Source organism: Anopheles maculipalpis, chromosome 3RL, assembly GCF_943734695.1.
Source record: "Anopheles maculipalpis chromosome 3RL, idAnoMacuDA_375_x, whole genome shotgun sequence".
Lineage (NCBI taxonomy): Eukaryota > Metazoa > Arthropoda > Insecta > Diptera > Culicidae > Anopheles > Anopheles maculipalpis.
This window is the reverse complement of record NC_064872.1, coordinates 58,753,231-58,897,409: the sequence shown is the minus strand read 5'-3', so window position 1 is coordinate 58,897,409 and position 144,179 is coordinate 58,753,231. Positions and strand designations below refer to the sequence as shown.

Here is a 144,179-nt window from a genome sequence, read left to right as displayed (position 1 = left end):
ATTTGGGTAGGTTTCTAAAAATATTCTTTTTTTAAACGGATGTATTCTAACCGCTGACCATGAACTCATCATTCATCATCATCAAACCCTTCAATCATTTTTGTCACAATCAACACACTCCCGGCTGATTGTCGTGAGGGTTCCCACGCTCCTAATGTTCCTATGGTGGAATGAGCTCTATCGACATATTTCCAATGTCATACAAACACACACAAACACACACACACACACACATATATATATATATATATATATATATATATATATATATATATATATATATATATAAACACAAAACAACTCCACGTTCAGCATCATCTGCGAAACAACCTGCAAAACATATCTTCATAAAACAAGCCAAATCATCTGGTCGGAAAGATCACGAACGAACGATTCCCTTCGAGTGGATGGAGAGAAACAAGGCAAACGGTGGCAACGAGCAGGACGGGAAACATCAAGAGATTCTTTAACTTGTAAACAATCCCCAGTACGTGCCGTGGATGCTAATGCGAAAAACTGTTTGGTGCCAGCATGTACCGTCGGTTGATTTGGGGAGATAATTTTTCATCGGCTTCCTCGGTCTTCTATCGGATACAAGCAGCAACATTACCATTGACTCCGGCTCAACCACTTGAGGAACGCATTCTACAAATGCCGTGAATGGTTTTGGTTTGGCGTCTTGAACTCCCAGCAGAAGTCGAGTAAGGAAAATTACGTTGGCGACAGGAAAACGGCAGCGTTTCTCCTCGTCACGTAAGATAATTCGGCACCATTTTAATGTAATGAAGGGAAAGTGTCTAATGGGCAGGAAGCTTTCTCTAAAAGGCATAAATGGGTGGAGTTGTTAAAAAAAGTCAAATAATGAAATGCGTGTAAATTGCTTTTTGTAAGCGTAATTATTTATTTTCATGGATGTACTTCAAAAACGTAGAAACCGATGTAAGGATGTTAAAAATGTATTTATTTCTATACAATATAGTATTATAAACTAGAAAGAATCAATAAGATACAAGTAGACACCGTTGTTAAAACAAATAAAGCAACCATGACACGAGAACAACATAAACTGCTAGAAAGGAGAGTTAAAAAAATTTAATAAATAATTATATGGAAAATTATATGAGCTAAATAAATACTAGTACTGGACCGTCATATTCAATTGTAAATAAGTAAATAAATAAATACTAGCTCAAGAGAAACAAAAAATAATGCACAAAATAAAAAAACATGAAAAATGTTAAATTAAATCATGGTAAAATCTGAAAAACTCCTAGGATTTTGAACAAAGCCCAAAAGTGATTTGAAAACAAATTTTCTAAATTAAATTAAAAATAATATAAACACAAAACAAACTAAAAATGCAACGATACCGCCGAACAGAAATTAAATACCTGCAAATAGTAACAACACAAAAATACATTATATTAAAGAGAGAAACAAAAACTAACAGCATCAGAGAGAAGAAGAAAAAAATGTAAGATTCAGGAATCTTTCCTGAATCTTACTTATAGTAAAATAAATAAAAACCAGCAAAGGAACCAGAACCAGACAATTAAGATAAAACAAAATGTTAAGAAAACTGACATTGAAACCATCACTTCCAATCAGAAATAACTGCATATAATATAAAACTCTAGAAAATTTAAGTTCAACTTTATGTTTAAGTGAGGCAATTTCAATTTTAAGATTCAGAGACAACAATGTTGAACCGTGAGCGTTATTGATAATTTCTTCAGCAAAACAAGCACTATGAGGTTGTAGTGCCTGAGAAGAAAATAATTGAATAAGCAAGTGAACAGTAGAAATATTTGTATTCTTCCATTCATTAAGATAATACGAAGAAATGCAAGCAATGAAATATAAATTATAAAATTGTAAAATCCGCATCAACTCCCAAGCGAAGACCATGTCGATTAAAAACCATTTCCTAGTAAATAATTGATACAACACACAAGAAAGGCTTATGATCAAATATCGCTTACCTGCTGCTTTCACCCTCATGCTCACTGTCAGCAAAACAATTCAATTCCCATTGAAGCAGGACTATAAATTTTAAATCAAAGTCCTCCCACTTTTTCCCGGCTGCCCTGTGGTTTTGCCATGGATTGTTGCATAACTTCAGATTAATCGTAAATCAATCAAACAAATCCGGATTGCGGTGGCGAAAGCACGGCAATCCTTTCGCTAACTGTATTTGTTGGGCTGGTTTGGGGGGAGTTTTTTTTACCGAATCCTTTCACGTTACACTCGATTCCCCAAAAGGTTTGGTTTGGACCTTTCGTGGTGGTTTTAATCACTCTCGTTCCAGTGAACGGTACGCTTTTGAAGGGAAACGCTGGAGCCACACCGGACATTCTCGAACATTGTCTACGATGCTTTTCTCTTTTTTCCACTTCCATGTACTAGTATAGAGTAGGAACAATGTCATGCTATCCGGTAAGCCTGGCCGGTGTATTTTTTTAAGTTATGCCAGTGCTTTGAACAAAGCGTGACAGGTACAAGTAAAGCTTCGATAAATCTTTGTAGATAAAGGATGTTAGAAACGTGAACGGTACTCTAGGTTTGTTTGTTTGTAGAATAGTATGATGTGTTGAATAGAAGCAACGTACTAAAGCAACTGAGAAATTTTGGGGCTGAAAGAAAACTTTATTAAACTTTATATTAAATCAGACCAAAATGTTATGTCTATTTTTAAGTTTAATGACGATTTTCCTAAGTTATATGAGCGATTTCATTTGTCTATTTCATCATTTGAAAGAAATTTTTAAATTTAAATTGTCAACTAAATATTTGCCGATAATCCGTAATTGCTGTTTAAACGATTTCTGCCTAAAGTGGTCTGAAATTGGTGATCAATGCGACGAAGACGAAACAACTGCTTGCCGGAGGATCAGCCCGTGATAGAGCCCGGTTGGAATTATCGTAACTTCGGATAACGACGTCAGCTAGATTCGGACACGCATTGCCCCCTGCATAAAACCTACCTACTACGGCCTTCACTGTCTGTTAAAGCCGCACGAAATGTGAGATAAATCGCACACTTATTCGTCTGTTGGTCTTTTATGGTCACGAGTCTTGGAACATCCGAGCAGAGGATGCAAACGCTCTTGGTGTGTTTGAGCGACGCATCCTTCGGACCATTTTCGGCACTGTGTTCGAGCATGGCGTGTGAAGAAGAAGAATGAACCACGAGTTGGTCGGCGAACCGGACATCCTGACGGGCCAGTTCAGCACAAGGTGTCAGGGAGTACAGCGAGTTCTTTGCCTGGAGAAAATGAAGCGGAATCTGTCGAAGACTTGGACACATGGATGGGAAGCTGGAGCAAGGGATTGAGATTTCTGGAGCATTTTTGTGAACGATGACGTGCTCTTTAGTGAGCAGGGTAACTAAAGAAAGTGAAAGAGATGTTTGTGGACTATTTAAACTCCATATTGATTGAGTCTTTTAATCATTATTCGTACCCTAAGGAGTGTACTTTTAACTTTAATGTATCTTCTAAAATATTTCTGATCTAAAATATTTTTGACTAAATCATTTATGTTTTCTATGTACGCTTCCTTGTTATCGATTCATTGATTAAAAATTGTTCAATATTATTTGAAACTATACAGTAAACAACATATTTCTGCTCAAGAAACTGTTTCACTCCATTCCTCAAATTTTCATCCAATTCAGATTACTCAAATCACAACTGATTTTGGATTTGCTCTCCTTTATAGCTCTGACCCCTTTTTGATTGAACCGCTTATCATCAAGTACCTGCCCTGCCACCTCATAATACCATAAACTAGGCAAAACTAATTAAACTCTGCCTCGAATCGTGGACCCACTATTAATCCCCAGTCGATCACTGCAAGGAAAACCGGAGAACACCGAAGTCAAGTACCGCGCCGAATACCATTAAGAACGCACGGCTGCGACCGACACTACAGCAAACGGGTGTCCTGTGCATAGGGTGTACAATTACACATCACCGCATATAATCTCTTTTCCAATCATGTTCACCGTACACAGGGGGGATCCACACACTCGCTTTTGGCCCTTTGAATACGTCTGCATTCTCCCAACGCCACCATTCCCATTTAACGTTTGATTATCATATCTGTCCACGGCCGGGTCTTCCATTGCCCGACTTATCATTTCTGCGCTGTACGATGATGTTGTGCTACTGCTCCTACACCTTCCTGCCACCTACCACATCGAAGCTCCCAAACCCAACACACACCCGGACCACGGCCAATGTGCATGCAAAAGCTATACCGGTATCCAGTATCGCGCGTGTCTGGGAAGAAAAGTGAGATTTAATAATAAATTGATTAGTTCTTCAGTTCATCTCGACCGAATGATCCTTTCAAATGGCCAATGGATGATGATTCCCGTGGCACCTGAGAAAAGCCGGTGCCGCCCGTACCGTACGGTCCAGCTCGCGTCATCAGAGCGTGGCCCTGGGAAAATCGAATCGGCAATAGACTGTCTGCACCAACTCCACCGGAAGATCGTTACGATATTCTTAGCCCCGAGGCACGTCCCTAGCATCACGCGCACTGAGACGAAAGCAAAATAAAGTCTTCAAGATTTTCCCATCCTTGGCTTCCGCCTCCTCCGTTTCGAGGGAAAATCAAGTACGACAACACGTAAGAAGATTATCGCTTCGCTGGTACCGTGCAGCAGCTGTGGACCAGCCTGGGTCGGCACTGTATCGGTTCGACGCTAGCATCACTGACCAAGATGCTTCAGTGATTCACTACCGACTTCCTCCCGGAGAACATCCGACCGGGGAAAAGTTGCAAGAATATAAACTCTGCACATGGTTGGCTAACGATGCCGGTTGCAGGACATGCCTTTCGATGCACGAGAAGTGTAGTTGAAATAATATGCAACTACGGGCAGCGTTCGGGTAAGGTTTCATCCGGCCAGCAAAGCGGTGGTATAAACGTCGTATCGATATCCTGAGCCCTCTCTAGATCTTCGATGACAGATTGATCACCTTATTCCATGGATAAGCAGATTTGTACTTAGTTGTAGAGAGGTTTTTCTCATTTCAGCACCAGTCAAACATCTTGGAAAAGTACACAAGCAGCGGCTAATAGTGGCATGCAAATCACTTGACATGTAGTTGGTTGTTTAGCTTTTCTTTTTCTTGTATTTAGAAGTAATGGTCAATTGAGTCATATTTTACATCATATCAACAGAGTCAGAACAGAGAACAGAGTTATAAGTTTACTGAAGAATAATAAATTATTTTGATTTAAGGAGACGCTTTTGTGTTCAATAATTCCAATATTTCATACGATTTTAGTACATATATTCAGGGTTAAAAAATCAAACAACGTGTAAAAAAGATAAATTATTTGCAATTCTTTGCTAATAATAACCATGCGAAAATCTCACAAGTGCATCTGTGTATCGTTTATTTCATCTGTATCTCAAAGAAATAGAATTTTATTTGGTTTTTTATCCTATTTCTAGTACCTGACGCATTCATTTGTTCTAATTTAGCTTAGCTCAATTGATCTGTTTAAAATATATTTTAAATAAGATAATAAGTTTTGTATTCGGATAGAAGTCGTTGCTGAAATTGATAAAACACTTGACCACATATAACTTAATCTGTATTTTAAAATTATAACACACGACGCTTGAACGACCTAACCGCTCAACTGCACCTTTGAGATAGAAAGATCAATCGTCCCTTGACGGTTCATCTGTCGCCTCGATATCGACGGCTATCACCAGCTGTGAGCTAGGGACAGGCAACTGCACAACGGTCCCTACACTAACCCCTATGATGGACAGGTCTTCTTATGACACGATCAGGGTTCAAATCCCATTCAGTCCCCCCCATTGTGAGGACTGACTGTCCTCACTACGTGGTGTTAATAAGTCAAGCAATACGACCAGACATTCCTCAAAGAAGAGAAGAATTCGATTTAAAATTGAAACAAGTTTTTACAGTGAAATTATTTAATAATGTATGGATATTCCAAAGTAAATAAAAGGGAATAAATGATCAAAGCCCGTGTGGGGTTGGAACCCGTCGGTTCCCATCAGGGTCAAGGTCTAAAGGTCTAAAGGTCCGTCAAGACCATTTTCCCGTAATGAGGACTGATTATCTAATTACTTGGTATCAATCAAGTCTAGTAAGCCAACATGTGACCGACGTGAGTAGCAGATCCAACGGTGGGCGGAGTAGGCGGCCGCCTAGACAGCTGCCTCATGTAAGCATCTCAAAACAGGTGGCCCGTGTTGTGAACCTTGCAGTAGTAGCTCTTTGTAGGGAATCTTACTCGGGACCCCTAATGTTCGTGTTGAGGATTTTCCCCAACAAAGCGCCCTCCGATTTTACTGCTTACGTTTTTGTCCAAAATTACGATCGTACCATGGTATCAGAACTCCTCTACATCCTTGAGATCGTCGCCGTCAACTGATTTTCAGCATCCAAGTATAATACCCGACGGCCAAAGCCTCTAAAACGCAGTCAATGTCAATAACTTCCGCAAAGTCAACAAATAGGAGCGATCAGGTGGTGTTATTGATTCATTTTCATTATGTATAACTTAAGGCTATCTCTCGCGAAATAAAAAAAAAAAATAAATAAAAGCAGAAAATCTTCAAAATTGCTGAACGCTAGGAAATCCTATATTTCAGAGTAGCAACTCTGATCTGTTTGCTAAAGAAAGAACGCTAAGGATGTTTAGATTTGGAGCTATGTAGAACTATGTAGAGGAAAAATGTTATGAGAGCAAAATGGGCCAAGTTTTAAACAAATCAAATACAATTTATTAGTTTGAAAATGTAGTTTGATCACAGCAGTTCAACAAGATACAAAAAAATACGATTTCTGATTCCTTCTAACCATTAGTGTCTTTCACAAAATCAAACAGATATCACTTATTACATAGCACCAAACAGTGATGAAGAAACAAATCGGTACCAGTATTTACCGAAAGCATCAATTTAATTTATCTCTCGGCTGTACCGCTTCATAGGTCTGGTTATGTGCTCACAAAGATCCAGTGCGCAGACAAACTTCAAGTAGGGAAAATTCTTCGTAAAACCACCAAACTATAATACCAAAAAGGAAACGAGCCTATCGAGGAAAACAATGCAAAACAACAACTTTTACCATCAGATCAGCTAGGGGCGTCCTAGGCTTACGCGAATTACCATTCTCCCCAACAAACGGCACATGTGTTGCCAAATTTTTTGGAGAAGCAAAATGTGACTTTTTTCCTTTCATCCGGTTTCCGATGAAACCCAAAAATTCAACCCGTTTTTCGTGCCGTGCTGCATAAACTGAAGGTACACATCGTTAAGTGTATCGAGACGGTGGAACGGCGCTTATTTCGGGAAGTTTGTGCAACAAAATAATGAAGTTTTATCGCAACAGATTGTTTCAATCACTTTCCGGGATGGGTTTTGAAATTCAGAATAGATTTGCACCGTATCGATGGGATTGTGCAAAGAAGTGATAACAAAATTTGTCAAAAAATCGGTTTTGAAGCTCGTTGGATAAGGAAAGGATTTAGTCACATGGAGATTTACTTCACTAAAAAAAAACTTTTTAAGAAATATTTGCAAGCTTCTTGAAAGTCCCGAATTAATCGCTAAAAAGTTATTATATTCTAAAGTATTAAAAACATGAGCTAAACTTTTTAAATACATGAAACTCGTACATTCGCACATAAAGTACTTCAATAATTCGCAATTTCAAAAACCTTCCCCCGATGCAAAGTATTTAAACATCAGTCAAAAACCCGTCCGTCGGTGTTGTGTTGCCATACACACGCAAAGACACCGTCTGATACAAAAGTTTTTCCTACCACACCTAGGACCTACCCGTTACAGTCTCCTACCAGTTCTGGTTCCTCTAAGGTACGTTAGCACCTTCACCTTTCATTTAGCATAAATCCCAAAGCTTGCTTGCTTTTAAATGTCACGAACCGTAAAATTAATTGCTATGGCGCACTGGTTTCTTTCATGGTCGGCTTTCAGTACCGTATAAAATCCTTTTTCCCGTTCCGTTGCCCGACCCTTCATTTTCCTTTCCCGCCCACATTCACCACCTCATTTGCCACTTTCTTATCGCCTTCTTTTGTCGCTCTTTTCATCACCAACCGGTGTCTACAGTTCGGTTGCATCCGTTCGGTCTTTTGCAGCTTTTAAGCGTGTTTCTTTTTTCTTGCTCTGTGTCCTTCTGCTACACACTAGCACTTTTGTTGCACGAGTTTGGATTTTTGTTGCCAATATATTGGCTTACCGAAAGAAAAGAACGGAAACAAACTTCTTGGACAGGACCCGGGATGTTGGAAGGTGGACAAAAACCCAAGCCTCGGGACAAATAAAAACGATTGCACTGCGAAGGGTAGATTCAAGATAAATACACACACACACACACGCAGAGAAGGTTGCTGTAGATACGGAATGAATTTAATATCCATCCTGTCACATACATGCTACTGAACTTCCGGTGTACGAGTTTAAGACAAATCTTCATCCACCACCAGCTGAGATGCCGATGAGTCCAGCGATACACCTTTCGTCCACCACCATTGGTTGGCTTTTGCTGCTGAACGACGTTACAAAACTTTCCTTGTCCTCTTGACCATCCCCACCCACTGGGTTCGATACAGGAAAATAAATTACTCATGTGTTATCGCACTCACTTCCTGTGCACTGTCCGAGCAGTATTCCGTTCGATTGAATGTTTGTTTTTCCGCTCAGTAACCGTGGTTCGGTTTTTCCTGCGCCCTTGCCGGCCGGCAAGTGTTGGCTAGCTGTGTGGAGCGATGGAGCAATTTGTTTCGTTGCAAAAGCCGAAACCCCACTCCTATCGAGATGCAATAATCTCTGCCAAGTGGTGTGATCTAAATGCAGGATAGTGATTACACTTCCCTTAGGACGGAACGGAATAAATTGTCCGTTGTGACAAAATGCGGAGGGAATGAAAACTAATGTTTCCTTGCAAGTGTGTTTGCATTTTGATTAAGCTAGCCGCAAATATCGAAACGAAGTGGACACGGTTGACATTTGAGGAAATGGAAAACTTAATAGAAATTGTTTATCTGTTGTACATTTCGTTGTAAAGATATTTCTTTATTGTAAATATTGTTTAATGTACAGGATTTAAATTGTTACTAGAAGCAGCTTGAAAGTCTTATTGCAACAGCAACAGCCACAACATGTTCAAAAGCTATCGAAGCTCTGGTAAAACAGCTCTAGTAAACCAAAAATTCGAATCGATACATTGTTGTTCAAGAAGCTTGAAGCATAAACTGCCATTCCATACAATCACAGCCTTACGTACAACCTTTAATTTGACCGCATTTATTCTTTCGGAACATCTTTCTTATGCCGTGATTTTTCATCTGAGTCACTTTATAATAATATATATTTTTTTGAATCTTTACTTATTATTGGGAAGCTTCTGTAATATACTATCAAAATTTTGAATCCCGCAATATCGACTAAAACGGGACGGATATCTGAACAATATACAAATGCGTGAATTTCTTAAAGTTAAATTTATTTTACTCGTCAACAGATGTCGCCAATAACATAACAAATTTCCTAGCTCGGAGAGTTCTCCTCTAAACGTAAAGGTTGATCGCAGAGATCGGAGCCGGCGAGTCGATCCGGTTATCCAAACAATCCGCTACAAAGGATCTCTGCATGGTATAGACACGCTGCCTCAGCGTATCTAGATCGAGGAGCGCACAGCAACCACTTTAAGCTACGAAGTCCACCAGCAACTCCAGGCACGTCAGAGATCACTATACTACGGATGCGTATTTATTGCCGAAGTTGGATCACCTTCATCTTGCGCCACACGGTCAACAACAGGTCAACAAATCGATTGCGCCTGGTGATAATTATTATTTATTCGTTTATTTATGGAGGCTATGAGTCTTAGAGACTACATTCGCCTCTCTACTGTACAAAAAAATGGTTTATTCTAATACAAAACTATCGTATATGTGGCTTAAATATTATGGAAAACTGTTGCGATTATGGCATATGGTATCGGATAAGTTTAAACTTTTGCTTAAATCTCTTTGTATAAATGACTGATGCGTAAAAATCTAATGAGGCGGTTCTGCTGGAGTTTGTCGTTTGATAGGATTGTCGTTAGATCAGTGTCTAGTTGGCAGGTGGTTCCATGTGTCGTGTATCCATGGTAATCGCTGAGGATGTGGCGGACGGTGATGTCAATACCACAGAAACTGCAGAGTGGAGGACTGGATTTTTCTAGGAAGTAGGAGTGTGTAAGGTGGGTTTGACCTAGACGAAGGCGGGAAAGGACTCGTTGGATGTGGCTGGATTCGACATCTTCTCATGAAGAGGTGTTGTGCTTGATAGGACGGAGTTTGTTGTGCCATGTTTGTTGTGTCTACATTGTGCCATGTGGAGTTCCAGTGTTGGGAGATGATGGTGTTGGTGAAGCGGATGGCATCACGGCGTGAAAGGGTGTTGTATGGTTCGTCAGGACGGAGCCGACCATTGTTGGCAAGTTGGTCCGCTTTCTCGTTTCCGTTGATTCCGGAATGACCCGGAATCCAACAGAAAACGATTGTCGGGGATGCAGGTATGGAGTCTAGGAGCTGGATGTGGGGGTCTTTGGAGGTGCCGTGTTCCAAGGCAGCCAGAACACTGGCACTGTTGCTGAAGACGACGTTCGGTCGGTCAGTCTGTACTCAGTCAGTCTGTTTGATAGCGCAGTTGTCCGTGGTAGATTGGATCCCACAGCCGGCTGAGTCGGCCGTCTGTAAAGATATGATGGAAATGTTTGTATTTAGTCTGAATTAAGTGAGTACTATTGGCCATGTGGCTGCTTTTTCCGGTTCCCCGGAGAGAGCGTTTTAGTTCCCAGTTTATGGCAGGTGTACCAGGTGGTAGCAGGAACGAATTCCCCGACGAGTGGATTGGATGATCGGTGGTAGTTGCTGGTTGGCGAGTGTTTGTAGTTCTGTGTTTGCTCTGGTGATGAGTGCAGTTACGTCGAGTCCTTTCTCAAGGATCCGAGCTGCAGCTTTCACTAGTCGGTTGGTGATGATATGTTCCATAGGAAGGAGGCCGCTTTCGCCGAGGAGGGAGTGGATCGGACTGGTGACAAATGCACCAGTGGCATAGCGGATGGCTGTATGGTAAATAGGTGCTACTCTCTTCTCGATGGTTGTTCGTTCGTGTGAATTAATCGAAATAAGCCGGTTCCGAGCATCCGGAACAGGTTCAGCTGGTTGTTTGCTTCCTTCTTAACCCTGTTAGAGTGAGGAATAAAGGAAAGGCAAGTGTCGAAAGTTACACCGAGTATGTCGGAAGTCCGTGCGTTGGGTATTTTTGCTTGCCCCTGGTGATGATCTGTTGCAGCTGGTCATAAAAGCTCACCTTTTCGTCAAGGAGCACTCCAAGGTCTCCGTGACAACGCTTGAGCAGTGCATCGGTCAGATTGTAGGCAGGATGTCATTCTTTCTGCCAAAAGTCAGCACGCAATATCACTTTTAGACGTATAATTAATTCTTAATTCGGTTAATCCACTAATGTCACGCAACGGATATCTGGCTTACCGGATATCAATTTCAAAGCATTTTCATGTGATATATTCTTGTTCTTTCGTTCTACTCCCTCTTGAGGCCCTCGCCCGCGAATTCCTGGCTTACTCGATTACAACCCATGCACTCAGAGAGTGCATATCAAATTCGTTCCTTATATGTGTAAGCTCATTTGTATTGCAGAGTAGCAACGTTGAGCCATTTCTGGTTATAGTCTAAAGAATGAAGCTTGTTGAAAACGCTGCACCCCGTGTCTGTTTGTTATTACACTCTGAGGATAATTCGTCTTGAGTACTTGAACAAGTGTTTCCTATTTAAGATGACAATAACAGTGTGTAGAAAATACGGTTGGAATTCTTTTGATCAGACGTAAGACGTTCGATTTTCTTGAGTTGTCAACTGCGTCATGGTTGTAAGAAGTAGAAGAAGGAACAGAATCGTGAAGCACGTGGAATCTGTTAGACGGCAAGACACAACGTAGGAGAGAGAACAATAAATAAAATATTTAGAACACGAAACTGAACAATGTTGATGATCTGCTGGAATTGGTTAAACTGCGAACGTATTTAGACTTTTCTAAACCAGAAGCAAATGGAGAGAAACCATGAGGAAGATTTGCTTATTGCCTAGTGGATTTACCCAAGGGCTGTTGGCCACTCCCGGGGGGGGGGGGGGGGGGGGGGGTTGGGTCCCTTGTACGACATCCTTGAAAGTCGTCAACTGTCTGGCATTGTGTTTGCGATTCCTGTCCATTTTTTGTACCTTCAACATCGTCAGTAATTGATTCTAGGTCAGCATCTCTACAGTTGATATCATAAAAAATTAAATTTCCTTCCAAGTAGTAGAATTTTCAATCATTTAAAATGCTTAATCAAGATCAATTTAGAGACTTTCTTGAATAACAAGTACTTTATCGTTTCATAAAATATGCATAACGAAATCTTCTCCGCAACCTTAGCACCAGAGTTAACAATAATAAATCAATCGATCAATCAATCAATAAAATTCATTATAATCAAACTCTACACACGATCGGAAAGCAATAAACAATCTTTTTTATGAAATTTACAAAAAAAGAACAGCTTTCTGCAGAAAAAAAACCATTCGAAAGCTTTAACAACTTGCAAGACCCATACTCGCAACCTTAATTGTTTCCGCATCAATTATTATGTACTCTATCATAAATTATGATCTCTTGTACGTTACAGCTTGTAAAAAGTGGAGACACTTGCCAGACACTTTACACCACCAACGACAAGCAACGGCGAAAAAGACACGAGCAGCGGAAAACCAAACAAACCGGATCAATTAGTTTCTGCAAATCGTAAACTGCTGGTCTCCACCGAGCGGCATCGATGTCGGAGGAAACACTTAAAATTTTATTACTTCACCATCGAAAATGGCTTTATGAAACGGGTCATTAATTTAATGAGGGTGTACTGCTCTGTACGGTGGCCAACCAAACTCACCGTAAGTTCATCCGGGTCGGCAACCACCGAGAACAAGTGTGTGTGTGTGTGTGTTTTTGTGTTGGTTGTATGGTCGGTCGTGGCAGGGTCAGGCTGACGAAGAGGACGAAGATCAAACTGTGGGGTTTCTTGGTTGGTGAGGGCCAAGAAATGAAACGCTTTTTCCCTCGACAAAACGATGAAAAGTGAAAAGTTTGCCGAAGATAGCAAGTCATAAAGTGTTCGCGTACATTATTGATGACTACCACTTTGTGGTGGCGATGGTGTTTCTACTGCTGCTGTTGATGTTGCACGGAAAGGAATTGATTTTTTTATGATAAAATCAATAAAAAATATTTCCCTACAATCGCGTACCCTGTCGCACAGGGAAACTAACGGTTCAAGGAAAACAGAAGACGCTTGTCGTACATATCCCACTGCGATAACGTCACACAATTATTAAACTCATTGTGAGCAAGAATATGCTTTCACATCAATCATTTGCATTTCACGTTCCGTGTTGATGGTGGTTACCGTGGAAAAACTCATACGAAGCAAAGAATGTGTCCCACTGGCTTGGTAATGAATGCGAAGAATGTGCAAATCTCCTTGTACAAACGCAGTACCAAGCAACTAACATCGTCGCTGGGACTACCAGCATACCTCAGCCGAACACTGAAAAGGCTAACGAAACTCAGCTGGGAGTTTAGACATGGTACGTAATGAAATACCTCGAATCTGAATCTGACAAAGGCATTTACCGGCCCAACGGAAAAAAAGGATGGCTTCGTGAAGTTTGGTTTTTGGAAGAAGTTGGTGTTCCAACCCATATCAAACATGAGAGTTTTAGGAACCATACCACACACTAAAACGTTTCGAATGTTCGACACAATGTTCATGTTGTTAACTTTTAATTAGTTACACAAGAAGTAACTAATGCACAACTTCTAATGGTGTACCGAAAACAGTCACAATAATGCTGAAAATCTGTTCGAATTATGATACGAGTTAGAGGTATACCACCAGAAACGATCATTAGTTTGCTGTGTTTATTGGGGCTTTAAATAATAAATGACTAATTTAATATTTGCATTTTACTGTAAGACAAAATTGATTTACATATTCATCTACACTCCCCACAACAAGCTCATTTGTATTGTTTCACTTCTAAAACAATCATTGTTAATGCTTTGCGATTTCGCCAACGGGATACCTATTCATCCGATAATAATTTCATGCATTATTTATGGCGCCCGTTTTGTTGGCGGATTGGTTAACGAGCTGATTTTATGGTCGACTTGAGCGATGATATTTGATATGATACGAAATCGCTGGCTGACAGGCGTGAAGGAGCAGGAATATGAACAGTAGAAAGAAAAAAAATACACACCCAATACAGCTCATTTATCATTTCCAACACTGTACAGTGATTGGAATTTAATTGACAAACTAATTGCATTGACAGACGTTTATTTGCACGTTAGCTCGGTGCAGCTGGTTGTTCAGACTTTGGATAATTATTTTTACGATTGCCTGTTTAATCTATGCATTTGTAAATTCAAACTTTAGCACTGTAACGAAGTTTTGTTAATATTAATTCTGCCCATGATTAGACAAAAGTTATTTCAGAATTATCAGGTGCTCCTCCAAGATGAAAATAATTTAAATAAACCGTATGAACGGACTGCCATTTCAAGCAAAATAATGTCACTTTAATAGGATGGCTCAAAGAACAACACGGCACTGTACCGTCATAAATAAAAAATAAATAAATAAATAAATAAGATGCCAAATTCAAACCGTCCTCAGTTGAAAATTTTTATCTAGATTTTATGATGAATAACCATAGAACATAGAACTATAGCAAATAAATATAATTTTTTTTCGGGAATTCGAGATAATTTTGACAGTCACCTACGGAGAAAGAAAAAAAATGTATGGCAAAATTAATCATTGGAGAATTGTTTTGTTTTGTTTTAGAAATAGTAGCTTACCATGTATTTTATTCATTTTATTCAAAATATCCGCCCTCTGCTTCTATTACGACCTCCACCCGTCTCCGAAACCGGGAACAAGTCTTGGCGACAGTTTCGCGGGGTAGGGCCGCGAAAACGGACCTCAGCTCCGCCATCAGCTCCGTCTTGGTGTTGCTGGAGGTTCTTTTGGTGTCCCGTTCCACCGCGCCCCACACGAAATAATCGATTGGATTAAGATCCGGGGAGCTGGGAGGCCACACATTCGGCGCGGTGAAGTCTTTGAAATTGGCCGCCAACCATTTTATCGTTTTGGAAGCTGTATGGCACGGAGCGGAATCCTGCTGGAACACGTACGGTCTGCCGTTGCCCACTCTCTTGATCTAAGGCTTTACGACGGTGTCCAGCATGGAAATGTACCCGTCCGCGTTCAGCCTCAGCCCCTGCTCGTAAAAGTGGGGCGGCATCACGTCCCCTTCCGATGACACGCAGGAAAACACCATCACCGTCTGGGGGAACTTGGTTTGCGGTACCCGTGGCATGTCCACCGGGCAGTAAGCCAGCCGTCGGTTGTTCTGAGTGTTAACCGTGTCGGCGGTTGTCGCGTCCGGCGCGGATCATCATGATGCATGTGATCCGCTTCCACAATTTACTCTTTTTTGCCATTTTTTATCACGGGATGCTTTCGCTGCTTGTTCCGTACACTTTTTGCTGTCGAATGACGTATTGCTTGTTTTCCTATGCCAACTCCATCACGAGTTATAAACAAAAATGTAACTGTCAAAATTATCCCGAACGTAAATAGTTTTTTCAGCTATCCTTATGACTTACCTCAGTTCCTTTTTGGACCAAGAGATATCAGATTAATATAATGTAGTTAAATAGGTAGGCGCCGCTGTCGCTCTTACCGGTCTTCAATAATAATAACATTTTTTTTATATTTACATCAATCAAAGCATCGTTGCTTCCAGCGATGTGAATGATATAATTTGCAAAAATCTTTAAAACTTTTATTCTATGCGATGGTCATATTCCGTCTAGAATAGGAACATGCAAATCACTTAGCTTCAACGAATATCACATTGGGAATTATGGCTTTTATTTCTTGCTGCATCATCACCCATGCCGGAACGACCCTTGGACATGAGGCGAACTTATGCTCCAAAGTTTCATCCAAAGGACAGTACGCGCACTTCGGAGACGGTATTCTTTGCGTGTTGTATAAATGAACTTTAAATCTTTCATTGCCTCAGCTATCAGTGATTTGGATGATGTTGCTATTTGATATTTGGTTGGAAGAGTTGTCAGGTGTTGGACATAAATTTTTAAACATTGGGTAGTTTGATGGTGATGGAGATTGGCTTTGGGTCCGTGATGAATTTTGTTCCAAAACACACAAGCTTTCCCTATGTGTCACGTAGCAATGCATAGAAGGGCAGGTGCTTTAAGAGACGGAATTTGAAGATTCAACCAACCACGGTCTCGCGGAAGAGCCAGCTGTTGTAGGGGTGCTCTTATTCCTCCACTTCCATCCCAAAGGAAGCTGCCGATGAGTGATCGTGAGTGAGGTGATCGTAGCGACATCTATCGAGCAAACACCACAGATCGACACAATGTACCATACTTTGGGTAACAGGAATGTGTTTGGAAGGGTTATTTTTTGGCACAGGTTAAGGTTCCTAACCCTGTGGTAGCGTACCAGCTGCCGAACCATTTGGATAACTATATCCCAGTTGGTGTTCATAGCTTGGCTTATATCATTAGAAAACATAATTCCCAGCAGTCGAACACGTTCTTCGGTGCGAAGCCAAGGATTATGCATCTGGTTGGCTGGCGTTGTGTGTCCTACGTCCAGTACTATTGTTTTGTCGAGGTTGAGCAGAGCCCTCGAACAGATACCGATTGATTCGATCGCTTCTCTTACGACTTGCTTCTGGAGCATTCAAACAAAGTAAGGAGATCGATGAATACAACAATTGAAATAGTTAAGCACTATGCACTCTATGACTCTATGACTGATAATTGTCGAAATACTGTAAGCAATGATTGAAAAGAACACATTCAGAAGGGTTTTTGCTTATCCTTTTTGGGGCCCTAAGCGAAATGTTAATTGGGATCTTCCACCACATTAAAACTGTGATCGGTAAGTTTCCGATTTTTGTTACCCACGGAAAGCCATGTAATCGTATTTATAACTAACTTTCCCTACCCTTATGTTATGGACAGAACGTGTGTCGCGCGAAATTGCTACCTGGGTTGTCGTTACAGGTGACAACCATCAGACGTTAGGCTGTAATCAATCCACGTGCTGTAACAGGACGCACCCATCGCGCTCGTGTGCCGCAGGACGAGTGCCGAAAAGGGACTCAAACACCAACAAGCAACCGAACTGGATGAGTGTGCGATAGGCTAGGCAATACGATAGGTGTAAATCGTAACACATCATGCTTTATTTATGTGCTAGACTGGAAAGAACATAAAACCTAATGATTGTTAAAAATTGATCTAACGAAGACAAACGTTCTATTCCTTAGCCTACAAAGACGCATCCAACGGTGTGCTGCACGTCTTGATATGACCAAAAATGAGCGAGTTGTTGCCGATTTTCCGCAGAAAACTCCTTCTTTGTGGAATAACTGGGCGTTGAGTAGAGAAATCGGAGCCGGGTGTTCCACAAAAAGATGTGCGACTCATTCACGCATGCAACGATATGCGAAACGCTCCGACCCGATCAAAACTGAGCGATTTATCGCCGATTTTACACGGGATAATATGCTTCCCAGAAACTGTTGGAATATTCAGCCAGTAGCATTCCAACAGAAAAGCGGCGATAACTCGAACATTTTTCGTCCAATCAGGGCGTTCCGCATACCGTTGGATGCGTCCTTGGACCGCTACCACCCTGACCGGCGAGATCTCTGACGATGGCCACTTTGCTCATAGGTTAATACGCCACTGTCTTATATGTGTAGAAAGACGATTCTTTACGCAAAGCTCACCAGCCTTTAAGTTTGTATTCAGTCCACATACAAGGAAGAGGTTTGAATTGATGGAGCCCTAAAAACAAAATCGCCGGAACGTGGTATGGGTCCGAGGAAAGGCGACATTTTAATAGATTTCTGTTTATCGTGTCTTTGCCATACGAATAATTTAAATCGAATGAATTTAAGCCGGATTTGATACAAGATAAAGATTTAAAAACAGCATTATGTTCAACAAAATTTTAAGAAACACGTTCAGTACTGTATGCCGATCCCTGGAGTTTGGTAAGACCTACAAAATTTATTACCTTCGACCCGTTAAGATCATCCCATTAACATTATGACTAATCACGGCATAATCAACAGGTAAGATTAGCCTATAATTAGTAACCTCATCGTAACATAAAACAAACCCCGATAACAACCAACTAACCACATTAAAAACCAGTTGTCCCATATAAAACGCGAAAATTGCAACCTGCTACACTCGTAGCACATTGCGCCACTACACAACCGCACACAAAAACCCAAGATGTGTCGGGATGATTGAAATTTAGAACAACATTCCTGTGTGCAACCACACCCGTGAGACACGGGCGGAAGAACAGTGCAAACGATTTGCCCAAGCGCCATAGAGAACATTATCGTTCGTAGATGACACACCGGGCGCGGTGCAAAAGACTCGTCTGCATAACCTAATTGAATTTATGCACACTTCTTCTATGTTGCACCGCCGTTCAAAGCCAATGCACCTTACGCTTCTCTGCTGGCATGTGTGCTAGTGCAATTCGTTTTTACCACGCGGAAACGAAAAAAGAAGCATCGAACGCGATGCCCGAGCGAAACCTCCATAAATCTTGGCCACAGGCACATTACTCCCAGTGCTCCCATTCCGACCGACCCGTGCAGTCGTTAGGATGCAAAATATGCTTATCTTGGAGTCGTCGTTTTTTCCTAGTTTTTTTTTTTTTTTAGCCAGAGTCGGTTCTTTCGCCAACCCTCACACACACGGATAGTTTGATCCTGTGGCATTTTTGCCACACTCGATATGTGATGGGAATGGTATGAGGTTAGCCAGAGTACCGCGTGGCGTCTAGGTGGAAAACAAATCAACCTCTATATTGAGACAGCATGCTAGACATTTTTATAATATTATAACCCCAATTCTCGTGCCAATGCTTGGTTCGCGACATGTGATGTTATCGATAGGGGTGTAGGGCGTGGGTAAACATTAAAGCGATTGAAGTATGATGTGCATCTTCTGAAAATCAGAAACAAACCATAACAATCAAGTTTAGTTTTACAATTAATGAGTTTATAAGTTTCAGGCGTAGTTTGTGACCCTAAGTACGAGGTGACGGCGGTACTAGTTTTCATACGGCAGGACCAGATTTAGAATCCCGTCCAGATATTCTTTCTGTACCCAGGATTGACTATTGAACTAGGGATAAGTGAAGTCCAGAATAGCTATTAAAGGCAGACAAAGTCGCCATTATTCCATTGTGAAGCTGATGTTAGGGAGCAAACTGTGTAAGTTTGATTCAATTTCAAGATAACGCTATTCACTGCAAGTATGAGATGTTAATTCTAAATGTTGAAGAGGTGAAATTCCGAGTACAGAGTACATTGTGTTTAGGATCGATTGATTATCAAAATGATCGTTGTGTGCAAATTTTTACTCTTTTTATTTACTTTACTAACTTTACTAATGTTGTGGCAGGCGACCCTGACGCCAGCAAAACGCAAGGAGTCGACAGCCAAAATATCCTTGTGAGGTTACTACAGAATCGAACCCAGACATTCCGCCAACGACAAGGTCGCCAGCTACGACCTCAGATCTCCTAAACTAACTTTTATAGATTCTGGGGCCGAAATAGCGACCGGCGCATGTCGACGCCATCGCTGCGAACGTGTAACAAACAAAGAACAAAAAACAACAGCAAACAAACCAAAACAAAAAACATAACAAACTACAATCCACTGATAAGACGATAGTGCGTACAATCTATGGGAAGGGATAGGGGAAAGGATCAAAGGACGATTCCCATCTCTTTGACGAAGTCAAACAGAATTCGCGCCTATTCGTAGTCCTTCTGTCCCAGGATATCGCCCATCGGCACCGCCGGGGATCTTCCTGATGCTCGAACGGCTTCTAAGAATCCGGGTCTAGCCGCATCGAACTCCACACATGACCAGAGGATGTGGACAATGTAGTGGTATCCGTTGCTACAGCTGCAAACCTTGGAGCCGGCGCTACCTATACGTTGAAGATGTACATTCATCACATAATGGTTCCGGGAGTCCGTGAAACCAGGGACGCAGGGAAACCTGTGGTGAGATGGAGCGCACGAACCTCCCGAGTTCGTCCTCTGCCCACATGCTCTGCCAGCGGGCCATGCACAGCTGTTGTGGGGTGCGAAGAAACTCTTGAGGAGGAATCGACCTCTCGAAGAAGCTACCGTCGGAGGTACCTTTGTTCAAAAATTTTTTACTCTTACGAACAAATTAAAGGTCTCCGCTAGTTGTATTTTTATACACTCTGCTCTCCACTGTCCAAGCGTCCTGAAGGTTATAAGTGTACCGTGTTCCATGCCAAAGGAATTTAAAAAAAAAAACAATAAATGAATATTTTACTCATCTCAACAAAAGATTATGGGCACCTTCGAGAAGCACATGCATCAATAAACTAAATGCATCAAGTAGAATTGTAACCTCTATCAGGAGTGACCCGGTGAAAGGTCGACAACGACGCCGGTCTTTACACGATAGGGCTGGAATTCAAATCCCACCTGAACCGTTCCCCGTAGCGAAGACGGACTATCCAACTACTAGGTGTCGTTAGGTCTAGTAATTCGTTGAGCCAAGAAGCAAATCCTCATGAACAAGATAATTCATTTTAATAAAAAAATTGATGTTGTTTAATTTAAAAACACCTAACCTTAAAAACCACCTAAGTTAACGCCTAATCTTTCTTTAATTCCTAGGCTTTTCAGAACACATTGACATCTTCTAAAAGACATCAGGGGTGGTGTACGAAGCGGAAATAAGATTGAAACGCGAAGCCGATAGGACTGGGCACCTCCTCAACGACGACAAGGCACCTCCTGGACGGAGGCTCTGACCGTGATAGAGCCCGACTCGGAAGCAGAGTATCAGTTGACGGCGACGATCTCAAAGTGGTAGAGGAGTTCTGCTATCTTGGTACTATCGTAACTTCAGACAATGTAAGCAGCGAAATCCGATGGGGCATTTTTCAGGGGAATCGTGCCTACTACGGACTCCATAAACTCCTGCCATCCAGAGGACTCCAACAACACACGAAATACAAGGTTTTCTGCACCTTGATACGTCCGATAGTCCTCTACGGGAACGAGTCCTGGAATATACTGACGGAGGACGCTAATGCACTTACCATTTTTGTTTGATGGAAGTTCTGGACTATACTTGACGATTTGTGCTAGCAGGGCTTAGGAAGAAGGAAAATAAACCTCGAGCGTGCTGAGCTGTTTGACTATGCAGTGATCCTAAAGGTAGTCAAAGCTGGAAGGATACAATGACTGCGGAACGTGATAAGGATGCTGAACTCTAGCCCTCGCTGGAAAGGGCTTGTCAGCGGCTCGTATGGCACGAGGCTTAAAGGAGGACAGCGACTCGATCGGATGCAACCGTGGATGGAGGACTGCAGCTCTGAAACAAATTTCCTGTAAACGGATTGGCGGCTTCGATATCGAAAGTCATGACAGTTTTGAGTTAGCTGAATCAAGGCTTCTGTTTGTAGAGTATCATTTATCACTTCTCACACACGCTGCTTACAAAGCCCTTAAAAAACTATTTTGCAGAACTTTTTCTTTACTTCAACCTTTGATACAAACTCAATTTCTCAGTACATTGCAAAGAATCTTTCCAATCATCTCCTCGGCTTACCCCTTTTTCTTATCCTCACCCTGGTGCATGAGCAGCTAATCAATCGTGATTGAAGATGCAATCACACTCCTTATTCACGACGATTTATCTCCCCCCTAGAACCCACCATATCACACCGAATGTGTGTGTGTGTATGCATGTACATTCAAAGCCATGGGTAATTCAATAACGGATACAAATTGTGCATTATATTGAGGCGATTTATCTCGCTCCAGCAAGCGAACACTACCGTGTGATGGATATGCTATTTGATGGAGCTTTACTCGCTGCATGAATTGAATCATAAATATACGAGATTCAGATTTATTCTATTCGTTTATTAAGAGTAAAAAATGTTTATTTATTTTTAACACAGACATATTTAAAACCCTTTTTGTCAAAATGTTCTTATTGATTTTGTTATGTTATGTGCATTGTTGTGCTCAAGATACACTCCCCATCAGAACTGCAAATTGATTTCAATTCATGCATCGAAACTGGTAGATTCTTTTTTCGTTTCTGGCCGATAGTTTGTTTGCCAAAATTCAGTTATCTTCATCGGCACTACACACCGACCGACCGTCGAAGTGATTGACACGATGAAAACAATCTTCTCCTGTCTCTCACTTCACAGCAAACGCCTTTTTCAGAAAAGCGTTATCGAATTTCCGGGCCAGCACCCATAAACCCCGGACAAAGCCGATGCATGCGGTTGGATGGGATTCAATGCAGCTTGTGTCGTGCAGTGAAATTGAAATTTCCACATCACACCTTCCGGTTTGCTGAACCTGTGTTACCTGTGCACGCCACTACACTACCTTTGCCTGCTGCCCGATTCCCGATCGATACCGGGTAGGTGCCCAATCCTTTCACGTCTGGAGCTGCAGTTGCAGTGCACGGGACCGAATGCAAGCGAATCGTAGCGAAACACTTTCAAAGCAATTATACTGCTAATGGATCGATCATTCATTCTGGTGTTGGCATACGAGCTTGTAGTAGATCTGGTAGTGTATTCAGTTAGTATTTTTATTGAAATTGAATGAATCCATCGCGCAGCAGGAGGTGGATGAGAATTTTTTTTATAATTCCTAAATTTTTATTCTGTTTGGAGAGCGATGAGAGATACATTCACGTCGTGTGAATGTAGGACATCGCCATTCAATGGATTTCGACGTCCATTAGAGCTAAATTTTAAAGAGTTTTTATCCATCATCCATCGAGCCTTTTCATTTTAGAGACATTCTCTATATCCAGACGACATATCTAATAGTCAGAGAATCTTTATAGTCCAAGAGATTACGTCGTCCAAGAAGGTTATCCGTCTTAACCTCGTCGTCCAAGAAGCCTAACCGTGTATGTTGGCGACGCACCGATGTGCCGTATGTTACCGACGCGGCAGAAATGTTAATGGTAAACATGCGATTAATCAATAACGAAATAATAATCAGGCGAACGAATACAGTTAAACTAGGTCTGATATATCCGCTGACTGCGGATCTGTCAGCATTTTTATAGTATAAATTAGCGAGTAAGATTTTGAATAAAGCAGCATTCTAACCAACACCTTAGACTGTTCATTGAAGTTGGAGGCATCCTCCGGTCTTCAATTTAGCCGTAATTACTTCGTCAAGTCGGGGGCATCCTTCGGTCTCAATCCGTTGAACGGGACAAGGGCCCAGCTCAGCAACAGTCTAAGTCTCATCATCCTAGGCTCCTCACTGTTCCAAGCACTGAAGAATCGCAATAAATGTGTGTAAACAATGCTTAAGCTATCGGATTTTTAAATTTTGTTTTAATTACCATAAATTTTGATCTTGAAATCTTGATGAAAAATCAAAGTACTACTGCTATTATATTTATCTTTTTGAGCTAAAGGAGAACTCTGCTAACTGAATAGAACTTGCTAGACTTATTGATATCATCCGGATCGGATTCGTTCTCACGACAGGAGAACAAACCAGAAGGGAAATGATCACCGGTACTGCCGTGTGAAGACCAACGACTCTGTCGCCCTTACTACCAGACCGCTCTAAAGCTATTGAAAAGCTAAATATTCTAAGAACAATACCTTCATAAATAAAGTAAAGAAGAAGCAAAAAAACAACTGAAAATGTAAATTAGTTCCCGAAACAATGACTGTTACAAACCTGCCAAGTGCACTGTAGGCTCAACAGTTATACATTCTATCTGCACAACAAATATACCACAAGTACCTTCTCAACAAAGCGTAAGGCATTCGGAAAGATAATCGAAAAATGGTTGAATTATTGCTCCAACAACATCCGGCCCGGCTCCGGCTGAAAACTAAACGGCACAAACACGAACGATGAATGATCGGATCGGATGCAATGCGAACGGGAATCATGCAAATCAGTGCGCCCGTTGGCTCAGACTGTCCCACGATTTGTGTACCGTACAGCAGCAATTTGTTTGATCTAAACTGCCGCATGTGGTGGTTGAACCGCGTGTACCTTCACTCCCGGGGCTCTCACCCAGCCTGGCAATTTTGTTGTACACAAACATCGCCACGTCCCTCAACGCCATCGGGAACCGATTGTAGAAAGTCAACGGCTATGTGGCATCGTTGTTTAGGTTTCGGTGTATCGATCGATCCGAAGGAATGTTAGGGCAGCACCATTTGCCACCGAAACGGTGACATAATTCCGTACCCTTAGCCACCTGATGATGCTTGCCGGTTGAGGCCGACCGGACCGGGTGTTTGTCAAATACAAACGCAAAACACCCGGCCACCCGCCCGACGAACGATGGCAGGTCCGGACGTTCCGTTTCATATTCAAATTATGTGCAATGTTGCAAACCATTGAGCATGCATTCGGTGCGCTTTTGTACAGAGCTGGAATGGGGATGCGCCTCCATTCGGTTCACAAAACCGTTTGGACAAATCGGTCTAATATTTGAAGGGACAAACAAATGCATACAATTACTAGAGCGATGGTGCAGTTTGAAAAAGCTTCCAAGTGGGAAATCTGCAATGCAAAACGATAATTCTGGTGCGAATGGTTGGTTTATTTGTTAAACTGTTATTTGTGGAGTAAAACTCCATAGAAAAAGGACAACCTGGAGCAACTTTAATATAATTGGTGTATCACGCTTTAAAGTATGAAAAAAGACGAAATTTTTTCAACATCCTGCCTCGTTATCGTTGGAACAAACTGATCCAATAGGTCTTTAATAGAGAAATTTAAACATACGTCCATCTTTATATTTAAACATAAAAGACCGTCGTTATTAGCGCCTTCAATAAATTCATAAAAAAAGCCTGAAATTCATGACACAGAAGCTGCAGAAACATTAAACTAGTTCCCATAGAAAATACATGAATGTTTTAACATAATTCTGTGAAATTATTTCCTGTTTATTTTATTCCATCTCCATTCCAGTCGCATTAAGTGTGAAACATGAACTACAAGACGAATGCTGATAATTTTATAATCTCTCACCGTTTGAAGATGTTACGTACAGCTTCATTATTGAAGCGTTTTGAATTGCTTTGGAGAAGTTATGGCTACAATAGTCGAGTAACTATTGTGTAGTAACCTGCTATAGTAACCTGCCATACGTCTTATTTTATTAACATAAACATTTCTTAACCTCATTGAAACAAACAATTCTCCATACCATAATTTCAGGCAGACAATACATTAAACTTAGGTGACCTACATCTAGAATGCTAGTAATGCACATGTAGTGATTTTGCCCAAACTTCAACCAACATTATATAAACTTACTAGCGAACCCGGCTAGCGAGTGATCCAAGGTAATATGATATCAGTTCAAAACAACCAGAGCGATAAACATTGACCGGTGCGCGAGTGCAGACAGTGGTCAGCAATACAAACTTTATGCACATAGAACCATAGCAATTATACAGAACAAATGACGAATGATGTCTGGCACATTTTAGGCAGACTCAGCAATCAATCGCCCCGCGACACATTCTAGGCGCACGTAAAAATCTTTGAACCAAATGCAATGACAAAAAGGAATACCGCGAAGGATCATTTTTGTGTTACAAAAAGCGAGCAAAAACTATTTTAAGAATAAGGTATAAAGTTGTCTTCTCAGTCTCTGAAGAGCGGTCTAGTGTCCCCCTAGCAAAGGTAGGGCCTCGATTTCTTCAACGTTCCTGTAAGGAAGATTCTCATTTAGAATCCTTAGACTGCCTGGAGAGTCAAAGAAAAGAAATATATTGGTTCGCACAGCTGGCTATCACGTTGTTCCGTTCTCGTCGCGATTATAAGTCCGAGTTAACTCTTCCCTCCACCACACTATAATTGAAGATGTATTCATAATATTCGCTCTCTTTCGCAGAAAAGTTGTTGGGGCATCGATGATGAGGGCACTAATGTTACATGTAATGGACAGTGTTAAACAACTCTTATGATTCTTTATTATTATATCAAACCATCTGTCATAATGGGGAATAATATCTTACAGATCGCGTTTCCACGTGTCGAACTCCCTTAGTGGATGTCGAACTTGTCAGGAGTCGAACATGGTTTTTTCTCTTCTTTGGTTACGTTTTGAAATTTGCAAATTTCAAGTTCGATTATCCGAACGACCCTCCTCCCGTATCCTTGTAAATGGAAACCTTTCCCCGTCGTTTCCCATACGCTGCTCTCTCAGACAGGGCGATCCTTTATCCATGCACCTGTTTATCCTTTACCTTAATCCGCTCAGTTCCAGATTAGAAAGTATTTGTTGCGATCAGGATGACCTGATCAACGCATATGCTGACGACAACTCGGTGATGACAACCTCCCTTACCAAACTCGAGGAGGTGAAAACAACAATAGAAGCGTTTGGCAGAACCGCTGGTGCGAAGCTGAACGTGGAAAAAACAACGGCACTGAACAAAGGACATATCACACCAACAAACACCCCGATGCATGTTCCGTGGCAGTGGGAAGTAGAAAGATTGCGCCTTGGCATATTTTTCACTAACAATATACGGGAGGCCATGGGGCATAACTGGGAAAACTTAATCCAACAGTTCCGCCATTTGGTCAAATTGCACCGTGTTAGAGACCTCAATTTGGCGCAAAATGTGGTGCTATTGAACACTTTCCTTCTGCCCAAGCTTTGGTTTGTTGCATCGGTGTATGGCGCACCACCGATGGACATCGATTTGGCCTCCAAGACGTTACAGTCTTACTTACGGGACGGATCTTGGGATTTTCGAGTCCCATTAACCCAATTGGCCCTTCCACGCAATCGAGGTGGACGCAATCTTTCGCCATTACTACAGCAGCGTTGCTGGTGAATCGGTACGTTGCTAAGCAGGGATGCCTGAAAATCGGGACTGAGCACATTGATTGTGCTGGGAATCCTTCGATTCCATTGCCACAAAGTATCTGTGCCTTCGGACGGTAATCCAGCAACTTGCAGACCATCCGGTACCTACAGTCTCAACCAAAAGTTTGCGGCAAATGATGGTCGACAGACTTCCAGACTCCAAAGTGGCTATGGAGTCACCTTCCACGGATTGGCGATGGATTTGGAAAAACGTCACCAGCTACAGACGTATTTACGTATTACTTTCATCCGAGCTAATACGCTCAATACTGTATTTGCTGGTGCACAACAAGGTGCCACACGGACTGCTGCTTGACAGTATGAATCGGTCTCCTTCAGCTATGAGGCATCAACAATAATAACAAGCTATTAGATGGCCAACGTGATCTAGAAGTTCGTTTAGTCAATCTAAAGAATTAATGAGATTATCTTAAGCAGCTTGATTTATTCTCTTTTTTAACAGTTGCACTAACTGTCTCTACCATGCTTCCCTTTTTATCCTTTCGCCTGTACGACAATTAGGTCCTCTCCAAAATGTTGGAACATAAATATATCTTCGAACACCCCTACCCTGGTATCGCACCATAATTGTTCGCCCCAGTTTCAAGATGATCTCTCCTGCAAAGCATACCACACTCAACGCCCAACCATAGCACAGGAATAAAAACACCGGCACCAGATCAGGAAACATCAGAACGGACGATGAATTTGCCTTCAACGATCTGGTTGCGAATCTCCACGCTTCGTTGGTTAGCTTGAGAATGATGCCCGTTTCGTACAGTCGCTGAAGACATTCCTTATATTTTCCAGCAAACTTTGACCACATACTAAACGCATAGCACATTCTAAACTCATACACCGGTTCCTTCATGATGTAGAAAAAGGTCGAATTAAACATTGAATCGTAGGAAGCTGCATTTTGCATCATATCCGATGCGTAATCGGTAACGATATAAGCAAACCCAGGCTCGTAACCAGTCGTTTCGTTAAACGGAAAATCTTGTCGAAGCTTTTTCAACAATCTGCTCGACAAGCTCGTTGGTAGATGGCCTATAAATGTTTTCATTGTTTCCGGAGCGTTCAGCTGGATGGTGGAATCGAAGAACTCGTCCAACGTTTGAGGGTTCTCTTGAAATCGTAACCGGATCATAAACGATGTCACTTGTCCGAGGTACGTCTCGAGTAGAATGAACTTCAGAAACTGTATAACCACCACTAGCAACGCTGTCAAACTGTTCGTAGTTTGGAAGTACCCGAAAGCGATCACCATTATTACGTTCACCGGTATTCGTTGCCTGAAGATCCAATTTAATGTACAAGCTACTATAAGCAAAAACAATAGCAAATACCAAACCTCCCGTTTGTATGGTTTGAGAAATTGAAGATTAAAGTTGATTTTCGCTTCCGTCGGCATCATAAGTCTTACAGATAATCGCTCTTGAAGTTCTGCCTGTGGAAATGGAAATTTAGAGTTGCATCCTCGCCGTGTTAGGTACATGTCTGTTTTATGATAGTACAAAAGATCTTGCTTTTCCTGGACATTCAGTGCATCGACTAGCGTTAAAGATAATGGTATTCCCAGCATACCGACTACCACCTCGGCTATTTCAATATCTAATCCCTCTAGCTTCCAATCATTCGTGACATACGAGTAAGGTTTGCTTGCCGAAATGATCGCCCGTAACTTAAGTTCCTTCAGTCGATCGTTGTAAATAGATCCAAAGTCAACGGTGTCGTTGAGCTGTATAAATCTCTTTGTCTTGAAATATCCAACATCAAGTACTGTTCCATACTCTTCCGAATGAATCACCACAATATACTGCATTACACGTATATGATCAAAGTAATATTCAATATATTCCAGCGTGCGGTACATCTGACTGTCGGCATTCACAATTATCACATACTTTGACAAATGATGAGTGCTTGCCAAAATAAATACTTTGGCCAGACGGCTATGCATCTCCTACCAGAAGATATTAAAAAATATATTTTTGTTAACACCATACAAAAGTATAAGTAACTATCTTACATACTTCCTTAGTACCGTGTAATTGTATTATAACGAGACAATTCTCTTGCAGCAGATGTCCAAAGCCAGGGCCACCGTTGAACACTATTCTTGGATAAGAAATGGTGTCTATACTATGCGCTGCAGGTCCATCTAAATCCCAAAACAAGACAGTGTTTACGTGTCCTCCCATTTCAAATGCACGATCAGCAATATATTCAAGTAATTCCACTGTCGATTCTGAGGTTCTGAACGCGTGGGACAGGATCACTGTACACAGGATTATCACCCTAGGCCACATCATTTTGTCACCAACCAGCAAAATGGCTGCAAGTGAGCGACTTTTATAACCATTATGCTGAAGGTTTAAGAATTCCGATAAAATCACTCCGCAAACATCAAATTGGATTTGATCGTTGTTATTATAGGTTTGTCTCAGTGTAAAACTGTTATTAGGAGCTTTCTTAGTTTGCTGAACAATTTTCCTGGTGCGGCAACACTGTGCAGTTGGTTGTATTGGATGGGGGACTCTGCCAGGCGTATTCGGTTTGGCACATAGAGTCGCCTGACTTCGTCCTAGAAATACTATCCGTAAAACTCAACTCGCTGTCCTCATTGGAATCGAGACGTTCCCAGGCTCAAGCTATATTTATAGCCAGATTTATTCTTGTAGTTTCCGACGAGCTATCCATCCTTTCCGTTATTCCTTTCTATGTCCCATTACGATCTCTTCGTCTTCGTCCACCTTTAACGATTCCTGCGCTCCGCTCAGTGTTTACGTTCCAGTGCTAGTTAGTTTCCGTCATTTCAATGATTTTTCTGATTATTTTGACTTTGGCATCTCTCTGTTTCTTTCCGTTCTAGACTTTCTTCCTCTTTGACTTCTTAATATTCCTCTTTTTATAATTCTTTGCACTTTTCTTCGATTATGGCCCAGTTTTTACTCTGACTTTTTCAGTTTGCTATTGGTTTAAGGTTAAAAATTATACAAAGTTTGTGATTATATAGCCCGAGAGACAAATAGTTTTATTAGCAAACGACAACAATAACAATACTACGTTGCTATTACAAATTTTACTACATTATTCCAATAGCTGCTATAGTTTCACCTTTCAGAAAAGTTAAATCATTTAATTATCCGGTAGGTTTCCGATTTTTACTACTCATTTGAAGGTATGTACGTCGGTTGTTTAGTACACATTCTCTACACATTTTATTTTCGTTTTTGAACATTCTATGGGTGTCACATTTTCTTCTTGGCATACCGACCTGCCGGCCAAGTCCAATGACTTACTAGACATGCTGATACTAAGTAGTTGGATAGTGAGTTCTCACTACGAGGAAACGATCTGGATGAGCTTTAAGCCGCAGTCATGCCATGTAATAATAGTCTCGCCTTCGTCTCGTTGTCTCGTCCTTACAGAACGTCATAACCTGAACCGGAAACATTTCGTCGAAATGTGTCTCCACAATCGTTGAGAACAATGAACGCTGTAACACTGATGGTGGTGTGCTGATAATTTAATGAGCCTTTTTTCTTACAGGCAGAGCTTCGACTGTCGTTGATTTTAAAGACGCTCAAGACAAAGGATGTCATCAAAATGCTAAACATAGTATTAATTGATCAGCTCGAGTGTTACAAGGATTCATTTGATGTTTAGCAGCAAGAAAAGAAAAAGGGCTTCACGTCGTCCCCAGACTGCCGTAGATGCCCTGGGGTGGTGGATTCGGCGGAGCATGTTGTGTTTTGCTGCCCACGGTTTGCTGCGGTTCGGGAGGATCTGTTAGGCATCGGTGAACCGAACGAGGTCACCCCAGACAACATCATGAGCAGTCTGCTCGAGAGCCCCGAGCATTGGAGCCAGATCTGCGAGGCAGCAGCGCGCATCACTGACGAGCTGCAGGACGATTGGGACGCTGAGAGGCAGATGCTGACCTCGCAAGGCCATCTCTCGCTAGCTGCCAACCGGTCCGATCCAGTTACAACTCGGCGTACCCGGAATGATCGGCGAAACGCGGCCAGGTGTCTGCAGCGAGCAGAAACAAGGGAAGCGCGGCGTCGTGGACATTTGGTCAAATTGCACCGTGTTAGAGACCTCAATTTGGCGCAAAATGTGGTGCTATTGAACACTTTCCTTCTGCCCAAGCTTTGGTTTGTTGCATCGGTGTATGGCGCACCACCGATGGACATCGATTTGGCCTCCAAGACGTTACAGTCTTACTTACGGGACGGATCTTGGGATTTTCGAGTCCCATTAACCCAATTGGCCCTTCCACGCAATCGAGGTGGACGCAATCTTTCGCCATTACTACAGCAGCGTTGCTGGTGAATCGGTACGTTGCTAAGCAGGGATGCCTGAAAATCGGGACTGAGCACATTGATTGTGCTGGGAATCCTTCGATTCCATTGCCACAAAGTATCTGTGCCTTCGGACGGTAATCCAGCAACTTGCAGACCATCCGGTACCTACAGTCTCAACCAAAAGTTTGCGGCAAATGATGGTCGACAGACTTCCAGACTCCAAAGTGGCTATGGAGTCACCTTCCACGGATTGGCGATGGATTTGGAAAAACGTCACCAGCTACAGACGTATTTACGTATTACTTTCATCCGAGCTAATACGCTCAATACTGTATTTGCTGGTGCACAACAAGGTGCCACACGGACTGCTGCTTGACAGTATGAATCGGTCTCCTTCAGCTATGAGGCATCAACAATAATAACAAGCTATTAGATGGCCAACGTGATCTAGAAGTTCGTTTAGTCAATCTAAAGAATTAATGAGATTATCTTAAGCAGCTTGATTTATTCTCTTTTTTAACAGTTGCACTAACTGTCTCTACCATGCTTCCCTTTTTATCCTTTCGCCTGTACGACAATTAGGTCCTCTCCAAAATGTTGGAACATAAATATATCTTCGAACACCCCTACCCTGGTATCGCACCATAATTGTTCGCCCCAGTTTCAAGATGATCTCTCCTGCAAAGCATACCACACTCAACGCCCAACCATAGCACAGGAATAAAAACACCGGCACCAGATCAGGAAACATCAGAACGGACGATGAATTTGCCTTCAACGATCTGGTTGCGAATCTCCACGCTTCGTTGGTTAGCTTGAGAATGATGCCCGTTTCGTACAGTCGCTGAAGACATTCCTTATATTTTCCAGCAAACTTTGACCACATACTAAACGCATAGCACATTCTAAACTCATACACCGGTTCCTTCATGATGTAGAAAAAGGTCGAATTAAACATTGAATCGTAGGAAGCTGCATTTTGCATCATATCCGATGCGTAATCGGTAACGATATAAGCAAACCCAGGCTCGTAACCAGTCGTTTCGTTAAACGGAAAATCTTGTCGAAGCTTTTTCAACAATCTGCTCGACAAGCTCGTTGGTAGATGGCCTATAAATGTTTTCATTGTTTCCGGAGCGTTCAGCTGGATGGTGGAATCGAAGAACTCGTCCAACGTTTGAGGGTTCTCTTGAAATCGTAACCGGATCATAAACGATGTCACTTGTCCGAGGTACGTCTCGAGTAGAATGAACTTCAGAAACTGTATAACCACCACTAGCAACGCTGTCAAACTGTTCGTAGTTTGGAAGTACCCGAAAGCGATCACCATTATTACGTTCACCGGTATTCGTTGCCTGAAGATCCAATTTAATGTACAAGCTACTATAAGCAAAAACAATAGCAAATACCAAACCTCCCGTTTGTATGGTTTGAGAAATTGAAGATTAAAGTTGATTTTCGCTTCCGTCGGCATCATAAGTCTTACAGATAATCGCTCTTGAAGTTCTGCCTGTGGAAATGGAAATTTAGAGTTGCATCCTCGCCGTGTTAGGTACATGTCTGTTTTATGATAGTACAAAAGATCTTGCTTTTCCTGGACATTCAGTGCATCGACTAGCGTTAAAGATAATGGTATTCCCAGCATACCGACTACCACCTCGGCTATTTCAATATCTAATCCCTCTAGCTTCCAATCATTCGTGACATACGAGTAAGGTTTGCTTGCCGAAATGATCGCCCGTAACTTAAGTTCCTTCAGTCGATCGTTGTAAATAGATCCAAAGTCAACGGTGTCGTTGAGCTGTATAAATCTCTTTGTCTTGAAATATCCAACATCAAGTACTGTTCCATACTCTTCCGAATGAATCACCACAATATACTGCATTACACGTATATGATCAAAGTAATATTCAATATATTCCAGCGTGCGGTACATCTGACTGTCGGCATTCACAATTATCACATACTTTGACAAATGATGAGTGCTTGCCAAAATAAATACTTTGGCCAGACGGCTATGCATCTCCTACCAGAAGATATTAAAAAATATATTTTTGTTAACACCATACAAAAGTATAAGTAACTATCTTACATACTTCCTTAGTACCGTGTAATTGTATTATAACGAGACAATTCTCTTGCAGCAGATGTCCAAAGCCAGGGCCACCGTTGAACACTATTCTTGGATAAGAAATGGTGTCTATACTATGCGCTGCAGGTCCATCTAAATCCCAAAACAAGACAGTGTTTACGTGTCCTCCCATTTCAAATGCACGATCAGCAATATATTCAAGTAATTCCACTGTCGATTCTGAGGTTCTGAACGCGTGGGACAGGATCACTGTACACAGGATTATCACCCTAGGCCACATCATTTTGTCACCAACCAGCAAAATGGCTGCAAGTGAGCGACTTTTATAACCATTATGCTGAAGGTTTAAGAATTCCGATAAAATCACTCCGCAAACATCAAATTGGATTTGATCGTTGTTATTATAGGTTTGTCTCAGTGTAAAACTGTTATTAGGAGCTTTCTTAGTTTGCTGAACAATTTTCCTGGTGCGGCAACACTGTGCAGTTGGTTGTATTGGATGGGGGACTCTGCCAGGCGTATTCGGTTTGGCACATAGAGTCGCCTGACTTCGTCCTAGAAATACTATCCGTAAAACTCAACTCGCTGTCCTCATTGGAATCGAGACGTTCCCAGGCTCAAGCTATATTTATAGCCAGATTTATTCTTGTAGTTTCCGACGAGCTATCCATCCTTTCCGTTATTCCTTTCTATGTCCCATTACGATCTCTTCGTCTTCGTCCACCTTTAACGATTCCTGCGCTCCGCTCAGTGTTTACGTTCCAGTGCTAGTTAGTTTCCGTCATTTCAATGATTTTTCTGATTATTTTGACTTTGGCATCTCTCTGTTTCTTTCCGTTCTAGACTTTCTTCCTCTTTGACTTCTTAATATTCCTCTTTTTATAATTCTTTGCACTTTTCTTCGATTATGGCCCAGTTTTTACTCTGACTTTTTCAGTTTGCTATTGATTTAAGGTTAAAAATTATACAAAGTTTGTGATTATATAGCCCGAGAGACAAATAGTTTTATTAGCAAACGACAACAATAACAATACTACGTTGCTATTACAAATTTTACTACATTATTCCAATAGCTGCTATAGTTTCACCTTTCAGAAAAGTTAAATCATTTAATTATCCGGTAGGTTTCCGATTTTTACTACTCATTTGAAGGTATGTACGTCGGTTGTTTAGTACACATTCTCTACACATTTTATTTTCGTTTTTGAACATTCTATGGGTGTCACATTTTCTTCTTGGCATACCGACCTGCCGGCCAAGTCCAATGACTTACTAGACATGCTGATACTAAGTAGTTGGATAGTGAGTTCTCACTACGAGGAAACGATCTGGATGAGCTTTAAGCCGCAGTCATGCCATGTAATAATAGTCTCGCCTTCGTCTCGTTGTCTCGTCCTTACAGAACGTCATAACCTGAACCGGAAACATTTCGTCGAAATGTGTCTCCACAATCGTTGAGAACAATGAACGCTGTAACACTGATGGTGGTGTGCTGATAATTTAATGAGCCTTTTTTCTTACAGGCAGAGCTTCGACTGTCGTTGATTTTAAAGACGCTCAAGACAAAGGATGTCATCAAAATGCTAAACATAGTATTAATTGATCAGCTCGAGTGTTACAAGGATTCATTTGATGTTTAGCAGCAAGAAAAGAAAAAGGGCTTCACGTCGTCCCCAGACTGCCGTAGATGCCCTGGGGTGGTGGATTCGGCGGAGCATGTTGTGTTTTGCTGCCCACGGTTTGCTGCGGTTCGGGAGGATCTGTTAGGCATCGGTGAACCGAACGAGGTCACCCCAGACAACATCATGAGCAGTCTGCTCGAGAGCCCCGAGCATTGGAGCCAGATCTGCGAGGCAGCAGCGCGCATCACTGACGAGCTGCAGGACGATTGGGACGCTGAGAGGCAGATGCTGACCTCGCAAGGCCATCTCTCGCTAGCTGCCAACCGGTCCGATCCAGTTACAACTCGGCGTACCCGGAATGATCGGCGAAACGCGGCCAGGTGTCTGCAGCGAGCAGAAACAAGGGAAGCGCGGCGTCGTGGACGGCCACCATCTCCACCCCCGTCACCGACAACGGCTGCTCGAAGCAGCACGACTGCGGTTTGGTCGATGGATAGAAAGACAGAGGGCAGACATCAATGTCCGAAGTCTTTTCGAAAGGGAAGATGTCTCGTCGAGCGAAAAGGAGTCCAGCGACGGAGATGGTCTCTCCATACGGGCCTTATCTCCAGCCGAGATGGCAGTGGCCAGAGTGACAGAGCGCTCAGGACGCTAACGTAGTATTATATCATGCACTGGAAGGATCGATAAGGCCACGGCAGGAGGATAGCGAACAGATGGGCAACACTAAAAAAAAAAATTGTGAATTAGCTAAATATAATATAAGAAAACAATGGGCATTGCAACAAGCAATCGACAAACACCACCCTCAGAAAAAAAGCCCTCGCAGGCAAGCACTGAGGTTGGTTAAGATTAGGAATTGAAAAATCTATAGGATGAATAAATTCCGTTTTGAAAAGGCCAGCTGTAACATCGTATTCCTGAGAGCAGGGGTTTCATCGAGGTGTAAGTTCTGTAAAAAGATGGCGAAACTACGGCAAATCTTCTTCGTTTTTTCTTGGCTTAACGACCTCTAAGGACACACCGGCCATCGAATGGCTTGCTAGACTCTACGATACCATGTAGTTGGATAGTCAGTCCTCTAGGGGACGGGAGGACGGGATCCGGATGGAGTTTGAACCTCTTTCTTGCGGTATGAAGCAGCCGCTTACATACAATCCGCTGTCGCCAACACCTTCAGACCGCGCCATATTGATATATTCCAACAATTCGAATGAATACTACGTACACTCACTTAAAAATTGGTAAAAATCCTGCTTAAATTATTTTTTGATGTAATTTATACATCTGTTGATCCAAAGTCTTCAATCCAAATGGCTCAAAATGGATTGAACTAATATTCTAAACTTGAAAAATCGACATGAAATTCGGTACTTAATTTTCCAAGATACAGTCCTACAAAATGGTGGTGAATGAAGCAATGTATTTAAGCGTACTAATGGCCACTGACAAAGACACATCAATAAAATTTATTCGCATACTATCAAGCAGACCTATTTAATCGCTTTAATGTACGTCACAAGTTCTAGATAAAAGGAAGATAATTTGAATACAGCTCAAGCCAGGAAATTCTCTATTCAAAACTGTTTGCTACAAATTGACTGCAATTTATTTACTTTCAATTTAACTCTCGCCACCTTTCGATCCTCGCTTCAACAAAAAAAAACGTTATAACCTTCACCGTCACTGGCGTCTAACACTTTCAGCAATCGCTTTCTGCGATAGAACTTTTCTATAGAACGGAACCGGTTCATCGACATCCTGGCGCTGAAACAGTCCCTTCTCCTCTAAAAACCGTGGCCGCGGCAACGACGGTCGCTCGGCAAGATAGTCCACCAAATACTTGACCGAGCGCAGGTGCCAGATGTCACGGAACAACCGTTTCAAACTCATCAAATCGTCCGGAACGTCTGGCCGTTCCACCTCACCCCCAACATCACCGACATCCTGCGTCAACCAGCCGCTTCGCAACTCCTGTGGAAGGCTTCGCCCAAAAGCGATTCGCTTCGTACCACCGTCGGCCAGCATCCGGTCATGGTGCTGAAGCTGTGCGATACGATTTTCCAACGCCAGCTGTGGCACGTTCCATTCCGTCGCCACTTGCCCCGGCACGGCACGGATCTCTTTCGGCGCAATGCTAAGGGCTCGCGATGTTTCGTCAGCCGCTTCAATCGAGAACAGTCCCTTCACGACGTCCGTCGTTAGGCTGGAACGTTCCGCACCGAGTGTGTTGAGCCAGTCGACAAAGTCCTGCGCTCCGACGTCGATCAGCTGTTCGACCCGTTCCGATGGGGGACGGTCCGAGCAGCGTGGTTCCAGTTCGTACAGTTTCGAACGCCACCGGACGCGTTCACGGGTTGGCTTCCGGAGAAAGTTTTCCATCCAATTTTCCACCCTCGGTGGTTGAGCGCGTGGTTTGGTGCGGGCGTCTATCGTCACCTGAAGAGTGGTTGGATGGGTTGATGCTAATGGAGCGGCGTCTCCCGGTAAGCTGGTGGTTTCAGCCACGAGTTGGGTGGGAGGAAGTGAAGGAGGTTGAAACTCTGGAGAAACCGCACGCATGCAACGCTTTGTCCTTTTGTCTAGTTTTGGTGATAGAGTGCGGTCCATCGTTCGCTGGAGTGTGTCACGCTTTACCACAGTTTTCATTTTTCGCTCGAACTCCTTCAACAGTCGACATTTTTCCTCTCGTTCGGTTGCTGGATCGTTGAACTCGTATCTCGAAGGACAAATGCGTATTTTTGAGGCCGAACTGCTCCTCACTGAACTCATGTTTGTTAAGATTTTTTGTTGAGATGGTAATTAACAGGACTTTGTTTGGATGTTTGGGTTTTGAAATCCCATAGCCTGCTGCATTTGTAATTTATTCGTAGTCATTCAAGGCGTCAGTTTGATTTCGATTAAAATACCAAATAAAAAAAGAAGTTGAGTTTAGAAATCTCCCTTCTGCAGTCGCCTTGTCTTTTTGTTGTCTCCACTACAACAAAAAGCTGTATGGTTTTGAATACCATACAGCTCCACTAGGCCTCTGTATGGTATTCAAAAACTTGGCATCGAGAGGAAATTTCAACCCTCAACGCTTAAACTCTTGGGGTAGTAAAATCTCACAAATCTCAGTTCCTTCTGAGTAGTGGTCGGTTAATGTATGGGTGGAGTGGATAGCCGCAATGGACCGTGCAGACGAAGTTTCAATGAATAAATAATCCTTCTTGCACGGTTCTTGATCATGCTGCTGCTTTCCACTATTAATGACTTACTAGACTTGCCGATACTACGTAGTTGAATAGTCAGTCCCTACTACGGGGGAACGGTTCGGATGGGATTTGAATTCCGGTCCTGTCGTGTAAAGACCGGTGTCGTGTCGCCTATACAACCGGACCGCCTAATTAGACTTCTTCTTCTTTCGAAAATGGCGAGTGCATTGGCGTCCTCCGTCAGCATAGTCCAAGACTCGTACCCGTAGAGGACTACCGGACGTAAGGTGCGATAAATCGTACATTTCGAGTGTTGTTGGAGTTTTCTGGATCGCAGGAGTTTGTGGAGTCCGTAGTAGACACGATTCCCCTGAACAATGCGCCTTCAGATTTTGCTGCTTACGTTGTTGTCCGAAGTTACGATCGTACCAAGGTAGCAGAACTCCTCTACCACCTCGAGATCGTCGCCGTCAACTGATACTCTGCTTGCGAATCGGGCTCTATCACGGTCAGAGCATCCGGTAAGCAGGTTTTTCGTCTTCGTTGCATTGATGCTCATTCCAATTCTATTGGCCTCGCGTTTCAGTCGGTTGTACGCCGGTTGTACGCCGGTTGTACGCCTCGCACGCCGCCGCAGTTGTCCGTCCGATGATGTCGATGTCATCCGCGAAGCCAAGGAATCAAGGAGAGATTGGGTGAAAATCGTGCCCCGGATGTCGAAGCCCGCGCTTCGCATGACGCCCTCCAGAGCGATGCCTCAGACTGCGGTGAGATTCGAACGATTCCGACAGCATGCTTGGAACTCTCACCTTGCACGGTTGTCGATTTGCCTCCAACAATTCCAGCTTGGTAGCTTCCGACGCTATCTGTAGCAAGGGTCTCCAGTCTGCAGAAGAATATTCGGGACGGGATCTTCTAGGCAGCATTCAGGACTGTGATAGCCCGGAAGTTAGCACAGTCCATCCTGTCGCCCTTTTTGTTCACCGGGTGTATGACACCCAGTTTCCACTCGTCCGGTAGTTCTTCCTGATCCCAAATCTTAACAATCAGCCGATGCATGAGGGCGAAAAACATCTCCGGACCCATCTTGAACAGTTCGGCCACCAGCCCATCGCTGCCAGCTGATTTATTGCATTGCATTGCAGCACTTCCACCTGTTGATCACCTCTCGCTCGTCCAATAGGATATCTCCTTCCTCGCTGCGACACATAGCGATCATGGGAGTAAAACCGCCCCGTGCCCCATTCAACATCTTGTAGAACTTACGAGTTTCTCCCGACTGGAATAACTGCTGTATCAGTTGCTCGTCCGACTCTTCGAAGCTACGGTTCTTGTCCTGGTAGAGCAGGATCTGCTGCATCCTCGTCTTCAGTTAGACTTAAAAACTATTAATAAGTAATGTCCATATAATCTATGATACTTTAGATAGATATAGCACGGCGAGAATATCATTTTTTCTATTAAATAGAACGACCATACGCCCTGCCCTTCGTTTGACATTCTGATCTCTGAAAGAAAAGGAGGATACAAAAATGTTTTCTATACACCACTTTGTCAACAAAAATCACAAAAGTTTTTCAATATTTACATTTAACTATTTTGTGTAATTTAATAAAGTCTTTTTGAAGGTAATATAGAGCCTTGTAGCTCATTTTGAAATTAATATCTTTGAAGAAATAAGCAAAGAAACAATTTTTTATTGACAGTAAAACCAACATTTGATGGACGTGTTACTATACGAGCCGTTGTTCAAAAGTTAAATTTCAGTGACGGATCAACTTCGATCGTTACTGAGGCATTTTCACATAACTTTTATAAAAATAACATTTAAAAAAAGGACAAAGTGAAACCTTGTTGTATTCTATTTTTCTTAGTATTGTTTAATTTATGAAACATTCTTTTCTGAATAATGTTTTCATATGCTTGAAAAGTGTTGAAAAGTTGTACATAAATGTTGTTTGTTGAATTGAGTCATTCACAATATTTACATCAATTAAACAGCATCCGTGCATAGAACACTTCAATAATTTGTGAAAATAATAACTTAACCAACGCCTAGCACTCGATTCCAATGCATTAAATGGGGGAAAATATCAAATAAAAAAACTCTCCGTATGAATTTCTCGACTATCAGCTCAAACGAAGCGAATATAAAGCGAATAAAGCACGCCACGTGCAGATAAGGTTTCGGGGGTTTTTGGAGTGAATGTTTTGGCAAGCGTGTTCGTCGCTTCTGTTTTGCTGTTGTTTTGACGCCATGGCAGACAGGAAAAACAAGGAAAAAAATGATGTGTCCCACCGTACAAAAAAAGGATGATAAATATTTGCATAAAAAATGCCACCGGAAGCACTTTCCGAAGAATACTGACAACAAAACCCGAAAACAAAATGGACTCAGTTGTGAAACAAAAAACTCAAACGACAAGTTTTATTATGAGTTTTGGCGAGACACAGTTTCGACTGTCGAAAAATGCACCCTGCAATGAGCAGACACTCGGTGAAAAACGTCAATAGAGCCGGGTTTTTTGTTCAGATTTTTGGTACAAATATATTCCAGTGGTTTAAAGAGACTTAAGCATCGTGGTTAACTACTTAGCAATAGCTCAACCAAAATGAAATTTTCAAACTAGTTTCGGTACATCATTTCAATTGGAGTTTCTGATATCTTTTAAATATTTAACTTTAAAAAAACACACATCAATTTTAAGAATACACAACTCAACACCTTCTCTGTTAAATATTTGTTCACAGAAAAGGTTAAACACATAGTTTCAAAATGCAAACATACACCAGGTTGGAATTGTAAATAACTTTTGGCGATTTCTCACCTTTAAAAAAATCCAGGAAAAACAGCACTTGACAACTTTTTCGATCATTTTTCCCCCGAACCTGTCTCTGTCCATCAACATGTCACAACGGCCCGGGAGTGGTTCGCCTTCCCTCGAACAGGCGACGTGCACAAACACACTCAAGCGTCTGCACACGGGAGCATTTTGACAACTTCTCACCTTGCGCACACATCAATGATACCGACCGACGATGCTACGGGCAGACAAAGTTTTATCTATATGACCAAAGTTCGTGCCGAATTGGCCACTTACCACCATCGATTCCCATCGCATACCGGAGGCACTTTGACACCATTTTTACATTGGCGCACAATTTGTGGAGCGGGTGGCTTTTGAGCGTAGTTTCCACTTTTCCCCTCGATATTCGATGATTCCGACGTGAGAATGGTACTTGATTCCTTAGGAGAAGTGTCCTTCAGAAACCCCTTTATCATATCGCACCATCAGCTTTCAGCAAAACGAAACCGGTGGTACGATTACATTTCAGAACATTGTCAGATACGGTGAAAAAATAGGTTAAAAATAATCACATTAGTAATGAAAAACAAAAGCCGTTGGATTGATATGGATGAAATTTAATTGCTTTTGTGTACAATATGGTTTAGTTCTTTAGTAAATACTGTTATCATACCGTGGCGTGGCCATTAATTTCATTGGCTTGGTGCTTGATTGTTTTTCAGCACACTATAGGAAGAAGGTGGATAGAAAAACGGTCGCGACATTTAAATTTTTTATGATTTTAAAAATAATTAGTGAAATATAATAAATTTTTAAATTTATTCGCTAGTTTGGTTTGCAACTTACACGAGTTATTTGTTGCTATGTTAATTTGTTTCATTTAATTCAACGGACCAGGGAAGGCTCTCTTGTACGCCGCTGATCGCAAACACTGTTTCAAAACGCGACATGTTCGGTTGGAGACGATCACGAGACGACGTGAAATTCACGGCACATAAAAAATATACGGAGATCCTCTACGTTGAGCAACGATCTAGCTAGGAGTGATCTCGGCGGGACGTATACGTTAAGGCCAGCTAGTAGCCCCAGCGAACTGTTCCGGTTGTCCAGCAGTCCCGCGACAAACATCCTCGGGCCGTTGCGATTCGGCTTGTTCAACGATTTGAAGCCTATCGTAGCGCATAGTGTCCAACTTCCATTTTCTTAAATAAATGAATCTTCAACGATTTTTTAAAAAATAGAATACTTTGTTTTGTCCATCACTGTACAGATGGAGGCGCCCAGTACTTTATAAAATAGCTAACAGGAATAGCATCAAAACGAATTTAGCATTTTTAACGCCCGATAAAATTTGAAATTTAGAAAAAAGAGTAAATACCATGATATAAGAATAGTGAGAGAAGCAATTTTTCGTTTACTCTTGCCGCGCTGAGAGAGAGGCTGAGAAACCATCAATCGAATTCGATAGACAAGGCTGCACAAGTGTGAACGCCTAAATCTTTGAACAATAAGGTATAGAAATATGAAAAACTCTTCATTAAACTAACTAACAGTAACAAATATGATTAAAACTTCATGAAACTTTTTAAAAATCGGTATATTTTTAATATTCTGATTGCAATTCTAGTTACATAAACTTAACAATTTCAATAAATTTTTGTTTAAATCACACGTTTCGAGAAGCTTTTTGAATATTTAGCTCTTTGAATTCATGAAATCATTAAATCAAATCGAAACACCAAAATAATTTCCCCATAGTGCTGTCATCCGCAAAATTAGTGTGGATAAAAGTGATTAATATTAATCTGCATTTTAAACGTTTAAAACCAACATTCAACATTTGCTGTCACACTGCGACAGTTTTACATTAATCTACCTTGAGACAACCCATCATGAATATTACTATTCCGCTCCCATTTGTGCTTGCAGGAGTTTTAGAAAAACTTAGTGAAAGCGATTCTTTATTCAATATTGCAGAAAGACTTGCACAAGAAGCCTATAGCTCACAATACCATAGCATACACCAGGTTTGTACCATTGGCCTGCAAGATGAACAATTTAAAGAGCACAGTGAATATTTCCCAAGAGTTAGTTTGCATGATCGAAACGTAAAATGGACCATAGAAAATGCTTTTATTATCGTGAGGATTTCTAAGGTAATTTTCCTAACGAAACATTTTAGAAACTTCATCCTCCGTTGGAGTATCTTCTTCTTACAGCTTCTCACAATAAACGTTCTACAAAGGATTCTATCACGTGCTGTAAACACTGAGCAGATCCTTCTAATGATACTAGTGGATTTTAGTATCATTTCAAACGATCAACTCTTCGCACAGCTTGGTGCGATGCTTTCCCGTCGAGGAATCCTCAATTATTGTTTTTTATCTTTAAAAACGATAAACGACCAACCTAAACTATTTAAATACGATACCGTTTTAAACGTTTCTCACGATTACCCTTTGAATGCGTCAGTTGAAACCATTTTTCCACCCTTCATTCGATCGCTAGCAGGTCACAAATTGAACGCATTACTCTCGGACAACTATCCCTACGCATACATACTGTCGTCCGTCTGGGAAGGGATGGACGCCTACATCTTAACGCTCGCCAAATATCGCTTTCAGTTGGAGATAAACCTCATCAATCTGGCCATCAATCGAAAAAATGCCCTCCATCGTATGGAGCTGATCTGGGAGCAGCTAGAAAGTGGTGCGATCGATATACATATGCCTCGGGCACACATCAGCACCACCGGTACCTCCCTCGGGACTGTCCATGCATACGAATGGGAATCGCTAGTACTGGTAGTGCCCAAATCGGATCAACTCAATCTCACCAACATTATGCTGCAACCCTTCTCGATCGAAGTGTGGTCCATGGTGGTTGGCTATCTGCTAGTGAAACAGCTGTTTAAGCTACTCTCCCTCTTGAAACGTCACTGTCGACGATACAGACTGCGGCACGTAAAATGCAAATTGTTCAGTTCGCTCGGTAGCGTGTCCACTGTCGGTGTGGAGCTCGTTTCCTTTCTACTGATCGAGGCATATCTCGCGAAGATCACCGAGTTTCTCCTGTACTGTCGATTCCGGCCCGATCCTCGCACGCTGAAAGAGTTCTTCGACTCCGACATCTTGGTCCTCATACCAGAGTACATGGATGGATTGGTGGATACACTCGGCTCGACAGTAGCCACCCAACTCCATGCAAAGTGTGTTCGACCGGCTGAGTTTGCCAATATGCCCGCAAGCTGCTGCGCGCGTATTCACACACTGCCTCGAGCAGAGTATATCGTTCGAATGGAGAAATACTTTGACCCTCATCTTGGCCGCAAACAGATGTACATTCTGCCCGAGCATCTTAAGATCATACCGATGAGCTATCTGCTCGGTAGAAACTTTGCCTTGAAGAACTCATTTGCACTGTTCCTACTGCATGTACACGAGAGTGGATTGATGGGTCAGTACGTGAATTCGCACCGCAAAGATATGGCAATGATGGAACGAAACTTCTTCTCGAAAGGTTGGCTTACTTTGGGTGATCTGTTGCCACTTTTCACACTGATTATGAGTGGTTGGTGTTGCAGTTTTATTGCTTTCGTGTTTGAGGTTGCCGGGCTGCAATATAAGCATCACTTGGGTCGGAATCGTGTTCAAACATTTAACGGTTGATCTTTTCTCTTTAATACGCACTGGTTAATGAGTTTTTGTACGTTGTACGAGTTTTTCAGCACATTACTTTATGAATTATCTCAAAATAAAGCTTGAATAAATACTGTCTGCAATTTACGTTCAATGTTCACAATCAATATCGGACGATTCCGCATGATCAAGGGAAGTAGATTGTTATGCTTATTTTATTCTCGTGCCGACTAGGCAGGTACTTGGGCCCCAAGCATCTTTTACGGGTGCTCGAGCTTCCATAAGGCCCCGAAAGAGCGGAATCGCCTTAAAAGAAGTTAGTTAGCCACATTAATATTGGACATTTGGGGGAACCGGAATGTAGTACGGGGGCCTCCTGAAACGTGCAAAGGATCCGTGCTATCGATGGCAGAGACATCATGAACAACTCCCCTCACACCGCTTGCACTGATTTTTATTTCTTTTTCTTAACAATTTTGAATGGTTTTTAAAGAGGCTTCGCCTGAATCGGTTGTTTCGATAGGCCACAAATTTCATTTTGCTTGGGATCTCGCCACATGTCTTAAATCCGCCATTGCTTCGAGACTTACAGTACATTGTTATCCACTAATTACACTTATTGAGTTTTGGTCTCCACACGGCAGGACTGAGTATCAATTCCCACCCCAATCTCCAATTTAACAAAAATCTAGCACATTTCATAACAAAGGATGGTGGCTGTAGGAGAGAATTCGGGATGGGTTCATGATGATTAAGAACCTAGGACAATTAAAACTGGTGTAGATTTTTTTAAATATGATGATGACTCCGCCTCATTCCCCTGCATAAGTTCGAAAGGGTTAAAGTTATATTAACGATACTGTAAGTATTACAAAATTCAATGTCCAACAAAAAAGACTATGAATATTTTATCGAAGGATCGACCAATTAACCGTACCATTAAGTGTTATTTCTAACCAAAGGACTCCATTCAGTTCTGATTCTATTGCTGCCAAGAAGTGCTCTTCCTATTGTCGCTTAAATACTTAAATCCCACAATTCTCATTGCATTCTTTTGCAATGACGTTTTTTTTTTAATGCAAACGTTATTATGGCACAAAGTCCCTTATAACGAACACCAACAGTTTATGGAGCGTTCTTTACAGAACAGGAATTCAATCGTTTAAAGCAACAATCGAAATCAACATCGGTAAAGTGTGTATAAAATAATTTTACTTTATTGCTTACTCTTTTCTATTTTGATGTGAAGAAAATGTAACACCTTCCTAGAACTCACATCTATGAAAATATTATAAAAAAAAAAACAAACGTTTTATTCTAGTCACGAAACACGAGTCACCAAATTCAATTCAACTAGTCCCGTATTATGCATCTTTTGAACACACTGCATCCAATTATTTCTCATTCTTTATTACGCCCAATTTGAAAAGCTAATCGAAAGCGCTATAAAAAGAGTACAAATTAAAACGTTTTAATTTGTTTCGAAACATACGCGATGAAATACGCTTTAAAAAAAAAGTTCAAAGCGATTATTGTTCTTGCACACCCAGCGTTGCGTCCGGAATGGGTGGGTGGGGAAGGGGGGGTGGGAGTCTGTTGAGCATCTTAGCAGCACCCAAACGTTCTTTCACATGTGCAGTGATCGTATTGTTCTCAAGGTTTTTAATCGCTCCTTTGCCGGCTCGCTAAGCTTCGGGCAGTTTAGCACATTTAGCCACAACAAGCTTCGACAGTGCTGCACGATATGTTCCACCGACAGGTCAGTAATTGCTTTACAGCTCTCTAGATTCAGCAACCGTAGATTGCGCAAATCTCGACAAAGGTACAGCACGGCAGTATCACAGATACGCTTGCAGGCGTCCACCATCACATACTCAAGGTTTGGACAGTCGCGCACCAGTGTCGCAATGCCCGCCTCCGTTACATACAACCCGCGCAGATCGATCTTCTTCAGCAGCGGAAACTGTAGCGCCATCAGTGCCTGATCGGACAGATCCCGACAGTGGCTGAGATTAAGATAGCACAGCCGGTTCAGGTTCGCGATTGGGTAGAAGCGTATCCGCTCGAACGGCATCACGATCGTATCGAACACATCCCGGTTGAAGAAACTGTCGCCGAGCTCGATTGTGCGCTGTAGATTTAGATACTCCAACCCTTTCAGATGTGAAAAGGCGAGCTGCAGATCGTGAATGTTTTCGTACGTACACTGGTACAGCGTAAGACTGCGAATGTTTGGACAGCGCTCGAAGAACCGGGGCAGCGTGTTGCGCGAGAACATTGCCGCCGATACGAACAGCTTCTCGAGGGCAGGATTTTCGTACGCACTCAGATCAACGTTGCCCTTCATCTGTGTTGCGTCGGTAATTTTCAGATAGTTGAGCTGCGGCATTTTCACCAGAAACGATTGGTGCAGGTTGGTGATCCGTGCGACCCGCAGCTTGATGCGCTTCATTTGCGGCAGAGAGGCACTGAGAGCTTCCAGAAACTGTTCGCTGGCGGAAAACAGGTTGTCCAGATTAAGGTGCACTATCGTCGGTTGCAAGCGGGCCAGCAGCAGTATATCACTTTGCTTGATCGCAAAGCACGACTTGAGTGAAACCTTTCGCAGTCGCAGATTCTCGATCCGTCCGATTTGCTCCAGTAGCGCAGCGCTCGCTTTCGTGTAGCTTAGCGTAATTGCTTCGAGCGTGGCACTTAACGTCGCCACTAAGTTGACCAAATGTTCACCCCATCGTTCGTAGGAGGAAAAGGTTAGCTTGAGCGCTTTCAGGTTCGGACAGATGCGCTTCAACAGGTTCAAGAATCCATCGTACAGGAAGGAGTTCCGTATCGTGAGCGAGTGTAACCGCTCGAGACGAAAGTTGTTGGGTGCGGTGTAGATTTGGGGACCATCGAACTTGATCGATTTGATCGTCAACGTGCGTAAATTGTCCTGGGTGGCCTGCAACACACCTGTCAGCGCTTCGCAGCTAATTGTGCAGTCGCTTAGCGTCAGCTCAACCGTGTGACTGCCGATCAAGCGCCACAGTGTCGGTGCGGGCGTGATGTAGCAGGTTTTGAAGCACACTTTCTCGAACGAGCTGGGGGAACTTTCCAACACCACGCACGGTTCAAAGCCCTCCTCTATCCGGCAGTTGCTTAGGGTCAGTACGAACCGATTCATCAGCTTACGGTTGTTGATCACGATTTCATACCAGTGGCGGCAGGTTTGACGCACCGCGGCCAGATCCGAAAGGCGCAGGTTGCGGAAAATTGCGGTCAGCACCTCGGGCGGGAGTGATTGGATGGTGGTGGTGCCTGTGGTGAGACTCGTTTCGTCGGACGGCGACACATCCATCGCACCGAGACGACTGCGAAGTGTATAAAATACATTGGGTCGTTTCATTACCAAGACGAAAGCTGCACCACTTACCCCAAACGCGACCGTGAAAAGCAATGTTGTGACGGAAAATGTAATGCAAAACTGGTAACGGAAGCTGGCAACAGAAATCGCACGATTGGATAATATACTAAACAAAGAGACGCAAAAAGGAGAACAAAAGTTTTTGTTGTTTTCAATCGCAATTTTTTCCTTCGATCAACTCTGTTTACGTTTAAGTTTTTAGCGATTGATTGAAGAGTTTGGTTCTTTTCCGGCTGTTCTACAACCAATAAGAGGTACTAAAATTCCCTTAATTACCACTAATTAAGATTTTATTTTCCATTTAAATTAGCCTTCATAATAACTTAGTAGGCATTTTTTGTCAATAGACACAATTTTAATTATTTTTTTTTTAATTCGTGATGCTTTGCTTGCAAGTATGAATTTGAAAAGGTATACCATTTCGAACTCATATTCGTAAACCAGTGGCTATAAACCAACAGCGCCACTGCCAGCTGATTGTCAACAAACAAACGTCACGATAAATACCGGATTGGAAATCAAAACAAACGAAAAGTATCAAATATTTCATCACAGGCAAGTGCGTTTTAAAAACGTATCTTTTATCCAATTTTATCACATAATTTGTTCTTTTTTAAAGTAAAGCTTTCAATCGACCAATAAACTGGCTTTAGCGGTGCAAAATGTGGCCATTGATTATACAATTCCTGCGTTCGAATGCCGCGTACATCACGCTACCCGTGGCAACATTAGTTGGCGTGATAGGATATAACATCGAGAGCCTCCTATCGGACAAATACACCCCATACAGCCGTAAGCGGGATATCATCCAATAGGTTTTTTTCTTTTTTCTCGCCATATGTTAATTCTTTTCATTACTTTCTTCATCACTAATTTAGCATCCATTCAGGAGAAACGAGCAGAACGCATTACCGAAGATGAGAAACTAAAGGCGGCGACTGATGTAGAAAAACTAGTGTACAGAGAAAATGTGCTCGGGCGGAACCTTTCACCTTCCCTTGAAAATGGGAAATAGTTGTTGATATTGTATAGTTCGTAGCTTTCCCTGGACGGAGAGAGAGCAATAAACGCGACAGCGTAGTTTTATTTACCTCCATAGTCAGTTGGAATATGCGTGTGTGATATTGATCTTATGAATTTGATTAGAAAAAGGTAACTTACGTGTAGATCTGTTTCTAAATACAACTTAAAGTGAAGAATTTTTTTTGCAAAAACAAGATCAAATGAAGAAACTGTTATACTGTGGTAGTACAATGCTTTTTGATATGGTCGTTATTGACCGATGATACACTTTAGGCATGCAAAGGAGAAATTTAATTAAATAAGCGCATGCGCTTGTCGGCATGGTTTAGCAGAGAAATAAGAGATGAAAACAGGGGCCGTTATTTACCTTCTTCGTGGATTAATGATCTTTTAGGTCACGCCGGTCATCGAATGGCTTACTAGACTTGCTGATACGTAGGCGTAGGGCCGGAATGGTCCGGATAAGGGATTTGAACTCCGGTGCTGCCACGTGAAGACCTGCACTGTCGCCTCTACTACCGACCCGACCTCAATAATATCTCAATAATGCTAATCAACAATATCAAAATCAATCTTGTAACATCATACTTTTCAAATAAAAGCTATTCCATAACGCCAACTCGCGTAGGTCAAGTTCATGTTGCAGGATATTTGGTTTAGAAAATAAGCATCACACTTATTCATTATACGGATATTGGCGATCGCAGCAGCACACTTAATAAGTGACTCAAAAATAATCATTTTTTCCACTATGAATCATGCGCTATTATTAATGGTGAGTGAGTACTGAGAAACAGACGGCGGAAACTGTTTTCAATTTGTATATCACTGCATGTGAATAAAGGACAATACCTCGGTAAGCCAAAATACTGAACTATAAATAAATAAGTATCAAAAAGGTAAGGCTATCACGACAGGACCGAAATTCAAATCCCATTCTAACCGTTCTTCCGTAGCGAAGACTTGAATATCGAACTGGATGGTATAAGCAAATCTAGTAAGCCAATCGATGGCTGGTATGACCTAGTAGGTCATCAAGCCAAGAAGAAGACTAAAGAGTTTGATACTTTCCTGCCTGTTCCACAGTATTCAATCAATACTGTATCCTCACCAAAACATTTTTGCGGAATGTATTTCCCCTTTTTGTGTTTAGAAACCACCATACTGATCTTTAATTCGCAAAACGGATACACCCCAAATAGCTGCAAATGCTCACGCAGATGATCAAAATATTAAAACAAGTTTGTCAAGACAAGAACACCTCTGATTGGGTCGTAACCGTACTTTGATCTTACCAAACACTTTATCCCCTCTCATGAACTCAAAACCATAAAGAACACTCTAGAAATATAGAAAAAAAATGAATTCTTTAAGTAATAAAAATAAATAAATCGTCAAACCTATCCATCTGTCTCATGGAAGAATTCTTCCATTCATCAGAAATAGCTTTTCCAAGCACACAGCGTGAAAGATCAATTACCTGACTCAATTAAGCGACCGAACGTGACGTCAGTCGCTGGGCAAACGTAAAGAGATCAAAAAGGAATACACACTCTCTAGTACGGGTTATGAAGCGTACCAAAATCCAGAAAAATCATTCTGTTCAATATTTACGCATCTGCAGGCACTGACACTGAGTACCATTCCCTTCTCTACCTTGTCCCTCATCCCTTTCTTAATGGTCCCAAGATGTTATCTTTGATTGAACCAGTTTTTGCGTGTGCAAACGTCCATCCAATCCACTTCCTAAAACTTGCCCGTTCGACTAGTAACGCTGGTTCTAGAAAAAAAGGATTGTGCTGGTTCTGGTTGTGGAACAGCTCAACAAACTCCTTAGACTGTAGTGATGATTCCAAACCGCGGTTGAAGTAGGTTCTACGTCATTATCCTCACCGCAGGTTCGACCCGCTCGACGAAGCAAGTCACCGTAACGAACCGGCCCTTAAGAGTGTAAAGCGGCGAGCGTCTGCGGGCAGTGCGAGTCGATCTTTCGAGCGCGCAACATCTTGATCAGATCGATCAACAACTATCCGGCAACCGAAAGTTTGCCGCTACTCAAAAACTCGTTTAGTGAAAAAGTGTGCAAAAGAAGTGTGAACACAAAGCCAGAACATTTAGCATCTTCGCCCAGCATGAGGTCTACCATCGCGATCGGTTTGCTGATCCTAGTGATCGCACAGTGCACCCTGACAAGTCCAGTTCCGCAAGTAAGTTTTTGTGCTCAAGTTCTGGCCGGAATTGCGTGTATTATGTGTGTGTGAGAGAGTGATATGTTTGAAATTCTGTTGGACATTTATCAAAAGCCTGATGCTTGATCGGTACTTTTACGTGAGATGCATGCGAAAGCCATTTATTTGCAGACGAAAGCTACAACACGATCCCAAAGATCGGTCCATTTCATTACCATACAAAAGCGATAGAGAGGACAGTATTAGCAGTTTTTTTTTTCTTTCTCTCTATCGAAACGGGAATGTCCCATCAGTGTGGGATAGAATGGGAGACTTGTCCCATATCCCATGGCGATAGGCTGAATTAAAAGCATTGTTTGAAGTGATGAAATGCTTCGCAAAAGTTCCACCGTACTTCATTTGCATGCGTCAGGGTGGTAGAATTGAATGGTTTGTGTGTCTTACTAGAGTCGTGATTCATGAGGGTGTGATTCTTGACTTTTACGTTGGCCCAATAATTATACCGGTATATCCGGGAGATGTTCCTGAGCGATCGCAGTGATCGTTGTGCCCACAACTCACCGCCAATTAGAACGATAGTGATGAGTTGATGAGCTGTGACTGGTGCTAAATTAAAAGAAATTTTAATTTTGTAGCTAATGGAACTCTGATGACTTTGAAAATTTATTAATCGTTTCGTGGCGCGGATTAGATACTCAACATACTGACAGAAAATGCGTAGTCATCGTGTGCAAATCTCTTTACACTTAATTTATTATTTTCAATCTTCTACAATTTCAATTACGAGCTAAAGTTTCTAAACCGCATAAGAAACCATTTTTGCTGGAAGTATCGTCGGAAGCCAACGTCATGCCATTGAAATAAGTCGCTTATCCAATCAGCACAAAGGACGCGCATCAGATGTGTTGACTTCACAGTTCGCTACCCTTCAGCGATACAGAAGACGCTAAAAAACTAAGGCATAAAATAAACCAAAAAAAGCGAATTTAGGTGGAAGTGTCTGAATAATGAAGATTCTCATATCCGTTGCCATCGGCATCCGGAAGGTTAAATTGCTTACTGTAAAAAAGATTCGTTAATCGTCGTTTTCCTAAAAGGTGTGTCAATTTAGCGGTTCTTCACGATCGCAGGTGCTTCCCTCCCTGAATGCTCTTCGCTCCAGAATCCAGTTGCGAAACAGAGAGCGAAAAAAAACTGGATTAAAATCAATTCATGCGTGTTTCAGTCACAGCCAAACCCACAACCAGTTTACTAAAACGTTCTACGAAACCACTTCGCTGGACTGGGGAAAGTGTCTCCAGTGGCAGACAGCCACCTGGAGGGAGGAAGATATTTAAATTCGTGTGCTAAAACGCTCACACCGTTTCCGAGGTTCGTTTGCTGTGGGCCGGCTCATAGAGGATCACCCGCATAACTTTTTTGCTTAATTTATGCAATTTCATATCGAACGAAGGAGTCTCCGATGGTGTGAAAATGAAATGCAATCTACTTTGGTTTGCTTTCAAAAACCATCCGTACGAAAGACTTGCGCGCCGCATAAAGCGACAAACCCTCCCGCTTGTCTGTTACGGTAGATCGTACGATGTACGGGTGTACGCTATCATACGCACACACAAGGTCCAAAAATAAAAGTAAAAGTTGCTCGACAGGAAATAGATCACGGTGCAGTGGTGGTGCGCTTGACATTGACCATCGTTTACCGGTTGAATTTGTAGATCGATCGTTTTTTTCTCCAACGCGAGAGGAATGCAAGTGACGTAGTGCGGTGGATCATTACCGGATGAATCAACTCGTCGCAAATACCGTGTCTACTCGACACTGATCGGAGTAATTAAAACCATTCTGATCTTATGTATTAACCTTTGCTCCATGAGTTTAATGTGGAGTCCTAGATGAATCATTATTTTTGTTTGTTTTTGTGTTGTGATCTTTTATTTGCTTCTATTTTATAGCTTAGGGAACTGTTTGAAGAACTTTAACTAACTTCCAACCGATTCGAGAAGGTCATTAAAGGTTGGATCGTTTTTTTTTTTTTCACTGCCGCCCATTACAACTCACCTTATTGATTAGTTCCAGCAATGGGTCATGCAATTAACACTCGTTTTCCTGTCTTGTTTTTTCTTCTCCGCTACAAGTAAGGAATAAAAACATAACGACAGGTTGATTCGTGCTGTTGTGTTGTTTCCAAGTTACTCACAAGCTCCACTGGACAGTCGTAACGGTTGAGAGAATTCAGCAGAGAATGTTAAACAACGGATGGTTGCAGTAGTGCGTTTTGCGGTGAAGTTCTCTCAGCATAGAATGATCGAATCGGTACGAGTTTCTACATATTTATTAGCCATAGGGCATGTGTGACGTCTGTGGTATAGATAAGTTTCCGTCAGTTTGTCAGGAACAGGTTTACCCACCGATGTAGCCAAGGAAGGAAATAACGCGCTTCATGTCGTTAATCTGAGTATTCTCTCGTACAAGAATTCTTGCTGGTTCTAGAGCTAAAGGTACATATTAAGAAACGCTGACCATATTCTTGGTATCGAAACAAGGAAGCAGATGAAACAATGATCACTTTTGTGTTATGATTACTTTATTCAATGCAATTCATTTTTTTAATGTCATCCATTTTTTAATCTTATTTCAATAAGACATTGCTATCCGTCGTATTTGAATGGAATTTTTCTACGCCACAAAACAAGTTTATCGCACCCACAGTGGCGTCATTCACACACGAAGATTCACCTGAAAAACCGCAATACGATCGCTGCACCCTGATCACACGTCACCGCCATAAATTATCAGTATCGAGATCGGCATTCTAACGTCTGGCGATGAAAACTTGACGCTCGATCGAACCCACGGCACATGCACTACCGTGTGACGCGTGACAGAATGTCTCGAACGAAGGGAGATTAATTGTGAAACGCCGATAGTATCAGTCTCTGTCCCTGCGGTGCTTATTAATGATGATTGTGTAATATCTGCCTGCACTTGTTACACAAAGTTTGATCCACTCGAATGAGCTGGCTACTTCCTATCTGCTTGTTTTTGACCGTTAGTTCAAAATTTCCTCTAATTGCAGTTTCTCACCTTCCGTGATGGGAAGTTTGGCGTCAACTTTGGCGGCTACCACGCGGAGGCCGGTTTGGGTGGACTGCTAACGGGCAACAGTGCTCACGGTGGTCTGTCCGCTTCTGCCGGCACGCCCCACGGACAGCAGGCCGGGGCCGGTATTGGCGGTCTGCTCGGCGGCAACGGTAACGGAGTTTTGGGTGGTTTCTTGGGAGCTTTTGCACGGTCGCCAGGATATTATTAACCTCACCTGCACGCGGTGTTGATGCATGACGACACACGCACAAAGGAAAACAAAAAAAACTGGCTAACTGCTGTACATCCGAAAACTTTAATGTGTTCGTGTTGTTATTAATAAACGTAAATTTGTTGCTTTTGTAAATTATTTGACCACTAACTGCATGCTACAAAACTCTGTGTTTAACTCAAACTCTGCCCATGTAAAGTAAGCACTAATCTTCTTAGGTAATACTAGCTGGCCTTTGCCCTAATGGTTGGAACAGACTTAGATCAATGTAACAGCTAACAGCACAACAAACCACTTCACTGTACACTGCACCAAGTAACTTGCTGGACGGGGACTGCCCGCCGAAAACTAATCAAAACCCTTTCGAAGGTTAAGACTTACCGGAAGAAAAACATTCTCAGAACGCACGGCGGGAGGAGCGTATGCTGGAGCAACTGCTGGACATGGCGTCGGAGCTAGTGCTGCCATCGGTGGAGGACTTGACGATAGAGGTGCTGCTGGTGGTGCAGGAGCCGAATCACATGCCGGAGGGGTGAGCAAGAAGGTCGTCCGACTTGGCCAAACGAACCAAGGAGCACCACCATCGGAGGTAAGCCTCAACACGAGTGATAGAATTGAATGAAATTGGACACTGATCTGAACGCTTTACTTCCGTTCTTTTAAGGTCGTCATTACGAAGGAAACGGGTGTGCAGCATGGAGGAAACTTTGAACGTATCGATGATCACCACGTTAAGCAAGTACACACTGAGCTGAGAGCGCCAGAACCTCAAGCAGCCCCAGCCCATACCTACCACAAAACGGTCTACAAGAAGAAAGTAATTAGTCATCCTCACAAGGTAAGATCCTGCACTGACATGCCGTTAAATGGTCCGCGTAAGATGAGGCAGTCACAATTTTGCCACAACGCATTCAACGCACATACACACGTTCCCATGGGACAAAAAGAACTCATCAAAAACTCCTCTAGGTTGCCATTGTTGAAACGCAACACACCGGACCCGAGCCACAGATTGATCTAGAAAGATTCTTCGACTTCCAAAAATTCTCCAACTTTGGTGCGCATTATGCTCATCCGGCGCCACCACCACCACCGCCGCCACCACCACCACCAACGTTCCACAAGACGTTTGTGAAACAGGTGTCCTATCAACAGGCACCTTCCTACGAGAAAGAGGTACCCTCAAATTGGATTTTGGCCCATGATTTGTACTTCAGCTTGAGCAATGCTATCTTCATTTAGCTGTTTGTGTTTAAGTCATCCTAGCTTACGCTTACACAGTCACATCTACACATACACATACGCCAACATCTCATTGTGAATATGATCATCTTCTTCCGTTTTTCCTGTATCCAGTTTTAGAAAATCGAATCACTTATCGGTTATTTCTTCTGTGACAACACACAGGTACACACCCGCTTTGATTCGTCGAATGGACACAGCGGTTCAGGAGCGTCCTCGAGCACCCACGTAGTTAGCAGCTCGACGCATGCTCACAATACAAACTTCTGGAATGATATTTTCAACGTGAGTAGAAAATCCACTGCTAAGCTAGCTGAGCAAATTTGGGTCTGATAACCATGCTTGATTTCTTTACAGATTCCCATTTCCACCCTGACTGCCGTCAACCAGCTACTGAACAACAAGTCCGGAAGCGGCACTGTGCACGTTGAAAAGCGCGTGGAACATCATTAATTCTATATGCTCAGTGAATTCTGCAAACGTGGACAACTTGCGTCAAGTAAAACGTTTTGCATTAAATATATGTGGTGAAAATGTAACAACATTTCAATTTTTGTAGAGTCAAGAGTTTATGGGTAGCAAAGTTCTATAGGAAAGAAAGTTCATGTAAACACTAACAAGGCGTTAAAATTTGTATTATTTATGCCAAGATTATTTTTCCCAACAATATGACTTCGAAAACGAGAGCAATTAATAGGTCGACAACCACAGAGCAATGAAAATTATTATTTAAATTATAAAAGATGCAATTATCAGTGATATTATAGATGTTATAGAGCTGCATATTACGCTCCCTGTCTTGCTGTTATGCCGGCCAACGATTAGCTTACTAGACTTACTGATACCACTTCGTTGCATAGTCAGTCCTCACTCGCTGACATAGGAAGCGAAACTTTAATTATATATGAACTACGAGGACTGACAATAAAGTAAGGTCTTCAATTTTTTTTTTTTCATAGAAAATGACATTTATTTACAAAAAGTGATACACCGTTGGAAAGGCAGAGGTCTTGGCTACTTTTCTACATAATCGCCATTTTTTTCCAACACGATGAACTTGTCTATGCCGGCAGAATACCACTCTCCGTCCGCCTCGCGCAGCCAGGTGTTGACCTCTTTCTGAACCTCCGCGTCACTTTCAAACTTCTTCCCTCCGAGATGTTTTTTCAGGGCGGGGAACAAGGGGTAGTCACTTGGGGCCACATCGGGACTATAGGGAGGGTGATCGATGATGTCCCAGCCAAATTTCTTGAGCAGGTCAAGGGTAACGTTGGATGTGTGCGGGCGCTCGTTGTCGTGGTGAAATTTCATGCCGCTTCATGTGGTCTTCGGTCAGCTGTTTCGGCACCCATCGGGCAGAAACTTTGTGATACTGCAAGTTGTTCACAAGGATATGACGGATTGTTTCGCTGCTACACACTCCTCCAAGCTTCTCTTCCAAGTCCCTAATTGTCGCACGGCGGTTTTTGAGCATTTCTGCCTCCACTGCTTGAACAATCGCATCCGACACCGACGGTCGGCCACTTCTCTCCTCGTCGTGAACATTAGTGCGCCCGGAATTGAACTCGCGGCTCCACTTACGCACGTTTTTTATGTCCATACACTTTTCCCCGTAAACTTCAACTAGTTGACGATGGATTTCAATAGGTGTCACCTTTTTCGCACTCAAAAAACGTATTACAGAACGCAATTCGCACTTGGACGCTGACGCGAAGGGTACCTCCATCGTTGACGGCTGCTCAGCCAAGACTGAGCGGTCGGGGACGCCTCACCCAGCAGCAAAGTGGTAGTGGGGGAACCAAGGAACACGGCGGTGTTGCCAGATTTCGCCTAGCGCGTGATCCGGCGAAGTTGCAGCGTTGGAGACCTTACTTTATTGTCAGCCCTCGTATTCAAGCTGTTGCAAATCATACAGTAATACTAATTACTTACAAATTTAGTATGCCAGCGAATGATCTCGGCTTTCTTAGATGACACCAACATCAATGTATGATCCTCTGGAAACATACGGATCAATGACTAACTCAACCTTTCCCCCAATCAACAGATTCAATGTTATAGGAGCCCCTAACTTTTTATTATGCTTGGGGCCTCCGAAGGACTGGATCCGCCACTGGTCCAAGAAGAAGGATTTGTTTAACACCAGAAATATTTCTGTAGATATTTAGTAGAGCCTTGAAAACGAAAAATTTGGAATGAAAAATAAAAAAGATCAAATGGACTATTTTTTTAACAATAACCTCATCCTCCATGTATTACCGCGAGGTGTTATGGAGGTAGGGTCATGGCCCCTTTTTGTGACATTAATGGTAACTGTGGTCTGCAGTGGCAATCTTTGCCTTATTTTGAAACGAAAGCTAAGACCAGCTTGAGCTGTACTGGTGCAATGCAAGTACTCCTCGTTGAGACGAAAAAAACAGGAACTAGAGATCTATGGTAGTCGCCGTGACAGCCGTGACCGCCGCCTCCTCATCCGACGATAGAGAACGGCGTAGTAAACGGTCCTGCTACTATTGCTTTATCTCGACGATTTTTAGAATAGGCGCTATTGTTAGGTTTGAATCCTTCTTCTAATCGCTGCTGGAGTTGTTTTGGACGAGCTCGTAAACGACGGATACGTTCACCAGTGACAACGCATCTGGTGAGGATAGTCAAAGTCGATGGTGTAGCAAAAGGAACCTGAAGATGTTGCTCATCTCGCGATGCTACATCACGTTCTTGCCTTACCGCGGTTTGTCGGTTATTTATCGCAGTTATTCCAGTTGAGATAGCGTCCTGAGTCGCCAGGTGGACTCATTTATTCACTCATTCATGAAATCTCTAAAAGTGGCCTGATCCCGAAGGAGGAACGACGCAAGGTTATCCGAGTAACGACAACAGGCCCACCGAGCAGTTGCTATCGAATACGTGGAAAACAGGGATATACAAACATTGTATGTTATACCATCTCGACAATGTTGGGGCAGCTGTTCCAATCCGGGGACTTGTGAAACCCAGGGTAAATAGGTGTCTCATGCTACAAGCTGTGCTGTACGGCGCACTAGTCCTACCGACTTTATTTAAAAGTAAAGCAAATACTACTCTAAAGCTTTTTTTAACCTAATTCTCGAAGCCAACGCGTCTTTCGTAATAAAATAGTGGTAGTTCTGCCATTTTAAGATCAGAAGCACACAAAGGTTAACCGAACCGGTAGTTTAACGGTCTGCTTCGGATAATTGAACTCTATTTATCTAGCTGAAGCCGATTTCAACTCGATCGGTTAACCGCACCCCATAAACTCAACGGGCCAGCTGTCACATCGACCGATATTTGCAGACTGGCTCAGTGTTTACCATTGTTTTCGCGTTTGTGGGGTGCTCTTTTATCGTTTTTATCCCGTGTTGCGAACGTGTTGTCGTAGCCGTTGTCGCGTGAAACAGGAAACAAGCGCAAATTGTCCGGAACCGTACCGTCCGTGCGTGCGGGATAACATTCCAACCGTGCATCACCGTAAACCGTGCAAGGTGCGCGCAACCAGCAAAATTGCGACGAAAGAGAAACCTTTCCACGAATATGCACACACACACAATCATCGGCACGCACAGACACAGGCATATACGCATGCACAACGTATAGTGTGGGTTTTTCGTGAAGGGTTGATGTGTGAGAGGGTGGGCAGTGGGTGCAAGCCGAAAGAAGTGCGTTCGGATAAGGAATTTTTACGATAAGAGGGTCTGGTGAGAAGAATTCGGCGGCGATAGAACTGTTTGTACGTGCGTATCTGTTTATGTGGGCACCGATGTATGTGTGTGTGCGGAGGGCTTCATCACTTCCTGTGTAGCAGGGTGGGTGCCTCCCCCCGTGGGCTCCATCCGTACGCGATAAAAAGGAAAAAAAACAACCTGTGCAAGAAACCGTCAAGAGCAAGAAGAAACCAATTGCTGGTGTAGGCTCTTTGGAGCTCCTTTACGTGTGTGTGTGTATGTGTGTGTATGTGTTTGTGGGTGTGTGCGTACGTATGTGTGGTGCTCCACTGTGTGGCCCAAGTGTGTGTGTGTGTGTGTGTGTGTGTGTGTGGTTGTGCGTGTATGTTTCTTTTCTATTTGTTCGCCCGTTTTCTCACCCCTTTGCAACCACTTGTGCCCCTTCCCCCCCCCCCCCAATAAACCCCCACCCACCTGCATCTGTTCGCCCCATCGTCGCACATTGTGAATGAAGTGGTTTGACAGCAGAGAAACGACGCATCGATTGCTGCGTATACGCGACGGAAAGATGCTGCCCCTGCCTGGCTGTTTGTTGGGGGTTTGGGAGTGGTGGGTGGGAATGGAGCAAATGTCACCTCAGTGTTGTTGTTTGTTAGGAAGTGTGTGTGTGTGTGTCGTGTCCTATCTACACCAGGTCGCAAAAGGGCTGCCCATTTTGTAAAAGGGCCCCATTTGAGAGAGTTTTATTGGGTCATTTTCCTCATCCTGCAGGAAAAGCCTTCCCAGGAGAAAAACGGAATGTTCTCGCAGCACTAGCGACGTATTGCTGACGCCGTCCAGGCTCCGCTGTGCTGCGGACATCGATTGGTGGATGGGTTTTGATTTGATTAAAATGCGAATTCATTTGCCTGCCACTCTGTCCCCGAGGCTAATGTGTGTGGCCGCGTGAGGAGAAGGGAACACACCAATCAAGCGACAAATGGTCGGCTTTTCCGCAATCGTAATGGGCACTGCTGTGGGATCGGGGCTGGGGGCAGAACCAGTTTCATCCCAATTTGTTGATGCGTGTGTGTAGTTGCTGTCCGCGAACCGTCAACCGTTGGTCCGTTGTCGTTGTGGTCGTCGTGCTCGCGGTGAACTAGTCGTCATTGTTCGTGTTTTGTTAAAAATCACGATCGATCGGATTGACGACGTCCCGTAGCCATCAACAATGCAGTCACACCGCGAAGATGATGATGATGGGCGATCATGAATGATAGCGAGTGATGATTTTTCTCTGACAAATAGCGCACACAGTCGACGGTCGAACCGGCTTGTTTGGGTTTGGGTGGGATGCTCGCGCCTTATCTATGAGTTCAATTGTTATTTTATCATTCTGTTTGCTACCAATTTTCATCACAGGCCGGATCGTTGTGTACTGTCCGAAACAACAAAAAATTAGCAGCCAGAAAAAAAAATAGCTGTCTGATCGCCGTCAACATCCCCGTGAACGCGAATGTGTCTACTATGTATGTGAGTGTGTTGTGCGTGTTGGTGATAATAGTCAAACGAAACGGTACCGATAAAAGTGTTGGTAGACGTGGGTAAGATGATTGTGTGATTTTTGTGAGCCCTGTGTGTGGGGTGAAACCACCCAAAAAAGTGGCCGTAAGAAACGAAAGGAGACAAAAACACGTGAATTAACACGCGCGAGATAGCGCACACTTACTCACAGTCACAGCCTGCTGGGTGACAGACAAGCACCCACGGAACGAGTGTATTAGTTTCTGGTTAGTGTGAAAGATTAAAAGCAAACCGTGCTCTGTGAAAACACGATAGCAACCGTTCCTTCGCCGCATGAACAACTCGTTGCGGTCGTAGTTGGTGTGTAGTGTGCAAGATGAGTGTCCACCAGTGTGTCCTACTAGCTAATCCAGTGAAATCGTGGGAGACGGAAGTGTAGATTAAGCTTACGCCCTGTGAGCATCCTTCGAAGCATGCCAATGTTGCTTTACACCGGGACCATTCCACCCGCAACAGCTGATCGACGTCGACGGATGCACTTTGGCCGCTTGGTAGTGGTGGATGCGGTTCCAGGTGTGTACACAGACGGGAACCGGAGTACTACGACGTTGCTTCGCGTCTGAGAAGTCAACCAGCTGCACAGAAAGCCTCCCAAAAATGACCGAATCGTTCCCGTCCGCGATTGGCGGAATCGGTATGGCGGCCATTAAGCAACATCAGCAACAGCAACAACAGCAGCATCATCATCACCATCCCCATCAGGCCGCGATGTCGATCGAGAAGCTGGTGCGCGTGGGTTACTACGAGCTGGAGAAAACGATCGGCAAAGGTAACTTTGCCGTGGTAAAGCTGGCCTCCAATGTCATCACAAACTCGAAGGTACGTATGTATGTGACGACCGACACACCCCTAGGGGGGGATTTTTTTTTTTATTGGTGGGAGAAATTATTCAATCAATCATTGTATCGTAATTTGGGTTTGGCCCAGTAGTAAAAGGAACCCGTGGGGTGTAAGATAAATGAGGTAGAGATATGGTTTGGAAAGATCGCGTAGATCACACGATTGGCATGTGTTTGCAAGTTAGACAACCAACTGAGGCACTTCTGACGTATGTGGACGCTATAGCAGATTAGTGGTGGGAACACCGGAGTGGATGAATGAACCCACTCCGATTCCGGCGCATAAAAACCGAAGTATACTCCGTAAAAAATCCGGAATCAAATCCGGAGTCCGTGGTAATTACTCTGGATTAAATGCAGACTCTACTCTGATATTAACACCGGATTCAACTCCGGAGTGCACTACGGAATCAATTGCAGGGTACTCCGGTGTCAAGTCCTGATTTTAATTCGTATTAAATAGCGTAATGGAAACCGTTGTTGATTCTGGAATAATTCCGCATTCTCCCAAACAAAAAAGTATTTGTTCTGTAACACAAATTTGTTTATTTGTTGGTAATAAACCTGTTTTTGTTTATTCAAGAACCCCAACAAGAAGGCAGAGAGGAAATTACAAACAGTAATGACATTTTGAACAAATCTCATTCTCAGCTAAAAATTCCGCAGTGCACACTGTAGTTGAATCTGGAATTGAAATCGAAGATGGTTTCAGATTAACACGGATTTCACTCCGGATTACTCCAAAGTATACTCCGGAATGCCTCGGGGTCGTATTAATCTGACTACGGAAAAAATGAGGATCTACCCATCACTATAGCAGGTTTTATGATTAAAAATTACACATCATTTAGGACTTCTCTAGGGTGCATTCATCAAGTTATAATAAGTAATGAAACATTTATACGGTGATAAATCTACGAAACAATCCACAATAGATTTCTGCACAGAGATGCTTTTAGCAGATTCGATCACCATTTCCAAACCTCCCACTGTTTAACCGCCCATATTTCTATTAAAATTGTTTTTCGATAGATTCACATTCGATATGTCAAGTAACACATTTTAGAATGTCACAGCACCTAACCTTTCTAATAAGAAAGGTTTCAAACATTTGAATAATTCAGTGGAATTTTTTCAAATGGGTAGTGGAGTAATATAAGCTTCTTGGGCAATCTTGCAATCATATAGTGGAATCTTACGTAAAGCTAAGGGAAAATTGCAATCATATAGTGGAATGTCTGGTGAGCGTTTCGCTCATTTCTGTTAAACCAGCAAAATGGAAAATGGTCTTTCATCTCTTGTATACATCAGCACACTGTATCAGATATTTGGTAAGGGGTTAACGCAAAAAATAGCAGCAAAAGTTGTTCTAATTACTGCTTGTTTTATCCATAACTGATTACAAAATTCCACAGTCGCGATGCAAATTGCCGCTCAGTGAATGCAAAATTACATTAGATGATAGCAAAGTTCATATTCAAATATTCATTGGAAATATTCTCCTAAGAGATTGCACATTTCGATTATATGGACCGAAACTCGTTATTTATGCATATACAAAATTCGATTGAATAGTGGTAATGATAACGGTTGCTAGCAGGAAAATACCAATATCACACCAAATATTACAAACCCAGATATATAATTATGATGCATAATATATGATATGATTATGATAATATATGATATGATTCTTGGCCTGCTCAGGATTGAGCGCGTCGCGTCGACATGGCGACAATAGTGTCAAGTAAAATAATAACTACAACCTCAAGTCCAGATCCTTTAACTCGCAAAGGTTAAAGGGAAAAGAATCTCGGATTCAATCCCAATTTGAATCCCGTATGATCCCGTGTGATCCCGGATGGATATAGGCATGATAATGATTTTTAAAATCTGGATTGGTTAGATCCTCGCACAGCGTATTGCAATGGACCTCGTATTTCTATTACATTATCGTATTACAATGGATCTATGGTGCAAGGGAATTTTTTTTTCTCAACATCACGTAAAACTGTAACATGGTTATTACAATGCCATTAATTGGCTGCGATCTGCGTTGGAAGATCTCACAAGCTACACCAAACAAATCTGAGTGAGTTAAATTGCGATCTGGTGGAAGCTATACACCTGAAATGACATATTCTGAGTCTGGGATTTCTCCTGGAGACCCTTCTTCTTCTTCTTCTTATTGGCTTAACGACCTCTAGGGTTTACTAGACTGCCGATACTCACTACGGGGGGACGGTCCGAATGAGATTTGAACCCCGGTCCTGTCGTATGAAGACCGGCGCCTTTGTCGCCTACACCTCCGGGCCGCCCCCAACGCCCTGGACCTACAGCACCGGACCGCCCCCTGGAGACCCTTAACCTACACGAATCAGATATGAGAAAGTCTCAGAAGTGATCGCTTTTGTGTTGAAAACTATGCTTACTTACTGGCAAGACGACACGAGACGACAGGAGATGGAATATATGGACATCTAGCTTATAAACTCAGGGGACTATTACATGAGAAACTATTCCTGTAGAACACAAGTATCGACCCAAATATGTACGGATGTACGGAGATTCGGTGGGGCACACTGTAGCTGCTTTCGAAAGACTAACGTAAAAATAAGGACTTTTGATACGCAAGTTTAAAAATGAACTGGTTGTGTAAGCATTTTAAAACGTCTACACTGGAGTGTCCACACTAAAAATGTTAGTCATATTTGGTCAGTCGCCATCACAGTCCAAGGGTATTCCAATGCCAAAATAACAGTGATTTGAAAATAAGTTTATCGGACTTTACCTAACCAAATGTTCGTCATATCGATGGCAAATAACAAATAAATTTGATAAACTATTTGAGTGAGTCAGAAACACTAAAAGTATGGTCCACACACGGCAGAACAAAATCACAACAAATAAATGAACAACGAACTCCTGTTTAAAGTTTGAAATAGTCTCGATTATTTGTAATGTATTTTTCGTAGTTGGTGTCATCGGGGAAAAGAGAGCATCTTTCAAATCTTATCCGGGTTGTTCCCCCGCAGTGAGGACTGACTATCCAACTACGTGGTACCAGTAATCCTCGGATGACCTAGCAGGCCATTACGTCAAGAAGAAGTACGCTTTATCGTGACTTTTTGAACAGGTTCTTCCAATTTTCCAACGTACATTAATATTTAGACAGACTTAAAATTGGCAATGTGAACAGCGTCAGATATTACAATCATTGTACAATGGTACAAGTAGTAGACAGTAGACCGAAAGTAGACAAAATTCAAAATGCAATGTAAACAAAACAGCTATCTCTTTCGTTCCGCTAATTCGATTTGAGGATCGATTTGGTCGATCGTTTGATCGAATTAATTGAATTCAATTTTGAACGAATCCTAGACGCAAGAAGATTGACGATCAAATTGCTCTGCCTCTTTCCGTCATTGGATAAGGTCTTGCGATAAACGATTGTCCAAAAAATTATATGTGACTTTTATGAAATCAGTTGAAAATCCGTTCGATCGACTATTAATACAGCGAACGTATGGATACTGTTCACAAGCACTGTAAGCTATTGATTTTAAGAAAATATTGCGCTGACTGCCTTCTATCAGATGTTTGTCCATCTTTTCCAGGATATTGTACACTTTTCAGATGCATGCTTCGACGCCTGGATATACAATTTCACAACCATAAATTCTCAATGGTTTTCTTCAGTTTTTACTTCATCTAAAGACCAGTTGCCTGCTATTAAATGTGTGAAATTGTAGGGTCAGAAATTGATCACCTAACCTTATTGGAGGACTACATTTCTATTTTCTTTGGCACCACAACGACGTAAGATTCCTCCCAAATAATTAAACATTGATATGATTGGATCATACTGGGCCTAGAAATCTCACAACCGACCAATAACGACCACATGGAGAAATCAATTGAAACAAGAAGATTTTACACTCAAAATTACATATTTATTGCTATTTAATTCTTAAACAATCAACCGTTTCAAATCATTTAACTCATTTTCTTGTTTTACGCATGAGATTAAACATTATTTAGTACGTGTTTTAACTTTACTACAAAGAGCATCTGTAAAAGAGTTTACGACAACTGCTACACGAAACCTGCATTAATGTTATCGCCCCTATAATACGGCAGGCGATGGTGACCATAAAACAAGACAATACATAATCATAAAACCAAAGCATAACCTCCCAACCGGGCGAGGTTAAAGGTCAGCTGTGTCGGGGTAACAACCTTGAAGTGAAATTTGCTGCTAACTACACGATTGACCATCGACCAACCAACTGGTTATGTGCGCATACGGTCAACGTGGCATCTGAAGCAAACCTGTCTTCAGCTCCACGAAACGACTCATTAGTCTCGATAGCGAATAGTTGCATATGTACACTCTTCAGATCAAACCTTAACCGCGGTTTCGGGCTGCGAGTTGTTGGGTGTTGCGTTTGTTTGTCTTCGGCGTAAAAAATGCACAGTCATAGAGCTGACTGTTTAAAATATCTTCAAAGCAGTAAAAACAAAACACGAAACGTTGGTTCCCTTTTTTGCGGTAATTAAAAGCTTCCTCTGAACAACATGTCCAACGGTCCACTATCGTGCGATACGGTCGTCTACCGGGGACGTTTATCCATTTTGAACGTGTAGGTGATATCTCATTCCGGTAGCCATCGGCCCGTTGCCTTCGTCGTCGACCCCCAGAAGCAGATAACGTTATCTTTTTGCACCCGGTCTCTCTAGACCAGGGAGGTCTCTTGTTCGAAAGACCGTCAATGCTTCACTTCCTTCTTGCCGGCAAGGAACAACAGCGCATCTCTTGCGCGATATGACATGAGCAGGAGTATGGAGTAGAATTTGTCTCCAGCATAGCAATAATCACGTGTGCGCTAAACGAACGACACAGAGGGGCGATGGCATCAGAGAGGTGTCTCCGGGGTCTAGAAGGTTAATATCAGCTGAAGAAACTGTGTGCAAAAAGCGGTGCGATGTGTCAATTGCCATCGCAAACAATACCGGCATGAATGTGTTTTATGTTAGCATTGGTTTGTTGTTTCGTTGCGACATATTGGCCCTGGTTTAGTTGTTCGTATCAAAGGCATATCAGGCGTCTGCTACTATTCCGATCATCATTGGATGACCACATTTATCACAATAATCGATCTGGGGTGTGTGTTTGGAATCATTCTTTCTTTCTCCAATTGTGAAACCCCCTCCGTTGGATTGGTTCCAATGGATTGTTGGAGGACATCGAGGCTAAAAATGCATGCCACAAACGGAAGGGACAGGACATCGATCGTCAGTGAGGGTAAGGTAAAATGACGAACGTTTCGTACCCGTGGTAAGCCCTCGAAATAATGCACCATTTGTGTGTGTGTGTGTGTGTGTGTGTGTGTGTGTGTGTCTGTGTAGTTGCATCAAGAGGGCCGAGGACGAATCGATCAGCAGTGGGAAGGTTCTCGCTGTACAGTACGCGCGCGTCACGACTGTCCGCCCGGAGGATATGCTAACCCAAACCGATGCAATTCCGGTGCCCATGTGTGTCGGCGAGTGTCGAGAGAGAGAGAGAGAGAGAACGCAAAAGAGACGGACAAAACACGCTTTGTAGAAATAGGTAGGAAATGGTGAACTTTTAATGACCTAAAAATGAAGGAAATCCATCTATTATGGTCAACCTCCCCAAATGGGGGTGCAGGACACACTTGTCCTGGAAGGAAGGCGATGGATTTTTTGTTGTATTCGTTCTTAGCCGTTGCTTCTGGTGTTTCCGATGCTTTATAAATACCAAAAGGAGGCTTGACTAGAAGTTTAAAATGGGACCAATCGAAAACCGAGCCTCCCCATACGGGACTGGACGAGAACGTGCGTTGGTAGAAGGAAGGGGGACCAAGGGAAATTGTGTAACTGGATGGTTTGTGTAACTCTAGTGCCCAAGACTGACCTACGTAGCAATCTAAGTTGATGACGACAAAAAAGGGCTCTCCAATGCCCCTCCCAAACGCCGGTATTATGACCCATAAACGGTACACCGACACATTGTTGTGCAAAAAGGACATTATTTTGCGCGCTCCACGTACAGAGTCCTTGTTTTGGTCCTCGCGGCCGTCCAATTTTATGCCTTGGGACAGTTTAAAATAAGTCCTCAGTTCGTAGTTCTGTCCCCGTGGGTGCTCGGATATGTATGCATGGGTTTTTGGGAATGGCTAGGAAGGACATGGGGCAAGGGACCCATGGGTTGAAAATATTTGCATTCATTTTGCCCGATTTGTGCTCTGCTGTGACCTCACTTTTACCGTAATGAGCCGCGAGCTGGGTCGAATCAGATGTTCTGAATAATTTATCCACACACACACACACACACGCCAAGCACGGTGTCCTAACCTGAACCCTATCTTCCGACACGTTTTGTGCTCCGCGCAATTCTCGTTTGTTTCGAAGCACCGATGTGGCGGGTATCCGCGCTTTATTGACATAACCCTCCGCCGACCTGGATATTAAATAAGAAAACATAAAAAAGTTGTACGTTTTACGAACTTCCCCTCTAACGCATGTCGTACTAACAGAAGGTCCGCAATGGCGGCTTAGTATTTGGGGGAGGGGAGGTTAAAAGTACTTTTCTTACTATTTAATGTCTAACGTTCGCCTCAGCGTAACTAAAACCTTTCTTTCATTTGTTCTTTCGGTCGCTTTCTCACAATCAGGTTGCAATTAAAATAATCGATAAAACATGTCTGGACGAGGAGAACCTGGCGAAGACGTTCCGCGAAATATCGATACTGAAGGTGTTACATCATCCGCACATTACGCGCCTGTACGAGGTCATGGAGTCACGCAACAAGATCTACCTGGTGACGGAACATGCGGCCCAGGGCGAGATATTCGATCATCTGGTCGCGAACGGGCGCATGAAGGAGGAGGAAGCGGCCCGCATCTTTTCGCAGATAGTGGCAGCGGTCGATTATTGTCACCGGAAGGGTATCGTGCACCGGGACCTGAAGGCCGAAAACGTGCTGCTCGACACGGAGATGAACGTAAAGTTGGCCGACTTTGGGTTTAGCAACACCTTCATCGAGGGACAACCATTGCGGACGTGGTGTGGGTCGCCACCGTATGCCGCGCCGGAAGTGTTTCAGGGCGTTGAGTACGATGGACCCAAGTCGGACATTTGGAGTTTGGGTGTGGTGCTGTATGTGCTCGTGTGCGGTGCACTCCCGTTCGATGGGTCGACACTGCACGATCTGCGCAGTGTGGTAGTGGCGGGAAAGTTTCGAATACCGTTCTTCATGTCCCAGGAGTGTGAGCAACTGATACGCCATATGTTGGTGGTGGAACCGGAACGTCGGTACACGCTGAAACAGATCGCTCACCACCGTTGGCTCGAGCAGTACAATTCCATTCCGATGCTGGAAGCGGGTGATTATGGCTTGAGCGTTGGTGGAGGAACGGTCCTAGGGCAACCGACGCGCGAGACGGAAAATCTGGACACGGTCGTAATGACGCACATGCTTCAGCTGCCCGGACTAACCGCGGACATGATTGCACAGTCCGTGCACGAAAGCCGGTTCGATCATATCTACGCCATCTACAATCTGTTGGTGGACAAGCTGCGGCAGAAGCGGAAGGAGAAGGGCCGGCTACAGCATCACGCCAGTCTTGCGTATTCGCGATCCCGTAAGACCAGTATTACGACCGGTGTGGTCGATCGGACCGAGGTCATCAAGAACGATTCGCTCGAACGGTTAAGCCCGCTCACGAGCGTCGGTTCAACCATACTGAACATATCATCCGGTTTGGCCGGAACGGAGGATCTAGAGAAGTACGATCTGGAGACGGGCGCATCAACGGTCACCACGCCAACCGCATCGCCTGGAACGGTCAAATCGTCCGAATCGACAGGAACCGGCGATCACTATCTGTTCCCGCCGAGCTGTACGAATGGTACTGGTGCGGGTGGTAACACCCGGCGGCATACGGTGGGACCGGGTGATGTAGCACACGAACAGGTACTGGTGAACCCGAATGTCGTACCGATCAGCTTCAAGATGCATGAACCATCGATTCCGCCGACACCGAACGTACCGATCAACATTCCGTCGCTGCAGAATCAACCGATACACAATCTGACCATTAAGGATCAGCATCTGCTGAAGCCGCCGACTGTGATGGGTGCAAGTGAGTAAATTTACTTCCCCCTGGGGATTTGACGGATTTCGTGAATTGTTTCTTTTATTTCATTTTGCATTCTCTCCCTTCAATTCCCCAGCAAGCTCCTTTGGACGCCGAGCATCGGATGGTGGAGCAAATTTGCAAATCTACTACCCCTCATCGTCTACTAACTTTCACGATCAACACCATTCACACCAGCAGCAGCAACCGCAGTCCCAGCCACAGTCACAGCAACAATCGCAACCACAGCAAGGTGTGGATGGTTCGGTGTTGGTGCCCGGGTCGGTTCCTTCCACCATTGGACCGATCGGTGGTGGTGTAAACAGTTCCGCGATGATCATGGACCACGTGATGCTTCAGACGCCCAACAGTGAAGGAACTGATGATTCAAACGATGAAATACAGAGGTACAGTATCGAATCCGACCGCCCGCATGGATACGGCGCGAAGAATTTTCACCCTAGATCCCCACGAGATAATGCCCTGCAGGTGAAAAAGTGTATGAAAAATGGCAATGTTTCTTCTTGCTAACGATGATTTATCAAAAATGCGTCGTTTGTGTTTTCTTTTTGAAACCGGCGCTTCGCCGTAGGATACAATTTTTGTTCGTTTTTAAATTCTAGTTGTTGATTCTGCTGCGTGCCCTTGAATGGAAAGGTACGCACTTCGTCAATGTGCCGGGCATACGTACGAAATGAAAAAAACACACGATGCATAATGACGGCGGACACATTGTTTGGACGAAGCTTCCTATCGGAACCGTACGCCACTCGCGTGACGCGCAGTTCCGATGACTTTTGTTTGTTTGCTTTCTTCCTTTCTCGCACCCAATATATCGGACGTTTTTGATTTTCTATACAATGTGTGCGTAGCAATTTTAACCGTTTTTTTGCTTGAGTTTTTTTATTTGGATGAGTTTCGAGTTTTGAAAAACAGAGGAATACACAGTAAACGTACGCACGGCACCCTCGAAACGTCCGAAAAATAGTAGATCAGATTATCTCAAGTTCCACTGGATGCTTGAGCATGTTCAGCAGTTTCTTCCCATTTTTCAGTTGCGTCTCACGGCCTTTCTCGGCGAGCAGCTAATCTCTGCGGCGCGAAAAACAGTCAAATTTATCGTGAACAACCTGTATATGCATTACGATAAATGACCGTAAAGCTAACAAGACAACGGATTCGTATTTAAGAATAGGCAAAAATTTGGATTAAAATCTTTAACGCGTACAGTAACGGATAAATGATGTAAGTTTGATCGATAGCGTAACCTCCTGTAACGGCATGTTTTAACAGGATTTACTTAAATGAAGTGTGCTGCAGCGTTTGCTAGTGTGCCGCGTAATCAGAATTTGCTGCTGCTGCTCGGTCAGTCTGCTAGAAGAACGTGCCTGCGAGTTGTGGCGTTAGTTCTCCGTATTCTCGTTATGTCACCGCAGAGAGTAGTGTGTCGAAAATGAATTCCATTTCTGCGCAATAACGGCATGGAAGATGCCCTTTTCGGATGTAAATGATGAGCATCATTCGCTCGAATAAGAGTAGATGAAACCACGGAGATGGTATAATAATGAGCCCGCGTGCTGCGCCTAGAATCGATAGGGACATTATGCAACGCCGGTTCTTTCCGATGGGCACACTTCGCCCCGTATGATTGTGGTTCCCGATAGCTTACCACGTTCGTTTTGTTTGCTTTTCTTTTAGATACATGCATGGTCGCGGTTGCACCAAACGACATACCGTCGGCTGCACCGATGATCTATCGGCCGGGAATGCGTCACCGATGGAACCACCGCAGGCCCACTCTCCAGCTCCCTCCACCGGTGGTGGAGTCAGCGGAACGGCAGGTGGGGGTGGTGGCGGCGGAGGAGGAGGTGGTGGTGGAGGAGGCAGAACTCGACGTACCGGTCTCCTGACCGTCATGGAACGTCCGCCCGGTAAGTTGGGGAATGGGTCGCCAGATAGTCCAACAGCCAACAATTAGTGGTCGAGCCAGATTCGAATCACGCAGCACGGCTCTCGCTCTTCGCTAGCTGTGTTACACACTTTAGGGATCGATGTTAGGTTTGTGCAACTGATCGAATGAGTGGTCGTGCTTGAGTTTTTAGGTACTCTTTTTATCCTTTTGCATGTGGCTAAACTAGTGCTATAGCTCAAAAATGTGTTTTTAGAAGTATTATGCACGCATTTTTTTTTTTGAAATTATTGTAAGAATTGATGTTTTAGTCTTGAGCCTCTTTGTTCTTTTATTTGATCCCGTTATTTATTCGCCATTTTGGTTTATATTTGTTAAAAACTCCGTTTAGTGCGAACCCTTTTTTCTTTTTTCTTTCCACTTTAATATCTTTTGCTGTTTTTTTTGTTGTGTTATTTTTACATCATTTTTATTTTTCGCCTTGCATTTCTTCCCTTTTTCTTCCTTATGTTTTTTCTTTGAATTTTTTCTCGTGTAAATACGATTTTTTGTTTCACAAACGAAAACACATGTGCATCAATGTTTGTGCTGTATCGCAAAAAAAAAACAAACAAATAAATACACACAACGCGATATTCCCTGAAATAAAACACACAATTTGGCGCTACCGCTGTTGCCGCACCTATTTGACACACATTACGGCTATGGCGGCGTCACACACAGTGATAAGCCCGGACCTGATACGCGAGGTAGAAGCGCGCATGAACCGAGACTATTTGCCACCTTCGCTGTTGTCGTCTGCATCGGCGTCTTCGTCGTCTTCGTCGTCCGGTGCCGGACCCAACAGTGGCCCGACTGCACCGTCTGTCTCTAAGCACGGTTCATTGGAACCTGTCGGACAATCGGTACTGTCACCAACGATCCAGGCGCCATCCACGTTCAATCAGCATCCTGCGGTACATCACCCTAGCCTTGCGGGTGTGTTGGGTTCGTGTCCGCCTGTACCAACACCGCCGCCCGCACATCAACAGCTGCAACAGCAACCGCCAGCGGTGGTACAGTCGCAGATCTGTAACAGACGGTACGCCACCCGTACATGTAAGCTTCCGACGGTACAGGAAATTGGTAAGTAGTCGCCGGCCGGCTGACGACGATGATCGTTTGATCGATCGACAAAAAACTGGTGCCTCACCTATCATGGAAGAAGGATCGAAACTCTCGCCGATTAACCCGACCATTTTGAATGCGAAACGAACCGGAGCGAGACAGCCAAAGCATAGCCATAGCCACATTAACACATTCATTAAGCTGCATTATCCTTCGTTGCATTCGCCAAAGACCCTTCACTCATTATAAACTCGTGGTGTAGATAGTATGATCGTAATTGTAGCGCTATTCGTTGTTTTTTAAATTTAATGAGTATTTTGTTTGCTACGCTAGAAAACTATGTTATTTGTCTTGCACGCTTTATTTCATGCTTTGTAATAGTGTTGTAGTTAGGTATGCATTAAAAAACTAGACTTATTGTCGAAGTCGACTGGGAAGTTTTGTAATAATGTTTGTGATATCTGGGAAGTCCTTTTCATCGTTTGGTCAGTTGTTCTGATCAACCATCCAACCAGCAGGTCAAAGAATATTTTAATTTTTTTTTTTGCTACAGTTGAAGTTTGTTTAAGATAAATTATCTTTCTTCAGAAATAAGAGAATCTCTTTGTGTCCGGATGATCAAGAAAAACGATATTCAATTTCTTCGCTCGACTGAGCAAGGTGCATTTTATCTTTTGGAGGCCTTGGACTGTCGTCTAAGACTTTCCTGTGATCTTATTTACTCTATCATTTGGATTTTTTGGAGCTAATACAAAATTTTCAGTCATAGTTCCTTGATTGTAGCGCTCTAAGTAAACTGATATGAATAAAACGATTTATGGATATTGTAAAGGGCGGTTCGGTAGTAGAGATGAATCAGGATCGTTCCTTCGTAGAAGGGACTGACTATCCAACTTAGTGGTCGTTACACTAATCAGAAGATACTCAAAAGAATCTCTAGCTCAAGACTATGGAATAAAAAATCCTTAAAATCAGTCTTTTTTTAATGCATACGTTAGGAAAAGCATCCAAACATAATTTCGCTTTATACATCATATCATACCTTCGTAGTAAATTCAAGTGGACCTAAAACTCCTTAATTGCTTTTCTTTCATTTCGCAGGCCGTTACAGTCCGGTACGCCGTGCGTCCGAAGGTTCCCGCATAACGTCCCAGTTCCAGGGTCCATTTCAAGAGTGTCAACAGCTGCAGAAAGGTTTGCATGCTGCCGCAATAGCAGCCTCACAACAGCGCAACAATCTGCTAATCACGCCCAGTCCTCCACTAGCGGACAACTCCGTCAGCTTGCCCGGTTCACCGATGCACTGTAAAGCGTTCATGGACGATCGCACAACCTACCCGGACTTGACCGTGCCGCACGATGTGATGCTTTCACTTGTACCGGGGCTAGAGAAGTTGGTGCAGGAGAATCGGCTACAGATTGAAACGGCTAACAGTATCCTAAACACTCGCACAATGCCGTACGAAGTCGGTCATCAGTTGGGATTGGTACGGGGTGGAAATGTTGGGACAGTGGCGGGTGTTGGCGGCACGGGTATGATGGGTGGAACGTTGGACGCGGGACTCAATCTTTTGCAGCTACAGCACAGTCAGAGTGTTTCTCCATTAAATGCGACACTACGGCATGGTGGTGGAGCTGGATCTGGTTATCCCGTGGCGGGTCGGCCTACGGGCTTTCCGATCGGGGGAGGTATGCAGCCCAGCTACATGGGTGCAGGAGGAGGTGGAGGTGGAACAGGGACAACATTCGGAGCGTTTGGCAATCCGTACGGATTCCCGAACCTGATGGCACCGGGCACCGGAATGTCGTCGATGAATGCTGCCTCCAGTACGGGAATGTGCCATTTGTCCGGTTTGGAGTACGCCGGTAGCAATAGCAACAGTGGATGTCCATCGCCTGTTTACTACGCCAGCGGTTGCTCCTCGCCTATCCTACCCGGACCGCCGGCCTCGATCGTCAGTGGATGTAGCGGGAATATGGGCAGCTCAAGTGGTGCTGGATCATCGAGCGGTGGTGCTGCATCTCCGATGCATCAAATTACCCGTGGCTTCAGCACACTGAACACGGGTGGTGGTGGTGGTGGTGCAGGAAGTATCACAATGGCGGGTGGTTCCATTACCCGTGGGACATCCTCCGCCGCTACGTCAGCCTTCCCATCCGTCGCTTGTAACGAACCGCTCGATCTGAGTATGGATATCGTGAACAGTGTGGAGATCGATTTTTCCGGTCGGATAGTGGCGGGCTGCTACTCTGGCGCTACCACACCGGTCAACTATTTCGATCCGAAGAACTATGGGCTGTTGCCACCTCCCACACCGCAAACAATGCGTATCTCCGCCACGCCACCAACGTCGCCCAACAATCTTTGTATCATTCAGGAGGAACATTCGACGGCCACGTCTGGGACGGCGCCATTCAAGAGCCATTCGGCTAATGCATCTCCGGAAGATCTTAGCTTCCAGCATACACATCCGCAGATCTGTCTGACCGATGTGCAGGGCAGTGAAATCACGTTGGTGGCGTTGTCCGACTCAAGTCACGCGGATAGTGATGATTCGCTCAACTGCCAAACAGGTAGCAGTGCGACGACGAGTGGGCTAGGCTTTTCGGGACTGCTCATCACGGAACCTGCCAGTGATATGCCTTCGATAACGCGTGGCGTCGGACGGAAGGCAAGTCTGGACACGGAAAACAATTCCACTGCGACGACCACATCGGCCAAGCTCGACACGTCCGATATTAGTGAGTCGTACGTGCGGCGTGGCAGTGACAAATCGCTCGGCTTTAGCGATGACAGTTTGAGCAATGATTCGAACCACTCGAATCTGTCCCCGAGTCAGGAACCGTCGGCTTCAAGTTCGGGCTTCAAGAGTGCCGATTCCAACTCGGAGCAGGATGGGGCACGCTTGAGTCCGGATTCGTTGTGCGATAGTTCGAAAAGCTCGGATGAGTGTTACGAGCTACCGTTGCCGCAGGAATGTTCATCGCTCGATTCGGTTCGCATACTGGAGATGGTGAAGCGTACGCTAGACTCGACGATGCCACCTAAGGGTTGCGTTTACGGTGTGGCTGGTGGGAGTGGGTATGGGAGCGGCAGAATGGCCGGTTCGGATCCAAATAGCAACAGATCGGCTGGGTCGGGCGTTGCCGGTGATGAAAGTGGAGGAAGACCGATGCAACTCGGAGGAGGCGATGGTTCGAGTGGACCGTCGGGACGGAATGGTTCCGGATCGGCGGATGCGCGATCGAACCTAAGTCTGGAGTTTTCTGGTGGATTGCAGATTGAGCTGCAGGTGTACGAAGGCCGGAACAGCAAAGACAGCAATACAAGCAAGGGCATTAAACTGCGGCGGATCTCGGGCGACCAGTACGAATATGGCAAGCTCTGTCAGCAGCTTATCACATCCTTAACGGTGTAACGGGAGGCTTGGAACTGATGCAAGAGGAGTGTTTAAATTGACGGATTTTTAGTTTTTTTCATCCTCTTTCTGTTTAATGCAATCTTTTTAGTATAATTATCCAGCAAACACATAAACGCATCATGCGTTTAGCGCACACACAAACACATCCGCCAAATTGTTGCGGAATTATAGCAATGTTTTAATCTCACCGGTGTTACATTTAGTTCAATATCGTTGTTGTTAAGACAAGACTAATGGCTAAAGACACACGCTGTCGCCAGTCGCGAGAGGAGTAGAAGAAGTAGCAGCAGTGTATATGATTCGTTAATTTATTAGGTTTATCATTTTAATCGATTTCAGACGAATTTTAATGCGTTTTTTTTTTGGCCGAGCGTTTCAAAGAACCGATTCCAGGCTTGTTCATATTGCAAGGCTCAATCGCTAATAATTATGCCTTGATTTTGCCGCCGTGGGTTGAGGAGCAAAAGGATATTGGCCGTTCGCCTTTCTTGCATCCAATACTATCCCCCACCCACCCCCCGCAATAGCCAAGTAGATAGATTTTATCCTTGTTCGTAGGTGTATAGTATTGTTAATAAATAAGCAAACAGGTTGAACGTATTGTATATGTACCAATGAGACAGAGAGAGGGATAGAGCTGTGTTTAGTGGACGACGTTGTTTTTCTTTTCTCATTGTATGTCGTTAGCAATATTTCGGCAGAGTTTTCAGAAAAGGGAAAAGGAAAAGTCAATATAAACACGCCAGTTATTATTTGTTTTAACACAATTGATGTCTTAAACTGCAATATACTTTCGTACAGGGAAATGCAAATAGGTAGGGTGCGGCGAGCCAACTTTGGAGAATAGCGCCAGCGAGTTGAAATCCTCGACGATTGATATAGAAAGACGCAATATTATTAGCGAATCACCCAAAAATAATATTGAAGCACGTGCAATTAATATGGAAATAACCTTTCAAACTTTATTTTTCATATCAATTGCACGCGCTTCCATAGCTATTTGCGGTGATTCTCTCTGTAACAATGGTATCGATCCTCAGTAGGCACTTGGCAAGATGAAATTCAAAAATTCAATACTGAAACTGCAGTAAATCTATATTTTCCTACCAAAGGACGGATCAAAGAAAGAAAATTTTTAAATAATAATTTCCTATCACAGTGACGTTACCAACTACGTGGTATCGGCAAGTCTAGTAAGCCATTCGATGGCCGGCGTGATCTAAAAGGTCGTTAAGCCAAGAAGAACTTCCCAAACACACTATGTCATGCGTCATGCGTCATGCGATTTCGATGATTAGCACTGTTTTGAAAAGGTTTTTTCAAATTATTTGATTTATATTTAAGTATTACGGCGCTCCGCCGTATTGTCAATGTTTCGTTATCAAAGTTTTTAAAACTGTATTAAATTATACTGTTATCTTAAGAATTTTGTAAAAGGAGCTAAGTAAAATCTAAAACTAAAATGATTTTGAGTTAGCACTATTCTCTTCAAAGCGCTCACCGCATTCTATCATTTGAATTTCCCTGTAGTACACGATTGGTAGGGAAATAGACAACTTAAAAAAAAACATATAAAATCGTTAAAATCACAAGGCTTGGTTAGGAAGAGACAGTTGAAAGATTCAGATTAAGGCTATCACAAGAAGACATCCTTGTTGAGGATCGTTATTGCGTTCACTTTTACCCTTAGTACTCATGCCAACACTAATTACAGCAGTTCGCTAATCTCTAAGACTCTTTATTTGCTCGACCGATCGGTTTGATCGAGCTCAGATATAATATGTTGTGTTCAAACGAAACGGCGGAACGATATGCTGCGTGATCGTTGAAAAAAGAGACGTTCCATTATAAGAAAAAAGGTGCAAGTGTCCTATACTACTACTTATACCGTGTAATATCGTATAATGTACTCTGGCTGTAATCTGTCGAACCTTTTTTACCTTCTCAAGTGTGTTGTTAATCGTCTGCACAAACAGACAACTCTGGCGCCGGACGAGCACGTACGTGCCGCCGTGCCGTACGTTTTCTATTTTCGTTGTTCGTTCACTGTTCGCTGTAAAGTTACTCGGTACATGATAATTTGGCAAGACTAAAGGCGAAGAAGCACTACTAAATATAACATTCGGAGGAGAACGGAGACACGTGTATGTGTGAATGCAGTACGAGACAGAGAGAGCGAGGCGGAGAAGAAAACAGTGCGTAGAATTAAAAGGGAAACAAATCCATTCTGATAACCGTGATGTGATGTGTCCTGGATCACAAACTGAACCAATATGTGCAATTTCTATAAGCGAATACATTCCACTGATGATGCTCGTATGTTGCCGGTGTTGTTGTGTGTGCAAAAAGGACAGTAATTTATGATGAAATATGTATCAACACTCACACAAAGGTGGAACAATATGATAAGATTGATGCACAGTTGTATGGACAAAAACAAACGGACATTCCTGATGTATAGAAAATTCACTACAAAATCCAGCATCAACCCAACAGCAATCGGCATGTGCGTATGTGTGTGTGTGGGCGTCATTGTAAGGCGTAAGGCATTAGAAAAGATTTATATTTATTGATGGTGTTGTCGTGTCGTGCGGAACTACTACTAACGTGAGCTCTGGGTCGAAAAGCTATTCCAAGGACCAGAACACTCTAGAACTAAACTAAGCTGTGTTTTGTCGTAGCAGCAACAAAGCGCATCAGCACAAATCAACTACAAGTAAACAGTAACTAAACAAACAAACAAACAAATACATGAACCAATAAGCACGTAAGCAAAGCCCATCTGTCTGTACCCCGTAAACTTTCGATAGGGTAGTGTAGAATAGCTAAAACAAATCGTATGCAGCGCGTACACGCCGATTCCCGGTGTCGTCGATGCGCCGATGAAAAGAAAAGCATGTTGACAAATAGGCAATGGATAAAGTGCAAATAGGATGATGATGGAAGGCAAACAATTTCAGAAAACGATGCAACACGAACAAGCAAAGCGGCAAGAGAATGTGAGACGGATCAAACGTGAAGCGAATACATGCAGGCTGCAGCAGCATATGTAGATGTGTGCGACAAAAGGTAAAGCAGCGTCAAAAAAAAAAAACATTCGAATGTAAGTGATTAGGTTTAGCCTACATATATTATACAAAATGCATACTAAAATAGCTCGATAGTGGCTAGTATTTCCATATTGAACTCTATACTGCGTTTACTATTTGACTACAAACTAAAACAAGCAGAAGAAAAAAGACAGCCACAAACACAAATGATGATGGATTATGGTTAAATTAGTAAGTAAAGGATGCAAAGGCAAAAGAAAAAGAGAAAAAACCCACACAGGACACACCAAACAAACCCGTACACCATAGAACAGGAAAAAAAGAAACAAAAAAAAAGGACATAAATTAACCACAAGGAACTATAGTGGAACGTGCAGAGGACGGGCGGATCCGCATCCTAATCGCGCTAGCACACAACACAACAGAGGGTCAACCGGTAATACAAATCGGCTCAGCTACTACTTCAAACTTATTTGGATTTCTCAATATTTGCGTAACCGATAGTAACCACACCCACACGTACACCAAACTCAGCATGTGTAAGGAAAGCATAGTAGACAAAATAACTACAAACTACAAACAAAATTACACACACAACAAATCAAACCACAAACAAACAGTTGAACAAGTTTATCATTAAAAGACTGCTGTGATTTTAACGTAATAATTGAATAAAAGATATAGAAAAAGTAGCCTTCCATGAGGGATTAGTAGCGGTGAGGATTAGAACACAGATGACAAACGATCGAAGTTACTTGAAGAAGTTACTTCCAAAAGGCCTCCTCGTCAAAAAGAACGCGTACTCCTAGAGAGACCTTGTAGGCGAGGAAGCCTAAACGTTCCTGGAGCTTCATCTACCAAGCAAATTTTGTGGACAATGGGTATCTCGTCATTCAAAGCGACTGGAGCGAAGCACAAAAGGTTCTAAAAGTTATTCTTAAACTTCAGGTCTTTATCCGCCATTGTATCAACATTGACTAACCATCAGTCACGGACCGAGAATATGAGAAGTCTTATCTTCAAAAAGTTAGACTACCAACGATTAATGGAAATTGCGTACAATATCTCTAGTTCGTATGTATTATATCTATTATATCTCGCATATATTATCTAGTTCTAGCTCCGATGGTAGTACCTACACACTTCCTTATGCCATTTCTTGCGACGATAGCACTATCACTGATATTATAGTGAGCTCCCTTGGTCCTGGACGACATTCCGTCAGTTATTTTAAAAACGCGTAAGGTTTTCTTCGCTCCCTTTTTGAATAAAACCTTTACTAGTCCTCTGTTGTTCCTACTGTTTGTCAACGATTGTACTTCCGATGGTTTGTTGTTTTATGCCGACGATCTCAAAATTTATCTTCCCGTGTCATCGTCTGCTCATTTGCGTCACCTAAAACAGTTTATTTTACTGCTTTACTGTTTTACTGCTATGGATTGGCTTGAGGGTGTGCCGCGAAAGTTCATTCGGGTAGTTACTCGTCGATTGTTAAGCCCGAGAGGCAGACATTGTTTGATTGAGTAAATGTGTTAGTTAATGTAACCGTTTCCCTACCTCCTCCGTATCGTCCAAGTGTTTGGTAGGCCCAAGCTGAGATTTAGTGATGGCGTTGATGCCTTCGAGAGAATTGGTGGATGACGATCTAAGCTTACACTCTTACAAGGCAAGTGCAGTCTCTTTTGTCGATCTCAGATGTGTCGTTACTATGTGCCATTGTCATAGGTCATTGCTCGAATCGATCGTTAACTTCGCTTTTTGTTTTCATGTCGTAAGCGTAATATCTTAACATGAACAAGCTTTTGACAGCATGCATCTGTATATCGGATGACCATATCTGCTGTTCAACACACATGGCTTTAGCAATTCTCTGTTTTTAGGGCTCTTATCTTAACGGTAGGTAGTTAAAGATTCAGAGAGCTTTAACGTAGAGAAGTAGTTTAAACTAGAGAGTAGAGTAGCTGTTTTTAGCTGCTAACCAGCTTCAAGAATTGCATTTTCCGCTGCTGTGCTGAATGGTATTGCGCTCTGTCCTGAAAAGTAGTTCCTCAAAGGATTGTCTTCTAAACTATTGTCTTTGCAAACCCCTTTGTACTGCTGGTAATATAAAATAACTTTACAAAAACGTCGGGGTTTGGTTTGACGACTAACTGTGTTTCAAAGAATTTTTAATCTGTAAGTGCGCAATATACAAACACCCCATTTGCCGTTCCGTGGGTTAAGAAAACCGTTTGAAAATCTTGGCTGCAATCATATCAAGATTTTGGAGTTTATAAAATCTATCGACGTGAAAAAAACACTGGTATTAATATGAGACCACCGGTTAAGAGCTTTATTTCCGAATAAACGTACTAATAGCCTTAATTGCTAGGGAGAGGTTAGTGATAAAAAAGATATTCACCATTCATCCATCTTCGAACTTCGACGAACATTACAAATGAGACCCTAAACGAGAGCTGGCGTAATATAATATTGTACACACGTAAAACGTACCACTTTGGAGAGTTTGTGCGCGTCGTTTTGCCTTTTCTTTTCACCCTCTTTATCACTCGATGCGCACGTTGTACCTCCGGTTGATGTTACGTCGGGAGCATTCTTTGCTGCTAATTCGCAGCAACATTGCCAACGCCAGTACGTCCGATATGACCAGCATGTAGAATACGTTACTCCAGCCCGATACCATGCCCGCTAGCAGCGGTCCGATGGCAGCACCGATCGATCCCGTACCATCGATAATGGCCGTTACTGTGGCGAGCGCTTTCGAATTTCCGTTCAGTGAACTGTGCTGTCCCAGCTCGGCACTGACGGAGGTGGTGATGAGTGCGTACGGACCGTTTACCATAACGCCCACGATGAACAGTAGCAGAATGTTTACCGAAAGCGAGACACTTCCCCAGCACCGGTAGATAAGAAGCTGCGGAGAAGATGGTACATGTAGAATGGTGAACGGGAGAATGGGGTGGCTCGTATGCTTACCAGTGGAGCTGCGATCGCCAGCATTCCAGTGCATGTGGTGGCAGGCATGGCGCTAGCGTCGGAAAGCATGCCGGCTGCGATCGCACCGACAATACCGCCGATATCGAACACAGTCGATACATCCGCGGACAGTTTAGCACCCATCGAAGCTAAAAGAAAAAAAAAGGGAAAATGTTACATATCGCTATAAAGTTTTAATAAGCTTCCGGTCTAAGCTTCTTACTAGAATGTTGAATGTAAAATGGTAGCCAGAAAAGGAATGTGTAGCTGACGAGCTTGGAAAAGAATAGACTTAGCGAAAATTCTACCACTCCGGGAATGCGCAGTGCACCGAAGAAACCGATCGCATCCTGATGCGATGGCGCTCGATTGATGCTTCCAATTATCGGTGTGCGTTCGTTGATTTCCTGTAAATTAAAGGAAAAATGTGAGAAAAACGATTTTCTATACTTGAAACATGAATTAAATAAGAATTTAATTGGCTTTTACAGTTACAAACAACTGCACCACTACCAATCGGACAGAAACTACTACACAAACCATGCACTTACAGAATAATAACTGCCACGTAAGCTTCGCGTTGAAGCATTATCCTGCCCGACGGCCGGAAGCAGCGAAAGAAATGCAAATTCACACGCAAAACATAAAATAAGGTATGTAAAAGAAAAGCAAGAGAAAAGAAAGAAGCACATACAGGTATTAGTTCTAAAAGGTTAGTTTACAACTGGGACGTGACGACCGTCCTTTAAACCTTCGTTTCAATGACCACAGATAAACCCTGAATTCTATAACCCACCTGCTCGGTTAGGCCATATATTTTGTATGCGAGTTTGTATTTTCTCGCATAAGAAAGCTAATAACTTTTGATCTGCTCGTCATATTTGCATGAAAATTTCAAAAAAGATGAAGCTTTTTGTTGTCTAAATAGTAAAAGTTAGTTGATAATTTAAAAACTTTCTACTACTTGCTTTTTAAATCTTCTTTTTACAAATTTATGTAATCAATTTATACAGACAGTAAAAATAGGCGACGAATAGCCGCCGAATAGTAATTTTCAAGGTTTTTGTTATGGTTCCAAACCATTCAAACGTATGGCTTGTTACTCACTTTTCTATAATTCAACCAATTAAAGAGATTGGTCATCAAGTAGTTTATTAGTCATAATTAAAGCCAAAAATTGGGAGGAATAAGGTAAAAATGATTTACATGTAATATGACCATTATGAGAGATTTGAAGTCATATCCATCCTGATTGCACGGATATAAGCTTTATAATACGACAAAATACAAACACCCATACAAAATATATGACCTAAACGGCGTAGGTGTTTAAAAAATTGAAAATAAATTTAAAAGTATATTTTAAAAAATAAAAAATCTGTTTTTTTGCTTAAACGACAGTTTAAAACAGTTTTTCTAGACATTTTAAAAGCTTCAACTTGGTAGCTAAATTATATTAGATGTTATTGAAAATTTAAAATGCTAAACATACCCGGGTGGTGGTGGTCATTGAAATAAAGGTTGGATGTATTCTTACCTGTTCCGTATTTGGGACGGAATCTTCCACATCACTCACAGAATCTTCCATCCGCCGATAGCTCGAACCGGCCGACGATCCACGCTGCTGTTGAGCGTAATCAGCCACTTTCTCCTGACAGTCCACAATTTCTGGCCGTTCCACCAGAAACAGGAACATCACGAATCCACACAGTCCCATCAAAAAGCCGGGCACCACGAACGACATCGACCAGTCCCGTTCGACGTAGTGGGCCGCAATCAGCGTACCGAGCACATTCCCGATCGAGGTGTGACTGTTCCAGATGCCGAAGATAAGTCCCCGCTTCGATTTGCCAAACCAACGGCCCACGATCGTTACCACACCGGGCCAGCCGGTGGTTTGAAACATGCCCGCCAGTGCTTGCACAGCAATAAAGTACCACAGCGCATGAATGTCGTACACTTTTGCCAGCCCAAACAGATAGCAAAACACGCCGGAAAACGCCATCCCCAGCGCAAGGAAGTATCGCAGTGAAACCCGCTCCGCAATAAACCCGGCAAAGAACATGGCAATCGCGTAGCTAAACAGGAACGCCGAATCGAGCGCTCCGAGCAGTGAATTAAAGTCGGGCTGATCGAATGGAGCATAATCACACCAGGTGCCATCGGTTGGGAATGGGGACGGTGGTGCCGTTGGATCGTTGCCGCTGCCCGCCGGTGTGACGAATTCGGGCGGCAGCGTAACGGTCGAACAGTTACGGTGCAGTACCGATTTGACGACGGAGATCGGTTTCCGTGTCATGTGGTAGCAGGTGTAAGCGATATAGGTCAACCCAAGGACGGAACATTTGAACCACAGGACGCGGTTGATCTGCCACCGGGGACATAGTTTGGCGGACAGGTAGCTTATCACACGCACACCGATCGGTGCTTTCGGGTAGGTCGAGCTCATCCTTTGTTGCCGCCCGGTGGACGGTATGCGGGCCCTTTGCATTCACTTGTACCGAGGTAGAAAGAGAGTCGTTCTCTTCCCCGCTTGATGGTGATATGCCTCGCTGTGGGCGACTGCTGTAAGTATATGTGTGCTGCTCTGTATGTGTTTTCGTTGTCTACGCCGCTGCTGATTGATTTTTTTCTGTAAAACAAAAACAACCATAAAAATGCACAACAAACATTTAATCACAATCAGGCAGAACACACGCTACAAAAAATCGCGCATAGTTGCTAATGAGCAGATAAGCCATTATGCTATACCGCAGCAGTTTGTGGGTCTATCAGGCATTTCGATTCTGGCAAAACGATGATTCACCGACCAAGTGTACATGGACACGACACGCTTGTTGCTGCAGATGATATCTTTCTTACCTTTTTTCTTGTTGAAAACTTGCCACGAAGGATTGTTTTGTCCGCAATCAGTTGACACGATTCTACATTCTGTAGAAGGCTGTTTTACAATTCGTTTGCGTGTAATCCGATATCAACTCGAAGGATAAAAATCCAATCACCAGCGATACATGATGCGGCCGTTGTTAGTTAATTGAGAAGCGCCCGCATCAGAAGGTTCTTTATTCTGCGACACAATGTGCTGGAGTATTGTTTTTCCTTCCACACCACTCTTTTTACAGCTGACGACAGTGCGCGATGTGTGTTGTGTTCTGGAAAGAGCAAAACACGCACTCTCCCCTCACACGCACACAACGATGCTTGTAAACATGTCAAAACTCCACTGACGGTGAGCTTTTGTACGCAATGCGTTTATACTACCCAGCTCGAGTTGGTGTTCTGCTTCAAGTGAAGTTTGAATATCAATTTAAATTTACTTTCGTTGCTAAAGAGATTTAATTGTAAAAAAAAAAACTTTTCACACAATAAATAGTGTGACCTTTTACGTTATTTTTATATTTTATTCATTATAAATAAACGGATTGCAAGAAAAGCTAAACCTATACGCATTCGTTCATTCGTTTGCACATTTTACCTGGTCGGCCCAGTTGCAGACGTTCAGATTCGGATCGAAAAGTGTTCCCGCGGGGCAAGTAAATTCAAAGAACATGTCCTCGGTCAGGCACATGTAGTACCTGTTACAGTGGTTAGGATTTGGTACGAAACCAATCTTGCCACCGGAACACGGCCGGTCGCTTGCAGGTGGTGTCGATGTACCTGGATTTCCGCCACCCGGATTGCTAGTGGTTGGGGTAGTTGTAGGCGCAGACGGTGTCGGCGATGGCGGTTGAGTTGTTGGACTTGGTGTACCTCCGTTTACGAGGGAACGGATTTCATTCATTAGCGGATACTTTCCACCACCACACACACCCCGGAAGTCATCCGTCTCAAGGGACCACACCATTGCACCACCCAAGCCAAGGTCTAGCAGGTATTTCACCTAAAATTAAGTGGAGAAAAAAAAACTGTTAATCTCAATAACTTGAGTTGATTCTTTGCAGATCCTACCTTCAACTGAATCGATCGAAGATCATCATACCCTAGCCATTGATTGTTGAGCACTGCGTATGGAACTTGCTGTTCTGCGCTCCACCGAAGTTCCCACGATTCTGACTGTAGCTTCTCACAGAACTCGTTGTATCCCATTACACCTGCCTGGCGTGTGTAGGGTCCAGCTGTACCACCACCGGTAGTAGGTGCTCCGATCTGTGAGTTGGCCGCATTGGCCAGTGTAAAGCTTCGTCCGTATAGTGGAATGCCGAGGACAAGCTTTTCAGCCGGAGCACCCTGCGACAGCCAGTAATGTATGCTAGCGTTGACGTTAAGCTGTTGATCGGTCGTCGTTGTATCTGCCGGACCAGGGTACAGCGGTGCATTGATGCCACAGTAACTTTCCCATGCGCCATGCATATCGTACACCATGACGTTCAGGAAATGGAAACTCTTTGCAATTCGTGGTATATCGTACGATAGACCGGCGGAAAACTCTACCGATGCTACCGCCGCTGTCAACAGCAGTCCATACTGGTCAAAGCTAAAAAAATGTCCAGGAAGAAAGCAGTAAGTATCTTCTCCGTTCTGCGACTATAAAGCTTCCCACACTTACACCACTCGCATTTCCTCCACCAGCAGTGCATGATTATCCTTATCGATGGTTGGATTACCGTCACGCTGTGCCGGATACTCCCAATCGAGATCGATTCCATCGAACCCGTGCCGCTGACAGAACGCCACACAATCGTAAATGAAGCGCTTTCGCAACGAAGCACTGGCAGCCATTGCCGAGAACTTTCTCGAGCCCTCGTTCCAGCCTCCGATCGCTGCCAGCGTTTTCAGCGTCGGTGACACGTTCTTCAGTCCGACAAACCGCTTGATATGCCCGCGGCCCCAGTTTTCCTCTAGATCCAGGTACGGATCGATCACACGCACCGTTGCATCTTCGTTGATGCCGAAAAATCCGTACATCAGGTGAGTGCACAGGAATGGGTCGATGTGCTCGATGTCGAACCGTCCATTACCGGGACGATAGACGGCCCAGGTGCCCACATAGCACACCACTTTCTTTCCTATACAAACGAAGAAGCAAAACGGTTGTTGCGGTTTCGTTGTTAGATCGCGCCACCAATGCACGCATACACAGTTCACCGGAAAACTGTTACCGGGGTTTCCGTTTCCGCACCTTCTGCGCGCGCTGCATCAACTGTTGCTTCTTCCGCAATGCCTGTTGCAGCTAGTAGTAATACAGCCGCAAGCACCAAGCGTAGTTCTGTAACCCTTTTCACCATATTGCACTAATCTAGCTGGGATTTTGTAGTCCCTATCCTTGCAAGCACGTTGGAACTGGGGTACTGTTACGAACGAACTGTTACATGTTCGATAGGCAATGCATCATTTTTATAGCTAGCGGACAAATCCGGCACAGCCACGGCTGTCTGTGAAGAAGGTCGTTATCGAGAGATACTGGCCTGGTTCAAGTGTGCTTACGTTTCACAGGCGACAGAGACGTCCAGGCACGCATTTCGTGCATTGTACCGGGTACCCTAAGCGATTCTTCAAGTGCTGTGTTGACTGTTCTTTTTCCATTCTGACACGGTACGAACGAGTTTCGTACAACGCGTGCTCTAAAACAGACCAATTGTTTTCAGAGCGGTTGCACTTAATTAGTGAGGCTGAACCGAAACCGAACACGGTCCACATTCCTTAAAACGTGCGAACAATTTCGCCGGTGTCATTGTTTGGAGGGGGCATTCGCATTCTCCCACTTTCTTAGTGTTACTTTGTAGTTCGTATTTATTTACCAAATGGCTTGAGCGTCGGTGTACGATAAGGATGACTCGAGGCGGAGATTTTCCAAAATCGCATTCGATAAAGCGATCCGTCCAACGGGTTCGTTATTATTTGAATTTGACCACCTTGGTACGGCAGTTAGTGCTCAGTTCAATGTAATTTACCTTCTTATCACTAGTGGTTGCAGTGAATCCTGGTCGTTTAAAGCTTACTGCCGGCAGGAAATGGTACAATTTGTGATGTTTGAAGTATCGAAGCGCTTGGAGCAACGCCATACAAAGCAAAGCTAATGACTAACAACGAGCAGTCGCTTGTGAGAAACTGCTTCCTACTTGAACGTATGTTTACCAGTTCAATTACGCCAATAATCAAACATTTCCGGTACCTTTTGGGAGGGGTTTTTGGTCCAATCTATGAGAATTCTGCTTGGCACATACATTTAGAAGAAAGATTACGTCGTTCAATTTGGATTACTTAACAATATCTTAATGGCACGTTTTTGTATGCACAAGTGTAGTACCGAAGCGCATTTTGATTTATTAGTGAATTGTGTATTGCACCTTGTCCACTTGAACATCACAGCAAATCCAATAATTCTTCATTTTATGTTCTAGTGAAAGGTGTTGATATGATAAGGTCTGCCTGTGTATTGTTGCATTGCTTATCGGAATTATCATTAAGTCGTATGCTTTACTAACTGTTTTCTTTTTATAAATAAACTTTAACTTTGTTTTAATGCTTTTTTGTGTAGGGTTTTTAGAGATGATCTTGTGAAAGCCATTTTGATCCTTCGTAAAATAAGTTAAAGCTTAGCGCTTGAAGAATTAGATAAAAACTAGCTTTAAAAATACTGAAATTATGATGAAATTGTTTTATCATTGTAAAAACACCGAATAATAGTTTAATTAATCTAGTAAATACTTATCACTCTGTGCCTGATAATACGTTTTTAACGATACTTCATGATTGTTCGGTTAGCAACATGATCGCAAACACGTGCAAAAGCATTGCATACATTACGGGGCAAACGCTTCGTGTGAAGAAAAAACGCTTAAACGTAGTTTCAAATGTTTACTTGAGCGCTAATCCCTAAAAAATGTCTTAGCTTAGTCGTTCTGCATATTTCCTTCAAAACATTCCATCACTTTTTCCTCTCGCCATCTCATCTCTTCGGTGCCTCACCTCAATATGCCTGCTGAACCATCCTATGAGTTCATTGTCACCATTAAGGTGATACTCTCCGTTTCGCTTCGTTTTTATCCGGCCAACGCTCTCTACACGCACCACGGACACTCGCCACACCATTCCTGTGATGCGATTCGCACACCTCACGTCACGTGATTTCGGTGGAAAATCGGGCGTAAAAAAGAGGGCTACCATTCGGGTTCACCGAACCGTGACGGGACGCTGCATTATTGGGTGGCATTTGTTGTTGTTCGTTAAAAAATATGTGTGTCCCTAAAATGTGTCTTTAGTACCGTGGCAAAAGAGTGGAAGCGAAGCCAGGTTCCGTGTTAACAAAGTGTGGCAAAATCTCAATCAAGATATCAGGATGTATGACGTCGTATATTTCGGATAGGTTCTGTAGGTCACACTTCCGCTTTGATTCGGAACGCAAGAAGGACTAGGGCGATAATATGGTATGTGATGATGGTGGAGAGGCAAAATTTGTCACAAGAAAACGTAGCGTTTTTTTTGTGTGTCGCTTTTTTCTTTTATCCAAGGTTCATTTTGATTATGCTTCATGAGACACGGCCTAGAAGCTGGTGTACCAATGCGGGTGAGAAACGATTTTTATTGATAGCATCGGTAATGATCATATCATTTGCAGCAGAATTGATGGTTCGGTTTCGGTAGTACAGAACGACAAGGGATCATTTCGTAAATGAAGGAAAGATAGTAAACAGGAATACACCTATTTTCTTTTACATCAGCTACAAAGTTGTAAAGAATGATAAATTATTTATCATTAAAAGAGAGAGGGTTCCCTCGACTTGATTTCGAATATTTTTCTGCTACACTAAATTTCTTATTTATGATAATGATGAGATTACCAAGTCGATGAACCATAGTTCTGAATTATTTCATTTTCCGACTCAACTTTCAAACACATCTTTTCTTAATAGATAATCATCACAGGAAGCTGATCATCACATAATCAGCACAGGAAGGGATGGAAATACGGCGCAGAGTCGTAACGATTAATCTAATTTGGTGATTAAGCAAATCCTAGTATCATCGTGTTTACTTTCATTACTATCTACAATGAAAAAAAAAAAAAAAACATTTCAAATTGAAATTCAAATCTAAAATTTGAATTTAAAAATTTTAAGCACGATACCAGCTACCTCCTCTAATCCAAGCTCTCTTGTTACTACCAGTCGCTTCCAGTAGAAAATTGTCTCAAAACGAGGGAAATTTAGATGCAGCAATATTTAGATTTAGATTTTTAGATGGTAGCAATATAATAGCAGATAACAGGAGAGCATATCAGGCGAGGAGGTAGCAAATCAATGCTTTGAAATGTAACATAAAATAATTTCTTTCCGTCATGAAAAATATTTTTCCATTTTTTGAGTGTGTTTTTCAATTTGATGTTATTAATTATCTTGTTTGTTTCTTTCTTTAAATATTTATTTGAAAACATGTTTTTTCTGGAATAACGCGGCAGGGGTGGAGTGATCGAGATGGGGTGTTCCACAAAAAGTTGCGTAATTCAAAGACACATCCAACGGTATGCAGAGCGCCCCGATTAGACCAAAAATGAGCGAGATAACTTCGGTTTTCCACGGGAATGCTGCTGGAAGAATTTTTTGGAAGATTATCGTGGAAGATCGGCGATAAATCGCAATTTTTTTAATTCCATTTTAGGCGTTCCGTATATTGTTGGATGCGTATCCGAGTCATGCCTCTTTTTGTGCAACATCCTAACCTGATCTATCCACCACCGCCAAATTATAGCAGTAAGTCCGTCCGATCGGGGCTTACAACATACCATTGGAAGCGTCTTTGAGCGGCACATCTTTTTGTGGAACAATTGAAACCGACTTAAACAAGTAAGTGTTTCCCTACACTAGTTTAAATACGATAACATAGCTACACATGGGTAGCAATGTGATAGAGAGCCACAATTTCCACTCTGCTTAGAGCCCCAGAAAGCCTGCGACTGTGTACTAGCTTCACCTCATGCTTGGAGTACTAGGTACTGAGACTATAAAGGTTCTTTAAAGGTGAAGTTTTCTCATGCAGTAGCAGCGCGTAACTGAACATCTATGCTGTTATCGGCCACGAATTTTATTCCCAAATGGAGGTGAAATTATGGACGACCTTAAAGGTGCGATCATCATCTATCTGTACATCACCCCTTTGAAAATCAGTGTCAAATGGTCCCACCAGTTATGGAACAAGTAACGTGGCAAGATGATATCTCTTCTAATTGTTTGTCAATGCGGGCACACTGTATCAACGTTGATTCCTTTGATCTTCCATCTTAGGCAACGTAACAGGTTGGCTGATAAGTCCCCGGTCTAACAAAGAAAAACACATTTTTTTGTCAAAATTCGTTTTTATTATTCAACATAGTTCCCTTCAAGAGCGATACAACGATTATAACGACCTTCCAATTTTTTGATACCATTTTGGTAGTACTCCTTCGGTTTTGCCTCAAAATAGGCCTCAGTTTCGGCGACCACCTCTTCATTGCAGCCAATTTTTTTCCCTGCGAGCATCCTTTTGAGGTCTGAGAACAAGAAAAAGTCGCTGGGGGCCAGATCTGGAGAATACGGTGGGTGGGAAAGCAATTCGAAGCCCAATTCATGAATTTTTGCCGTCGTTCTCAATGACTTGTGGCACGGTGCGTTGTCTTGGTGGAACAACACTTTTTTCTTCTTCGTTCTTTTTTCGTTCGTCAAGCAACCAAAAGTTGCTTGACAAAAGACGCTCTGTCTCACAAACTAATTGACATACAGACGTCAAATTTTGACAAGAATCATTTGAAGGTTGGTGCTATATAAAAATAATATGCACTTAATACTAGCGGCGCATTCTATGTGTCAGACCGGGGACTTATCAGCCAACCTGTTATATCAATGCTCCTGTTGTTGTAAGCAGGATAAGCCACAATCTCCAGAATTCTTCATCAAAACCATACTACTGTTACTTACCAACATATTTCTGACTTAGTCCGTATATTATATGGCTGAAAATCGATTTTTTACAATTCATTTACTTACTATAAACAGTGAAGAAAGCTAAGACGCAGAGCAACAAGAACAAAATAGAACGAGCAATACAGCGATTTAAGGACGGTTTAAATATGTATTGTATTTATTTAATTGATCTTAAACATTTCATACCATGCTGGGTTTCACTGCAAAAACAGCATCAACTCTCGAGTCTTACCTTTCGTTTCCATTTATTTCTTTGCATAACGATTGAATAGAATCCGCTAAATCCTCTTTTTAAGACACCGATTCAATATCTATCTGTGAAACGGTACGATACAAATATATTTCTTCACGCAGTTTTTTTTTGTTTGTTTATTCATTTTCTCCTTCGCTTGTTTTGTTTGTTGTTATCGTTTCCTTACATGCAATTGTTTCGTGGTTTTTTTTTTCTCGCCTATGTAAATACTCTTAAATATCACACAGTTTTAGCCTCAGCTCTCAGCTGCAATTCCGTTTATCAGCAATAAACGTTCCTTCTTGCATTAGAAAAAAAATCAAACAAATCTACAAGTTCAATTTCCCGATCAAGTTGTTCGTTTACCTGTTGTTCCTGTAATCTATTCATCATCGATTTTGGTTGGCAAAGTTTTGATCCCACGTTGCCAGCAACCTAGTGTGGACTTATCCCTCCTCCTTGCTAAATTGTCAAGAGTGTGCTGCATTTCTTGCTTTTTTTATTTTTCGCTACAATGTTTGGTTCGTTCCTGGCAACATTTACCATACAAAATCAACCATCCCTGGACCCGGAAAAAAATGTTTAAAAAAATTAATCTAACTGCTATGTGTGTTACATGTTCGCTGTAGTTGTGCGTAGTGAAAGTGCACAACATAATCCTTCTCTTGATGCGACGTTCACCATATCTCTCTACACTAACTGTAGCAATTATCCTAACTGTATGTAAGCTCCGGTATAAAATAAAAGTCCCTCTCTTTGTTGGGTTGTTGCCTTTTTCGGTGCTAAGTACTGTTTCAATTATGCTAAGATTCTGTTCATTTCCAAAAGCAAATAAAATCCAACCACACAAACGGGCGAAGTGAACGTTCGACACGCCACCCTGAAGGACATCGCTGCTGCATTGATTCATTATAAAATAATTGCATTTTTACCTTTGCTTCACGCTGATTGCGCGATTACAATTAACCTCGATCGAGTGCTGTGCTCCGCTTGCCCTTGTGGTCTCCTGAGGAGCTGCTGTACGAGAAGCACTTCAAGCAATAGCACAGCCAGGCAATTCGATCCGGCGACAGCAACCCTACACCTTCGTATCGTTTTAAAAGGCAAAGAAGGCAAAATGTTAAATTTTCCGAGGGGAGGGCCGCCGTGGAAAACGAGAAATGTCTCGAACTCGAAAAAACAAAACATCAGCAAGCTTTCGTGCACTAATTAATTGCTTCTTCCCGGACCTTTTGCCGATTCCTTTGCTGTGCAATGCTTTCCAAGAAAGTGTCATTTATCCTGACTAGCGTGCATTTTCCGGTCGTGTCCACCCACTCTCCTGCTAATGTTGATCACTTCCATGTTCTTTTTGCTGTTGTTGTTGTTGTTGTTGTTGTTGTTGTTGATGATGTCGTACCTCAAGTCTTTCCCCCAGCAAGCGTGGAAGAGCGGCCACACCACTTGAGAAATAATTTGCGCTCCTTTTGCATACATTCCGGCGCGGCGCGTACTAAGAAGCAAACGTACCGCTTCTTAACGAAAGCGCGGGCAACACGCGGATCAGGATGGGTGCAAAAAGAGGCTGAAGTTTGCAGATTTCATTACATCCCTTTGTTACGTGGCGGTTGGTGTTGGTGCAACCCACCCTTGAGTTGGTGGAGAATGCTACCAGGTGACACAGAGTGCCGACCTCCCTGCCCAGCGATAATGAAGTACTTGGGTTGGTTTATGCAAGCGTCACAAGTGGACGAAAGAACAAAGACACAAGAGCATTTAAAAAGCCTCCATTTTTCGCTTATTCATCCCGAGTAGTGATTTTGCTAACGAACGCGGTGTATAGCAAGCGGGCGGAAGGATCGCTGATTAAGTGATGTTGCGAATCTTGGGTCGATCTCTCGTACCTGATAAAGTTTGTAGGCAAATGATGGTTGTTAGTTGCATAGTGGTAACAGCCAAACGCCCGCTTACCATCCATTTGGATAGAATTCGCACGGATAATAAGGTATATTAAAAAGAAGATCACGCCGGACAAGCTTGTCTGGAAGAAGGCTTTCGGACACGATTTGGAAGGTTTTGCTGTGTCCTTTTTTCGGGTGGACCGTCAACAAGCTCACTCTCTTGACAAAAATGACAACATTTCGCATAATAAAGCAAGCCGCAAAAAAAAAACAGCTCCCATCCATTTCATTCTCTAAATGGGGTGCAAAGACTGGCTTTTTTCTTTCGCTTGTTGTGAAGATGGTGATTAAATTCTTGACAAACCGCAAAGTGGACGGTCGTCAATCTTTTTGCCGCAGCGTTTCAAGTTAATGGGCAAAATTGTCCAAAGACCATTTTATCCTTTGTTTCGCATTTCTTGGGTTTGGTTTGCTTGTATGTGTGTGTGTACGAGGGTGCCGGTTCTTTTTTTATTCCATCCCCTGTAGGACTTTATGGAATGTTGTGTTTGTTGTGTGGACATTGATTTTTGTTTTTAATGATTTCAAAAGCCCACATCCCGTCCTAATGATCTACTGACCGGTGCCGGCATTGAAGCGGTCATTGACATTCTGACGCTAAAGGAAAATGAGCTGGCTCTATTGAAACACACACCAAAAAAATAAACTAATAATATGAACCCCATTGAACTGGACACAACAACATCGAGAAAACACAAGATCGAAACTGTAACGATTTGAAGATGTAAAGTTTAGCGGCAAAAGGCGGAAATGGCTCGTAAAAGTTCCGCTCGGGTGTTTCTTTCCACCCTCCCCCAAGTCTCGGCGTTTTATAGCTATTGGAACGTGCACATAAAACTAGCTGTTGGGACCTTGGCCGTTGTGCAATTTTCTAAGGATTGTTTTCCTTTTCGCTTGGTGCTTCCGGTTCACGTTCTACCGGCCGGTACGAGTTTTCGCCGATCTCCTTCTGGAAAGGAAACCGGCTTTTGATTATTACGAACACAAGTCTTTCGGTTGCAGGTTTTGTGCTGTGTGTTGCAAAACAGGAGGTTTTTTTTTCCTCGAAGGATGGTTAGTGTTCCGGCTGGTGCTGGTGTTGTTCGTGGATGGTGGAGCTTTTGACGCTCGGGTACAGTTGGTTCACGTTCGTCAGCTTTTGCTCGTGCCAGGAAAGCTTATCCTCGCTGTACTCTGGAATAAGTCGAACGGAGCATTAGAACGTTAGACGATTAAGCTGTGTTTCATATTAGCTTAATTATTTTGTAGAAAGTTGTACTAAATAATAATAAAGAATTGTTTGATCTATAAAAAGTAGAAAAAGAAGGCCGCCAAAATTCTCGTTTTAAAGCCAAATTCCCATATTTTTTTAAAAACTTTTTCATGACCTTGACTTTCAGTTACTGCTCTCTGGCCTTGGCCCCATTATGATGGGAAATTATTTCACGTTTTAATTTGTATCAATTTGCTGTTGCACTACGTGAGGAGAGTTTGCAATTTTAGATTCAACGATTCTTTCTAACTCCACTGTCAGTCATTGTCATCCAACGTCCTATAAAATCATGATTGATATTATTAATGATCATAAAAACACGCGCATAATATGGTATGTATCAACATTATCTTCAAAAGCTTCTTCAGAGTTTTCCTTTTAAGCGATGGAAAGCCGCCACTGCTTCATTATACGTTCGTGCAGAATTGTCGGACAGCCAGCGCCAATGTCTCGATCAAACACTATTTTCTTTCTCGAGCAGCAAGGAAGCTTTTCATGATATAAAACATCTTAATTGTCACTTAATTCTATAGAAAATGCCAACGTTCTTTCGCTCATGGATAGAACTGGGAGTAAGAAAAAAATCTTCAAGCTTTGTTCTATGTCCTTTTAGTTATATTTTCTTCAACATGATCTAGAAGACAGATAGTTGGATATAGCATTTGGCGTTCGAATGACGACGAATTGAATAATTTGAAGATATAAAAAAGATCAAGTAAACAATCTATGATCAAAATTGTCAACCGTTTTTTATGAAGTCTATTGGATCGTACCATTGTATGGTTATAACCGATCGAAAAAAAAAAGTTAAATGTGTAGCATCTCCAAGTCGTTGGCATGTAGTTAGTATAAGATTTCTCATCCTCTCGCCTCGAGAGACCAGAGCGTGGCTACCGTAGCTTAACATTGCAGTGTGATCATAAACGCAGTAGAAGCAGCAGCTTGGAATCAGGCTTCACACCAAGCGTTTCAACAGAATTCTTGAAACTTGTGATCTAGTGAGACATCAGTATAAATATAGCGAGATGAAACGCTTGAAAATGTTCATAAAATATATTCTCTAGACGCGAAGTGCATCGTCGTGATCATCATAGACGATGAACCCATCTTGACGTTGGATGACAAGACGATGGCCAAGTATTTTACTTTTTATTTTCAAGAATTGTAAACATTTGCTTCTCAAGATACTCAGAATGTAATAATCTGCTTGTGACTAACTATTAACAAGCAGAGAAATTCCAAACCTATGCTATTTCTTTCCGATTTTTTATTAAAAGAAATTTTTTACTGTACAATGTTGCTTGGATAAAGTGGGACTAATAGCTTTTGTCCGAAGAGGTCACAGGAAGAAAAATTTCAGACAAAGCTAAATTTTGCACCGAAAGATTGCCAAATTTCCCAATAGAGATAAACTGAATATTTTTAAACGAATCCCAAAGTTATCAAAATAAATTTGGAATAAAAACTTTTTTCGAAGCAATAATCACCAAGGCCACAGAAATACTTTAAAGCTCATGGACCACCATCTTTACCATGACTTTTTGTAAGAGTTTGTCAAGCTTCACGATCAAGAAGGGTGAGATGCTTGAAAAATAATGACTGTCCTTTAATTAGCTTTAACAATCCTTTGTAGGCGTAATTACTCTGGAGTTAGCCATATTTATCCAATAAAAACGTTGTGATCAAATAACTTACAAAAGGATTATAAATCAAAAAGATAGAACGAAGTCGACTTTTCCAGCCCACGATTCAAACCTAAACATAGCATTACATTAACGATGTTAAAACAAATCGTTGAAGTTTTCTTTTCCATTAAAAACTCATCAACTTTAACACGAATTGCACCCTTACAACCTCCACAGTCGAAACGCAAAACTCAACACGATCCCAACGTGCCCGTACTATACATCGCAACACTTACCGGGCAGCGCCTCAATCGACACCATCATGTGGCCGTTCGGTTTGGTACCGTCTTTGATGATGTTTTCCGGATGAATGATCCCGGTACAGCAGCCCTTTTGCTTATCGCTGGCCGAAAACTTGACGTGCTTCTTTAGCAGCGAGCCTCTCGGTGGACGGGCCGTGGGCGATGGCCTTAGCGGGGACGATGCTACACCTGTGCATGGGCAAAAAGAGTAGGGAGGGGGGAGGGGGGGAAAGAGACGACAAACAGAAAGGGACAGACCGCCGTTAGGAGACTTGACTGAACCGTTCCGGGTGGTGGGCGGGCTTTAGCATACTTCCCACGAACGTTCCATTGATCTGCGTTTCCTCCGGGATGAGGGTACAGTTGGAATGGGGACAGATCACCGGGCTCAGTGTTGTCGTTTTGGCTTGCGGTAGACAGGTGGGCGCCGGTGGACTGTACTGAATGTTGGTGGGCTTCACGTTTGCGGCGCAGTGTGTATGGGGTCAGAAAAGAGAATAGAGAAAAAGCGTATGAAATCCGGTTAGACGAAAGGATAGGCCGCAGATGCGTAGGATTGTAAAGATGGAAGGATTGAGGCAACAACAACAAAAAAACCGGTCTAGCGCCGTACAGATTTCGGATTGTTGCTTTTGTGATGCTAACGACCACAACACCGAATGGTTGTGCGGTTGCTGAAAGTAGGCGTCTGCTGATCACATATTTATGCAAATCATAGTTGCTTGCTTGGGAATCCTTTGTGCAAATCAATTAAAATATTATACGTAGGTCTGCTAATCTAAACAATCTTGGGTAATAGAAAAATCTGGAATTTGGTAAAATTGTTTTGTGAAAGTTGTTTCTCGGAAGTACTTCCTATTAGGATGATTATTCAGCCAACCGGCCTTTCAGTTAGGTGCTTTTGACTACTTCAGTATGGGTAATGCAAGTCACGAATTTCCAGGTTTATCAGATCAGGAAATCCTATCTAGGTGTTGATCTCAAAGGACATGGAATTTGAGGTAAATTTCGCAATTACAAAATTTAATAATTTGGTTTATTGACCGTAGAGATTGCAGCCGAGAGTAGCACGAGATATTCAACCTGGCCATTTAGCAGCCCCGTCAGGAGCAATCGCTTGACGTTCAGCTTTCTTTCCTCGAGGAGCTGAAGCCCAAGCAGCAGGCACCTGGTCCGGTAGTCAGGGTAATTGTCCCAAAAACGCAGAGCAACTGCTGAGAGGCAGTATGCTACCAAACGATTATTGAAATATATAACTATAATTACTAAAATGTAATTCTTAAAATTTTCAAAGATTTGTGAAAAAAAACCTAAACGATCCGGAGCCAAGTAGTTGGCATCATGTTTACTATATTTGAATTTTACAGAAAACATTGAATATATGGGGATGTTTCTCAAGACAGGTTTGTGCCTTTTGTCTGGAAACATATGAAAATATTTGTTATTAATTTCAAAAAATTCTTTTCCAAATTATTTTTATCTAAAACTTTCAAAAACTTGAGCAAAAGAAAGATTATACAAAAAAAGTCCTTCGCTCTTCTTTCTATACTTTTTATATCTCTATTTTGGGAGGACTTTTTAGCTTTCATCTACACTTAATATTTTCATGTAGATTGTTAAGTGTATACTACTGTGTCCGAAAAGTAAAGTGACATTGGATGTCAAATTTCGCGCGCCTAAAGAAACCCCTTGTTTTTATTTTTCGCTTGTCAATATGTATGTTTTTGACAGTTCTGCCACGTTTCAGGTCACAACATCAGCCCGGTTAGGAGTGACAATTTGTTTGCGGAGTTCCGCCCAGTGTTTTTGTCCAAATTGATCATGTCCAAGTTTGTGGAGCAGCGCGCATGATTCAAAATTTGTTTGCGCAACGAAACAAACGCTTCGGAAACGTTGCGGATGTTACAAACAGCCTTCGGGGAAGAATCTATGTTGAAGAAAAATGTGTACAAATGGTACGGTGATTTAAAGATTGGCTGTGAGAAGGTCGAAAACGAGGACCATCCGGGGAGACCATCCACCACGACTGACGAAGCTCACATCGTCTGAATCAAGGATTTAGTGGTCAATAATCGTCGGCCCTTTCCGAGACCTTTCGGAACATCCATTCATAGGCCATCATTTTGAGGGAGTTTTTTGCGACAACTGGCACCCATATTGTTCCGCAACCGCCGTATACGCCAGATTTGGCACCAGCCGACTTCGCCGAGCCGACGAACAAGCTAAAACGGCCGCTTCGGGGACACCGTTTTAACAATATCGAGGAGATACAAGTCGCAGCGACGGCGGAACTAAAGGACATTCCAGCATCCGCGTTTTCCGCTTCGAGGAGTGGGAGAAGAGGTGATAGAGGTGCCTTGCATTGGAAGGGGATTACTTCGATGGCGATGGCCTAATAAAAATCTATTTAAGAAAACGAAAACGCAAAGTCACTTTATTTTTCGGGCACAGTAGTATAATGTTGTCTGCCAAATCTAGTTAAATAAAATACTTAGGAACGGGTAACAAGATTAACAAAAGTATCAACTCAGTATCTTAATGCTGAAAAGGATTCTTTATAGCTGAAAGGTTGACTTAAGCGGTTATTTTATCAGCGAACATGACGCCTTACGTAGAAAAAAGACATTTACATCTGTGGTTTTTTGATGTAAAAAATGGTGTTAAGAAAACGATATCCAGCCGTCGTATTAATAACGTAAGAGAATAAAAATTTCAAACCCCACAATAAAAAAAAAATGCGGAATGTCACTACTGTGCTGTTGGCTTTTACAGCACTGTGAGTGACTAATAAGAAATTTCCTTCATTTTTTTATTTTTATGTTCTTAACAAAAGTAAAATACGTTGACAAATATATATCTAGATCAAACTGCAATAAATCAAGGATGAAAAAATTAATTTAATTTCAAACACCAGCAAGATAAGAAACAAATCGTATGTTACACATCCCCAAAAATAGAAACCACATAAAACTCATAAGCTTCTTTTCCTCCCTGTTTGTGGTCTTTGCGCTTATCATTTGATACTGCCAAGGTTAATATATGGAAAGCTAGGTTTTATTGTTGTACTTCTAAAAAGAATTCATCGCTTGACGTTTAATTTGTCACCGTCAATCAAATTTGTACATCCGAAAAAGCGCTTTCATGTTCGTTTGATATTATAATCGCGCGAAAATCTCACTATTGTGTATTGGCCAATAAACTCTCGCATCCTCCATTGCGATTGGGAGGGAAAAGAAATGAGCGATTTTTTGTTTTTTTTTTTGTAAAGCCTCATCAAGCCAATTTTGGATTTTCCATGGGGATAAATCATTCATGAAAAAATAAGGCGTTCGAAGAATGAAGCGCAATGCTTCAGAGTTGCCGTTTTTTTTCCATCACCCTCAGTTTTCTTTTTCTAGCAGTGAAATGTGGGTGCTGCGCCGCCACATTACACGTCCGGAGAGATTAAAGCCGTCGGTCAGGCAGCCGGTACTGAAAACCTCGGAATTTATTTGTTCATAGTATGATTAATGGGTCTGCTGAATACTCCGTTCGCTCGGTTGGGATTGTTGCCGCTGCGGAAGTTATGAATTATTGGTTGGCCGCATAGAGCAATACTACCCGGAAGTTGGCAAAAGGCCATAACCAAGGCGGTCTAGAATGGTGGAAAGTTGTGTGTGTATGTTGTGTTTTGAAGGGTTGGGTAAATACAGCATGGACGAGTGGGGAAACGTGTTGAATATAATTTAATCTTGACAAACACTGCGATTTCGAAAGGTTTAGTACACGCAGACGGTGTAAATAAAACCAGCAGTAAAACAACTAACACACTAAAAGCGCAGATTTTTATTGATTTTGTCTGGCTCACTAACAGCGTGCTTTAAACGAAGCGTGTTTGTTTGCTTTCGACTTTAATCAAGTACGCTAAAATAAACTTTAGGCGGTTGCCCGTCGCCCCAAACGATTCTCCGAACCAACACATGGAACTTGTGAACAGATGTCAAATCGATGTCAAACGGAATATTGAAGGCCCTCGTGGGGATGCGTATCGGGCAAAATGTAATTAACTGTCTTGTTTGGACCCGCACCAGTGGTGTACGGTATCGATATCAATCGTACAAGATTTGTGCCGCGCCGTCTTTGCTTCTGCCACCGGGCACCAACCGGAAAGGGATTTATTTGGAAGAGGCACTTATAAAGACCGGTTTGCTGCAGGTGATACTTACGCAAGTGTACGAATCGTCATCGGCCTGTCCGCGCCCTGCTTTATATTCCTGGTACTGCGATATCACGCACAGCAAACAGTAAATCTGCAAAATGGTACGATAAACAATGTTTAGAGCATGGGAAGTTCGAGGGACAGATACACATATAGGTCAGAACATAGTGGTCTGCAGTTCGATTAGGTTAGTTTTAAGGCCTGTGGCAGTTATTTTGTACGCGAAATGATTCAATGTATGGGCCTGACATAGTGGTGGGAAAGAAATTAGCATTTCCGAAACAGACATCATGTGGCTAGCATGTTTTGTTCCGCAAGCGTATGAAATTCAGCAAACACTAATGCTTTGACTGGTGGCCAGTTTAGTAACCGGAATAGCAAAAAGTATTACAATGGCTAGAATTGTTCTTGAAATTCACATGCCTTGAGAAATTCTTTTTTATGTAGACTTATCGTTATCTTATCTGTACATTTACACGAAAATGACTTATTCTTTAATTATTTTTGCGTGTAAAAGTATTGATCGAAATTGTGAATCGAAACCATACTTTTGTGAACTACCAGGCGTCTCCTTTTACATTTTTTAGCAAAACCTGTGGGGTTAGGTGCTTATGCTAGAATAAAATGTGTAAAATATATTGCAAATTCATTGTGCGTAGAACTTAGCATAGCGCCTTCATCTATATCTTTATAATTTCACGCTAAAAACAACTAAAAAAAAAGTTTATGATATGCTTCTTCATGGAGACGCCCAGTACTTAACATAGATGAGATAGAAAACTCGATTTAGAAAAGCATCATTAAAGTTCATCATTTCTATTCATGTGGAATGCGATTCACGCATAGTTGAGCAACGTTTTGTAACAATAGTATGAACAATGATAGTAAAGAATTTTTACGACAAATGAATCCACAAAATAAAATACTAAATATAAAATACGATTAAGCATGTTAGGCAATACAATTCACTATCTTGCATTACCGATTGAACCGATTGAACCTTTATTATACTTACATTAAGACACATGATGAAAAAATCGATGGTAAACAGCATCGCCGTTAGTGGTTCAAATTTAAGCTGAAAAATAAAAAAAACACAAATGAGTTTTGTTTCACTATTAGCTCAAATTATAGAACGAAGGATGAGAACAGATAATAATTTAGTAAACGAGAGTAAAAGTCTTTATCCTAAACCCAACAACCTTACTTATTGGAAGACTAAAACTCAAACCACCACGATGCCTCTTGATTTTAATAAAGCTAATTTTTTGTAACGTTTTTCGCAATGATCGAATATATTTTTTTTGTAACATAAATTCACCCAGTTGTCCAACAGTTTAATCCAATTTTATCACTCAAAGCAAGTGCATGAAGTCGTTCATGTAGACAATTAGTAAGGTCGAAATCTATTCATAGATTTTCTTTCGCATTTATCCATAACATTGGGACGCATTCTTTACTGTACCGTTTCTATAGCGATCAGATAGACAAAATGTGCACATTCCACCAGCAGATCCGCTATCATGACCCCAATCCATGGCAACAGAAGGCCACGGTTGTTCTAGAAAAGAGAAATCGAATGAAAAAAAAAAACATCGTGAAAATAATTTGGTTATAGGTTTACAGGCGACAGTGCAAAGAAAAACAGGGAAAACAAACACTGTGAAAGGAAAATAAAATGCCCGCTTGTTGATTCGTACCATTTTTAATCCGATTAGAACAAGCACGGACGAAAGCACGCCCAGAGTGGCGAAGATGAGCAGCAGCACATTAAATTTGACCGTAACTGAAAGGAAAAAGATTGTTTAAGAAAAGGTCAGTAAGATATTTTTGTTTGAAGCTCCTGGCAAGAACCTGGAAAGAATTTGAAAGTATTTAAAAATGTTTATTAAATATCTGGTACTGGCAAAGCTTCTGCGAAGTGGCTGATTCCAGCAGCATTCGATAAGACAAAAGCAAAATACTTACATCAAATCGTATCAACACGTAACATTAAAAGTCTGTGTCGATCAACAATACCCTAACAATCAATAAAAATAAACCCTCGAAGAAGCAAAAGAAAGAAAGTTTATATTTTCTTCTGAAAAGGCTCGATTTTCCACCTCCACTTCCTCTCCTCCCACTTGTGTGGTGTCGGAGAAGCAACAAATGAAAGAATAAACATTCATCTAGTGTGCTTTAATGGCTGCATTCTAAGAATTTAGACTGGAAAAAATGCTTTGTTTGAATAGTTTTCAATCAAAGCGTTTTCTTTCGCAAGAAGAATAAAAAAAAACAAGAAAGAATAGGAATACCTATCCTTCACATTCAACAGGAAAAGCTTTTATTTCCTTTTTTTGTACGTGCCTGAATGTTGTTTTGCCCCCACCATCAGAAGGCTCTCTTATGAAAAGCTGTCCGAAATGAATCGTCAGTAAAAGGATCGAGTTCGGTTTTTGCTTAATCAACTTCAATAATTATTATAAGCCTCTTGCATTGCATTTTCAGGTTCTTTGTGTTGGAAACATTTTAATCCAAGCGTCATAATAAATGTTTCAAAAAGGGGGACGCGGTACGCTTATCATCGATATTGAACCTGAATGTGAATACAAAATCGGATTTACGGGTGTTTCATTATAAATTTTTGAAATCATACGAATTAAAATTGTATTTTAACCTAACGATGTAACGATACCGACTTCTCTTCTTTGTTGCTGAACTGCTCATCTGAGTTGATTGGAGAGTTTACACCTTTTTTTTGTACTGCAAAAGGTAAAAATTCATTAACACACTCTCCCAATTTCTAGCAAAAGTTCTCTTGCCAGCTTCCTTCAATTTAAAAGGAAATTGTCTGTAACCTGCTCTTTTGATGCTACCGAATCTGTCAATCCGAATGCTTGGGCGTGCAATACAATTTCCATACTTTGTCCGCTCAAAAACCTTGTCATGCAACTGCATTAATTATGCAATGGCAATTATCCGTTTGAAGATGAAACTCTCAATTGCGAAAGCCTCAACAAACCGAGTACCGGTAACGAGGGCACTCTACCAATCCTGCTCAATGACAAGGAAAATTTACTGTGTGTCTGTCCGTTTGTGTGTTGATTTTTGATGAAATGCAAAGGACTGGGCCACAGCAATAATAATCATAAATACAAATACCATAAGGATGATTGGAAAATTACCAAGGTGCTGATGGGTTGTTCCAGTTACTTTATTTTTCCATTCAACACCGATGCCACCCGTTCCGGTCGTTACGGGCTGTCGATGCCGGTGGGTGTGTTGAAATGCATTTTCCATGAGCTAATTGGCGATTCAATGTGATGTGAGTGTCGCAGCGGATTGGAGTTGAGTGGATGATTTTTTTTTCTCCTTTTTATATTCATAGATATATTCTGTTTGACTGGTTTGCTTGGAGGTTCGTGATATAATCTTTGGAAAACAGATTCCACAGAACCGTTGGCAAGTGTACGTAGGTAGACGTGATTGGAAAGTTTGTTTGAAGAATTGTGAATTATAAACAAGAAATATGCGTCTTTATGGAACGTTCTTTAATCGTATTTGTTTTGAAAGATATCGTGCAGTTTCTTCTATTTGGGCACTGTTGATAATGTTTTAAAAGTAATAAAAAAATCTCAACGTAAAGTGAAGGATAAAAGAAAAATAGAAGTTTCTTACTTCTTCATTGAACTACAAACGCTACGCGATCTTAACCTGCCACAACAATAATCGATACCTGTCACGGTCTAGAACCGTCGTCTGCTAATCGTATATCTCGGCCGTTCTGGCGGAAGTATCAACGCCATCACTTCAACTAAATTTCAGTCAATTACGCCTACTCTGTCCATGCGAATGGCCTATAAAGTCTTTACGGGTTTAATTGTCTGGTGGTATTTTTATGGCGTGCCCAGTTCACTGAAGTCTGGCTGCAAGATGGTGACACCACCGTACAACTTACCATTGTAGCAGTTCCTCCATTGTCCTTCAACGCATACGGGGACTAAAATCCAATCATAGGAAGATGAAGTTTTGAGCGACTTTAAACTACTATCTGTCCATAACCTATCTGTTTTGTGCCACTTTATCGACCTTTTAGTATGCTTCTACTACATAGTAGAGCCATAAACCACTTAAACTTTTCATCGATTTGTTGTTGTGTATTCTGTGTACTAATATTGGTGTCAGCTTTAGTATCATGTATTGGCTATCCGTTGCATGTGGTGTCGACTAACTGTCACTTAGATTGTGCACAGAGTACACGATGAAAGGGTGCCGCGATCTTATAGTAAAAATGTTTTTGGGAGGTGAGCAGCCCGGTGACATATTTCGGCGGTTCAAATGTCACGGGGTGAAGCAGAATTTGATTTATACTACCATCCGTCGGTACCGGGAGTCGGGTTCGACCAAGGACCGTACAAGACCGTCGGGCGGCCGCGTTCGTCGAGGGCGCCAGCAGTCATCAAAGTGGTGAGAGAGCGGATCCGTCGAAAAATGTCCCGCTCGATCCGGAAGACTGATGCTGACCTGAATGTGTCAATCGGGACGACTCACACTATTATGACGAAGGACTTAGGGTACAAGCCCTACAAGAAACGTTAAGTACAAGGAGTAATGTAGGCTGCAAAGAAGCAGAGCCTGGAGAGATGCAAATTGATACTTTCGCGGTACGCAGGCCAGGAGTTCGTGTTTTCTTAAACACGAATATAAACATTCCACATCCAGAATGCCGAGTCGGTGATGGTTCAGGCGTGGGAAGCTCCTACTGGTTTTTATTGAGAAAAACGTCAAAATTAATGCCACGTACAACAAAACCGAGTTTCTGGAGAAGGTTGTCGCTCCGACGTTTCAGGATCTCTTCGGGAAAGATCCTTACATTTTCCAATAAGACGGCGCTCCGGCCTACACGGCGAATATCGTTCAAGCGAGGTATCAGGAGAATTTGACGGGATGTCTAGATTAGATTATATGGTCACTTAGTTCCGCGGATCTCAACCCCCTTGATTACTATGTATGATCATACATGCTGGACAAGCAAAACGAGTATAAACTGAACACAGTCGACCAATTCATGAACGTACTTTCCAAGATCTGGTACGAAATGCCAAAGGAACAGGTGCGTGCCGCGTGTGATTCGTATGAGAAAAGTCTCAATTCGTGATAAAGTACAAAGCGGGGAGGGGTGGGAGGAGGGGGGGGGGGGTTATACTCAATATGCCAAAAAGATAGTAAATTAATATGGTTTCAAGAAAAAAATACTCAAAAAATTATATTAAATGTTTCGACCCTGTATAGAAGATGGTCCCCGAAGTTTTCCTCCGAAGTTTCTCGCATGATCCTCTCTAGCGTAATATTGCAGAGATGACAGGCGATCTCATCACTCATCGCATGCTCTTAGTAGTACTTGACATCATATGCATAAATAATACCCGAAAAAAGCCTTTTTTTACGTTTCTAATAACCGAGCTAGCTCGTCTTAAAGTTACGAAGTATTACTTCCAATCAATTATAAACATATGAACATACCAAGTACCGAAAAATAGTCGAATCTTTGTAGCGCTCGCGCACCTAATACAAAGGAACTAACTCTTTACAATAATACTTTTAATCCTTTTAGTAAAACAGTAAACTTTTTAGTAAAAAGTACAGTAGAATAATAGAATCTAAATAATTTTGGAACCAGTTAAGAAATAACTTTTTTTCGGGATTGGCTGATTGGAAGAGAGCCGTCATCTTAAAGTTGAAAATAAAAAAATGATTAGTGTTTAGGAGTGCACCTGACAGTTTCATTCCGTTTTTTTTTTCGATTATTCGATCCATGGATGGATGAGTTCGATTTGGTTGGAAAATAGTTTAACCAGCATGTTGCTGCATGTAAGAGCCTGTAAAGGGTCATTACAGGTGATATATTTCTAACAAAAAGATACTAGTTGATTAACATTTGAACAGCCTACAAAAGCTTTAAAATTAGGAAATAAATACAAACAAAAACTTTGAACAGTAAAATGGTATTGAATATTTTACCATAATTGAAACTTGTTCGTAACACATTAATGCACCGTTTAAATGAAAAATAGTACATAATTTAAAGCGAACTCAGAAAACTTTTCTTTGATGAACCATTGCTCCAAACATGGCATAGCAACACAAACACACATAGGGATTTATTCATACGCATTACTGTGCTCGTATTGGCGCGAAACTACGACAAAAAAACAAATAAGCATACATCAGTTGCTGGCAGCAAGCAAAAAGAAAAACGACATGCGAACCGGTAATCCCAGCATAACTTTGCATACGTACCGCCGGAGATGGTGTCCCGTTCTAGGAAGCTTTCGCCGATCGGTTTGTCTACCTCGCCCCTCAGATACCGACGTTCCTCGTGCAGAAACAGCGACATCGTTATGCAGGATATGCTGAAATAGATCTGCAAGTAAAATTTGGGAAACGCAAAAAGAAAAATGAAAGACGCGTCAATTCAGTAGGGAGTGGTGAGTTTTATTGTTTTGTTTTCATTTCACTTATTTATGAGAAGAAAGCAGAAAGATGGTTAAAAATTTATTAAAAAGCGGCTAAATAAATCAATTGTAAAACGCACGATAATGAAGAGCGGTATTTATGGCAGGAATGCAATTAAGTTACGGCGCAGGCTAATTGCTCATTTATTTACAATCCTTTTCCACTGTGTTGTGACGTCAACCATCAGATTAATCAGATCGTAGCTGGACTGCTCTGTCAAATGATCTTCTCGAAAGTCATTCGATTGTGTACGGTTCTAGGTCCCATCTTTGCCAATCTTCGCCAATTACTGTAACACAGGCTTACAAGAATATAGTAAATTCCAAGCAAAGTATTTATCGGTAAGCCGAACCTACTGGTAACTTATCAATTTAGCTTACCGGCGAAAATATGGAAAATTTGTGTCATAAAATTGATCCACGACAATTAGTCAGCGTATCAAAATGAAGGATTAAAACATAACAAACTGCCTTCTGAAATCAATATTGAAGCTTGGCCGAAAATGTTTGCCCGCTTTGCAGTCGACGGCCCAAGCGGGCCAAAATTTATTAGCACAATTATTTAAGGGTCCATGGATTTTTCGCTACTCATCAAAGCGGATTAGTTGTGAAAAGGCTTCCCCACTGGTTACGATACTTTGTGCATTTCGCTGCCATCCGTTAAATCCCAAATATAAGTAAACCTAATTCCAATACATTTTTTGTTGTTGTGCTGTTTGCTTCATTACCTCCCGGAACCGAACGCAGGAAAGAATGCTTTTACGAATTATGTTTCCTTGTTTTGCCTGCTACGGTGGTGGTCATGGCTTCACAAATCTTTCCGCATTCAAATGCCCGCTTAAGACACTGCACGTGTGTGTGTGTATGTTTGTGTCTGTAAGTTCGCATGAAATTTAATATCTTCCCAGAAAAGCTTAGCGTTCTTAGTTTTTGTTTTTGCTTCCATCGGGCCGATGGAAGCTGTCCGGCAGCCGAAAGACAAACTGGAGCAACTTGATAAGCCCACAGTTTAACGCGAATCTTTGTAGAGAGGATACAGGGAGAGAGCTGAGGCGGGGAAAGTCAAACAGAACACGGCGTGACGTAGCTCGACCTTCCAGTACCGGTAAGTTGATGAGTTACCCTGACCCAGCGTAGCCACTGCAAGTGCCTTGAAGCGTATGATAGCGTATATCGTACGCACGCACCAACTCCAAGGTAAGGTCGTTGTGCCGCGCCGGAATGAAGAAGATTTTCGCTTTAATTTCCCAATTATTCTTTACGCCTCCGATATGCGTCTCGGTTTCGAGATAGACGGTAGCTTATCTTATCGGAAATGTATCACAGCTGGGTGTTGACGATCGGGGATCGGGCAGGGATGTATGAAGGGTTAAGACAAAACGGCGGCAAGGGGTATTGTCATCTTTGTCAGCTGTATAGTTTCGGTATCTTATCGTCAGGTGTGAAAGTATTTGCATACCTTGCAAATGTGGGCACTATGGGCAAATGGACGGGGAACACTCTGGTGCGCAAGAATGTAGCACATGGAATGGAGGTTGAGTGTTGGACAAATAGTGTAGGGTTTACAGTGTAAAAAGCAAGAGCTAAAACAGTGTGGTACACGACCCACCAACGACTGATATCTATAGATGCAATGGGATGCTCTTCAGATTACATTTTATCGTTTCAATAGAATATGCCAAAGGTGTTGCTGTAGCCGTTTCGCCAAGTAGAATACTATCAATTTGGATTGGTTGTTGCTATGCAGCTTTTATCGGAGGGTCATAAGCTAAATGAATCATTTAAAATAGCTGGTGTTAATTTCACTTTTGATTTATGTTTTTGTTTCACAGAAGCCATACAAAAATCCATGAATGCATTAATTATTTGCTAGACAATGTTTTATTTTAATTTGGGCCATCATTAGATGAGTATATTGAAGCTAGAAAATGTGAGTGATTGATCAAAATCGGTTCACAAATATCAATGAATATCAACCGTACAAAATTTTGCAGGAATCCTTCCTGGGGTTGAGCAACTCCCTGTTCTACAATTGTTAAAAGAATAAGAGAGGAAACATAAAATTAAACAATTTTGAACACTCGTCACAATGGTGGTTTTGTGTCGCTTTATCCTATTTTTAATTGAAATCGTGTTCTATAAAACCTAAACTTTAAATACAATGATAAGCTTAATTTTTTGTCTGATGAAAATTGGAAACGTATTCAAATTTTTTGAACGTCCGGTAGATTCAACCTTTTAAAACATATTAATTTTCAACACCGATATTCGAAGAATGGTGTCAAATATCCTATGCTTACAAGCCATCCATGAGTTCAGCGGGTTCTCCGCTGTGAAACGAGACTGTTAAGCGCTTGGAAGACATTAAAAGCAACAAATGCTGTCCCATGAAACCAATCTTTACCGATGGATGAACTGTACGGAAGGTCTTAGGTTTAAATTTCATCTGGAATAATTTTTGTAGGTTGATCTGGACAAAGAAAATCGCAACGTAACCCGAATGGGCAAAGGGGCATCTTTTTTAGCGGATGTTCATGAACAAGGAAAGGTTGCTGATGGGCAAGGAGAGACCGAAAAGGATAAAACTCCAATCCTTTTCAAGCTCTGCAGGATATTTTCCCTTTACGTACGACATATTACGGTGCCATAAATGTATTTACATATAAGGCTGTTTGCAATGAGTTGATTTTTCAAAATCCTGTAAAAGCTACTTTCTAAGAGGTAAATTACTAACCGTCTTCTTCTTCTTGGCTTAACGACTTTTAAGGTCATGTCGGACATCGAAAATGGCTTACTGCTAATACTTCGTAGTTAGTTAGTCAATCCTCACTACGGGGGGACGGTCCGGATAGGATTTGAACCCCGGTCCTGTCATTTGAAGACCGGCGCCGCTGTCGCCTACACCACCGGGCCGCCCCGCCAAATATAAAACAAATATTTTCTGTGTATAGTTAAACACCAAAGCGCCACTTGTACTTCGTCTTCGTGACCTAATAGGTCCTTATTCCAAGAAGAACACACTTGGATATTACGAGACCAGTATATCCGAGTATCAGTATGCCACCTGTTGTGATCAGAATAAGAAACATAAACTCTACTTTTAATTCTTTTGTCACTACATTCTTGGTAAGCTTAAGGTACAATTTTGAGGATCATGACTGAAGGTGGTATAGACAACAGCGTCACCGATCTTCATACGGCAACACCGGGATTTAAATCCCATGCGGACAGTGAGGATTGACTATCCAACTGCGTGGCATCGGTAAGTCTAGTAAGCATTCCGATGGCCGGCGTGACCTTAGAGGTCGATACGCCTAGAAGGAGAAGAAGACTGAATTTACTCGTAACTATATTTCCTCAACATTCAGTCCTAACGCTAGAAGGATTTGATGCAAGTTCAAGTCTAATAAAGTACGCAATCAATTGATTTTCAACTTGTAAATTAAGACCAAATTATACTTCTCAATTCAAACGATGTTTTTTGCTCTTCTTAGGTTCCTACTTATTGGCAGAGTTTGTTTTCAAAATTGTAATCTTTCCAAGAGCATTTAAATTTCGAACCATCAAACCATCCAACCAAACGTTCATCACGTCCTTCATTTTCCTTGCGATTGCTCATCAATAATTTATAGTCCCTAAGGAAGTAGAACGGATACGACGCTCTTCAACTGAGCCTTCTCAGCCTCTTCACTCAAGTGTCCTTGTGCCGTTCCGTGATAAGTAGCTCTCACAGAGACGCACCTTGAAACCGGAATGTCCTCCATTCTGGCCACCAACCACCGAGTATCGCACCCAACAGTGCCAGCATGGAATTCCCCTCGTGCAATCTTGACGCGCCCAAGACGCGTGTACAGATAATGTGCCACCAACCGAAGAGTGGTTCGCCGCTTCCGCTCGTACTTGCTGATGGTGCGACGGGAGAGCGAGAGATGTTTGATGACTTGCGTCCACTCGACGGCCGATAAGTGCCGTCACAATGGTTTGCTTCCGTTTAAATAAGCCTCCCGCGCGTGGGATGGAAATTAGTCTTCCGGTGGAACTCTGAACTGAACGCCCCCTCCCCGTGAAAATGGCCATCGACGGTTGTGTACGGCGTGTGGTGGTGGTGGTGTTGCTGTTGGCTTGCTTAACTGTGGCGTCTGGCTTACGCTTCCATCTTAATGAGCAGAATGACATCGCACCCAGTAGTTCCGTTGGTCGTCCGTTTTACAAGGGCGCACGTATCGTTGGTGGCTCAATGGCCGCAGAAGGACAGTTCCCTCATCAGGTGGCATTGCTGCGATCGAACGCACTCACCTGTGGAGGATCTTTGATCGCTAGCCGCTGGGTGCTGACCGCCGCTCACTGTGTTTACAATGGTGCAATGGTGTAAGTGCAAGTGATCGTGTTTATTTTGGAGTAAAGCTTGTGGTAACTAAACATAGCGTTCTTCGTTAGTGTTCCAGCATCCACGCTCGTTGTCTTGGCCGGATCAGTCAACTTGAATGCCGGTGTACGACGCACGGTAGCAAGAGTGATACCACACGAACGGTACGGCAATTTCCAAAATGATGTAGCCCTGCTGCAGCTCCAACTATCGCTGCCCACTTCGGCCTACATCCGACCGATTGCCCTTCGAACGACCAGTGTCCCAGCAGGCAGTGAGATCATTATCTCTGGGTGGGGTCGCACGTATCAGGGTGGCCCAATATCCACCTTCCTTCGATACAATCGTGCTACCGTAATCCAGGATCAGCAGTGCCGTGCTGCGACCGGTATTTCTAGCGGACTTATTTGCTTTACCTCACCGGTGAATAATGGTGCCTGCAATGTAAGTCTGCCTCCTCACATTCCCCAAGACGCAAGACCATCATTTGATGTATCTTTATTTTTTCCTTTCAACCATAACAAAAAACAGGGTGACTCTGGTGGTCCTGCCGTGCTGAACAATCAGCTCGTCGGTGTTGCTAACTTCATCATCAACTACTGCGGCTCAAGCAGCCCGGATGGGTACGCGAAGGTGTCCGACTTTGTGCCCTGGATTCAGACAACGATGCGCCGATATTAGTCATACCGTTCGTGGGGTTTGCTGTGATTATTTGCCACACAAAAAAAGGCAAGACAAAAAGGGAAGGGGGCAATATTTATTCACCTGATGCCGTGTGTGACGTCTGTTTGTTGCAGTGGGCGGAAGAACAACTGAGATTGCAACTGATTGCTGTTTGCAAGCTACACGCGCGGTAACTTGCAGATTCATTTGTAGTAGTGGTGGAAGCTTTTAGTATGTTTCACTTCAGAATGCGAATATAAATAAACCTGGGGGGATATGGATTGTTTTGCAATTTTTGTGTGTTATGTGTATGATTTTCATGGTGTTAATTTTTAAGCCGAATTTTACTTCATTTTCTTGGTTGAAACAAAAGAAGGCAAGTATGTTTTGTATGTATGTATGTTATTTATGACACTCTGTTGTTTTATATTCCCAGCAAATACATTTTTAAAGAATATTATCGATATTCAACTATTTCTACACCTATTATTACTTACTATCCAACAATTTCATACAGCTTATCGTGTCCTTTTTTCATGGCTTGGGTCTTAATTTTGTTTATTATTCATCGATTACAATTTGTTCAATTTAATTTGATTTTTTCTATTTGCTGCATTACCGTTTTAAAGCAAACTTCTTGTTGATTAAAACAAGATACAACTGATTTAAACAAACAGAGTCTTGTTGATTTAAACAATGGCTATTTAATTTTATATGCTTTTTATACTCATTATAAACCCTTATTAACCCTCTGTCCTAATAAGTGTCAAGCCATCTCGTTTACTTGTTCACATTCTCCTCTGTCCTATCCCTGTGTACTAGGCTAAGGATTTAGGTGTATGGACCGCGATTTCACCTTTACGCCTCTCATTGACTGCACTCCAGAGCCTGGAAATCTCTTGCTGCTATAAGACATTATTCTTGGCTTAAAGACCTCTAAGGTAACGCCAGTCATCGAATGGCTGACTGCAGGTGGAAAATCCGGATGGGATTTGAATCCTGGTTCTGCCGTTTGAAGATCGGCGCCGCTGTCGCCTATACCACCGTACCGCGACACTCATTCACTCACTCATGTTGACCTGCTCTTTTAAAGAGCACGACGTCGTGACATGGCCCGGTCAACAATCGATCTCCAGGAAACTCGATCCCTTGCTGCAGCTTCCCATCAATGTAGGCACCCGATCTCCGACAGGTCTCGCTTAAGCTGATCCAGCCAACGAACTCGCTGTGCTCTCCGACGCCTCGTGCCGAACTGGGGGTCGCTGACGAATACCTTCTTGGCGGGGCATGAGACCGGCATCCTCATAACATGCTCCAGCCATCGTATCCTGCCGGTCTTTGCCACCGTCTGGATGTCCAGTTCTCCATACAGCTCAGCAAGCTCGAGTTTCATCCTTCTTCTCCGCATTCCATGCTCCAACACTCCGCCAAAGTTGATCCGGAGGATGCGACGCTCAAACACGCCAAGAGCGTTTGCATCCTCCGCTCGGATGGTCCAAGACTCGTGGCCATATAAGACCAACAGGCGAACAAGTGTGCGATTTATCTCATATTTCGTGCGGTCTCGAAGTTTTCTGTACCTCGGCAGACGATGAAGACCGTAATAGGCACGATTCCCCTGCACAAAGCGTCTCCGGATTTCGCTACTGACATCGTTATCCGAAGTTACGACAGTCCCAAGATATCAGAACTCCTCTACCACCTCGAGGTTGTCGCCGGCAACTAACACGCTGCTTCCCACTCGGGCTCTATCACGATCAGAGCCTCCGGCAAGTAGGTATTTTGTCTTCGTCGCATTGATCATCAATCCAATTCTTGCTGCTTCACGTTTCAGTCGGGTGTACGCTTCACACACCTTCGCTGTCGCCTTGCAAACGATATCAATGCCATCCGCGACATTGACATTGGTATCGTAGGCCGCCTTGAAATCGATAAACAGGTGTTGCGTAGGGATCTGGCGCTCTCGGCACTTCTGGAGGATCTGCCGAAGAGTGAACATTTGGTCGGTGGTGGATTTGCCTCGAACAAACCCCGCTTGGTAGCTGCCGACGAAATTTGTAGCAAGGGGGGCAAGTCTACAGAAGAAGATCTGGGACAGGATCTTATAGGCGGCATTGAGGACTGAAATGGCACGATAGTTCGAGCATTCCAGTCTGTCGCCCTTTTTGTAGACTGTGTGAATGATACCGCCACTCTTTTTGTAGACTGGGTTTAAAAGCACTTTTCTGTTCGCTGGTCAGATCTTCGCTGGAATATTGCTCTGTAATCTGATGTCCCTTGGCTCTAGTCCATATTGATAGCATCGAGCGAGAGCAGAAGTCGTTCCTCCTCTACTGAAAGCTTAGTCCTCTTTCAACTCTTTGTCTCTTTCTGTACAATAACACTGGATAATTAGTTAAATGAAATGAAATTCATAACGTTCCATAATACGCAAAAAAATATCAATGGTTATGAACGAGCTTCAGGTCTGTGACCAAGCGATTTTGCCAATTCTAAAGTATTTTTTAATTATTTTTCACAGTATCTGATCAATTACTAAATTAAAATGTCTAGTTTTGACACAAAAAATTCATTTAAAATTTACCTTATAGCCACCAATAAAGAAGGAATTCATCACAAAATTATGCTTTTTCAATCCCTAAATAGGCATACCAGCAAGCAGGTTTGTCTTTGTTGAAATGCAAATTGAATTGCTTCAACATATTATGGTCTTGAATGTTGTGGCATAATGTCATTGTATGTGTCCCAATTATTTTTGCAATGAAATCCACTCTTTCCTGGAAATGTTGGTTATTTTCGTCACATTCGGCTCACTTGTGGTTTTTGTTCTTAAATAATGTGACACACAAATTTAATAATAAGTTCCTAATGAGCTGGATTAAACAAACTTTACTTCTGCAGGAAGTGTGCTGAGCTGAGTTCGGTCTAACTAAAGTTGAAACGTCTTACAACTTCACCATCTGCGCGGCTCGATTGTACAAAGATGCCGACACCGGTTAGGACAGAACCGATAACCAATCGTTCTCCCTTACGAAGAACTGGTCCTATTCCAGTTCAAGTAAATTCAGCTAAAGAGATGTCGAATGGTTTAAATAGTTCACAAAGAATTAATGGGAAATATTATTGCCAGTATCTTGACTATGAATTCAAATAGACTAACGGAGAGATGAATAATAAATTGCTTATTATTCTACTAACTTTTGGTAAAATATTCATGTTACACTCTTCCTGGCTGCTTGACTCTCAAAAAATTCAATATTCAATCTAAATAAGCGCAGTGCTAAGGACAATAAGATCCGAATGGAAAGCTTCTTATGTGGCTTTTCTTCATTTCCAGAAACAACAGCACCCCAAGTCACACTCTTCAAGATGCTTGCTTTATTCATTTACACATTTTGTTTATACTTTCGACGAGCTCGTTTGCAAGTGACTCAACGATTAACCATCGTTCATCCTTCGGCAGCGCCTTACAGCTTGTGGCTTACTTAAGGCTACGAAGCGTGCTTTAACAATGCAAACAGATGTGTAACCGTCGCAGCAAGCACAAGTACAAGCACTTTTACCTCAAGAGAGCAATATAATAAGCTTACCGGGCGGTTGATTTCGGGTATGCTTTGACGTAAAGCTGGCAAAATGAAGTATCGCCGGTTACCACAAGTCACCCTTCAAAGGGGAATACGATTTTGGCTTATGCCGAAGATGGAATGCTCACGCACGGCAAGATTAATTTCCCTTCGTTTGCCACCGTAGAGCTGTAATCAAGTTCACATAAACAAATGATAAACTGGTGCGTGCGGAAAAGAGTTGGACGAAACGAAAGTGTGCAGCCAAGTCCCAGGAAAGCGATAAATTTTGGTACACATGTGCGTGCGAGAGATGGACTCGTAGTGAAAGTTTCTAAGTTGACTTTCTCATGAAATCTTTATTTATAGCACTTTCTTGCATCATTGTCTTGGCGCCATAGAGAAAAGCTCTTTAATGTTATTGATTCAACTTCATGATCGGAGGCATCAGTTCTCTCTTCTGCAGCTATGAAGCGCGTCGTTTTAGTTGCCTTTAAACGTATCACCTTTGGCAGGCGCGCATCTGCTGATATCTGCTTTTCCATGCCGTCGATTGCTAAACTTCCTGTTTGGTTTGGTGATTGATGATCAGTTGTGTAACGCTGATGATACTCACCAAGGGAGAAGTTGCTTTGCCAAATTAAAGAGGAACGTTTTGGAAGCTCGCGTATGAAACTTTCCATGGTTGAAATTTTCTCTCGGAAGATACCATCAATTGCCAGATTTCCAACCACTCGAACATAGAGAAAAAGGAAACGATCATTGGATGGGGGGACCCGAACCAAACGATAATGGTGGATAATGTGCTCTATATTTGATAGAGGATAGCGCTAACGAAAAGAAAAAAAAAAGAAAGTCCTCTCAAGCTAGAATATGAAAATATCATCAAACACAATTTATTGCTTATGTTGTTATGCTTTACGGATCAACGCACGAATGAATGAAACTGCCTCTGAGTGTTTACTATACACTCGCATACAAATGCCTGACCGGCCGGCCGGCGTTTTCGAACGTAACGATTGGGAAAGCAAACCGGAACGTGCAAACCCGCCTGCTATACACAGCCTGCTACACTATTCCCAACACAGCGCACACACACACAAACACAGCACAGAACATCAAACGGGCAGGACCTTGACAGTCGGTACGCTAGGTCATGCGAGCAGCCTAACGTTACGTTATGCCAACAGGAAACGTACATACAGATATGGATGACTTCGTATGCAAAAACAGATGACCATTGGCTGCAGGTATTGGGCATTTGGGTTTCCTCATCGACCGGAAGAGGCCAGAGGGGTTTCGTTTCCTTCTTTTCCGGTTGATAGCTGATGTTGCTACTCAAATCAATTGGAAGATGATCTTGAGTTATCGCCAAATGGATGAATGATAAAGTATCGGTTCAATAAGCCAATGTTACGATGGACGTTTGTGGGAAAATAGAAAGATAATTTAAAGCATAAGCTGGTAAGATGTCGATGGTGAAATCGCATCGTTTGTTGATAGTAAGTGTTTTGAATGCTCATCATTTGGTTAAAGTTATGAAATGTTTATTATAAGGAAACGTAAGATTTGACAACTGAGAATTGTATTTGAATTTGTGTTGCTCTATGAACCATAAACAATTAATATTTATTTTTATTTATTTATAATTAATAATGACGGTCCAGTGCCGTATTGTCAACACCGCTTGTGTTGAGTAAATTTTATAATCATCTTGATAAAGCATTTCCTCCTTATTCTTTGCCTTATCCATAAACAATTAATATAAGTGTGTAGAAATAACAAAAAGACAATCGATGTCTGCGTAAAAGAGTAAATAATAAATGTGTGGATCAATGGTCGATCAATGGCTAATGGTTTAATCGATTTTATTTTCCCTTTTCTTGGCTTAACGATCTGTGTTAGTCACGTCATCCAATGGCTCACGAGACATATTGTATCGCCGACAAGATCACCACAGCTACTACGGCTTTGCGTCATCGGCTATTTGGATGCCGAGTAACGACGGAATCTTCAGTATGTCTAAAAGAACCCTGGAGTGAAGTTTTTACATTTTAGTGCTCGAGTCGCCGAGGACTTCTGGCACTGCTGTGGCCCAATGTTATACGAATCGATTTAATACATTTTGCCAATTTTGCGGTTTCTTATTCCTCTATTTATTTGTTATTTGTATTTGTTTATTTTAAGCTTTTATTTATTTATTAATTAACGCAATACAGATAGACACCGTATTGTCATTATTTATTTATTTATTTATTAATAAAAAAATGTTATTGGCGATACGGCGGAATGCCGTCTGTCAGGACAAAAACATAAAAATATTTTGTTATTTTATTTTGTTCTTAAAAGTTATCAACTTATCTCAAAATAAATCGACAAACGTTTGTACTTAGTAGAGGAACCAACATCAAATATCAAATTCTTAAAGCACGACATAATTGAGAATAAAACAGATAAATGAATCACAGAACCTGGTTAGAGACACGACACGATAAGATTGGTAGCAAATCTCTCTCTGACCTTTCTTCCAAACGTAATATTTAAAATAAATCTTCAAATAATTCAGTAGGAAAAGTCAGAAATGCTACGATAAACGATAAGTCATAATTAAAAGACCTGAGGAATTAAAATGTAAAGTGAAACAAGTCTCTTAATTATACTCTGAAATTACTTCAAACAGCTTTATATAGAAAAAAAATCAAACTGAGGCAACAATTGAAAAACTAGCTTCCATCATTTTATTATTACTAATCAATTATGCTAATATTCCTTCAAGATCCGCACGATTACAAGACTCCTAAAGCTCTTCCAACTTTGTCGTAGTCAACTCATTCGGCAACTGTCTCTACACACCAACACTAATCCTTGTCTTACACCCTTACTTAACGTGTATTTCAATAACCACCCGGTTGAACCTGAAATAGATCCTTAGAATTAAACTATTGTGTTTGGCCCTTTCATAGAATCTCTTCCCTAACAGTCTTACCAGCCTACAACATTATTTTCCCTTTTTTTCGCTTGCTCGTGTTAAGAATTTGAGACGAGATCAGACGACTAAATAATCCGCTTCTGCCTCGATGAAGGAGTGCGAGAGAAAAGCTCCCGGACTCAAACTTTTCCTATCTACTTTATGCAAATGGTGCGTATTTGACGTGGTGTCTGTAGTCTCGTTTCGCACGCTAGCCCGCAAAACACGACCACAAACACACACATCCCGTTTTCGGAGTATCCACTTATAGCGCGAAAGGAGGCACCGCATCGAAAGGAATGGGAAAGAAAATAGAATGTTGCATCATTTTGCGACAACGATACGGGCGGCTTTTTTCCTTTCAAAAATTTGCTCCACTCACTTCTACAAACGTGGGGCAACGTAAATGGAGGCTGGTAAACAGGCATCTTTCAGCCGGTATTATGTTTCCTTTCCGGCAATGCGAACCATGTTCAGAGCACTTGAAAGTGTAATGAAGTTAGCGCAAAAAAAAGCGATCGGCTGTTGTTTGGGCGTGTTGATACTGTTGACCATGTTTTATTGGATTCTTCAAATTGGGTGTTGGCTGTGGGAAAGTCTGGGGTTTTGAAATATTCATTCGATTCTGTGTTAAACTTTATACATTTTTAATGTAGATATTAATTTTTAATGTAGAATTTTGTTAGAAAATAATAAAAAGTAAATTGTAATTTTTCGATTCAATTTTACTTTGTGATTACTTTTTATTCATTGGCTCAAGTGGTTTCGATAATTATAAATGATTATAATGTGTTCTGTTTGGGGCGGCTCGGTGGTGTATGCGACAGCGGCGCCGGTGTTCAAACGGCAGGACCGGGGTTCGAATCCCATCCGGACCGTCCCCCCGTAGCGAGGACTGACTAACCATCTTCGAGGTATCGGCAATCTAGTAAAGGCATTTTCGATGGCCGGCATTCAATGGCTGGCATGACCTTAGAAGTCGTTAAGCCAAGAAGAGAATGTGTTCTGTCTATTTGGCATTAAGTGATTAATTTTCTTGCAACATGTATTTGGTCATTTTGTAAGAATAGCCCCAGACCCTGTAGTGTTTTTTAATATTATTATTAAAGGACAAACAGATAGAAAATTTCAAATCAACCCGTCTGTCCTCTTGGTTATGATAATTACCAACTTATAACAGCATTTCCTTCCAATATTGTAACTTTGCTCTACTAATTACTTCCTGTCTTCTGAAACGATGCAATGGTTTACAACTGATTGCTTGCAGAAAATTAAAAGATACAGTTACAAGTTTAGAGTCACTCCCTCAATGAAATCTGAATGCCATCAACAGGTGTATTTCTACTTTGCTCTGCTACAAACAAACCTTTCCCAGCTAGTCTCGTGTACCATAGTTGCTGATCAGTAAAACAAGAAATGGAAAAGAAAGAGCTAAACGCAATCAGCAATAAAAAAAAATCCCCAGTAATCGAATAAGTTTGTTAAGTGCAGCGAAGCGGAGGGAATAAAAAACTCAAAAAACTGTTAGCAAAGCCTGTTGGAGAGGGTTCCCATATTACACTACTATCTTATCATTGCTGCACAGTGTCGCGATACATTTATTGGAGAATCTGCAATTGACATGGCTTAAGAGGTATCGCAAGAGGGCCGCCTCTGCGTGTGCCCAACACGAGTGAGTGAGTAACGGGTACCGGGTAACGGAACACCACATCACAAAAAGCTTTTATCGAACGACAATCTGTTTATGATGACCGCTAGACATGGGTGTGTTTGTTTGTTGCCCGAAAGGAAACTTTTGCTTTTCTTAAGCTCGATGATGGTAGTACAATTTTTCGGGCGCATGTTAAGTGGTGAAGCTAAATTTTTGTAGGCTTTGAAATATTTTGCAGTTTTATGTTGTAAAACTAGAATACGTTGCAAGCGAGCTCGTCTCTAAGCTACCTAAATCAATTATGCTCCAAACCACTGAATGCTGAGTAGACTGTTATTCTACTGTCCGGTAGCTAGGATGAACCAGGACTGAATGGATAACCGGATGAGTGTGAGCAGGATTGACAGGTCCATAAATAAATTCAACCTCAATCGAATCAACAATAGAGCCGGGTAGATGAGATGCAGTGATTGTAATAATGCAACACACACGTGAAGCGAACCGAAAAGGTCCCATTGAAACAATGATTGGTTCTGGAACCATTTTGCTTTAGCTTTGTTATTTTTTCGTTGTTGTTTCCTGAGCTACTTTTTTCAACCGTCCGTAACCAATTTGGGTGGCATGGGTAGGCTGACAAAGTCAATCGAGTTTGTGGAATGAAGAAAAGGAAATCTCACACCATACTATGAAGCGTAGGCATGTCGAATATGGCTACCGATGGAAGCTTGTAAATCTCTAGACGCTGTTGTGAGAGTTGGCTAACCAAAAAGTTGTTCAAACGAAGTATGAGTATACAAGTTAGAATTTATTTATTTTTGTGATGTAAAGAGAAAGTAACGTAAGAGTATAATAAGAAAGGAAAAATAGTAATCAGCTCTTAATGACATAATTTTAACCAGAAATATTTTATTTATTTATAATTAATAATGACGGTCCAGTGCCGTATTGTGTTGCAGAAATATTTTAAATATTTTGAAAAGTTGATGGCTTATGCATCAGATACTAGGCGCCTCCATGACAGCACGTCGCGATGACTAAATGTAATAAATGTACCATTCTATTTTTTGTGACATTGAATTGAAAGACGCATTTTATGTTTTAAGAGACACAAAATCAAACGGAAACCCCCAATTCGAAACCGATTGGTTATAAAATAATTGAGGAAAAACAAAGCCTTGTGCGCTTTCAGGATATCACAGTTTTTGTTAATACCAAAACATAACGCCTTGGTGTAAGTTGTGTAAATCCTGTGTATTCAAAAATTCACTGCGGTTATCCGAAGCGTGATGAAGAAGAGCAATAACCCTTCCGCCGATCCGAACACGATCTCGTCCGACAGCGTATCCTTCGAATCACATCGGATTTGTCCTGATTTCACCGCTGTCGCCTTGGACTAATCTGCTCAGATGCGCTGTACGATGGCGTGGACCGTTGAGTTTGAGTATCCCCCTAACCAAATGCTAATGATTCTCCTCTGGAATTCTGGATATTTGCGACTGCCTGGATATTCGACCATATGAAATAAATTTGACCGCTCATCTAGCACACTTTTATTCCATTGATCTTGCGTTAAAGAGAGAACGCTTTTCCGCTTCATACCACAAAACATTCCTGTTTAAGAGTTTAGTTAAGTTGCTGAAACCATGGGAATATGGAACTTGCATTTTGGTCCGATGCTGAATGAATTCAATCTAAGTCTTGAGCCTATTAATATAGATTAAGTTTATCTCGAATGCTCTAATCGAAGTTCAATAAGTTTTGTTAAAATTATATGTTACACGCGTAGTCAACGTTGACTTTCATACGTGCATTCGCTTCGATCAACGGAAACAAATTCTTCACTACGGAAGTTGGACGTCTCAACAAGTATCATCCGTGCGTCAGAATCCAGCCCCAATGGAACGATCGCGTTAGTCATCGACCAACGGACAATCTTCTCCCCTACGGAAACAGATGCATTCCTAAGAGTTCGATTCTCCTCGCGATCGCGTTAGTCATCGACCAACGGACAATCTTCTCCCCTACGGAAACAGATGCATTCCTAAGAGTTCGATTCTCCTCTCGATCGCGTTAGTCATCGGCCAACGGACAATCTTCTCCCTTACGGAAACAGATGCATTCCTGAGAGTCCGATTCTCCTTCAACAGTTCAACGGAAGTTAACTCGCCTCTTCAGATTGGCGATCGTCCAGCAGCCCGTTCCCCACGTTAAGAATGTCTGATTATAATTTGTCCCTTCGCGATAGGTATAAAAGAACAGGGAACATAGAGCTCAGTGCCTCATTTTCGTTTCTAGTTGTGTCATAGATAGGAAGTGGGACCGCGTGGTGCCATTTGTATTAAATAAAAATATTTTTTTATTGTGAACTTGTGACCAACCACATAATTATATATTCATACCTTCCCTGGTGATTTTTCGCATCATCAAGAGAATCATTTCATCATAGCTTTCGTAACAACTAATTATCCGTAATATTTTTTTACTTATTTCTGAGCTTTGATGATGAAACAGACCGGTTCACAAGACAGGACTGTACGTCACATCCAGTTCAGATTATCTCCCTGTACGCAGCAATTACTATCCAGCTACGTGTAAACTGTCCGGCCAGGTCAGACCAAAGAAGCCGTTAGCGATCTTTGACGATCAATTGGTGCTCCGTCTGTCAAGCATAATGATTGAATAAGTATCTAAGAATGCGGTTTGCCATTCCATGAATACTATTGGTTGTTTTTCAGATGATTCAGATTCTGAATATATTTGATTGTAAGTATTATGGCTCGGTGCTGTAGTATCAGCTCTTCTTGTACTGATTTTGTAGAAATTTCTCAAGGAATGTATTCCTTGTTTTTTCCTTATCCCGGACATGGTCGAATCTTTACTCTAAAGACATGATACAAAACTAAGATACAATTAGATACATGCCTAGAGCACAGGATTGTCCAATAAAAACCCCAAATAAATCTTCTTATCAAGTTCCTTTTTTTTTTTAAATTATGCACCATTGTTTGTACAAATTTAATTTCAACAAATGTAAGACACCAAATGGTTAGATTAAAAAAGATTTTAAGATGAAGAAATTCATATAACCTTCAAAACGTCTATCGGTCTAGCTTTTACCGGTCTTCACTTGTGCTGTCACCGAAACAGACGTGTTTGTGTCAACGATATTCACCAGAAGAAACTCATTTAAATGTACATCCTGCGAAGGTCATGCTGTGTGATGAGTATCCGTCCATCCGATCCCGAAACATGGCCATTCTCATTAGCAACTTAAATCATTCCACCTGCCCACGAGTGTGCTGCTGTGAGCGATGATTCGATTCGACAGCTTATGCTAATCCAATTAGAAATTAGAAAGCTGTTCTCGTGCTGCTGGCTCATGCACTTCCACACAAACACCTTGCGCCTGTAAACTGAACATGCTCGATATCGTACCGTCCGTCTTGGTGGACTCTCTTCTTTAGCAATTATTTCTTCATCATGCGTCACTCGGATGCTTAATCGAACGGAAAGAAGTATTCATTATTATCGTCCATGTTTCTTACGCACACTATAATCACAAAACCATTGACGTATCCCGGTACAAAAGGTACAAAACACAACACAACAACATTCTCAACAGTTTCATCAGCGGCACCAGTTTGTTGAAGTGTTTTTGATTTAATTGAACCAATTAATGGATACGTACGGCATGTGCTGCAAACTAATGAGTGTGTACAATTTTCCTGCACCTTCCCGGGTGAGCGAATCGGGAAAGCCACCATTAGATGAGACCTATATCACGCGTAGTCGAACGAAAAAGTTGTCTGCTTTGATGGTGAATATTCATGCTTTATGGGAAGAAAACATCAAACAGGCTGAGGTCTGAGGTTGAAGCATTATATTAGAATGTCGTTATCGAATGCAAATCGGTGGTTTTCACATGGTTTAGCTCATTGAAGTGAAACGTGAATAGCGTATCCATAGAGGCCGCTGCATATATTGATCGTACTAGATACCACATAGTTGGATAGTCAGTGATTTGAGCCCCGATCCTGCCATGTGATGACAGGCTCCGGAGTCGCATCTACCACCGAACCAGCATTACTAAAAGAGCGCATTATCAAAAGAAGCTTTATTTGGATAATTGCTGTTCTATAAGCATTTTATGAAACTTCAAGCTACAATTACGGGAAGTACGTAAGCATCCTTGTTCCTCTTATTATAAAAAGACAATCAAAAGCCCCAAGTGTACTAGGACAATTGTTTGCTATTAAACTTTGACTAGAATTTTGAACCATTACAACAGAATCAAATACAATTCCCTCATTTTCCCGTGTACAGAGCTTTTAATTCTAATAAAAGCCATAAGCTTTTAAAAGCAATTAAAACTTTACGTGCATGGTCCTTCCGCTGTCAATTGTTTATCATGGCTTTGGAACGTAATGCTATGCTACGCCAAATGGTCTCCGTACTTGAAGGCAACCGGTGCAATCTTTACGTAATGGTTCATAAGGATCCTGCAGAACATCCAGCGTCCGTTCATAACATTATAACATCTATGACAACCTACTCCGGTTGTCCTAATTACCCAACGGCACAAATAAACAAACCTATTTTACTGTGAATCTGGTTCAAGCAAACAGCACAGCGATTGCAAGTTTCGGGCCCGAAAGCATGTGACAGCAACCATCTGCGTCTGGCCGAACCGTCCGCCAGGGTGGAAGCTGGTGAAGCGAGAAATCGAATCGAACTTGAATGCTGCCATTAGTCAACAAGATAAACGACATGGATTCTGTCAACTGGTACCGTGCGGTGGTCCGTCCTCTAAATTTCAGCCCCGTACTGGCCGTGAGCGAATTGAGAGAGGATATGGAACGGTGTAAGGAAATAACGACACGAAACCAGATATCCCGGATGTTCGCAGCCGGAAATAGACATTCCCATACATCTGCCGGATATATTCCGGCACTATCGGTGGGTAGGAAGATGATTGCCTTGACAAGATTGTTACCGAATTCTTCCCCATCCCTAACTTCCCGACCCAGTTGATGATATTGTCTTGCTAGGGGCGAGAATTCCGGGAAGATGTAAGCGTCACGCTTTTCGCCAGGAACTCCACACCGTCGAACACTCAACAGGTTGGTTGTGGTTGAAGGCGTGCTGGCCTGGATTGACCGAACATCCCATTAGGGGAATAATAATTGAGAACGAGGACGTGTGCTACGGCACGCTGACGTGTTTACTCTGGGTGACCTTCTTTTCGGTGGTGAGCGTGATCTTACGGATGCTCGTATTAAAAACCCAATTTCGAGATAGGAATAAGACAAATTAATTTTCAAACTGAATAAAACTAGTTTCTAATAGTGTCGTTTTAGTCCACTTCATGCTACGGGCATAGTCACCCTACCCTAAAGAACGTTCTTTCGTGCGAATTCCTTTTCCGTCAAGCGCTGAATGTTGGATGATGGGGAATATCTCCCATGAACAGCTGCTCGTTATTCTTCGCTCGCTTGTCGCATCCTTACGATGCGCGTAATTAAATCGTTAATCCCTCGGGAAGCAGAGCGGATGACGGTTTACGGGTGCAATTCCAGGAAAAACAGCCCGAAATGTTCATTCCGTCTTGCAAACGCATCCCAACAAAACAAGCTTTGATAGTGCAGAGAGTGTCAAGTGGCGTACGGTGTACTGGCTAAGTATGATGCCCGTCCAAACGGGAACGTGCACCCGAAGGGTCGGGTAAGAGAAGGATTAAACCACCACATGGTCCCTTTTTCGGAGGGGAATGTTTTGATGGAACTGAACGCTTAATCCTGTTTCCTTCGAGTAGACTCGTTGGAAGATGATTTGTCGGTAAGGAATGCATCATATTCACATGAAGTGTTGGCTGTAGACACTAGAGTTACAGTACGATGAAGTAGTGGCAAGAATTTGCACAAATTGTGACGAAGAATATGTGTGCGCGTAATATGTTTGTTGGAGCAAATGAACATGCTCAATATGGAAAGAAATTTCAGCGATAAGCAACTGAAATTTTAAGGTTAAAATAAATCACTGCAGCAAGCACTAACTACAAGCACGAGGCAAGTTTTGTCGATTTGTCGATTTTTATAGACGGTTAAAGCTTTGAACAAAAACAAATTAAAAGAGCTACAAAAGAATTCAACTTAACGAGAAGGTGATCTGGATAAGTATTTGATTTAAGAAAAATGCAGTAATGAATAATTTGCATTTAATAACTTCAGTAATAACTTGTTACTGATTTAGAAACGAGACAAAAAATTAAAAAATATGAAGTATGATTTATGAACAATTGATAAGGTTCTTCTTCTTGGCCTGCCCTAGAATTGTGCACGTCACGTAAACATGGCCATGTCGCCAATTTGTTTCGTGAAAAATCGGTCTAGGGCTGCAGTCCTCCATCCACGGCTGCATCCGATCTCCGACAGGTTAGACTCCACTTGATCCAGCCAACGAGCTCGCTGTGCTCCTCTACGCCTCGTGCCGAACGAGCAACTGACAAGCACCTTCTTGGTGAAGTATGAGTCCGGGATCCTCATCACGTGCTCCAGCCAACGTATTCTACCGGCTTTGACTACCGTCAGGATATCAGCACCGCCAAACAGCTCAGCCCGCTCGTGGTTCATTCTCCTTCACCACACGCCCTGCTCGCATACATCGTCAAAGATAGTCCTTAGTACCTGTCGTTCGAAAATGGCGATTGCATTGGCGTGCGGTAAACCGTGCATTTCATGTTTTGTTGGAGTCTTTTGGATCGCTGGAGTTTGTGGAGTCCGTAGTAGACACGATTCCCCTGAACAATGCGCCTTCGAATTTCGTTGCTTACGTTGTTGTCCGAAGTTACGATCGTACCAAGGTAGCAGAACTCCTCTACCACCTCGAGATCGTCGCCGTCAACTGTTACTCTGCTTCCGAGTCGGGCTCTATCACGGTCGAAGTCTCCGGCAAGCAGGAATTTTGTCTTCGTCGCATCGATCCTCAATCCAATATTGGCGTCGCGTTTCAGTCGGTTAAGAATGATTAGGTTAAGATCTCTCAACAAACATTTATGAGTGAAAAAATAATAGCTTCTGTAGTGTTACAGCTGTGGGGCGGCCTGGTGGTGTAGGCGACAACGGCGCCGGTCTTCAAACGGCATCACCGGGGTTCAAATCCCATCCGGACCGTCCCCCCGTAGCGAGGACTGACTAACCAACTACGTAGTATCTATCGGCAGTCTAGTAAGCCATTTCGATTGCCGGCATGACCTTAGAGGTCGTTAAGCCAAGAAGAAGAAGAAGAAGTGTTACAGTTAAAATGAAAGGCGTCGTCAGGATAATAAGTTTCTTTCGATTTCTTATTTATCTATCAATCTAGCTCACCATTTTTCTACGGGTTTTTGTATGTTTGAAGAGAAATAGTTATATATGGTATCTTTTAGGATTTTTATTAATTTATATCTGTTGTTTAACACATTGGCAGTTATTCAACTTCAACCTTTAAAAATAAAATATCTTATAATCCTGGCTAACAACTATGAGATCATGCATAAATCATATGACAAAAATAAAAATAACGATCCTTTCCTATCAAAAGAATACAAAGCAAACACATGCACGGCTTGAAAGGTAAACAATTCCCAACTTCGACCACACAACGACGCTTGTCAACTGCACAAGTACACTATTATAAACGCATAATCTGCATTCGTGCACAATATATGGGATTAGTTTTCATATTCATCTCCACCATAACGATAGCATAATGGCAACATTATCCATTGTTAAACATGACCTTCACTGTTGTCCATTCGTCCTGCGCGAGCAAATTCCTTTTGTGTGAACCGATCCCCATTATTTCCAGCGCCCCACCACGCCCCCCTCCTTTCGTAACGCCTGCCCGCACTATTGTGGCGAATGTTTTCGCTCGAAAGCTTCCATTCAAGTAACGATCGAGAAAAGAAATCGTGCTGCATTGTTGGTCACCGGGTTCAGGCTCTTGGGTGCCCGGTACCTTGGCCATATAAGTTGTTTTTTTTTTGTTCGACACAGTTCGACCGACGCAAAGGTCCAAGTGAGGTGGATAGATTGAGCGCCGGGTCTATGTGTAGGCACCCAACAATAATAAGGGTACACTCTCGACGTTAACAAAGCATTCCATTACCGAGAGACTTCCTGTTTTGCTTGTTGACGTTATTTTGTAGTTCGCAGTAGTTAGTTTTGAAGTATATGGGTGAGAACTGATGGCGCTGTGGTAATTTGAATGCATGTCAGATTTGCTCCATGTGCTGCTCTTATAACACACTTGAAACGCGCGACCATCGCAGTTTGGCTCCCTCGAACGGACAATCCTGACAACCTGAGCTGTTGAAAAAACAAACTCGAGTGCCTGCCGGCGACCTGGGACACATAAGGTTTTAAATAAAGGTAATACTCCCCCGTCCTGCGCTGGCTAAAACATGTATGCAAAGCCTTACATTACTTATTCCATCCCTCATCCGCTTCATTCGACTGCCGGGTGTTCCGTATGATCCGGATGTGTGCTGAGTGTCCTTTTGCGGGTGGATGTAGCTCTTTTTTCGTGTCCACTTTCTGGGGCTTGTGTGCAATTTAAGCTTTCCGAGAATCCGCACACCATGTGTCATCCGACCGAAATCACGAGGGACTCACTCCCGCTCCTGCACTAGCTCCTAACGTACCTCACTCTCGCGAGTGGCACAGTTTCGGCGGACGGATAATAATTACCGCTAGGAAACACTCGGCAACCCCCAGTCCCGGACATCCCGGATTATGGTGGCCACTTAGCGCGACCGTTTCGGGAACGGGCGGTCCCGGATGTGTCTCCTAATCCCATTGCTATTGACCTACGACGGGTGGAGGATGGCAAAATGTAGGTTGCCGTAAAATCAAGTTTGCCTCGTCCCAAGCGCTAAAGAAGGCTAGCCGACGCAACCTTGCCCGCAGTTCTCTCTCCCTTCCGTCGCATTCTATTCGCAAGAAGGGTGACAACGTGATGCAGGATAAAATTTACTGTCCTTGGTTCGGTTTTCGCGCGGAATCTGTGCCAATGGTCGGTTTCTTTGCAAAAAGGCAACAAACAAGAAAACAGAATGCTCGCTTGGATCCCCAATGAGGTCAGCAAAATGTGTTCCCGGTCCTCCTTTTTTGCTAAAATTGGGTAGCGATGAAGCAGAAGAAAACCTTCTTGCTCCGTTTGAAGAAACGATCAGCGAAAATCTAATGATTGATTGATTTTTGCTGCTATTTTCTTTCCTTCTCCAAGGCGATTGGCGTGAAGCGCAAGCGATGGGAAAGGCAAATTTTCCTTACCTTGCTGTTCTATTCTTTTACTCCAAAACGGGAGCACACTGTTATACGTTTTGCCGGTACGGTTTGATTCAATTTTATCTCCTATCTCTTTAATGGCGTACCGTTTAAGCGCCCACTAGTGGGAGGATTTTACTCACTCGCTTCTGTTCCAGTGCTAAAAACAGAGGAATTTCCATTTGGGTAAACTGGTTACAATAGGTCTTAATCAGCGGTAATTAATGACGAATTAAAATGATTCATTCACAACAGCAAATGGTTCCGGCATAAAGGTGTGTTAACGCCTAAAGGTAGGCTATTTGGTGTCGTCATTGTTCGCATAGAAGCAGCTTGTTGAAGCTTTAACGTTTAACGTTTGTGAGATTTTTTTTTACCTTAAAGAGTGTAGTTCCCCACCAAAGCCATCAAGATGCAACAAATTCTGGTTGCTTTAACGCCATGCTTTTATGGCTTCATGTATGTTTACTTTCTTCGCAGCTGTCCACAATGGCTATATCTACAAATGATTTTCATCCAGCAAAAATTCCCAATAATTCCCCCATCGTTAAGCTTGCATGCAGGGTCGAGACGGTTAAAAATAGAAACGAAACAATCTGCATCGTTTGAGGGATCTTAAAAAATTTGTATCATTTTCTACACATACTTGCTTCTTCCTTCTTTCTTTATACTCCAGAGACTTTGAACTTTATGATAAAAATGATATGTTCCTGCGAACTTGCTGTTTGATCTTCGCTCCTTTCTAAATAATGCAAATACATCAAAAGGAAATCCCTCATAGTCCTGTTTTTGGGAATAATTCTTTTTCCAGCAAAAGTAAGAGTAATTTGTTTCTCCGTCTCCATAGATTTGTGTCACTTTTGTTATTACTTCAGTCACTATTGTGCGATGCGTAGCATCTATCTGATTGTAAAGACGTTCCAGAACATCATCTCCAATTTTTCTACTCAATACGATAATTCAACTACCAGCAAAACCATAACCAAAAGCACCCATTTGTCTTCTTCATCGAACTTCATCCGATGTTAGTCGGTTGCGTGATCAAATGCTATTAGGAGGCAATTAGGACGCTGATAGCTATTAATAAACGCGTCAACCGAATGGCAGCTCGGTTCATCGCTGTCGTCGTCCGTTTAGGGTTTTTGTTTTCGCACAACAATCTCTTCTGCCGGTCGACTGTAACCATGGCAAGGCAAGAACTTCATCGATCTGGTTTCAGCCGACGGTGACCGTTCGCGTCATCGATTAGGAGTGATTTATTCGCACAAGCTGGACGCAGCTTATCGGACAGTGAGTTAAGCGGAGGAGCGCTTTTTTAATGTTGTGTGGTAGTAAAGCTGTGTCATTCGAATTGAAAGCGTAAAATTGTTTATAGCGCTTTGGAAGGGACGATGAATCATTTCGGTTAAGAAGGTAAAGAATTGCAACTTAATATTTTTCAAGAATTATTGCACCCGGTCTTTGAGTCTTTAACGCCTACGGAAAATCAGCTTCTTTCAAAACATTAGCTAGTAATAATAAAACCGTGTACTCACCAGTGTGTAGATGACGCTTGCAAAGCTTCCCCGGCGAACGCTACGCCACAAGCAACAGGAATGCAGGATGGCCATCCTATAGTATTTACACCGTACGGTCAAGTATTCAACAGATTTTTTGGTTGCTCGATGGACCTTCTTCGCCTTACGTCCTCACACTTATAAGACACACACATACACACACACACAGTCAACAGCACACACCCAACCGAAACCGAACACTCAATCTAAAGCTGTTTACTTAAAAGCACCATCAATAGAAGTTTAGTTTTGTGTACCACTCGGTGTTGTTGGTTTTGTTGGTAGTCCTGTTCTTCCAACTTCAACTTTTCTTCGGGAGGATTTTTCGTTTTGTTTCGCCTTAGCAACGATAAGATTAAATTTCCTTGTGCGTTTGATGCGATACACATATACACACGCGGTGGCTCCTCAGGTGTGCGATTGACCTTTCAAACAGCAGCGCTGAACGGCTGACGATGTTGGTGGTGAAAGTTAAAACAAGCTGTTCTTCTGTTCGTCTGAATTCAATAGACATTAAACAACCCGTCGCCGAGCTGGTGCTACTGTTCTACGGAGATACATTTATTGCTGCAGCACAAACAAACACACGCAAACGGTGGATTTTTCCATCCGTCGGTACCCATGGTTGCAAGGCGTTTTCACCGTGACGAAGGTTTTCTTGAATCCATTCACAGGTTGTGTTATAAATATTTAACAATGCAGGGTCAATTGATGTCTACTACATTACATTTATCGTAGTTCGATGCGTTGATTCTGGAAGGGGAAAAAAGAAAGAAAAAAATTAGAGATTTATGTAGTGAAACACTCAATACTTTGATTACTATCTAGTTGATCTTCTATTATTTAAACTATCACAGATGGTTGACGTCTTTTGGGTTCTTCCTCCATTTATTTTTGCTCCCAGTAATTCACTGGACAACCTTGGACTTCCGGTATTCCCCGTTTGTTTCTTCCTATGCAAAACTGTCCCTCGTAGTATCCTCTGAGGGAATCCTTTTAGGAAAGGAAAGTGTTTTTCGCATCGTATTTTTGGTATGACAATGAAGCTTCACTTTTGTACAGCGAATTTAAACTCTAACAACCGTTCGGCTAGTTATGTCATGAGAATAGCATCGCTTCTTTGAGCTGTCCGTGGAGCGGTGACGTGGATGCGTCTGTTTGAATTTGGCAAAATTTCTTAAGAAAGACCGGGGTATGGAATTGTGTAGAAATTGTTAAGCTCTTGAAATAAAAAACAATTATTATGAAAAAATATATCCTATCGCGTAAAAACGAGGCCCTGCAACGAGTTTCAAACTCAAATTATATTTTGATAGAAAACAATATTCCGCCAAATACTTGCTATCATAGCATTTGAGAGATTCTTTATTTCGAGCAAGAGGTGGATTTTCCTATCAGCGGACTGAGCGAGCTCCGACTGGAAAAAGGCTCCGCACTGAATCCCAAAAAGAATGAAAGGAGTCCCGACTCTTGTCTCGTTTAAGGGGCCTCGTATAAAGAGTTTTGTACTGAAGATCTTGTGTTGGAGATCTGCTCGTAGAGAGATCAAGAAGTTTAAAAAAAATCTCTACATTAATTAATAGCATATGACAATACGGCACTGGACCGTCATTATTAATTATAAATAAATAAATTAATTAATAGCATATGAATATTCTTTAAAATTATTTTCTTAACAATGATGTTGGGGATTAAGATGCAATACTTAGTAGTTTGCAAGCGTGGCATTAGAATGAGTAATAATTTTTTTTTCCGGAATTAATGCTGATATAAACAGTCCAAGGGTGGCAGTAGGGCCGGCCCGTTGGTGTAGGAGACAGCGGCGCCGGTCTTCAAACGGCAGGCCCGGGGTTCGAATCTCATCCGGGGACCGTCCCCCGTAGTGAGGACTGACTATAACCTCTCTACGTGGTTGTCGGCAAGTCTAGCAAGCCATTTTTGATGGCCGGCATGACCTTAGAGGTCGTTAAGCCAAGAACAAGAAGAAGAAGCTAAAGAGTCCAAAGCACAGCGATGCGACTAGTGTGTGTAATATTTTTTCTCCCGTAATCTCTACGAAATTGAACCTCTTCACTGTGAAATGAACTAACGAAGAGTATAACAATAGTATAACAATGTACTCCTTTCAAAAGCTGCAACATATTTTCGATATAATGTCCAAAATCTGTATTATGGAATGTTATTCATAGCCTAAAGAAATATACCTGGCAAAAACCAAAATAGAACACTCTTCTATGGTGTTCAATAACACCTGAAAACCACTCATGTGGGTTCTCTCGACATGCCTAAACCCTTTCCGAGTTACGTTTCACACTTCCCACAATAACGAACATTAAAAAAATAACTTTTACCATTCCTCGCCAATGTGGTTTGGCTTGGGCACTTGGCACAATTACACAGCTCTTGAAGTAGCTTTTTCTTTGTTGGGTAAATGCAAATGGTCGTTAGCACACAGTTTACTACTGCCATGCTCCACACGTTTGGTTTGGTGCACTCGAAAAATGCTTCAAAATTGTTTGGCTTACAGCGACTATCCTATTCTAGCCTCAACGATAGTTTCGCGTCGAAATAACACGAATGAAACTGAAAAAGTTCGATGCTTAGCAACTTTTGACTGTAAAACCACGCATTTAATGGAAGCTGTCCGGCGTAGACTCATTATCAAATATCTACAGCCCTCATAAACTTTTGATTTTAGCAACCCAATGGCATATGCGTTTCGGGTGGGAGATTTGCACTCCGTCGCGTCCTTGAAATGGGTTCTATGAGATCAGTGAGAATTTCGACCATATTGATGTGCGTATTTTACGTAGGATAAATAAACGGCATTTGCGTCTTAGGTCAGATCGAGCATTGCATACTCATTAGTCGGTCTTTTGCCTGCTGCAAACAGTTTCCAGAAAATGGACCAAACCTCTCCTTTCAACGGTCGTTTTGCCGCACTCATAAGGGCCCTCGGCGGTTCCAATTGGCATGGGAATGTTTACAGCAAATGATGCAATGCGCGTGTATGCAAAATGTGCTACATTGCTCCGCGGACGAACAAGGTGGAAGGTAGATCCGCCTCCCGAGTCTGGTGCAAGCACGGCACATAAATATCGTGCCGATTGTGTTGATGCTCCGTGTTTTTTTTTTTTGGATGCATTGCCGTATGCCGTGCCCTAACTTAACACTACCGTGAATAGTTCCATCTGGTGTGGTAGCAACACGTACCGGCCGGAAATAGTGTACTTTCAGCTGCCATTTTGTGCTTCTTAACCGATCGACAAGCATTGTACGGCTGGCAACTAGCACGAGACACGTTGCAACGGGAAGCGTTGATTCTGATGAAATTGAATTTGAAAATGAAATTTGGCGAGGAGTTAAATGATGCCTTTTCCGGGAAGATGTTATCATTAAATTAACATGGCACGTTTGCAACATGTTGCACATTTTGTTTTGTTCGTTAACTCTACATTCACGGTGCTATGGTGCAGTTGGAGATTTACAATGTTTATTTACTCTTTACGTGAAGCTTGTGAAATGGGTTTGATTTATTTGTTCGTTTGTTATTATTATTTGATCTGTTTGCAAGTTAGCTCTTTGATCGACCAGTTCACCATTCTGACGGATGCTTTTGTTCATCGTAGACTGAAATGTCACAACAATCGAGCCGTCTTACTACAAAGAACCCGTTTCACTCATTAGTTTCTGTTGATATTTCCTTCTTACCTACTACACTGCTGAATGACCGTATCACATCCTCTATTAAACATTTCTTCTCGATGTTTTCATACAAGATAACTGGTTAGGAAGTGCCTCACTATTTTAAATTATTATTTAAGGTGTTTCTTTATAATACGAATAAACAATCAATTGCAGTTTTTCATCTGTTTTTATCTACAACATTTCCAAAGCTGCCAATTAATTTTAGGTTAAGGACATGAAAGTGAAAATGGAAAATATATCTAATGATCGAACTATTGATCTGACACCTCCCATCAGGTTCAGCACAGACATGTCCAGAACGATTTTCGACACATTCTTACAGTCGTTTTGAAAACTTTCAATGTTCTCCGCAGTTTTTAAATGCTTTCTCAAGTGTGCCTTGGTTAGCGCCCAAAAGCAACTCAATCGGTCTGGCATCAGGACAGTTCGGGGGATTCATTTCTTTCGGCACGTACCGTACCCTCTTGTTCTTTATACCATGCGATTGTGTCTTTAGCAAAGTGAACAGAGGCCAAATCCGGCCAAAAAAAAAACAATGAACATGTTTTCGTATCATGGGCAGCAAATGACGATTCAAACACTCCCGTATGTAGGAATCGGTCCTCATCGTTTCCGTTGTCACAAATGGTTCTTCGTGATCCTGGCTTTGTAGAGTTTGTTTGAGATTTGTAGTCAAAATTTACGTACAACTCATCGTCCATCACGTTGCATCAGGATTGAGCGACACAGCAGCTTGTCGTACAGCTTCCGAGCCCGATATTTAACGCATGCGGCCTGCTTTGTACTTCGTTTCGGTTTCTATTGTTTCTTATACGTTTTCAAATTCATCCTTCCTTTGGCAAGTTGGATGTTTCTTTTTTATATACCCAGTTTTTGACCCACATCGCGAATGGAACTTTCCTTGCTTTGCTTGAAAGCTTTTGCTATTTCCCGGTCCAACTGTTGATCAACAGAACCAGGATTTCGGCCACTTTTCGGCGCATCCTCGAAGCTGAACTCCTCCCGAAACGGCTCCGATGCTCAGACCTTTCGATTTCGCTAATTGACTTAGCGAAATGTTAGTAGTCGAGCATCATTTGTGCACAATGCTTGTGCGCTTTTAGACGGAAATGCTTCGCATTTTAACAGACCCTACTCCAAAAAAATAATAATTTCAATGCACTAGCTAGTAGCTTTGAATGTAAACAATCAAGCTTATCAAGAATCAGGTGTTTTACGTCATCCGTTTACAAGAAACGTCATTTACAAATCGAGATTATACTTTCGGGGGCACCCTTTAGAAATAACACATTAGAAGAAGTCTATTTTGTAATGCTTTGCAATGCACAACCGTTTTACACTTAAATTCTTTCACAATATCTTTATTTTTTCTAATACATTTTTATTCCTGTTTATGCTCAAGGATTCATAGATTTTTTCTAATTTTCATGTTCTTGTTTGTTATTTGATTCCTATTTATGTTTTTTGTTAGTTTTTAATTTTCAGTTTGATGGAATCGTATCTTGCCGTACCTTTAATTATAAACATAATTTCACATCATTTTTTTATACAAAAATATAAAAATCATATCACATCAAACCTTTATTTGAAGAAAAAATGGTGAAGTCCCACTCTAAAATTAATTCAAAGTACGTCAAAGGACAGTTTTTCATTCACAAGCTTCAAATAGAATTTCAAATGCCAGATGAAAAAAGACGCATCAACGAGATAATCTTTCCTGCCCACCAGCAATCATCAACTATCGCTTGGTTGCTGATAAACCTGTCTGGTAATGAAGGCAAACACACTTTACCCGACAACTCACGAGCATGTAGGCTGTACGTTGAACAAATCGATACAGAGCAATACGTGCGCACTCGGAAAGGTGGGATGTCTTAATGTGTCCATCATTAGGAACATTTGCTACAGCAGTTAGTTTGAGCGGGAAAAGAATATTATGATAGAGCGAACTCAAGCTGTATTTCTGTCTAACTCAACTCCCTAGACCGGACAGCTCTAAGCCGGTATCGGTATTTAAACGTAATGCGAGATAATTGCTTCTACTGCGAAAGAGGAAATCGACAAACACAATACTCCGCTGCAAACAGCTGCCACAATGAACAAATAATGAGGATCTAATGTTCCACCAGTAGCTAGCTGCTTTTTGTGCTTCCAAACTATTCGCTGCACTGCAAAGCCACAACCGATGCTGCTACAATTGTTTGGTTTGATGTAATAAATTGTTTTTCTTTTAAATCACAAAACTCGCATGACTGGGCAAAGTTTCTATTCGACTTGAACCGAGCGATGAAATCGTTGCTTGCCAAGAACTTTGTTATCATCGTCGTCGTCGTCGTCGTCTTGGTCGTCCTATTCTATGCTGGCTTGTAATTGAAAGCTTATATCAATTACAGCCCCAACTCAACCGTGACAGTAAAAGAATGTTTCCTAACCCCACAGCTTGACACACTCTCGTGCAAAGAATTCTGTAACCGACCGATCCATGTTGCGAAAGAAAACCGCGCCTTCACGGTGAAAACTTTTCCCAGCCGTGTACAGTCCCATATGTGTCAGACTGCAGCGTGTGTCTAAGAAAGCGCAGCGAACAGCGCCGCCCACCGCAGCTACCGTTGCCTTGGTTGTATTGTTTATGGATCGTTGGCTTGTAAACGGGGTTTGATGATGTTCCAGCCATCGTGAAGGCAATGTTTATGCCACACTTTGCCATTTGTGTGCATGCCTGTGTTTGTGTGCAGTTTGTTTAAGTATCCGCTTAGAGGCTGACGGTATTATGATTTGCTTAATGCCCAGTGTAAAATGGAAACCAAACAATCCGGTCCGCGTAGGAACCTTGTAGAAAGGTTACAATGTTATTGGTTTTTTTGATTTTTTTTCAAATGATTTTTTTTCAAAAGCACAAAGTTGTTTATAACCTTTCAGCAAATTAAGTACAATTAAAACGCTATACAATTGTCTTATTAATTTGCAATGCGTAAGAATTAAGAAAATAATTAGTGACAATAATTAATTCGTAAGAAGAAATACGATTGATTCTCTTCTTTGGCTATTGATCGATATAAGTCCATAGCTAAAATATTAAAAGTAATAACACACATCCACAGACAGAAGTGAAACATTTTTGAAAGGTTCTTACAAAAGAATATATTTTTATAAGATGTTTAACATCGCAGCTTCAATTCTAAATTTAACTGTTTAGTGTAAAAATCATTCCGTACAAATATCTCTTTAATATTGCCTACCTTCAGGTGTTGCCCAAATTTTCTACAAAACTAATTTGCCATTTCTAATGTGAAAGGAACCGACTAGAAAAAGCTGTAAAATATGTTTTCCTCTCCAAAATCTGAACAAAACAGAATGCAGATAAGGTGGAGATAAAATAATCGCACTTTTAACCATTCCTTTGCGGCAGCAAACGTAAAGAAATCTGGCGCACTCAACCGATTTCAAATCGACATTCCGGCAAGATTTAAGCAGCAGTAATGAAAGCACGAAGCACAAGCTTTTTCTACCGGCGTTTCAAATTTCCCACTCACGGTGCTCATGCTAGAGCACCACCGGAGAGCACGGTCAGAGACATACTCGCATGAGTAAAACAAAAACAGGGAAACGCGGGGAAAACAGCTGGTGGTTGGGCACGCTCTGAGCTCCGGAATGTTCATCTTAACATACTTTCCCAACAACGATCAACGCGTGTATTCGAATGATTTTTTTTTCTTTTCACAGTGCTCTTCATTTGTAAAACACTCAAATGCTTTTGGATGTGCAGATTTGCAGTACTGTGTGGTGAATTTTTAACCATCCATAACTATTCGTAAGAACAGCACAGATTCATTTCGAGCATCACTTGATTTTTGTGTGAAACATTTCACTATTTAATACACCGACCAACCGATCCAGTGTTTTTGATGTCGTTAAACATCCACCGTACTCAAGAAGCACTTTACTGAACTTGCTGCAAACTTTTATGACAAAGAATCAAACCAGGATGTTTGTGAGGGTGTGTGTGTGTGGTTCGTCCGGGGAAGACGACCTTTGGAGTGGAGAAATGTAAAAGTTTTGCTTCAGGCATTTCATATTATTGCGTAGGTTGCAAGAAATGGTTTGCCTTTTACGATCAAATGCCAACCGCTGGGCGGGAGAAGAAAAGTCACACATTGCAACGGTTCTATTTCGGAAAAGAGATGCGTGAATGGTTGTTGGAGTGCGATTGTTTACACTAGAAGGCAAAAAGAGTGTTTTGAAAGTTAATGTGAAAATGAAGAATCATATACTACGATTGATCATTGATGCTCATAAAAGTACCTTTAGTTTTAAAAATTTTAAATTCTATTTAATTTTTTACACCTCTTCAGGAAGTCTTGCATGAGAGGGTGCCTAATTTGGCATAACGTTTGATTGTTTTATGTAAGTTTTGAAACGCCTGGCTATATGCAACACAATTTTCAAAACATTTGCTAGTCGTCCTGTAGCATAATGGAAGGACTAAAGTTGATAAATACCCCTAAGCAATGAAATTGCATACTTTTAGGCGTTAGAAACTGAATGAGCAAAGTTCGTGGCACTCGACTGCATTTGTTGAGTCCACGCAGCAAATCAAGTCCGTTCAGCAAATAAGCAAGTAAAAACATATTGCCGCAATATCCAATCAACATGTGACCCAGCAACAATCGAGTCTCGCCCAACGTTTGAACTCAATTTGTCTCCAAATGGTACGCAATTTTTCTCCAAAAAAGCAATACGTACCCCAATTAAAAGCTCTCCCTCTTCACATACAAACACCACAGTGGATTATGTGTCCCTTTGTTTCGCTCCATCACAAATGCTTAAAGGTAATCAATCCGCAAATACAGTAACGTCTTGATTGTACACACAGGCGACAGCGCGTGTGCTCCGTTCCCGACTGACTTCCACCAGCAGTTTCAGCTGGACGATCAAATTACAGCCCTGTCGCCATATCAATTAGAACTTATTAAAGTTCACCATCTTGCGTCTGACACGCTGCACCATCTCGCGCCTCCCCCTTCCTTCCCTTCATCACGCTTTTTCGCTTGGTTTGTTTGTTGCGTGTGGAGGGGACGAAAGCGAAAAGCTCTTTTCAGGAACAGCTGATCTTGTCGTCTCTTGGCGGTGCTTTCAATTTTGCTCCTTCGCAGAATCGCTGCCCGACCGCTGTCCTGTGTAGGCGAAGTTGATTTAAACTTTTGACTTTACCGAGCGAGTTTTGGAGGACTTTTTTTGTCGTTTGTTTTTGCTCCACCAGCCTTTCCACAAACCAGCCACAGAAAGAGAACGACGTTCGGGTTGAAGATAAACAGTTGTTGTTTTGCTAACGTGATATAAATAGGCGACTACCACCGGTGGTGAGGTTACTCGTCGAAAAGCTTTACAAAAAAAAAAAGATAATATGTTTTTCATTGCGTTAATTCTTTTCTTTTTCGATACAAATCAACATTGAAGCTCTTATTTCATTTGGAAGATTTTTCCTACATTCCGCATTGATTTCATGCTCCCAATTTTTATTGGAATAACGCTGGAACAATTCACCCAGAAACATTTTTTTTTTTTTGCTGTTGTTCCCTTTCAGTGAATTTATACACATCGAAATAGATCTCCTGGAAAAGCTCATTTGACTTCACACCATAAGATAATAAATTCACTCGAACAGGCTGCATTCCGTGCTCAATAGGATGACTCGCATTAACTGATAGTTATCGAGAAGAGGAGCAGAAGAATAGAAAAAAAATCATGATTAAAAAATAATTCACAATATTTTGTGGAGCAGTAATTACAATTCAACGTAAAATAAAACACGCGGCTTTAAAGCTTTAATGATTCCGATGAAAGTGAATCCCCGATTGCACTGATGTTGTAGGAAAAAAACATTATTCTTTTCAATTATGGCACAAATGTATAGCAGGAATGTAGCGATATTTTAAAAGGAAAATAAATACCGATACCAATTTCAAGTGTAAGCCCAACAAAACCGATAATGATTTACTTGCCCAAACTCAGCTGCATTAACAATTCCACGTGTATTTACAATTATAGTTAACGAGCAAACACAAAAAAGTAACCTTTGCTTAATGATTATATTTTACATCCATCTGTACAATCTTATTTACATTCTCTTTAAGCACCACAGCATTAAGAATGGTCTTTATAGCAGCTTTAATATGTTCGCTGTCGATTCACCCATCGACATCTTGTAAAAGTCCTTTACCTCCGGTTGAATGATACAATATTTAATTCCTTTGAATGTACATAAGGGCCGACGGAGGACGAGCAGCAAGCGGAACAGTTACGAGAAAGCAAGACAATGGCTACAAGTGGATTCGTAAATTGTTGTCATAATTTGCAGCAAGCACAATGAACGAAGCGCTTAATACGGGCAGGGTTTTGTGGAGAAAAGCAAGACTCGGGCGTGTGAAGAGAAGCTTGGGAGATGAGGAAACATAAATTCATCCTTCAACTTCAACCTTTTTTCCGCTCCGTCACCAGCATCATGAGGGTCATGATGTTTGTCTTGGTTAGTTTTCAGCTGCCCATCTGCTCGTTCAAGGTACAACAAATGTTTTTTTGTGGGTAGAAAGAGTTTCCTCTAGTCTTCTGGTATTGGTAACGTTGCCCGGCAAAATACTTCTTTCCGGTGAGACTACACAGGAATGAATAGTTTTTTGAATACATTATAACTTTTTCCTGTTCCTTTCCATATTATCACCTGTCCCAAGAGATTCGTTAGATTTCCCTGACTGCTTTCGTGATGGTCCAGTATTTGAATCTTTCCAACTCGTACGCCGTCTCGAACCTTAAAGGATCTTTCCGGTAGAATCGTTTTCCCGCATATTGTCTTGCTATAAAAATAATCTAAAACCCCGGCAACTTCCGTTGTGATGTTGACGAGCGATTTTTGTTTTACGATCACCGGCTACATGCGCTCTTGTTCGCTTCATCATTCGGCTGTTTAGTGGATGCACCATATTTTCACCGGATATTGGCTGCGTTCAGCAGAGGAAGCCCGGGTTTGCCTGTGTTTGTGCTCCAAACGGGTCGTTTTGGTCGCCATTGCCGCCGTATTATAGCTTGAGCGTTGGTGATGCAGTAAACACACCGAAGGAGCCAGCAGTTTATAGCACCCTCATGCATCCATTGGATTTTTTCGCGCTTTTTCGGTGCATGATCAAGATTTAATGCATGTATGCGAAGCCAGTCAATTTGATTTTTCTTTTATCGTTTTCTTTGAAATTTATAGCCACTAGAGTGTGCAATGGCATGTTTCCCGGGTGCGCTAAGCCTGCATGGGCGGCCATATTGATGCACACAGTCTGGGACAAAGGAAGACTTAAAAATCTTTCTTGTTTAAAAACAATTTAATGTAATATTTAATGACAATTAGCGGGAATGAAATGTGTTTCTCGTTATTAGCTATACTTGAATGTGAATGGAAACACGATCGTTGCTCCTGCAGTTGTCTTTTTTTATTATATTTGTTTCTATCTATTTTGCCATTTGTTTGTTTGTTTCATATTTATATAACATTTACATCTTCAAGATATTATATCTTGAAGATGTACGATTTTTTACGAGAAAGCAAGACAATGGTCTAGAAGGTGATGAAAAAAATGTTATGGTTTATGTATGTATGCCCAAATGAGCAACTATAGTTATGAGGTTTTTTTTGAATCTTCAGATATTTATGGACTTTGAACATGCTAAAACTATTTGCAGACATTGTTGGAATTGA

At 42.2% G+C, this 144,179-nt stretch overlaps 11 protein-coding genes across 12 annotated transcripts; 4 read left to right on the top strand and 7 right to left on the bottom strand.

Moving 5' to 3' along the window:
• Positions 1-27,540: 27,540 nt before the first annotated feature.
• Positions 27,541-29,134, bottom strand: LOC126560841 (uncharacterized). The gene is made up of 2 exons (XM_050216790.1): positions 27,755-29,134; positions 27,541-27,558 (listed from the first exon to the last, which is right to left on the bottom strand). Exons 1-2 carry the CDS (start codon positions 29,132-29,134, stop codon positions 27,541-27,543), a joined length of 1,398 nt encoding a protein of 465 aa, XP_050072747.1.
• A 1,731-nt stretch (positions 29,135-30,865) lies between these two features.
• On the bottom strand, positions 30,866-33,507 carry LOC126560840 (uncharacterized). Its single transcript, XM_050216789.1, has 2 exons — positions 32,115-33,507; positions 30,866-30,963 (listed from the first exon to the last, which is right to left on the bottom strand). Exons 1-2 carry the CDS (start codon positions 33,505-33,507, stop codon positions 30,866-30,868), a joined length of 1,491 nt encoding a protein of 496 aa, XP_050072746.1.
• A 3,374-nt stretch (positions 33,508-36,881) lies between these two features.
• On the bottom strand, positions 36,882-37,970 carry LOC126560839 (uncharacterized). The gene has a single exon (XM_050216788.1). The coding sequence runs from the start codon at positions 37,968-37,970 to the stop codon at positions 36,882-36,884; it is 1,089 nt and encodes a 362-aa protein (XP_050072745.1).
• Positions 37,971-46,464: 8,494 nt separating this feature from the next.
• LOC126561938 (uncharacterized) lies at positions 46,465-48,185 on the bottom strand. Its single transcript, XM_050218319.1, has one exon. It carries the CDS (start codon positions 48,172-48,174, stop codon positions 46,465-46,467), a length of 1,710 nt encoding a protein of 569 aa, XP_050074276.1. The 5' UTR covers positions 48,175-48,185.
• A 691-nt stretch (positions 48,186-48,876) lies between these two features.
• LOC126563411 (small integral membrane protein 12-A) lies at positions 48,877-49,295 on the top strand. Its single transcript, XM_050220052.1, has 2 exons — positions 48,877-49,032; positions 49,119-49,295. The coding sequence occupies exons 1-2, from the start codon at positions 48,903-48,905 to the stop codon at positions 49,253-49,255; spliced, it is 267 nt and encodes an 88-aa protein (XP_050076009.1). The 5' UTR covers positions 48,877-48,902; the 3' UTR covers positions 49,256-49,295.
• A 2,100-nt stretch (positions 49,296-51,395) lies between these two features.
• Positions 51,396-56,460, top strand: LOC126562786 (one cut domain family member 3). Of its 2 annotated transcripts, XM_050219369.1 has the most exons (7): positions 51,396-51,470; positions 54,529-54,703; positions 55,167-55,354; positions 55,430-55,603; positions 55,735-55,941; positions 56,173-56,292; positions 56,365-56,460. In XM_050219369.1, the coding sequence occupies exons 1-7, from the start codon at positions 51,396-51,398 to the stop codon at positions 56,458-56,460; spliced, it is 1,035 nt and encodes a 344-aa protein (XP_050075326.1). The 2 variants fall into 2 exon arrangements, with proteins under 2 accessions (XP_050075326.1, XP_050075325.1); XM_050219368.1 differs by lacking the exon at positions 55,735-55,941.
• A 5,390-nt stretch (positions 56,461-61,850) lies between these two features.
• Positions 61,851-76,690, top strand: LOC126561333 (uncharacterized). The gene is made up of 6 exons (XM_050217408.1): positions 61,851-62,072; positions 68,791-70,261; positions 70,353-70,662; positions 71,954-72,186; positions 72,888-73,289; positions 74,373-76,690. Exons 1-6 carry the CDS (start codon positions 61,851-61,853, stop codon positions 76,688-76,690), a joined length of 4,956 nt encoding a protein of 1,651 aa, XP_050073365.1.
• Positions 76,691-82,288: 5,598 nt separating this feature from the next.
• LOC126561944 (glucose-6-phosphate exchanger SLC37A2) lies at positions 82,289-85,244 on the bottom strand. The gene is made up of 5 exons (XM_050218333.1): positions 84,257-85,244; positions 83,271-83,312; positions 82,943-83,126; positions 82,720-82,868; positions 82,289-82,657 (listed from the first exon to the last, which is right to left on the bottom strand). The coding sequence occupies exons 1-5, from the start codon at positions 85,208-85,210 to the stop codon at positions 82,289-82,291; spliced, it is 1,698 nt and encodes a 565-aa protein (XP_050074290.1). The 5' UTR covers positions 85,211-85,244.
• An 891-nt stretch (positions 85,245-86,135) lies between these two features.
• On the bottom strand, positions 86,136-90,559 carry LOC126560838 (acidic mammalian chitinase). The gene is made up of 4 exons (XM_050216787.1): positions 90,501-90,559; positions 87,266-87,811; positions 86,668-87,193; positions 86,136-86,599 (listed from the first exon to the last, which is right to left on the bottom strand). Exons 1-4 carry the CDS (start codon positions 90,557-90,559, stop codon positions 86,174-86,176), a joined length of 1,557 nt encoding a protein of 518 aa, XP_050072744.1. The 3' UTR covers positions 86,136-86,173.
• A 5,258-nt stretch (positions 90,560-95,817) lies between these two features.
• LOC126562597 (uncharacterized) lies at positions 95,818-132,798 on the bottom strand. The gene is made up of 9 exons (XM_050219144.1): positions 132,710-132,798; positions 108,444-108,567; positions 103,865-103,950; positions 103,630-103,725; positions 103,180-103,242; positions 102,172-102,255; positions 98,280-98,421; positions 97,961-98,155; positions 95,818-95,960 (listed from the first exon to the last, which is right to left on the bottom strand). Exons 1-9 carry the CDS (start codon positions 132,782-132,784, stop codon positions 95,842-95,844), a joined length of 984 nt encoding a protein of 327 aa, XP_050075101.1. The 5' UTR covers positions 132,785-132,798; the 3' UTR covers positions 95,818-95,841.
• On the top strand, positions 112,639-113,740 carry LOC126562728 (serine protease SP24D-like). Its single transcript, XM_050219296.1, is given in 3 exon segments — positions 112,639-113,026; positions 113,096-113,468; positions 113,556-113,740. Coding segments are annotated over 3 exon segments (876 nt in total). The 5' UTR covers positions 112,639-112,673; the 3' UTR covers positions 113,706-113,740.
• Positions 132,799-144,179: the final 11,381 nt, after the last annotated feature.

Excerpts from the sequence above, each read along its gene's own strand:
- LOC126560841 (XM_050216790.1), bottom strand. The coding sequence starts at position 29,134 with ATGCATAGCCGTCTGGCCAAAGTATTTATTTTGGCAAGCACTCATCAT.
- LOC126560840 (XM_050216789.1), bottom strand. The coding sequence starts at position 33,507 with ATGCATAGCCGTCTGGCCAAAGTATTTATTTTGGCAAGCACTCATCAT. Across the intron at positions 30,964-32,114 it reads AATTATGGTGCGATACCAGG|ATCCTCCCGAACCGCAGCAA; the intron begins GTAGGGGTGTTC and ends GATGCCTAACAG.
- LOC126560839 (XM_050216788.1), bottom strand. The coding sequence starts at position 37,970 with ATGAGTTCAGTGAGGAGCAGTTCGGCCTCAAAAATACGCATTTGTCCT.
- LOC126561938 (XM_050218319.1), bottom strand. The coding sequence starts at position 48,174 with ATGGATGTGTCGCCGTCCGACGAAACGAGTCTCACCACAGGCACCACC.
- LOC126563411 (XM_050220052.1), top strand. The coding sequence starts at position 48,903 with ATGTGGCCATTGATTATACAATTCCTGCGTTCGAATGCCGCGTACATC. Across the intron at positions 49,033-49,118 it reads CAAATACACCCCATACAGCC|CATCCATTCAGGAGAAACGA; the intron begins GTAAGCGGGATA and ends TCACTAATTTAG.
- LOC126562786 (XM_050219369.1), top strand. The coding sequence starts at position 51,396 with ATGAGGTCTACCATCGCGATCGGTTTGCTGATCCTAGTGATCGCACAG. Across the intron at positions 54,704-55,166 it reads CGGTCTGCTCGGCGGCAACG|AACGCACGGCGGGAGGAGCG; the intron begins GTAACGGAGTTT and ends AAACATTCTCAG. Across the intron at positions 55,942-56,172 it reads CACCTTCCTACGAGAAAGAG|GTACACACCCGCTTTGATTC; the intron begins GTACCCTCAAAT and ends GACAACACACAG.
- LOC126561333 (XM_050217408.1), top strand. The coding sequence starts at position 61,851 with ATGACCGAATCGTTCCCGTCCGCGATTGGCGGAATCGGTATGGCGGCC. Across the intron at positions 62,073-68,790 it reads ATGTCATCACAAACTCGAAG|GTTGCAATTAAAATAATCGA; the intron begins GTACGTATGTAT and ends TCTCACAATCAG. Across the intron at positions 70,663-71,953 it reads TCAAACGATGAAATACAGAG|ATACATGCATGGTCGCGGTT; the intron begins GTACAGTATCGA and ends CTTTTCTTTTAG.
- LOC126561944 (XM_050218333.1), bottom strand. The coding sequence starts at position 85,210 with ATGCAAAGGGCCCGCATACCGTCCACCGGGCGGCAACAAAGGATGAGC. Across the intron at positions 83,313-84,256 it reads CCGTCCCAAATACGGAACAG|GATAATGCTTCAACGCGAAG; the intron begins GTAAGAATACAT and ends GCCGTCGGGCAG. Across the intron at positions 82,658-82,719 it reads TGGCGATCGCAGCTCCACTG|CTTCTTATCTACCGGTGCTG; the intron begins GTAAGCATACGA and ends TCTTCTCCGCAG.
- LOC126560838 (XM_050216787.1), bottom strand. The coding sequence starts at position 90,559 with ATGTGTTTGAAAGTTGAGTCGGAAAATGAAATAATTCAGAACTATGGT. Across the intron at positions 87,194-87,265 it reads GTGGAGGAAATGCGAGTGGT|CTTTGACCAGTATGGACTGC; the intron begins GTAAGTGTGGGA and ends ACATTTTTTTAG. Across the intron at positions 86,600-86,667 it reads TTCGATCGATTCAGTTGAAG|GTGAAATACCTGCTAGACCT; the intron begins GTAGGATCTGCA and ends ACTTAATTTTAG.
- LOC126562597 (XM_050219144.1), bottom strand. The coding sequence starts at position 132,784 with ATGGCCATCCTGCATTCCTGTTGCTTGTGGCGTAGCGTTCGCCGGGGA. Across the intron at positions 102,256-103,179 it reads TTTTCATCATGTGTCTTAAT|ATTTACTGTTTGCTGTGCGT; the intron begins GTAAGTATAATA and ends ACCATTTTGCAG. Across the intron at positions 98,422-102,171 it reads ATGACGATTCGTACACTTGC|CCCACCAACATTCAGTACAG; the intron begins GTAAGTATCACC and ends GCAAACGTGAAG.